The sequence below is a fragment of the Cydia splendana genome, chromosome 20 (assembly GCF_910591565.1).
Source record: "Cydia splendana chromosome 20, ilCydSple1.2, whole genome shotgun sequence".
NCBI classification, from domain to species: Eukaryota; Metazoa; Arthropoda; class Insecta; order Lepidoptera; family Tortricidae; genus Cydia; species Cydia splendana.
This window is the reverse complement of record NC_085979.1, coordinates 15,576,057-15,709,537: the sequence shown is the minus strand read 5'-3', so window position 1 is coordinate 15,709,537 and position 133,481 is coordinate 15,576,057. Positions and strand designations below refer to the sequence as shown.

The 133,481-nt window shown below is 39.1% G+C and overlaps 5 protein-coding genes and 1 long non-coding RNA gene across 6 annotated transcripts in view; 3 read left to right on the top strand and 3 right to left on the bottom strand.

Moving 5' to 3' along the window:
• LOC134800571 (odorant receptor 4-like) overlaps positions 1 to 1,542 on the top strand; it is a 10,964-nt gene extending 9,422 nt beyond the window's left edge. Inside the window, exons 9-10 of the mRNA XM_063773059.1 lie at positions 861 to 1,010; positions 1,382 to 1,542. Coding sequence (XP_063629129.1) covers positions 861 to 1,010; positions 1,382 to 1,441 — 210 coding nt within the window. The 3' untranslated portion in view covers positions 1,442 to 1,542. The remainder of the gene's footprint in view (positions 1 to 860; positions 1,011 to 1,381) is intronic.
• Positions 1,543 to 27,241: 25,699 nt separating this feature from the next.
• LOC134800528 (uncharacterized) lies at positions 27,242 to 38,101 on the bottom strand. Its single transcript, XM_063772996.1, has 7 exons — positions 37,567 to 38,101; positions 34,088 to 34,317; positions 32,367 to 32,678; positions 31,689 to 31,821; positions 31,077 to 31,285; positions 30,482 to 30,670; positions 27,242 to 28,694 (listed from the first exon to the last, which is right to left on the bottom strand). The coding sequence occupies exons 1-7, from the start codon at positions 37,655 to 37,657 to the stop codon at positions 28,458 to 28,460; spliced, it is 1,401 nt and encodes a 466-aa protein (XP_063629066.1). The 5' UTR covers positions 37,658 to 38,101; the 3' UTR covers positions 27,242 to 28,457.
• A 28,456-nt stretch (positions 38,102 to 66,557) lies between these two features.
• On the top strand, positions 66,558 to 72,487 carry LOC134800952 (uncharacterized). Its single transcript, XM_063773484.1, has 7 exons — positions 66,558 to 66,842; positions 67,505 to 67,660; positions 68,855 to 69,064; positions 69,760 to 69,898; positions 70,078 to 70,238; positions 71,302 to 71,428; positions 72,310 to 72,487. Exons 1-7 carry the CDS (start codon positions 66,596 to 66,598, stop codon positions 72,482 to 72,484), a joined length of 1,215 nt encoding a protein of 404 aa, XP_063629554.1. The 5' UTR covers positions 66,558 to 66,595; the 3' UTR covers positions 72,485 to 72,487.
• Positions 72,488 to 75,433: 2,946 nt separating this feature from the next.
• On the top strand, positions 75,434 to 78,765 carry LOC134800527 (uncharacterized). The gene is made up of 2 exons (XR_010145548.1): positions 75,434 to 76,824; positions 77,447 to 78,765. It is a non-coding gene; the product is annotated as an uncharacterized LOC134800527 (long non-coding RNA).
• Positions 78,766 to 82,463: 3,698 nt separating this feature from the next.
• LOC134800543 (influenza virus NS1A-binding protein homolog) lies at positions 82,464 to 113,731 on the bottom strand. Its single transcript, XM_063773027.1, has 13 exons — positions 113,541 to 113,731; positions 113,394 to 113,435; positions 96,310 to 96,833; positions 94,685 to 94,954; positions 93,966 to 94,217; positions 91,929 to 92,032; positions 91,104 to 91,290; positions 89,683 to 89,831; positions 88,291 to 88,453; positions 87,616 to 87,766; positions 85,073 to 85,248; positions 83,251 to 83,367; positions 82,464 to 83,136 (listed from the first exon to the last, which is right to left on the bottom strand). Exons 2-13 carry the CDS (start codon positions 113,422 to 113,424, stop codon positions 83,113 to 83,115), a joined length of 2,148 nt encoding a protein of 715 aa, XP_063629097.1. The 5' UTR covers positions 113,425 to 113,435; positions 113,541 to 113,731; the 3' UTR covers positions 82,464 to 83,112.
• A 1,270-nt stretch (positions 113,732 to 115,001) lies between these two features.
• On the bottom strand, positions 115,002 to 133,198 carry LOC134800538 (chondroitin sulfate synthase 2). The gene is made up of 14 exons (XM_063773023.1): positions 132,889 to 133,198; positions 129,201 to 129,389; positions 128,581 to 128,818; positions 127,847 to 127,998; positions 127,288 to 127,493; positions 122,824 to 123,001; positions 120,681 to 120,830; positions 119,633 to 119,757; positions 118,679 to 118,769; positions 117,800 to 117,970; positions 116,680 to 116,763; positions 116,062 to 116,239; positions 115,437 to 115,579; positions 115,002 to 115,133 (listed from the first exon to the last, which is right to left on the bottom strand). The coding sequence occupies exons 1-14, from the start codon at positions 133,063 to 133,065 to the stop codon at positions 115,017 to 115,019; spliced, it is 2,199 nt and encodes a 732-aa protein (XP_063629093.1). The 5' UTR covers positions 133,066 to 133,198; the 3' UTR covers positions 115,002 to 115,016.
• Between the last annotated feature and the right edge of the window lie 283 nt (positions 133,199 to 133,481).

Here is a 133,481-nt window from a genome sequence, read left to right as displayed (position 1 = left end):
CTGTCTGAGCAGTTGAAATTTTCACAGATGTAGTATTTCTGACATTTCAGAAATTTTATGTTGCCGCTATAACAACAAATTATACTAAAAACAGAATATAATAAATATTTCAGTGGGGCTCCCATATAATACAACAGACGTGATTATTTTGCAGTTTGTTTTTTTGCGTAATGGTTTTTTTGCGTCTAGGAACCCTTAGTGCGCGAGTCCAACTCGCACTTGACCGGTTTTTTAATAACTTTATTTATTAGGCATTTCTAAGGCCTTTAAAACTCTTGATTTAAGGAATACCAGGGATTTTCAAAATCAGGGTGGATTTTTGGGACCTTCAGTCCACCTTCATTTGGCAAATTTAAGCTTCCAAAAGGAATTCCGTAGCGAATTCCGTGTGTTCGGCCACTTCTGATGTCGGGAATCGTTGGCGTATCATACTATCGGCAGCACATCAGAACCTTCAATCGTGGATAACAAGGGCCTTCAATGAAATACGATATTCAACTCAAGTCTTTACTGGACAAGATTCATTACAAATCACAGCACACGTTACGTTTCTTATCTTAAGCAAACCAGTGGACCCAGAAACCGCCACGACGTCATGTTCTTCCGTTAGTTCTCATCGTGCTCTTCTGAAGAATTATTGACAGCATAACTTCAATTGTTCTCGACTTCAATCGTTTTGACAGCGCACTCTATGAGGCCTTGGCGGAACTGCGTCGAATGCCACTCAGATGTACGTAACACCCTAGTTTGCTCTATTTGTCAAAGGCTGCGCGATAAAAGGCTCTTGAAGGCGATATATGGCACATTTTAGCCATTCTCCGACATGTACTTTAAATTAAATTTGTGTATGGTATTTGTAGAGCTTGCAAGTATCGGACGCAGCGTACCCCGAATGGTCGGGCAACATAAAGACAGCTCGAGTGCTCCTGCTGACCGCGCTGCGCGCTCAGCGAGCCTTGGTTGTCAATGCTGGTGGCATGTTCAAGATCTCTCTACCTACTGCGGCAGCTGTACGTAAATAATAATTTGATTTATTAAGGTTCACTGGTAGAGAATGCCTCATGGCATTGAGTTCGCCTTTTGTACACTAAGTTTTATCTTTTGTGCAATAAAGTATAAATAAATAAATAAATTTATTTAGTTAAATTAGGTACTACTTTGGATATAATATAAGAAAGCATACGAGTAATAAGCAGGAAACTCACCAACAGGCAAGTGTTTGAATTCCACAATGCGTAAACACTTTTTCCCTCATGGATCTTTTTCAGGACTTATTGCGCTTTTCACGCTAGCCTCCTTTGCTGTAGAAGAGCATTTGAGGCTTAATCCCTTCCCTTTTATGGAATATTACTCAAATTGACGTAATTGTTTTTCATTCCAGGTAGTGCAAACTTCGTACACATATTACGCGCTATTGCAACAGAAGCTCAAGAAGGAATAAATTAGAACTTTACAGGTGTGTCAGTCAGGGCTGATTCACAAAGTAAATAGCAACGATCGTAAAACAAAGTACAACTTAATTAATTCGCTTCGCCGTAGACTGTAGACGAGACTAGCTGAATAAACTGCGTAGAAAAAACTAGGCCCATCTTTCTAAAACCTTTTTTTTTAATCCTTTATCACAGAATATTCTTTTCGTATAGTATTTTTAGGTATACCGCATTACACTGAGAAATCATGTTTTATTTCCCCGTGAACAGTGTGTTACACACTCAGAAAATTAAAGTAGTGAAGTAACTTTATGTCGGATAACTATTTCAACTAAAAGGTAAGGATTAGGCCCAGGACTGTTATAGCAGTACGCATTAATCCCTATTAACATCCAGCATAACTGAGAAACAGATGGACATACAAACGAGCACTTAAGTAATTGTAGGTAAATAAACAGATACATTAAAAAGCCTGACTTTAAAAGGGGGTTAGCCCAAAATTGCAGTTTTTACATTAAACGGCTACACATTTTAATCTTAGGGCAAATGTCATGAAAGAGATACACAGAAATAAAGATATAATCTTGAATATTCACAAGGGCAAACACTAACCAAAACGTTACTAAGAAGTTGGCTGGAACGAAAAAAAAAACACGAAATACATATCTCTAGTTTTCATTTAATTTCAGCTGTAGGTAGGTATATAGTATTTAGCAAAATACAAACAGAAGTATATTTTCAGAATAATTGAGGTAAAACGTTAAAACTCATTTAACTCCGCGCGACACCCCTATCCCCCGTCGCATAGCTCGTACGGCACGCCATGTCATGTTTTTTCCAGGTTTTACACCACCTCTTAATTTGCCAATTTCCGACAGTAGGATCAAAAGGGCTAGGATACATTTTTCATTTCATTTCATTAATATATGAAACTGTGCAACACAAGAGCAACGCAAAGTCAGCAGGAGCAAGCAATACGATTAACAAATCTTATCCATCCCATAGCGTGTTGTAGCTTATTTAGGTAGGTAAAATAAAAATGTTGTGTTATTATTCTTTTACCTCAGATTCATGCGTGCTAGCGAAAGCTGACAGCGGACACACCCACCAAATTATGCTGAAAACGGAAAAACTATTTAAAAATAAGTAGGAACAAATATGATGGACGCGGTTATCGCGTGATAATGTCATGAGGGTGCAAACGCTACTATTTAACTCCGTTCAAAAGAAAGAGACGAACGTGTTATCCTGTCATACTCGTAATATGCAAGATAAACGTGTTTTGAGTATTTACCCAAACAGGTATACCTACCTATTTAATAGGAATGTAGGTATACTTTGTGAACATTCAATCTCTAGAATTAACACATCAGGTTTATTTTAAAGGCAGGGTATTCGATTCAAAAATAAAATTGGAAAGGTAATCCGTCGGCTTTGAATGATCGGCGATCAGTCTGCCCTTTGATCTGCTGTTTTGATTCATTGCTGTCCCAAACCATATTTCTTGAGGTTTTTGGATAGCATTACATTACAATCAACATTGGCCACCCTGCCAAATATGGTTATTAAAACAGTGAGTCTCCACCAAACAGCTATCTATACCTTTCTTTATAAGCGTCGCACTGACCCATTCGCATACGCTTGTTTTTTACCCAAGTACGTCGTATAAAAATACATCTTTCTGTCCCTTTTATGCCATCGACATTGATTGAATTACTGAATGTGTCAATGTTAGGTAACATATTATATTACTAGGTCTTTAATTGATCTACTAACAATGTTCCCGAAAGGTTGTAGCTCTAGCTTCTACGCAGGCATGTTCTTGAAATCATGTTTTTATTCCACGAAACATTATATTATTGTTGCTGACAAGCAGGAAGCGAAAATATTGCCGAATCACTACAAATACAAAAGCAGTCTACTTCACTCCCAATCGTATCAGTCATAACTCAAAAATATTGTCATAGCAAAAAGAATTTAAAGATTAGCGATATAAAGTTCAAAGTTCAACGGGACGGGGAAAATAATTTTAAGGTTTAGAAAATAGTGGGTATCGAGTTAACCCGAAGGTATTGAAGGTGTGTTCCGGTCACGGTTTTATGAGACTTATGTCTATTGTAATTTGGGGTTACCTACTCTAAAATAGGGTTGGAAATAATGGACATGTGAATTCAATGGTTACGTGATTTTTTTTCAAAACCTGCTATAATGGTTCTGCTATTATTATTTTTCAGCACACCAGCTCGTAAAGGCTCTCTTGATTGTTCAAAAACTGATGAGAAAGTTGCATTTTATCCACAAGAGTGGTAAATCAATTTGATGCAAATTTTGAGTAGTTTCCTTATGTTTGCTGGTAGAATTGACGTTTAAAGTGCGTTTAAATGATGATTTTGAATGATAAATATTTTAAACGTCCACATGGATTTTAATTGATTTTGATTAGTTAGTATTTTCCTTGCATTGGTGTGGTCAAAAGTTTTGTGTTTCACTCGGTGGCAACATTTGTTTATCCCTCGTGCCTTTAAAACCCTCGCAACGCTCGAGATTCCACTTTTCTTATGGAAGTACTCGTACTTTCCCAGTTAGTCTGCACTAAGAGCAACGAATTCAAACCAATCTCGAATAAAAATGTGATATTTAAATTTTAATGCTACGTCAGCACGTAATGTAAACACCTTTACCTGAAGTTTCTATGTGAATGAGCATAATCTCCTTTATGTCTTTCAGAATAGACGTATTATTTCGAGAAATATCTGTTTTCGTGTTTACACTTTACATGCCCCGGTAGCCATACAGCTTATTCTTTCAACGTATAAATTTCTGAATTATTTTGAGAAAGAATTTAACTTTCCCAAAGAAATTCTCGGAGCTCAACGAGGTTGCGGTAGTGTTAGGATCGGCAACACGCATGAAACACCTCTAAAGTTGCAGGCGTCCATAGGTTACGGTGACGGCTTACCATCAGACGGGCCATATGCTTGTTTTGGCCACCGACGTATTATTAAAAAAAAGAATAAAAACCTATGACAAATATATAACGATTGGATGATTAACCGCCCCTGTCTTTCAGGCAAGCTTAATTGAAGTATGACGCAGATCCAATCCCCGTGTACGAGTATAAAATGTTATTAGGATTTCCTGGGAAATACGGGAAGACAAAACTAAACAATAAGAACCGAGTATCAATCATAAAGTATAGCTAAATGATTAATCTGTGGCTTGAGAATTCGATACACCTAGAGGCTGATTGTGATTTAACAATTTGTTAAGGATTTGATCTTGTTTTGATACGACTTCGACGATAGCGCTCGCAATAATGGTTGCAATAACCGCGACCATTATTGGTGGTTCGAGTCGTGTCAAATAACGAGACCAACACCTTACCAAATTGTTTTAACTATTATAGAATCGCTCTCCTGGTATAAACCATAATCATTTGGTTCATACGGCTAATCAAATAGTTATCGACTGTAAAAAAGTTGTAAAATCTAAAATAAATTCGTGTTTCGAATTTAACAGCCCATGTAGATGGCGCTGAACGGCTCCGTAATTTATGCGGTAACTCTGGTGGAGAGTATGTTTGACAATCGTTACCACAAAGTGCTTGACTTACCTACAATGCAATACAAATAGGCACCTACTCTTTATTGCACACCTCAATTAAAGAAAACAGCAATACAAGCAGAGTTAAACGAGAGGCGGTCTTATCGCTAACAAGCGACCTCTTTCAGACAACCTTTAGGTAGCGCAAATTAATAAATTTACACATGACTTAAATAATGTCCTATGTCCCCTAGATGGAGCAGAGGGCGTCCACAGTGCGTCGTCATCTGGATCGATCTAGTGCTTCGTGCTTGAGTTCACTCCAAGACTTCCCGATAGGCTTTCGCCTCTGCAATAATAGTCCGTTGCCTGGTCTGCTTCGCAAACTACAATTACAGCCCTACTTACCTTTTTCCGTAATCGCAAATACAAATGACGGCGAATTTCACTTCTTGCAATTTTTCCACTCAATTCCCGACTAAATTATAATATAAGAAAAACAACCGTAAGTACATCAATATGATAGGCACCTCAACGCTGTCATTTTCCCGACCCGAGACAATCAATTTTACATCCCACGCGATAAATATCACACAAAAGACAAATCTATTGTGAAAAAATCGTACAAAATCATTGATCACAAGTTAAGGATGACTCACGCTAGACCGGGCCATGCCCGGGCCGAGACATGTCAATTTCTATGGTGGTGCTTTCCATAGAAAACGAAGCGCCGGAAGCTCTGGCTTGGTTTAGCGTGAGTCATGCTTTATCCAGTTCACTCGACAAGACATCTCATTTTCAATTTATAGAAATGGTTGAAATGCAAAAAATAATTCTTATATTCCTAACAGATTGTAAGAGATAAAAACTGCGGTGTGCAATATATTGCCAAAGCCACAGCGCAGGAGAGACGAAGATAGTTCAATTATTTTGTTTGTGCCTATGGTACTTAAATTTTATCTATTACGGTTATGGAAAGTGTACGGATATATAACTCTCGAATCGGGTTTTGTTTTAATTCAACGCAATTTCCATTGAGAGTAATCTATAACTTTTCCATCCGACATGTTTAATAAATTGATGACAGAGGCTTCAAGTATTTTTAATATTTTCTTTAATTTACATTCTGAGCGTGTTGCCAGCTTCCTTGGGAGAGTCAGTTTAAATATTTTTTTTAAATAAATAGGTACATGAATCACAGAATAAAATCAACCCAGTTCCCAACCAAAATTCAACCCAAAATCACCCTCCAACTCATCAGTACAGTCACCTGCAATAATATGTTACACAACGAAGACCGCAAAAATATCTGACACGATCTTATGTGCAGAGCCATAAGAACGTGTTACATATTTTTGCGGCGTTCGAAAAGTAACATATTATTGCAGCTGACTGTACGCCTTACCAGAACTGCGATTGCTTAAAAGTCGTATATCTTCCGGCATTTAGTCTGTGCCGTTACTATTGGAAAACTGCGAACACGAGTAATGCTGGTCGTTCGTTTGTAACGACAGAAAATCTAATAACCGGCTGCGACACGATGTCATGCTTGTGTCCCTTATACGACTCTTACAAGAGTAAGACATTTTGTTCTTGTTTTCTTAGTGTAGTAATAGGTGATTGTAATGTAGTAAATATTTAGAGCGTGCAATGCCTTCAAAGTAAATATTTATCAAACAGAAAATTTTATGGAAATGTAAACTGTTTTGTGTAACATTCTGTATTAAACTTTGAATCCTATCTCGTAGATTCGTCTCGATTACAGAGTAAAATTTTTTTTTTGATCCAACTTCTATCCCACGGATCCCCTGCTCGTGGCCACCCTGCTGTAAAACGAACGAGGCTTTGGTGACCCCCCAACCCGCACTGGACCAGCGTGGTGGGCTTACGGTCCAATTCCCCGGATGAAGTCAATATTTTTGAATTTTTATTTTCGTCAATTGATAAATGTTTTCCTGTTTTCATCCAGTCGGTAAGTAGATATTTCCTTGTTTGTAGGTGTAGCGTTACCTTGCCTCTTAATTGGTTTAATTAATACGGCTTTTCTGGTTCAGGGTTGAGCCTTTTTCCAGTTCCCAAAGAAATATAAAATTCTTCTTTCCCGTTCCCCTGATTTCTGAGGATCGCGACCACATGTAATTTGTCTCCATTTTGTGCGGTCATAAACCACGTGGACTGCATGATGCAGACTATCGTGCCGCCAGCCGACCATTCATAGCTCATAGCGTTCGACCATCTCACCACCCCGAGCTCATTTGCCATTCATTCGGCTAAATCATGTTTCTCCACATCATGCGTTGAAGACCGCATAGAATAGGTATTATGTCCGAAGAATCTAAGGGCTCGCTCATGGCATATAAAATATAAAATGAGACTGTGGAATAATTTGAGAAACTGGAGATATTTATTTTTCTCGACAGATCTTATTGTAAATTATATACTTACTTAAAAAACAACTCAAAACTCAAAATTATAAGAGACAGCGGTAGCATTAAGGGTTATGTTAAGTCTGTTAAACATTTTAAGTGACAACCCTAAATAAGAATTAATTAGCAGAGGCGGCTGAAAATGTATTGTTTTAAATTGAATTTGATGCGATTTAGGAAAGTAGATAAATACCCGTATTTATTACACCCCCGGGCCAGTTTACTTGACTTGAAACATCGCAATTAAAAGAAACTCTTCATTCTTTGACAAAAGCTTGTTTTAATAATCGGAAATACCTACTTATAATGTTCTGTTTAGCTTCATTCTTTAAGTTTTTAAAATTTTACTAAAGAATATTCATTGTTCATTTGGCGAAACCATCTTGTCTTAGTTCGTAAAAGGTTCATTCTCTACTCTCCCGGGGTCAAACCAGGCTATCCAATCCACTAGAGACGAAACAAATGGCTACTTTCTAAAGCTCAAACATTCCTCGGACTACAAAATTTGTTTGATATTTTTACTATTCTTTCAAGAAGTTCAAGCACCGCTATAATAATGTTTACACTCAAAAATTGAGAACGGTGTAGATACCTTGAATTCTCTTTGTCTACCCAGCGCAGGCCAGTGTAATGCTGGCGATTACTATTGGGAGACTATAATCCTGGTTGATATTGAATTTTCTATTTAATTATATCTTCTTTATTCCACGAAACCTAGCATGCAGTCGTCGGTAAGCATTAACAATTTAAGCATTTATTTTAACAGAGTTTTTATGAATTCAATAGTTTTGTGCAGTTATTTTTAAAACGCTGATTGTTATGAACTACTCTTAAGTAACATTAGGACACTTTAAAGGCCCCCACTCATTAACAGCTCGCCGGATGATATTAGTCTGTCAGTTTGGACTGACGACTTATCAAACTGAGAGTGTGTGGCCGCTTGATGATTCCGGTCAGCGTCGACAGATATCGACCGGACATTCCGTGGTCTTGGGGCCAGTAAAACATACATTATGAGGTAGCTGGCCTGTGGACCCGACTCTGCGTACGGATTCGAATAGCTCCGCGTTCACTCAGGACTAGCTGATTTTAACTACTTTTAATTCCGACTCCAACATTTACTACTTTGAAATGCTAGAGCGTACTAAAATATGGAAATCGAACTACTTGTCTCTAAATTCGTGTAAAAGAATCAATAGACCACAACTGAATTCTAATACTCCGCTGGTTTAGTTTTTATAGAGTCTAACTAAATTATAGGTCCTCGTTTACGCTCCACTTGAGTGTAATATAGTACCTACCTAAGCACCTACTTCTGTTTTAAAAGAAGCAATTCTTCACAAGGTTTTATAGGAGGTTTACTCACAGTATTTGTTACGAGTACTTTGCTTGTTAGTTTCTATAGGACCACCAGTTTAAAATGTATAATAGAACTGAAATTCAGGATACCTACTTAGCTTCTGCGATCATGCAGCAATATCATAGTGTTCAAGCGAGTGAAATCATGGAATTTGGAGCATAATTTAAAAAATAACTATACGTCCTAGCAATATACTTCAAAGACAAGTTTTGTAAAGAATTTAATGAAACATACTCGTATATAGTTCACTGGTAGTTTTGTTGTAACTTCTACCGACAATTGGAGGGTGGGGGAAACACCCGCTTGACCAGTTGTTTTCACTTCTATTTTTCTTAACTACATAAGCTACATGCATGCCAATAAATGTCATGCTTTTTTCCGGTTAGAAATGTACTTTAAGTTAACAAGACTTTAACCCAAAGCGGTCACGCTTCTGCACGGTAGTACGGTATCACTTGTACCATAACTTATCTTGTATAGTGCACTACCTAAATATGGAATTTCCTACCGCATGGTCCCGTATTTCCGAGTAATTATGATCAGGAAATTAAATGCTGACTAGGTAAACAAATTATATCCAGCAGTGCGAAAGTAAATATCCCTCTTGAGATAAGGCGTTCTACATACATACATACATAAAAATATGCGATATTTATTATAACAAATTAAAATACCTACCTACATCAATTTTGCGGATATACTATAATCAAAATAACAATTTGACATTTTGACCTCGATCTACCTCACCTTAAGCAACCCTCCTTGTCTAATTACAATACTTTATCCATGGACTAAAAAACTAATCTCGATAAGAAAGGAGAAATATTGGATCCACAGGTAGGCACTTGACGGATTCTCGAAAGTATTATGATTAAATCAGAGGGGTCTGATTACAGCGAATAGCAATAAAAGCGGTTTGTAAGATCCAGCCTTTTTTTTTCTCTTTTCACCAAAACAATTCATTCATTCACATTACGAGTATAAATACATTTGACGTTACAAAGGTCTATCCAAAATTACATTCAGCTTGCAAATTGATGTCAATTCAATCTAATTTGGAGGTATATGTATGCAATGCAAGATATATTATGCTGCGACTAATAATATACTTATATATACAATTACCAATAGAAGAAATTGATATAAATAAATAAGATATAATAGATTTAGTTAGTTTTATGCCGCTCCTGATTTAAACAAACACGCTGACGTAAATACGTGACACGGGATCTATGAAAACCAAACGACCACAAATACAATCACTACATTGGTTATTATGTCTTACAAATCGTCTTCAAGCCTCATCATTACATCGTATCATTATTTATTGGCGAAGTTTACCGCTTGAACAAGTTCGTCGGCGACTCTGGCCGCCATAATATCGTAATAACCCGCCATAACCCGCTGTGAGGAATTACGGCGTAGTATTGCTGACGTGACGGGGAGACGAGAAAGTTCGGAAAATTCTGTTTATGAGGACGATGAATTTGGAGGTGGCATGGTGTTGGAATTATTAGTGTCTAAAGACTTAATGCCATTACATTTAAAGAATAGAATAGATGAAATGTATTCAGAAAACGCTTAAATTTCAAGTATTACATGATACAACAGAACTTTAACTAAAATTATACCTTGATCTACCTCTTTTGTAAAAAGTGACATCGACTGAATAAAACCATATGACTTTGTCATTCTGCCCATGATATGGTATATACATTAAAGGTGACATTCGGATAACGACTGAAGCAACGTTGCATCGAAAATGCGAGGCAGCCACCTCATGTATCGCAGTATTTCATATATAAGTGGCGATACCTCACAAGAATGCTCCCACTTCAGCCCCGCTAACTTTTGCCCCAACTTTGGGGTAGTTAGCGACATTGAGGGGTGACCGTGTGTGGCAAACTTTCAGGTCAATTTGAATGTACACTAATATCAGAATGACATCTAACTGATGTCATTCAGGTATCGTGCATTTCGCTCGTATTTGTTGGTACTGTATTAGCGCGAGCAGGACGCACGCTAGCTAAATAACATGATCCAAATATCATTCTGACGTCAGTGTACGTTCGAATTGGCCACTGTCTTGTCATTGCCGCATTGGACATGTACGATGAGCAATTTAACTGTTTCATGGCTGCTTCTATTGAACTTTATTAACATATGAAACCTGGAGGTCGAAAAATCTACTAGAATGTGTAGAATATATTTATGTCAAATGTGTGCATGATCAGATATGACAAAGAAGAACCTTTGGCTTCCTCCAAGAATGTATCTTAATTATAACAATATGTAGAGTAGAACATACAGTGGCCACGAGGTAATATCGGAGCAAAAGAGTACTCACGAATCTATTGACAGAGATTATAAATGAACATCCGGTATATTTTCTGATGTGCCGACAAAAAGTTTCCAAAATTGCGAAAATTTAAAATTATCACAATTTCCTGTGAATACCTATTTCATGTGAAATATTAAACTACTTTTAGGAAACTTTGTGTTAATTGCACATGTGTAATTGTGTATGTTTCGAGTTATTTTTAATGGCAATGATATCACGAAAACAGCAAGAAATATAGCACAAACAAAGGACCTTAAGGAAACTACAAATTTAATATTGTCTTCGGTTACCGCGATAGTTACTCATGAAATAAAACTATTGAAACGGATTATATCGCGTATATTGAACTACAAATTGACAAGCGTTCCCATATCGACTTAAAGCAAGACGCCACTCAATCAAATTTCAATACCTAGGTGATTTGCCCAAATTTGCTTTCACCTGATTACAGTGATTACGAAGTAATATCGTTGGGATGGCATTACCTGACAATCCGACACCTGATAAGGGTTTACAGTTACGAGACGCATTTGGCTTTGGCAGAGTTATTAACAACGTCGTAAAATCAAGAATTATGGCATCAAAATAATAGTCACTAGGTACTTTAAGTTAGGGTATCGATCAGTCAAGATAACTTTGCCAATATTATTAGCTGTGAAACAAGTCGAATTATGAAACACTTTTAACTCAAAGATACACAACTGTTTTGTCTTTATATACACAGCTGGGTTTTTGCTCCATGCTATTAATAGCATTAACCCAGCAGCTATTCTCTCGAGCAGGCTCTTGTCTTGAATAATGGAGATTATCCCCTAGAAATCATATAACGGGGTGTTAGGATGCACTAAAGGACGACCGCCGACACGGACAAACACTAAAAATGTCGACAGAAACGATTAGGTATAATTTTAACTACCTGAATATAATTAGGTATCATCGATAAGAACGCAACGCAGTTCTTTCCGTATGGATAATCCATTCAGTACCTGTGGCTTAAATTAATCGCAGCTGGCATTAACATACTACTCTTGAATTAATAATAGTATTCCAAAACGCTTCCCGAAGATAAGCCTCGGAGACGAACAGACTGTAAACTTAATACCCGAGCTGTTACAAATCCTATGCAAGTTCCAGCGTCTGCAATGAAGCGTCCGATTTCATATTCACTGAAATTTCTAGAGAGTGAAAGAGAGAGTTAAAGTGGCGTCACTTTCTTAAAATCGTGCCTCCCACCTTACAAAATTATAGCCCCGGAACTTTGTTTTTAATGAAGGTTATGTAATTCCATCGAACCTGAGTGTACATCCTAATGTACATATTTTTGAGTGGCACGAGATTAAGGCAGATTTCAAATGTATCCTTTAATTCAGATAACTACGTAGCAAAAGCTGTTATGCAACTTCGCTGCCCCTATATTACAGGGTCCTACGTTTCACTTTTATCGAACTGAAATTTGAACATTGTCATAGTGACATTAAGTCGAATTTCAACTATCTTTAAAATGTAACATAGAACCCTGTAATATTGCGGCATCGACTTGCTATGCTTGTTAGTGTGTTCATTTGTTTAGGTGTGTTCCTGCAATTAAAACTCATTTTTAGGGTTCCATACCGCAAAAAGAAAAAAAAACGTAAGTTTCGACATTCTTAAGGGAATCAAAATTGATAGGGACCTAGAACTATGAAATTTTGGAAGTACCTAATATCGTCTTACACTAAAAATATAGGGAATAATCTGAAAATTTCAATTCTGTATAAAATAAAATAATGATAATAATTTCAGCCTAATACGTCCCACTGCTGGGCACAGGCCTACTCTCATGCGCGAGAGGCTTGGGCTATAGTCCCCACGCTAGCCCAATGCGGATTGAGGACTTCACATACACCTTTGAATTTCTTCGCAGATGTATGCCGGTTTCCTCACGATGTTTTCCTTTATCAAAAACCTAGTGTTAAATATCAAAATTATACTTACATAAGTTCCGAAAAACTCATTGGTACGAGCCAGGATTTGAACCGGCGACCTCCGGATTGAAAGTCGGACGTCATATCCACTCGGCCATCACCGCTTCTTAATAAAATTTAGTAAAATTTGTACGGAACCCTCGCTGGGCGAGTCCGACTCGCACCTGGCCGCTTTTTTTGAATTGACAATGACCCATGGATACTTTATTGCAATTGTCGTTTCAGACTAATGATGGTGACGTAGGATAGTGGAAGGTTATAAATAAGTTGGTTAAAAATTATTTTGATAAGCTTTGAGAAAATACTATTTTAAGAAAATTCTATTGGATACAGTCGCCAATAAAACTTTGTATTGAAAATCTTCTTCTTCTTTGCTTTTCCCGGTACTGCTAATAAAATGTTTACATTTTGATATTTTGATATTTTCTTAGGCTAAATCAACTGTAAAAATTGACCAGCCTCGACAGGTAATGAGATTAAGTAGCGCAGCCTCCAGCTTACCTATCTAAAACCGATATGCCAATAACATTATCCGCACTACTTAATTACTCGCTAACTTTCGTAGCCAAGCAGTTTCCACCCACATCACCGAGCCAATTTCTGCTTTAGTACATTTTGATAAAATTGACATAGTTATTTCTCAGCTTAACCTTACGAAGTGTCGAGGGGTCTTGTTGTGATTGTCAGTGTATGACATGTTAAAGGTTTATGCTAGGGGGCTATTCATAAATTACGTCATTTCAAATTAGGGGGGGGGGGGGGTCTGGACATCGGATGACGGTAGCATGAAGTAGGAGGAAATGGGGTCATTTGATGCATGATTTTTGGATGATTATAGGGGGGGGGGGGGGTCCAAAATCGTCAAAAATCGATGACGTAATTTATGGACAGCCCCTAGGTTATAGTAGACATTCAACCGTTTAAAACGCAATTTCAGGGTGTGCCTTTATAGGCTTTATTTATATTTCCGCTTCCGCACATAATAAAACATTCTCGGTTTCCGTGTGCATATAATTATATCAATCAGTATATAATCTTATACTGAGTAATAGGTATGCATGTATTTAATCTAGTAGTTGGTGTAAAAACTTGCAAAACAATGAACGAAGTTCTGCTGATGAGGTTTAAACTATGACAGAGGCCTCATCCTGTGAAGAAAGCATTTAATCCTTCCAACGACCAACCAACTGGCAGTAAATTACATTTCGAATAACCCACAATACCTAATTTAAAATATAGGACAGATTTATTTAGCTATTGACATATTTAACAAAATTCCGTCAAGTAGAGTCACAGGGGCGTTTCGCGCCCCATATTTCGCGTGTTTCGTACTAATGTCGCTCTCAAATAAACCGTTTATTACCAATAACATGCTTTACGACACGCCAACGCAAGATGTGCGACTGAGACACGGCGTATCATATGCTATCATATGCTAGGCGCACTTTACTTCGAATATGAATATTGGATACTAACTTTTGCCATATCGTAAACACAGTAGTTACAATATATACGTTGACTCAGTTTGGCGTATCTTGCGAAGTTTTTAACCTAGTACATTTGCCTAGAATTAGCTATTTGTCTGACTCTTTGACTGTTGATCGTTGATGAGTAGGCTGTGTCCACTACTCATTAAAATAAGCCAGTTTTTTCAGTGGGTCTGAAATGATCCAACGTGCATATCGGTCAAAGCATTTGGCAGAAACTGGTCAACTGGTCCTCAAACAGAATTAAAGACTTAGGAAGAACATGGATCGAAAACAGAGTCCATAAAAGGCACAGTTTTTAAAATGCTCGATTTAAAAGCAGCCATGCAGTTTCTGCAAATTTATTAAAATAATAAATAAAACATTACAAATCAGGCAGATATGTCCAAAAACCTTGTGCTAAATAAACAAAAGTTTGAAATTATCATGCCTAAATTCCGGCAGTAGGTAGGTAGGTAAATGAATTGAATATCAATCGCGAAAAGTAGATGATCAGATCTCAAAACAAAATAAATGCGAACCGTTTCAATATAATTATGAATATTGAATGACCATAATAAATAGGGATGTCGACTTCGATTTTACCGTAACGAAAACAAACAAATAAATAAACTATCTAATTATTATATTTCCCTACCTGACTATCTTAAAATTCATGAATAGTGATACATAATAGTGATAGTAAATTCATGAATATAAATATGACCTATACTGACGATAAACGATGACTCACGCTAGAACGGTCCGGGTCCGGGCCGTCATAGCGTAGGCGTCCGAAACTTCGATTCCTATAAATCATCACATGATCACCGATAAACCGTCATAGAAAACATAGTGTCGGACGCCTTGGCCCGGACCCGGACCATCATGCGTCAGTCACCCTGAGTTATCCGGTGGTATACATATATTACTATGATAGAGTTTTGTTACTGTTAATATTTAGTAAAGATTCGCCGATTAAGTGAGCGTATTCACTATGTCTAAGACCATTGCAATGTAGCTTTGTAGAAGTCATTGTATACCTACGTCAAGGTTCAAGTTTCCATATTTTTTTTATTTGGTATTACCTAACATAGTTGATAGTTGGTATTAACATATTTAAATAAGTAAATTCATATAAATAAGTCGGAACTTCAAAGCATGACGTTTACTGGCTGGAGAACCTTAAGCGGAAAAGTCTTCGTTGTGCTCTACCACTTCCTGCGGACTCGCGTTTTATGTGCGATTAGAGATGGGTAGGGGTGAGTAAATACTGAGTATTTACTCGGTATTTACTCAAAGTACCCGATAAATACCCGTATTTACTCATTTAGGTGGGTAAAAACGATTGCTTATAAAATATTCAAAAAGTGAGATTTAAGAACTAGATTGTCTTTTATTGAAGAGTGCTAACGTGTATTAACAATATCTATAAAATAAAAAGCATAAAGGACGCTTAATTTTGGAAAAAAAGGTAATTATCAGTGAGAGGCAAATTGTGATAATGCATAGTTAATAATTATGTTTTAGATAAGAAGGTATTTACTTTAAAAATATTGTACTTAAATTCTATCGATGGTATAGATAACTGCATGTCGCGCAAAAGTGCGTATTTACGCGGCACTTACGACCTTTTATTAAGGGTTTTTTAAAGATAACTCAAAAATGGCTCAACTGATGATGTTCCAAATATTGTTTTTTGTACACTATTATACGGCTTATCTCTCGATATGTTTTCATAATTTTTTTCTGAACTTTGGTTCTAAAGTTATAGAGAGATAAACATTATTTTGGCCTTTCGAAACGGTTATTTCCCAAAAATATTCAATTAATCCAAAAATGTTCTTAGAAACATTCCAGTTATTTTTAAAAACCCGTTTAATGATGTGCAACACGTTGGTGGTTTCTGAATATTTTTTTTGTGACAATTAGTTACATGTATGGAGTGCCCCTTTTAAAAATATATTTCTTACAATTTTGAGTACTTAATCCAGTAGAGGCTTACAAAATACACCTATATTTTAAATTTGTATGCCCCTTTCAGCACTCTAAATAGTTTATACCCACCAATTTGGGTATAAACGAGTAAATACGGGTAAATTGAGTAAATACTGAGTATTTACTCGGTATTTACCCGTGAGTATTTACTCACTACCCATCTCTATGTGCGATCGATGTGGCAAGAAATGCAGCGCTGCTATAGGACGTTATAGCCATCAACGGCGATGCGGAACCCCATAAACCCACAAGCGCAACAAGCATCTACAACAGATGATGTGGCCAATGATGATGATATAAACATATGCGCAGTAAAAAATAAAACAAACATTTAATCCACATCAGCAACCCTATATTCATGGCTGAATAACCACAATAATTGTGCGAATCAATCGGACAACCAATCAATCCCCCGCTATGAAATGAAATCGTCGCTTACAGCACCGTTATTCAGGTCAAACATATTGTCGGCACTCCTCCAATTATTTGGGCGCTTTACCTTATTGACAATTCTGGAAAAAGTGGACTCCATTGTCTAATATTTTAGGGACGCGTTTGGACGTGAACCGTAGTCACCCGTAGTATATTAATTCATTGTGCGCGTATGAATCAATTTAAATCTGTGACAGCTATGTAAATAACTAAATATAATAAACTAACTGAGGCAGTCAATAGGCAGTTATAATGGTCAGCCAGGTCAGCTATGGAGTGGTTGAAGGCTTGGCTGCATGAAGCTGATTTATGTTAGCTTAAGTAAGAAAAAATGTTATACATAAACTACATTTAGCCCCAACATTTTTTACTGGAACATCACCTGGCAACTTCCTTACCAATCGGCTGAAATGAAAATCTATGACAGCTATGTATAATCAATTAATCAACTCAGTATAGTTTGGTTAAAAACTCGCAGTACGCGAAGCAAGTGAAAAAGAGACAGGACGCCACCCGCAGCAGGTAGGAGTGACAGAGCACACTCGTGCAGCGAGTGTTTGACTCAACTTACTCAACTATAGTGCTCTTACACAGGTTCTCTCAAGAGTCAAATTTGCCCGTATTGTTAAAATGATTTGAATAATGCCTGATCAGATCCACAATTAATAGGACAAACCTCTCAATCTGTATCCCCATTGTTAGGAAACAAGTAAATTAGGAATTCGAGTGTTCCAAAGTTCATCTTGAATGACCCGGTGCTTTCCGGGATCCTTAATCATGTGAATGTTCCCGGAGACCACAGACAATTGTACTTTGGAGAACTTAATTTGGGATACTCGTATCTCCTCGGTTCTCCCTTAAGTATATCTTGTTTTGTAGGTAGGTACTTTAACTATTTGTTCACTTGTTGATAAAACTATTTGTTGATGGACTGGTATGGTATAAGCCATTTTGTCGCCTAAATAGTGTTTAATTTTTAAGTTTATAAAACTCATGTATGTATATGTTAGTCTATAAGGTATTTGTAATATGGGCCTTGTTGCCACAATTTTTTTTTCATAAATCAATCAATATGTTGATTTTTAATTAATTATTTTTGGGAAGTAACAATACCTACATATTATCTTAAACGCTTTATTTCAAATAAAATATAACCTTAACAAAGTTGAATTTGGGTCTTAAACAACTGTTAGTAACAATGGATACAATTTTCTATACCACGACTTAGTGTAGTACAGTCATCTGGAGAAGAATGATACAAAATCTTATTAAATAGTAGAACCATGTTTTTGCGCTTCGTTGTGTAAAGTATTATTGTAAACAATATTAGATCAAAAATCAAATAGTCATACGATTCTCGACACTCGAATCAATATTAATACTTAACTGGAGTACGGCAGCTCACTTGACTGCAGTCTATTAATACATTCTTCAATTCAACAGCTGAGAGTACATGTCAATAATGAGATGAGAGTGAAGATTTTTTTATTTATATGCTGCAAGAATCTCCTATTATAGTGAATTCGGTAAAATGATCAGTTATTTAATTTTCAATTTTACAGCTACTCACATATCAAAAAGCCCGTTTAAATTAATACGTAAGTCTCTAATCCACCTCGCTGTTGTCAGTTTCAAGATCCAACATTCAAGCTTTGGTAATCGTGGAGTACATATTTCATGCCTTAAGTTTAAGCCTCGGGGTTTTTGTGTAAGATCCTGGCCATTTATATTAGCCTCCTTATGAATACGGGCTGGAGCCTTTTTCATTCTTTTATGCACACCTCATGTAATTTAGACCGCGGGAACGTTAATGCCGTGTGTAAACGTAGTTTAAGCCAGCTTACAAAGAAGTATAAAAATTCAGGCAGCTTAAGAGTTGAAGAGCAAACAGAATGAATATTTTTATTTTACTAAGAATGTAGTCGCCAAAGTAAAACTGGATTGCTGTAGATAACTGAAGTATGGGTGTTTGTTATTATTGCGCATTAAACCGTAGAATTAGCTTAATATTAGTACCTATGTCTCACGATAGTTTAAATTCGATGAGTACTTTTATCCTACTAAATAGTGTCTGTGAGCTGTAGAGCTCACGATATGATTCATAAACTCAAAAAATGTAAAACCAGAAAATACCTCGTTGAGTTATTATCACAGCGTACTTGCAATGGTCTTAAGTGCCTTAGAGCCTAAGTCCTTTTAGTAAATATCCACCATTTTGAACTTTCTCTCAAAAAATTAAAAGACTGAAAAATTATATCTAACTATTGAACCTGCTCATAAAATTTCACGAGAATCGGTTGAGAATTACGACCTGTAGAGGAGAACTTCCGCTCATATGAAAACAAATATGCCCGAGTCAAAACGGAGATCTTCGCTAACGCTTCGGTCAATAAAGCAGACCTCTATAACTCCCATATATTATGGCAATACTGTAATTGAAAATAAGAAACCAGGCGCATGCTCCGTATTGAAGGCCACATTTCTAGCAATATCAGGGGACCGGTATGAAATATTTATTAGATTAAGACGTTTCCGCAGACCGCTCTAGTGATGTCCATATTTGGCCGAGTGTTGGTACCAGTTAGGTTAGGTTATGTACAGCCAGCACTGAAAGTCGCGAAAAAATAATCTGCACACGCTTTTATTTAAACAATAAAGTTGTCTAGAACATGTGTGAGTAGCTAATGTACTGTGTTACATTTTCTAGAGACTTATGGCGTTATTCATAAACGCGTTACTGGTCTGAATTAGCTATGAATCGTTTGTCTTTCTCTGACATTTTGATTTATGTATTTGTAAGAAAGAGATAATACATAAGCCCGTAAAGTTTTATGAATAAGGGAGTTATTCGTTATAAGCGAAACTAGGAGAGCCATTTTCGCTTAAATTAATACTATTCGTCTTAACTCGTGCTCGAGAAACATTTTAATATTTCTCTTACTATTTGATGGTAAAGGGCGGCTGTAGCATATGGACCCTTGCGAATTTATGTAGATATGTTACAAGCGCGTTGCTAAATTTTGGCAAAAATCAAAACGTGAAATGAAAATTTCGGTTTCGGCTAAAACGCTCAGCGTTCCGGTCTGATAGACTCAAATTATACCAAATCATTACAACAAGAATATTTTAGCATCTGTTTCGCTCTTAATGAAAATGTTAATTTTCTGACAATCTTAAGCGCCACTTGCACCATCCCACAAACCGGTTAAACGGTTCACTCAGTGTCAAATTGTACTGGTAACCATGGTAACTCCAGGTTTAACCGGTTTACCCCGGGTTACTGGGATGGTGCAAGTGGCCCAGTAGATTAAAATATCGACTGTAGATTTATGTCATGTAATTTTTAATGAAGTTTGATTTTTTAATTTTTTTTTCTTTTCATCTATTTACAGCAATATTGTTTATCGAGGAATACTCGTAAAGTTGAAAGTGACATATTTAGACTTTAGGGCCGAAAAGTGGTGTAAATCAGAATTACTTTATCCGAATGTGACGGGGTTTGACGACCGGTCTGGCCTAGTGGGTAGTGACCCTGCCTATGAAGCCGATGGTCCCGGGTTCGAATCCTGGTAAGGGCATTTATTTGTATGATGATACAGATATTTGTTCCTGAGTCATGGTTGTTTTCTATGTATTTAAGTATTTATATATTATATATATCGTTGCCTGAGTACCCACAACACAAGCTTTCTTGAGCTTACCGTGGGGCTTAGTCAATTTGTGTGAAAATGTCCTTAATATTTATTTATTTATTTATAATGTACACGAAACGAACCAGTGAGAGTTTGGTACCTATTAAACTACCTAATAGGATCCCTATGGCAATTTTCTGGTATAGAATCTTTAAAACAAGGACGCAATTAAAAACCTCAACATTCATGGGCGTTGGTCCTATTCACATCGCATTAAAGAACAGATAATTAAAGTAAGTAACTGGGGTAAAGAACTACCTAATCACAAATTTAATTACTGTCACTACTTTTCCGTCATGAATTTGTCCATAGTATGACTTGATCTCAGAACATATAATATATTGTTAGAGATCAGACTATTCTGGTTGCCCTCTAAAGAAACACTTGGCGATGGGAACAGCCCAGAAAAAGCGAAACAAACCGAGACAGAGTCGACGAGACTTGCATTAGTTATGAGCGTGTATTTACAGTTGGACCGCTTTAAGCGTGGATAAACCAGGACTTGGTGTGTACTTTTAATTTCCTATTTCATCAACATTTTGATTAATCCAAACTGGACCAAAATTTAGGTTTAGGTGCCTTGGTTTTATACTGTAATGCTGTTTTACTTATTTGTTCAATAAATAAATAATATCCAGAAAGTGTCGTTAGGAGTGATATTATTAATTATGCAATACATTTTTTATGAATGACATCATTATTAAGCGTTTTAAATATAAGAAATAAGACATTTTTTTTACTTATTTTGCACTTCAGATTATTTTCTATGTTGAAATAATGTATATATCCTAACATTTGGACTCAGTTGCCATTTTAACAACTTAATCATACCTATAACTACATAACTATTGTTGCGAACGCAACCCTTTATTTGTATAAAATCCTAATGCAGTAGCTAAACGCAGCCGTCGGGCTCGGCTAGTATTTGGAAGCTTTTTCTAAAGCACCAATAGGGAGCGCTCCACATACCCTGTATCGCGGCCAATTAGATGCACCTAAATCTAAACCACCATTCTGTACTTTCAAATTATGCAAATCACTCTTTCATCAGCCTCCATACAATAACCACACCACTTCTACATCTAACCGTTTAGTCAAGGAACCCTTGTAAACCAGTAACTTTGGAAAGATTATAATAGTTCACTTCAAATCGAAGCTTTTTATTTGAGTCGTCGAGATCCTGACCTGCACGGCGGCTACAACTATTATTTGCTTTTTTTTGTATAATCATTTATTTACATACAAATTAGTAGTACCACTGTATATATATTGTTATTTGCTTAGTCCCAGTCATTATACTATCTCCATTATTGACTAATTGTTGATATTAACTAATTTTGTCCGCCAGGTGTGCCATACGTCGGACCACTCGGACCTATGATGACAATGACACTAAAATGATGTCTGGTATTTCTGTGTGAAAATTTCAACCGGCTCTGACGTTTTTATGCGTTACGCAGTAGCCTTTCACATGTAGCAAAAACCAAAAGTCCATTTAAAATTGACGATGCTGAAATATTAAGTGGCTACATGAATTTCCTACCCACATGTACATCTCGATCCCAAATAGACTTTTGATTTCGAAATAAAAGCTAAATTGACTTTTACTCCCATCTAACCTACGTTCCTTTTTAGACTGACATGCCTCAATATCCTATTTGCATCCCTAAAACAGGCCAGAAAAGGAAATCTCACAGTACGCTCGGCTGCCCCCGTCTGTTCCCCCGGATGCCCGGACACGAGTAAGTCCGGTTCATCCGGGCTGATCGGATCACGCCCACGCGCCGGTGCGTCGGTCGGCTCCCTTATTTACTCATTACGGGTGTACTTCAAATGAGGGTGCATTACTCTTTATTTTTGGTCTACTTTTGAAGAGTTTAATTTGACCCTTTTTGACTCGATTACCGTATAAAGGGGGTAATTAATTTTGAGTGTATGCAAAGCAATGTACATTGTACATTAGGTAGATTCTTTCTCAGTATGACCCTGCATTGAAGTAAGTACTTATGTAGAAGCTCGACTACTTTGGTGATTTTTCAATTATTATTTACGATCTTAATCTTTAAGGAAAACCGGCCAAGTGCGATTCGGACTCGCACACACACGAAGGGTTCCGTACCATTATCTATAAAAAATAAAACCGGGCAAGTGCGAGTCGGACTCGCGCACGAAGGGTTCCGTACCATAATGCAAAAAAAAAACGAAAAAAAAGCAAAAAAAAAAACGGTCACCCATCCAAGTACTGACCACTCCCGACGTTGCTTAACTTTGGTCAAAAATCACGTTTGTTGTATGGGAGCCCCGCTTAAATCTTTATTTTATTCTGTTTTTAGTATTTGTTGTTATAGCGGCAACAGAAATACATCATCTGTGAAAATTTCAACTGTCTAGCTATCACGATTCGTGAGATACAGCCTGGTGACAGACGGACGGACGGACGGACGGACGGACGGACGGACGGACGGACGGACAGCGAAGTCTTAGTAATAGGGTCCCGTTTTACCCTTTGGGTACGGAACCCTAAAAACGGTCACCCATCCAAGTACTGACCCCGCCCGACGTTGCTTAACTTCGATCAAAAATCACGTTTGTTGTATGGGAGCCCCACTTAAATCTTTATTTTATTCTGTTTTTAGTATTTGTTGTTATAGCGGCAACAGAAATACATCACCTGTGAAAATTTCAGCTGTCTAGCTATCACAGATCACGAGATACAGCTATGACAGACGGACGGACGGACGGACGGACGGACAGCGGAGCCTTAGTAATAGATGACAGACGGACGGACAGCGGAGCCTTAGTAATAGGGTCCCGTTTTACCCTTTGGGTACGGAACCCTAAATAACAACAAAGAGAAACTGCTTCCAGTGTGTTATAAAGGTATTTCACTAAAGACGTTGTACGTGCCTGCCCAGGGATTAAGAGCAAATAACACTGTTATTAGAAAATAAAAGAACCTCACTCGAATCTGCTATTAGTTGAATGGAGGCTTATGGGGCACTTAAATATTTATTTTATTGTTTTTAGTACATATTTGTTGTAGAAACGCTGGTGGCCTAGCGGTAAGAGCGTGCGACTTGCAATCCGGAGGTCGCGGGTTCAAACCCCGGGTCGTACCAATGAGTTTTTCGGAACTTATGTACGAAATATCATTTGATATTTACCAGTCGCTTTTCGGTGAAGGAAAACATCGTGAGGAAACCGGACTAATCCCAATAAAGCCTAGTTTACCCTCTGGGTTGGAAGGTCAGATGGCAGTCGCTTTCGTAAAAACTAGTGCCTACGTCAAAACATGGGATTAGTTGTCAAGCGGACCCCAGGCTCTCATGAGCCGTGGCGAAATGCCGGGATAACGCGAGGAAGAAGAAGGAGTACGGTTAAGATACGTCAATTAATAGATCTAGAAACAATATATAAATTGTAAATACAGATGTCAATCACAATGAAAAAATCAACGATAAAACAACAATACAATACAATTTATAGATTGTAATAATGTGGTACATCCCACAAGAAAAAAGGAAAAATATATTAAGATCTAGAAACGATATGGATTAGATGTGTCAGTGTTAAAAGTGACGTTTTTGTTTGAAGAAACGTCACATCTGACACTGACACATCTAATCCATATCGTTTGTAGATCTATTAATTGACGTATTTTAAAGTTCGAATCGGGCAGATGGTTCATGAGATACAGCCTGGTGACAGACAGACAGACGGACAGCGAAGTCTTAGTAATAGGGTCCCGTTTTTAGGGTTTCGTAGTCACCTAGAAACTCTTATAGTTTCGCCATGTCTCTCTGTCTGTCTGTCTGCCTGTCCGAGGCTTTGCTCCGTGATCGTTAGTGCTAGAAAGCTGCAATTTGACATGGATACATAAATCATGCATTGCGACAGAACGGTAAAATAAAAAGTATAAAAAAAGTTTTTTTTAGGGTACCTCCCATACAAAAATATTTTTATTGTAAATTGTATTGCTTTTTCCCAATAGTGTGGGGTATCGTTGGATAGGTCCTTAAAACGAATAAGGGTCTCCTAAAACCATTTTTTTAATATAGATAATATTTTCAGAAATATGCGCTCCGAAAGAAAAAAAAATACGTATACCCCCCTCTAACTTTTGAACCACGGGTCCAAAAAATATGAAAAAAATCGTGGAATAATAGCTTAATAAATACTTTCAACGAAAACTATAGTGAACATGATCGGTCTAGTCGTTTTTGAGTTATTGCAAAAAATCTTCTTTTCTTAGTAAAAAGCCGTAAGTACAAAGCGCTGCAAAGGTACTCCCTTATGATATTTACTAATAGCCCCCGTTTGGCCTATTTTGACGGAATGGTAATTACGAAACCCTACACTGAGCATGGCCCGACATGCTCTTGGCCGATTTTTATCCTTTGGGTACGGAACCCTAATAAAATAATATAACCTAAGTGTGCACGTTAGGTATGAGCGGATGAACATTGTAAATACGTATAAAGGCGAAGTACGGTACGAAGCACCGAGCACCCTACACGAAGTGGCAAGCAATTTCAAAGCTTCATTGATTGCTAGGCTTCGTGAATGCTAATGAATACCCTAGGGTAGTTACACTAGGCTTACCTTTCGCGCAAAATAGGCACAATGGGCGGTGACTTGCGGAAAATGTTCAGAGGAGCTAATTAATTACCCTTAAAATAAAAGCGTGCGTAATATGAAATATCTACTAGGTAAAATACACTTTGTGGAATGTAAGAAAATTAAAATGGTAAAACATTGCAATTAATTTATTAGGTATTTATAAGTATTTTTTTAATTTAGATATGCTATAAACATTTATACAACCTTTATATTCATGTCATGTCACATTACTAGTTTAACAATGCACCATGCTTATTAGTTTAACCAAGTTAAGTCCATTACTTTGTAGATACGTTAACTGTTTTAAGCATACAACATAGATTTAACTTATTCTTAACTTTCTAAGCAAAAATTTACTATTTACATCTAAACGATTCACATCTTCATTGCGATAGTTTTTGCATTAAACCATTCAACAACTTGATGTGAGTCTTTCCGTATAAAAAAGGACCTGGGGCCTTACCATGATGTCCTTATTGCGATTCTGTTTAGGACCTAAACTGAATAAGTCATATAACTCCGTCCTTTAGGGAATCAGTTTAGGTCCATGGTCTAATAAAACATGGTCTTCTCATCCCAGAGTGACACAGGTCTACGTCACAATAACATTGCCACTTTATTTCAACATAACATGTTACATGGGTACATTATACCTATGGTTAATAAGTTAAAATATTTATTTATAATTTTATAATTTACATCTATATTTATTTTATCTTAAATTTTACAATAACACGTCATTTTTAATTATTCGTTAGCAATATCTTCCGCTTCACGAAAGAAATTTCAAATTTCGGGTAATTCTCTTTACACTACTGGCAATGCAGGATACCGCTGTCACATTTGACAATTCGGATCTAGATAACTTCATGCCCTGACCGTCATCCTTGTCGATCGCGTGTTAATTGTTATTTCCTTCTCGCTCAGTGTCAGCAGTCGCAGTGTTTTCCAAACTTTTCACGTCGTAAGCTTGGTAATTAATGTGTAACTGTGAATTAGTTTTTCAAACGTTTGTCTTGTATAGATAAATAAAGTTTAATGTAATACATTAGATTTGTCTTATTTTACTATGTTTCTACATGAATAACTTAAAATTAATGCCGTTAAAATAATTTTCACCGTTGGTTAAAATTCTCCCACAAAGTTTGAGAACCTGTAAACAGCATTATGACGTAGGCCTGTGTCAGTTAGGTCATTCGCGAATCTCGGAAGAGAGTACCAGGCGGAGTATATTATTATACCATGGTTTAGGTCCTAAACAGAATCGCAAAAAGGACATCATAGTAAGGCCCCAGAACAGAATATGATTGGTAGAGTCGGACCAAGCTAACTCTGCATTTCCAATGACAAAATATGGGGACTCCCTCGGTCGCATAACAACTTTTGTCATATTTTAAATTGTCATAACACTTTATGCATAAAATTGTAAGTCATAAAAATCTTTACTCAGAATTATTCCTGAGCATAACTGGGTTTTTGTCATAAATGAGTTATGTCATATTTTTTATAGTCATTAATTTAATTCGCATAAAATTTTAAGTCATCTGCTTGATATCCATAATTGTTTTTCTTTCGAAGTATTGCAGTGCATAGTATTAATATAGACATAAAAAGTTAAGTCATATATTTATAGTGGTCATATGTTTTTTTCATAAAGTTTCAAAATTTTTGTAACCAAAGCATGAATAATAAATATGTATGGTTGTGAGCAACCTATGAAGCAAATATTACGTTAGTTATAAATGTCATAATAATAATCACACAAAGACCGTATAAAAGAGCAGATCGAAGGAGAGGAGCCCCCTCCAGTAGGAGAAACGGTTTTATAAAAGAAAGTAATCATAATAAGTAGGTTAGGTTCGTTAGGTTTCTTTAGATGCCCGAAGGGCAAACTACGCAGAAATAGGAGCCCCGCGTCAGCGGGGCTCCGTCGAATTAAGTGTTTTTTTCGAGGAGTTGTTGAGAGGCTAAAATTAGTTACTTAAATTATTTATGTAAACCATTATGGTTGAAAATTATTATGCTACAAAACGTTATACGTAGAAACATTATAAGTATCGATAACTATGCTTTTAGCTGGTATGACATTTATTTTGATTCATTATAATCAAAACCTATATGCACAAAAAATATATGACAACTGCTGAGTATGTCATCAAATATTATGGCTAAAAATGTATGACGCATAATAATATGACTTTTAATTTGTATGCGCAATGATGATTATGACACAAGTTGTTATGCGCATCAAAGATATGACCTAAACTTGTATGCAACCCAATATGGACCCCAAAATATGGCAGTATTATCAATAATATCAAATTTGTATGACGTTTAATAATACACTTTGTCCTGTTCAAGTCGCAAGTCGGTGCAAAGTTAGGTTAGACCAGTGGTGGGCAAACTTTCTTCATGGGGGGCCAGAAAGTGGTTGAGCCAGACTGCGTTAGGCGGCAGTCTCTTTTAAGATTACATTCTAATCGCGACTGCAACAGTATTACTACTGCAGCATTGCAGCAGCGAGAAACTGGCGATTTTACTGTCACTCTCTTTGACAAAATTAGTGGCGCATTGAGCTCTAATCACTGCAGGGATGCAGCAACGACAATCGCAATCTCAAACAAATCGGTAGTGACATCTGGAGGCCTACCGTGAAGCACGAAACCCAAAATTTCGTTGTCGCTCGAATAAGAGGATAGAGTAGCAGATAACGAAATTTCGAGTTTCGCGTTTCGCGGTAGGCCCTCTCACGTGACAGTGACGTATGCCGCTACACCTGCAACGCTGCAGTAAAGGTGTCAGTCCATTTCCAACGACAGCAGCACTACCATTCACTTTACTATGGAAATTGACAATAACACCGACGCGTTTCGTACTAGTAGTGCAGCTGCGATCAGAAATGGAATGTTACCCTTATGGTGAAATTTGGATGGTAACTGTAGCTGCATTACTGTGGCAGCATCACTGCTGTGGCGTGAAAACGGCCGCTATATATGTGAGTTTTCTTGACGTTCGCCGCCGCATTACTGCCGCGACTATGACGTGAAATCCGTCACTAATTTTATCGAGGACATTGACAGATACAACGTTATCGCCGTGGCAGTAATGTTTCAACAGTAATGCAGCTGCAGTTGCCATCCATCACCTTAACACCACTGTACAAATCAGATTCGCATATTACTAGTTTACATCTTCAAAAGCGGTACTCTCTTCAGTTGCCTTTCGATCTGTCTATTTGTCTTGTTCTTAAGCTGCGGTATATGGAACAAACAGTACACTGCCCCGAACAGGTTGACGCCGACGAACATATAGAACATGGTGTACACGCCCATGTATGCCTCAATGTGGGGGAAGGAGTACACGTGCGCCAGTTTTATGAGCTGTGAGTACACGTAGAGGAGGGCTAGCTGGTGCGATCGGATCTGGAATAAGTAGACAATTATATTACATTGACGTAACTTGCAACTTGCTGCCGTAACTTTCAAACGCAAGATACCAGAGGACGCTTTATTCGACACTAGCGACCAGCCCCGGTTTCACAAGGGTAAACCTTAACAAATGATATACCTAAACTTTCCTCAAGAATCACTCTATTGATAGGTGAAAACCGCATGAATATTCGTTCTCGTTTTAGAGCTTATCACAAACACTGACGAGGGGGGACGGGTGGACTTTTTTATAAGGTGTAGTCACTGGTGTAGTGATAGACAAGACTACCATATCACGAAAATTAAAAATGCATGACTATCACATATAATTTAACCATTACGTTTTTATTGCTACAATTTCACAAAAAAGGCCATAATTTCCTTAAAAAGTAGGGGTATATTAGTCAAAACCTTTAGGCGAAAGTTCAAGCTGATATTAATAGGTACCTATTTTGGATTTAATTTCTTATCGACCTAGCTACTATTAATAACTAGAAAATAGCAACTAATATAGCGTAGAAATTCGAACCTAATATAACGCAAATCAGCCGGGACAAATACTCCACCTAAGAAACCTAAGACAACAAAGCTATTTCTTGAAGTCCCCTCTGCGAACTCACGACTAAATTGAGTAACCAACACGAATTTATTTACGCTATAGAACCCACTATTACCCAATTTTCCAACGCATGAAATATCTGCCAATCCCATACGACATCGCTCAATCGAGAGCAACATAAACGTAATCGGTTTTAGCCCACGGCGTCAACATCAATCTTTCTGTCCACGGCCCGCGATACATTCTTACTGAGTCGTGTACTCGTATTGTGCTATTCAATATACCTACAGCGGCAGCACTTTATCACCCTGAAAATTTGAGTGCGACTATTCATCCCTATCCCTGCTAATATTATACATGCGTCAGTAACTTTGTCTGTCAGTTATATCTTCATGCATTATCCGCTGAGCAGACTTAGATGTATGCATATAGTTTGAGGCCCGGGAAAGCACATAATTATCACATAAGATACGTTTTATCAATCATCATCGTCATCAGTCCACGCAGCTAGTACTAGTAGGAAATATAATATACCTTACCTATTATGTCTGCGGTTTGACTAGTGTAAAGCTACACCCATCATACTCAATGCTTGATACTAGTGGTAATGAAGATTTTAGAGTTACCTATATACAGTTGAATTGCCAGTTTTAGTTGTTTCTTCCAATATTTTAAGCTATATTTCATAATTTTATAACACTTGATTAAATAATTGTGGCCAGACTGTGTAAATTTACTCTAGCAATGCTATTCAGTTATCTCGCTGCCATGTACGTAAACCCCAAGATATTATAACGATTATTTAACGCAAATTTAATTACCTCTCTAACAGCTCTTAAATTACTACATTGAACATAATATTCAGGGGGCTAGCTTTAACTACGAGTGAAATGTGCACTTTCAAAATGTTGATATTTACATAGATAATAATTTAATGGCTACCGAATGTTGTTTGCAAATATATCACGGCTGAGTGAAACGAGCCGAAAGAAGACCAGTTAGCCAGTAGGCCAGGTAGGTAAGAATAAGTACTTACATAGTCTTTTGATTCTTATGACCATCAAATTTATCCAGTTGGAAATTGGGCCGTGTCCAGGCCAGAGCTTCCGGCGCTTACTTTTTTATGACATGACAGGCGATCACGTGATGCTTTCCATAGAAAACGATGCGCCGGAAGCTCCGGCCCGGACACGGCCCGGTCTGTGAGTTATCCTTTACTCACCTCACAGTTAAACAGCTCCGTTATCACCAGCACGGGTAGCCCCCAAACCACGCCGTACGCTGCTAAGAGTACGCCGAGAGCGGCCACGGGTACCCAACGGAACGTGTACACCGTCAGGTCGGCCTGCGTGTACACCGCCAGTATGCCCATTGACACGGCCATCACGAAGAATGCGCTGGTTAGGAGGTACTAAAACCAAAGTTGAAAATGTAGGAAGAAATAAAGACTTATAATCATAATAATATAAAATTAAAGTGACAGAGTTGAAAGATAGAAGGAATACTCGCTACGACAAACAGATTTCATAACACGCCGATCTCCTGGTGCGTTACGTGTGATACGCACACATTCACAACTCGAGGGCTGAGCGGGGAATGGCTCAAACCCGATAGATAAGTATGATATGTGTGTGCGTGAGAAATCGCCTTGCCGTGAAGTAACCGTAGTAAAATTAAATTAAATGGATTTAAAATAAAATTCCATACTATAACTCGTCTATCTGTCAACTCAAAAAGAGAAAGAGATATAGAGAGATGAGTGCTTCGTCAAAACATGCTGAGTTTCGCGTATTAAAACTATACAAATAGATACTTACATTTCTTTCCATAACTCGTATGACGGCTGTACATAGCAAACTGCCAGCGCAGAAGCAAGCGAGCGTGAGCACCCTGTCAGGGTCTGCCGGCGACCCCAGCTGAACCAGAGTCCTGTGCTGGTCCAAGAAGATGACACTGCCACTCAGGATCATGGTGCTGTGGAGGACCAGGCCGATTTTGGTGGCGTCGCGCCATATCGGGTTTTTAACTGCGAAAAATTGAATGAGACTAAATCAATATACCAGACTAAATAATTGGTGACAGACATCAGGTTGAAGCAAGCTGTGAAACTGCATGGACACATTATGAATGGAATTGGCTATACACTTTTGCAGCTACATCTCCATGAAATTCGTAAATCGGTGGTAGGCAACCTTTTAACTAACCACAATAGAAATCATGACATGAATGATTGAGTGTCGTGGAATTAATTGATGAAACTCAAAAGCCTTCGTTTGATTTAGTTGATCTAAATGCTTAATTTAGGTAAACTGCCAGCAAAACTGTGTATTTTTTATCTCGCAGACGGCGACTCGCCCTGTACAGAAGGGTCTACATAAAAATTGACGTGTAAGATAACTTAAGAACGATTTAGTACGGTTAGAACTTACTTATTGTTATCGTTTGCAATTTTCCCGCAGCTCTCGCTCTGTCACTTTCGTCCTTCAAGCTGGCGACTTCTTGTATCACGGTCGGATGTTCAGGCGACAGGCATTTCAATCTAGACACTGTTAGTTTTGCTCGCTGAAAGAAAAAAACACATAAATATGGGTGATGTTTATGGTACTAAGGGCTTCTTAGAACGTAATTTCCAACCAATTGCTTTATGAGAGCACTGAGACTCTTAAGCAGCTTATTCCACAGATTTCTAAGACTAAAATAGGAAACATTTGATCCGGCTTATGCTTGGCATATTTGACTTACCGCCACTACGTCTTGCGCAACTATTCAGGTTAACTCAGTGAACATGGCGCTAGCAATTGTGCCCGTTAGTCTATTTTTGACTTCAAAAAACGGTACCTATACATGACTAACACCTATCTCACATGTAAAGCTTTGAATATTACCCTAAACACAATTTCCCGTTACTAGTAGTTCGCCCCGAACTGAGAACTCGCGGTTCGCCAAAAAGTTAGATCAATTGAAGGCTCGCGGCACAATACCTACACGGTGTCAATTTTGAGCTCTAGTGAGACTTAAATAAGTAGCTACTCTAGTTTCTTGGATTCATCAGAACAAAACATGGTATATCTCACATAATTTACTGTAAGTAGATTAACTTGACTCACCTCATGATTCCCTTTCATGACCAAGTAACTCGGGGATTCCACCAGACAGAACACCGTGATCATTTGAAATAATACAAGAGCCACCATCAAGAACATCAGCGCGTCTAAATCTGTAACCAGTCTCATCAGATACCCTGCTGCCGTCATTGGTATGAACAGAGAGAGAGCAAACCCTCTGTTTTGTATGGAACTGATCTCACGAATGTATATCGGGAAGATGGTATACAAGCCACCTGATGATATGCCAGCCAGTATGTGTAGAGCTATGATGTTGAGTTCGTTGACGTCCAGAAGAAGGGGTATGCAGGATACCTGTAAAAATGTATTGGGTTTAAAGTAGCGAATTTAAAAGTGCAAGCTGTTGAGTATATTGAGAACTGGTCACGGGTATATTTAATATGTCTGTGTCTCACGGAAGTTTTGTTATTAAATTGCAAGCTGTTGCTTTGCCAAAAAGACAACCAGAGTCAAAACGTTCAGGAAAACTGCAATGGCGTCTTACGAAAGGTAGCGATTAATTCGGTATATTTACTGTGATATTAACCATACAGCTTTTAAGAAGTAGAAAGTTGGAATACCCATTTATTTTATAATGTCCACAGGTAAAATGTAAAACATTAACTCGCGCTGATAAAGTTTTTGACCCTTTTATCTAACTATGATGCCATAACGGGTGAACGTGCCTCGAGCGTTACGAGAATATCATTGTAGAGTTCCCCAGAAAGTTGAGTGCATTCTTCATTTCTAAAGTGTTTACATTATTTTATTTTTAGTTGAGTTTATAAGTAAGAACCAGGAGCGAATACTTTTATATGGTATTATTACTTGTATGATGATAAAGTGTTACATTCGATCTATAAGAATAAGTGACTAGCAATAACAGTTTGCCACACATTTCTAATTCGTACAAGTACCTCAGAACGGTATCTTGGAACTTCATCTAAAACCTGGTCATATCAGATGACATTTATCAATTTATAGTAACAGGAGTCAGGTAAGGCGGAAACAACGATGATATATAACTAATCGATGCCTCAAGTTCTGACGCGCAATCATGTCACGACTCTGAACCCATTACAGTACAATATTCAAGACAACAGACCGTTAATTGAGATTGACGAGGTGGATTGTGTTAGTGTTTCAATTCAAATCCTATTCTATTGTACAATCAATATATATTATGTAGTTTAATTTGGAATCGTGTTAACTTTAACTGATTATTATTTATTTATCGGGGCGTAAAATCGATCTAATATAGCCTTATTTTTGGGAAAAAAAAAGAATTTTCTGAGTAGAGCAGAGCCGAGCGTACAGCGTACCAATATAAATAAGTAAATGTTGCCAACAACTTCGTTCGCGTGGATTTTTACCCATCAAAAACATAAATGTGAAGTGAGAGCCAAGTTCAATATTAAGAATATGCGTCATGCGTCGTTGTTGACTTAAAAGAATTGAGATCTATATGGGTGCCCTCAGTGGGTATGTTTTAACCCTATTAGGGTATGATTAGGCTGAAAAGCACTGGATATTTTTTTGGTTTTCTAATATGGTTTCTTTCTACGAATTTCCAGTTCCTTACATATACTCAAAATGTTAGCCCTTTTAGCCCCCTTAGGGGAACTATTTTTGAATACGCTAAAATTACTTTTATGTAGCGTGCTTCCAGTCCGCGGCCGAAACCAGTTCTTGTTAATTGACCCAATAAAATACCTAGGACTCACCCCTTGCACTAAACTGACGATGAATATCCCGACTTTCCGCCCAAACCTCTCTATCACGCAACACAGCACCGGTGCCGCCGCCGCAGCCGCCAGCACGTGCGCCGTGGTCCCCCATGTCACCTGGGTGCCGGGCACGTGGGCGCCAGGCGCTTGGGACCCGAAGTTGCCAGCGTGCACGGTCGATGTTAGCGCGTCAGTTTCGATTCCTTGTGTGAAGAAGGGAATGCTGGCTGGAAAGAAGCTTTGAATTACTGAAATGTTACACTGCTGCATCATGATATGTAACATTGTTTTCAATTCGCGCTAAATAGATCTCCCTAATAAGACCTAGAAAATGAGGACCATTTCCATAACCTCAAGTCCTGTGTGAAAAAATCATGATAGGTATCTTAGTTACAAAACGTCTGGACCGTTGTTAGTGTTGGTGTCAGAAAAAAAAAATCTGCGGAATCCTACGCCACAACAGAAAACTGTGTCGCCAACATGATTCATTTCATTTATTTAACATGATTTTAGCTTATAAGATTTTTATTGTATATATGTTTGTAAGGCATGTATCTATGGGCCTAAGTCGAGGCCTGAAAATAAATGATATAAGTTTTGATTTAAAAAAAATTGCGAGTTTTGAACAACCCAAAAAATTTGCAAAATAATGAAATAACTTGAAATTGAGATTACACTTAAGTATTTGTAAAACGTACCTAGTCATTCATCTACATGAAGTTTCAGTTTAAGTACTTCTACGTGGACAATGGACATACAGGCCTATTCGGATTTCGAGATAATCACAAGATCTTGAGACGATTTAGAAATCAACTAGATCTACATTAGATATCGACTAGATGTGACTTGGATATCTAAGTCATAACTTGTCGAAATCGTTAAAGAGGACCTCCAGAATCGCGGAAACGTCAAATTTGACATATCTATCTTTCAAATATCTTTAAATTATCCGTATCGTAACTTGTTGAAGTCTAGTAGAAATCTAATTCATTTTCCGAATCGAGCCGATAGTCACAGGAAGAGGCTAGTATTAGGTAACAAAAATGGTCAGATGTTTATGAGCAGTTGCCTTGCACAGGTAGTAGAATTGGACGGCCTCTGTGTGTCATTCAGAACGAATGCCGCCTAATTCTGCGGTCGACGCAAATTGACAGCCTCCTGGTGTAATCTGGGGCAATTGCTGGCACTTAACAAACCGCCGCCATGCTTCATTCAATTCTATTCTTAAACAGATCTTGACTTGTTATATTTTTCAATAACGTAACCCAGAGTAACGGTATAGTTGTAATTACTAATAATAACCAAAAAGCATTGGAAGACACACGTGTTAACACGCCATACCCGCTCAGCTACTAGTGCTTCGTTAGCCATGGGTTTTGAGTAGCAATAGGGGTCTCGGTATTTATGTATAAAATAGAAAAGTTGTTAATTCTATAAAGCACACATACACAGGACAAGAAGATTAAACAACACACAAAAATATTATATTATACACACAAACAGAAAATTACACATTCGGTCCAGCAATATGTGCAGTAAGTAGAAGGCTCAGCATTTAGTTAGTATTCGGTGAAATAAAAAAATATGGATAAGCATGTTACCTATATAAACATACCTAAAACATGATGATATGGCAAAGAGTGGACACGGAAGACAATTAATTGGAAAAAACTCTACACCATCAATCTACCGTTCAACGCGAGTTGATTCTTGTATTGCAATCAATACCGACAAGTTAATTAAACTAGGATTACATGGTCTACTTTTAATTTATTTTTGCCTATTTAGTTACAAAAGCCAGCGCCGCATTTTTTATAGCAAATGACTTTCATTCTAATTTAAATTTTACTACCCTTTCAGTATCGCTAGTCTAATTTACACGAAAAACAATTATGAAACTCGTAAACGATACAAAGTCACTTGAAAACAACGACTAAGTTAAGACACAACAGTATTTATTAAGAGGGCAGATAAGATCCCCAATGTCATTCTAAGAAGGTAGAGGTAAAAGATTAGAGTTTAAACTAAACAAACGAGTAAAATACTTCTTTATAAATAGAATAAACTAGTGGCTTGATAAGCCGTATCTAGACATCGCTATAAGCTTAAAAACTTAAAAATAAATAATTGTGGCACTGGCGGTTGAGACTTTTGGGCCTTGGTCGTCAGACACCAACGACTTAATAAAGGATATTTCCCGAAAACTTGTCGGGGTGTCTGGCGACCTACGAGCAGGGTCATATTTTGCCCAAAGGCTCAGCTTAACTGAAATGCGGCCAGTGTCCTGGGGACTATGCCCCAGGTGACATTAGGGTTCGTCGAAAATTGATTAAGTACCTATGTAAATATTGTAAATATATATTGTAATTAACTTTAGATAAATAAAAATAAATAATATTTACCTACTCCTTAAGCCCTTTATATTTTAAGTCTTTTATGCCAATTTCCCCTACCTATTTTGAACGTTCCAAAAAACGAAACGACAAAACAATTACATATATCTAAATACCGAACCTGCTCACAAAATTACACGAAAACCGGTTGAGAAATGCAACCTGCAGAAGAGAACACCATCCGGATATAAGAAAGCATTTTTGATTTTATGCCTATCTGACACGGAGACCTTCGCTAACGCTCGGTCAATAAATAATACGTTCAAGGTACTACCTTTGTAAATGTTGTGATTATAGTTTTGTTTTCACTTATATGATTATGCATTTAGTTTATAGATGCACGTAAATACGTAGGGGAGACCGAGGTGAGTTGTGACAGAGGAGAGTTGTGACAATGTCGATTTTTTGGAATATATTAACTAAAAACTAGATCGCAATAGCGCGCGTTTGTTAGTTCAAGTTGCGAGCTTACAAACGCACACTGTTGCGAGCTCACTAACAGTTATTAGATTCCAAAAAATCGACAATGTCACAACTCTCCTCTGTCACAACTCACCTCGGTCTCCCCTACCTAATATTGTATTGATAGTAAGGTAGGTATTCCCCGATCATCATCATCACCCCGAGTAGGTACATATATTAAATGGAACTATGCTAAATCCCTTGACGAACTAGCATCCCCATTTCAATCCCATAAGACGAAGGATTCTCAGCGAGAGCCCTGTTTTGAATTACCATAAACTTAGATAATTCTGCCCTCCTAAGCTAAAAAGCCGTATTTGCAGTCAATTTGTATGAAAACTGAATGCAAATACGGCTTTTTAGCTTAAGAGGGCAGAATTGTGGTCCACACTAGCTTACAACTATATCCCTAGCTTGTTGTATAATGTATATTTGAAGGACAATTTTGATTTCAAGCGCATATGGGTATAATTCTTTGACAAGTCCTATAGTTTACACAGCGGATTTTGGCGCCTAACTCTCTGAACTTATCGAATAATTTAAGGTAGGTTCCCAAACAAAGGTTTAAAATGAAGATAACAGAAAGAGAAAAGAGAAAACAAGCGTAAAATCAAAACATACCTATAAAAGCAAACAGTAGTTCTTTCCAAACACTTCCTTTGCTAACATCCTTATTTATTTCCACACTATGACTTCCTATTGTATACACCATTTTAAATAATATCACAGCACTTATCTATAAAATAACAAAAAGAGGTATCTCTTTCCATTCACTACTTTTATAGCAATATTCACAGCACTATTTACCTATCATCTACAAACGAATAACGACTTAAAGTCAGTGCACTAAGGCTTTAATTCCAACGATACTGAATAGCTTCTTATTTACACTGGAAAACAAGCTCTAATCAGCAGGAAATAAATTCTAAACCGCTCGTCGCTATCTAGAGTTAAAGGATTCTCTTGTTCCAGCGTTGTTTTGACGTTATTTTGAACTCTGTGTCTTGGTAATAAGAGAACACGTCCGTCGCAGGCGAGATTGTGAAGCAATCTGTGTCAATAGTGCTGTGAACGTGAGGCAGGCGGCGTGAGTGATAACGGTCTAGAAGTCTTTCAGGCGCTGTTTATCTTCGCGGTTAAGATTAAGGCCAGCGCACACTACACGGTGCGAGGCTTTTTTAACCTATGGAGATGCGAGATAGAGATCTCCGGACTTCCGGCGCTTACTTTTCTATGACATGACAGGCGATCACGTGATGCTTTCAATAGAAAACGATGGGCTGGACACGGTCCGGTCTAACGTGAGTCATCCTTATACCAGCTACGATAACCTACAGAAATATCTATTATATACCGTCAAAGTATTATTGATTGTGATAGATACGAAACAGCGCCATCTACATCGCATGTCAAATTAAAATCACGAAATCGCCTTCAACTTTACTCGTCTTACACAACGAGTATTAATGGATCTTTGGTACCGTTGAATTGCCCCTTAAGGGGCCCACTGATTAACAGTCCGCCGGACGGTATTGGCCTGTCAGTTGTTCGGAACTGTCAAAATTTTGTTCTAACTGACAGGCCGATACCGTCCGGCGGACTGTTAATCAGTGGGCCCCTTTACATATTTTCAAGCTCCGTTGCCTCTAAGGTTGAACTTCTTATTTGCATCTTTATAAGTAAGCATGGGCTGCGTGTAAAGTTCGTGGTGGAAAAACTAAAGGGCCCACAGATTACCAGTTCGCGAGACGATATCAGCCTGTCAGTTATCCGCCTTTTGCGAGTAACCTTTTGGACGCCAATGACCGATATATCCGTACCGCAGGTCCAACGCCAAAGACTGATTAATCGGGCACATACCACAGAGCAACATAGACCTACGTGCATATGCATAAAGTTCAATTTCAGTTTTGACACTTCGGTGACGTGGCGTCCGAGTGACAGTTTTTGTGTTTGACACGGCGTCAAAAAGGTTAAAACCGATGACAGCGAACGCCATCCCTATAGGTTAAGTCGGGAGCGTTGAAAGGATTTCAGGGCACGAGGGATAAATAAACAAATATATTAAGCCTTTACAAACTGGTGCAGTGAAAAATTATGACTTACAGTATTAAGTCTTAGATGCGAGTTAGAATGTGAAGCAACAGTGTGCCCATACCTTACGCATAAAAATTATAAATAAACGGTATAATTGATATTGTTTAACATCGAAGTTTCCTCCACACTACAAATACCTCAAACATCCTGTAATAAATAACATCGAAATACGCTCGAAACTAAATATAGGATATAATGTGTTTTTATCGTGGCTTCTCTCACTTCGTTTCGATTTATACTGTTGCGAGTTTTAGGAGAATATTATAGGTTTCTAATGACATCTGGATATTTCCAGGCAGTGGCTGAATGGTTAAGCGTATGAAGTCTAAATATCTGCTTTTTACCTTAAAACATCTAATAAACTTTACATAGGAAATCCCTAACTCGGGAACAAATATCAGTGATAAACACAGAAAAGCATGACACAACTAAAATTATAAATATAAATGTCGGGGGTTAAAAATAACTGATGTTTCATCACTATGTCAAAAGTCTAAAGACAATGATTATAATGAAGACAATGGTCCAAAGTGGTCCATTACAAATCCTGTTGGATATTTACAGAATATTTTCTTTACAACCTATTTCTTTGCCACGTCACATAAAAGGAGACTATTTGCCTTGTCAGCCATTTAACGACCTATTTTCTACAAAGCAAATTAAATTCAACAACAATGCATATAAAGTTTACTATCCAACGCAATAAAATAGTTTCCATATCAGCAACGAAAGACACGCTTAAACAACCAATTATGAACTCTATCGTATTGATATAAAGTCCACAAATGTTTGTACAGCTTTATCGTAAAACAACAGGTAACTAATTGTTTCGTTTTCTGAATCACGTTTATATCATTGTACCATAAAAGTGGTGAGTGGGATAATATTATCGGCGTCTACGTGACTAATATCACAGTTTCATGATACTAAAGCTGTGTCCACGGTTCTGGCTGCGTGGATTTGGTCATCTCTCTCCGCAGAGAGTGAATTTTAAAGAAACTTACGTTCAATACGTCCATCCCCAGAATTTAAATATTCTATTTTTTTTAATCGGTTTGCTGTAATATCATCATAGGCCTTTTCGTCTATTGCAGACGATTTATGGTGTAACACCGGATAAACACCGTTTTTGGTGACTGAATAGGCCGATGCGAGACCGACATGGTCTACCACAGGTCTGACAAGAGAAGTTTGCGGAAACCGGTACCGAGACACCTTGTCGTCGTTTTTGCCTCTTGTCAGCGAGTGCGGCAAACCAGGTCTCATCACAAAACTTGCGACCCTCCACATATACCTAATGTGTGTGTGCGTGTGTACATTTGTGTGTATACGTAATATATTACCTAATATATATACATGCCTATTCTCGCGTCTCTGGCCGCATGAAATTCAGTCTATGTCACGCCCTTTTCCTTATTTTAAGTAGAAAAATACCATATTCTATTTTTTTTCTATAGTTCATAAATTCTATTCCTTGACTCACTAAATTGCCTGTTCAAGGACTCACGAAAGATTTATTCTTCTCGTCATATGACGAGGCAACCACCTTATTGAATTCGGTGGAAATGAAATAAACTATTTTCAAACACAGCCAAGTTTTTAAAAGTTTTCAGTCGCCGCCGCGCAAATGCATTAAGAAACATGGGCGCCAAATGCGTTCTTAAGACCGTTTCAATTTGTCGCAAAATCAATTCGCTTCACTAAATTATTTAACACGTAGCGATTTCAATCTGATTAAAGCTATAAATTGTTATTGCTTTTAATAGGCTTTTATAACTTCACTTGTAAACAAATACCCACGGCCCAACCCACTTTATTTAAAAGAAACAAAAAAAATGTTAGTATGATATAGCCCCAAAACTAGTCCAATGGGGAGGCCTTCAGATAAAGGCCAAGACAGACAGATACTATAAGTAGTTGGCATGCTGTTATCAAACTCACAGATCACCTCAACTCCTAGATAAAACAATTAAAATACACCACACAATGGGTGTCCTTGTACCAGTGAACGGAAATAAAACACCTTGTACTAACTTCGCATATGACGTAAATTAAAAAACCGGCCAAGTGCGAGTCGGAATCGCATTCCAAGGGTTCCGTACATTACACAATATTTAACAATGTATTTTTTGATGTGAAACGTGAGTGATATGTCTTTAAAAAACCCGTAAGGTTCGGATCAAAAACTAAGTAATTAAGTCCGACTCACGCTTGACTGCACATTTCTAATAGGTTTTCCTTTGATCTATAGCTAGGTAAAGACCTATTTTGTGTATTTATTTCAAAATTTAGACCCAGTAGTTTCGGAGATAAAGGGGGGAGAATGGCCATTTTTTGCCTATTTTCTTAAATTACTTCTAAACTATTTATCTTAAATTATAAAAATATATATTTGTGATTCTCACAACGAGCTCTTTCATTTGACGATATAGTTTGCAAAACTTTGTTTTTTTTTTAAATTGTCTCATTTACCCCCCAAAAGTGCCCTCTATGTTTAAAATTCATTACGTTTACATTTACGTTGCATGTCCGTCTTTGGGTCACAGACTTATGTGTACCAAATTTCAACTTAATTGGTTCAGTAGTTTCGGAGAAAATAGGCCGTGACAGACGGGCAGCCAGACACACGAGTGATCCTATAAGGGTTCCGGTTTTTCCTTTTGAGGTACGGAACCCTAAAACTACAATAATTTTGTATAGGATTGAACATAGAATGACAACTAATTCTGCGTAGCATTATACAAGTAAAGTCACAGCTAAATACGTGCGGTGACCTGGCACCCTTCGTAAAACCTTCATAATGCAGTACAGACCAGGGGCGGGAACAGTGGCTCAGCTCGAACAGTGGCACACTCAACCTAATTTCAATACGAAAGAGGCTCTTTGCTTCCCTGGTAATATAGAAGAAATATTCAGTAATCGAACAAATTCAAATGGACGAGCAATAGTTATTGTAATGTAACACGCGAGGGTGCTACAATATAGAGCCATATTTGGGCGACTGAGCCACTGTTCGAGCTGAGCCACTGTTCGAGCTGAGCCACTGTTCGAGCTGAGCCACTGTTCGAGCTGAGCCACTGTTCGAGCTGAGCCACTGTTTCCGCCTTGGCCGTACAAGGTGGTTCAACTCTGAAGAAGTAGAGTTGGCGAATCGGGGTCGTGACAAACGGAGCATCGCCGCGACTTCAATGGCTGGAAACTTATTACCAACGATTTTCTGTCACGAAATCTTTCATTGAACATTTTACAGAACGGAGTTGAGCGTTATTTCAGTGGATTTAGACCTGGTTGAGGAAAAATGCAGTTTTTGAACCGACCTCAATAACACGTTAACATTTCTGTTGTAGGTACCCGCCTATTTATTGTAAGTATAATATTCCGAGGTATGTTATTCTTGTTGTTGTGTTTCGAGGTGTATGTGAAGCTCTTACGAAAATTAAATAGAATGTAAGAGGTAGGTACATCGATCGGATATATACCACTCATCACGTCACATCTATTTGCATAAAGCGCATATGTCATGAAGCGCGCGCAGAGACAGCACCCGGCATGGAATGGTGTAAAGACTATTGAGACCTAATGGAATCTAAAACGTACTAGGCTATTGGGTGAAAACGATAGACTAACTACTGAGCAATGTAAAAACCGGACGCCTGTCTTCTTGGCAGAGGGTGATTTCCTATGACTAAATATGTTTTATTAATAACTAAAACGGCACATGCGACACGATAGATTTTTGAGATCTTATGATCTCATATCATATCTATTATGATTATTTTACTGGGTACACTACATAATTCCGAAATATTTTATGCCGAATTTTATAATATCGAATTTTATTATTCTGATTTTTAAATGCTCGACCCATCAAAATTCCGATTGTCGTAATTACCGAACGATGAAAATCACGAAGTTTTATATTTCCGAATAGTAAAACCGACGATTTTTTAAATTCCGAATATAACAATTCCGATAGGGAGAAACACCGAATTTAACATTTACGATTTTTGATTTACATGACATTTAGATTTGACGTGATTCCTATTTTTTAAATTCCGAATAACGATATTCCGAATTTGTTGTTAATAAATAAAGGTACAGTGCACAAAAAAACTATTGGGTAAAGGGAACTATAATAGATCAGATAGGTAAAAGTTTGTACACGATCAAGTTAAGTGACTCTGACAGCATTATTAAAAGACATGCTAATCAGCTGTTAACACTAAAAGGGGAGGAAGTATCGCGTGATGATTTGGCGACTCACCCAAGTACCTCTAGCATGGACCAGACCGTAACAGAAATGCCTGCAATTATTTTGCCACCAGTTCAGCGAAACGACGTGACTCCAACTCAGCACGCTAATGCACCAGTTACAGTGGTACCTACTGAGGAGGAACAGGTACTGGCTCCTATGATAGATGCGACTCCAATTGAGCAAGACAGCGACATATCTACGCAACACACTGAGCAGCAAATCGGAACCAGTTTAGGCGAGGGGTCTGTGCCCCCGCGCTCTGAGCAAACTGAGGGTTACCAGGCGGGACCAACATCAGACTCGGCTGGAGAAACCGCCGATCAGTTTGAGTCACCTGATTCTTCTCCGGTGGCTGAGCCACCTCCCCCACGGAGAAACGTCGTTAACTACAAACAATATTTTTAGGCTAAGGGTGGAGGGATGTTAGTAATAAGCAGTACGGCTGCGACCGTATGCAAATCAGTCGAATAGATGCACCTACGCGAGACGCACGTCTTTCATTTCCTTGCCCCGCCCCGCACCCCCGACTAACAGGTACCTACCTACGTTTCTACGGGGGCTAGCAGTTCTAACGTAACCTAAACCTACTTTTTTTAAAACAGTTATTTACTGTAGGGGTCGCAGTTCTAACCTAACCTATACCTACTTTTCTGTAAGCAGTAAGTTTCTAGGGGAGGGAGGGTCGCAGTTCTAACCTAACCTACACCTACTTTTCTAGTAGCAGTTGGTTTCTGTAAAGGTCCCAGTTCTAACCTAACCCACTTTTCTAGTAGCAGTTGGTTTCTGTGAAGGTCGCAGTTCTAACCTAACCTAACCCACTTCGCTAGTAGCAGTTGGTTTCTATAAAGGTTGCAGTTCTAACCTAACCTACTTTTCTAGTAGCAGTTGGCTTCTGTGAAGGTCGCAGTTCTAACCTAACCTAACCCACTTTTCTAGTAGCAGTTGGTTTCTGTAAAGGACGCAGTTCTAACCTAACCCACTTTTCTGGTAGCAGTTGGTTTCTGTGAAGGTCGCAGTTCTAACCTAACCTAACCCATTTTTCTAGTAGGAGTTGGTTTCTGTGAAGGTCGCAGTTCTAACCTAACTTAACCCACTTTTCTAGTAGCAGTTGGTTTCCATAAAGGTCGCAGTTCTAACCTAAGCCACTTTTCTAGTAGCAGTTGGCTGCTGTGAAGGTTGAAGTTCTATCCTAACCCACTTTTCTAGTAGCAGTTGGTTTCTGTAAAGGTAGCAGTTCTAGCATGTCCAAATGATTTAAATGCATTTTTTTTTCAGATCAATTTTAAAAACGGCTGACCATTTAATTACTTCCCTTTTGAAAATCACGTATTTCATTATTCCGAGTTTACAAAAGATCGAATTTCTGAATTCCGAATTATTTTATTTCCGATCGGTCAATGATTTTTCGGAATAGACAAATACGGAAAAAAAAAATTCGGATTAAAAAAAAATCGGCATTTTAAGCTTTCGTTCATATGACAATCGGATTTTAAGTATTCGGAAATAGCGCAGTCGTGATTTTCTTCTTTCGTGATTTTCAAAGTCGTGATTTCGATATTTCGAACGTATAATAAATCGTGATTATGAAAATCGAGGTTATGAAAGTCGGAAAAACATATTTCGGAATATTTGGGTGTTCCCTATTTTACTTAATATAAAATAATCTACTACAAAACTATGACGTCTATGACACAAGGCACAACGGGGTGTTAAAAGTCGGCAAAGTCATGAAACTTCCATGAGGTCAGTGGGGGTTTATGTACCTACTTTCAAAAAGAAATATCTCAAATATAGTTAGATGTGGCTGCGGGTAATATACCGCCGTGGGATTATTTTTTGAGTTATATACAGCTTTTGAATTTACTGTTATTGACCGAGTGTTAGCAAAGATATGTTTTAGTTTGGGCAAAAATGCATTCGTATATCGGGATGTTCTCCTCTACAGGTCGCAATTTTCAACCGATTCACATGAAATTTTGCGAGTAGGTTCCATGATTAAATATATTTTTTTTTATTCAGTTTTTGGAAAGTTTTCAAAGTTGCGGAGCCATAAGTACATTGATTCACTTTAAAGCTATCTTTAGGTCTGCAGCTCACAGAGCCACTAGTCTATCTGACGCGTCATTTCACAGCAATACCAGATTATATATATTCAGAATCCGTATCAAAATAAATAGCAGAGGGATCTTTCAGTAAAAATTTTTTTTTACTTATGAATGATCAGTTTCCTTGCCTTACTTTTACTAGGAGAAGAGAATGACAATAATAAATCTTATATATGTTCATTCTATACCTACATTCGCATCTTTAGCAACAACGGTAGACGGGCAACAGCGAAGCGATAAAATAAATAAGTGACAAATAAAATCTAAGAGGGAAACGCATCTACCGACCGTCGGTTCTTTAACCATAAATATGCCTCCGACCGAAAGTGCGTATTTCACGGGTCCAGCAAATATTAGCATGGGGTCCGATCGACGGGTGTTTGCGATACTCACTAGACGAAGGGTGCTGTAAATCTTATTCCGCGCCACTATATTTTACCCGAGGCGAGCAAAGGTTAAAAGTAGGTACTTGCTTAGTTATATTTTTGTCTGTTTCAGCCTACCTTGTTGGTTTTCATAGCTATGATTGAATTTATCAAGTTATAGCATATTTTCTTTTTTATATATTTCTCATTTATATTTATTTTGTTGCTTCTCCCTTTTCAATAACTGTTTTTTGCCTGTGATTCAAATTAAAGCAAGAATATCATAATTAAATAAAAATAGGAACAAATAGTATACAGAGAAAATGTATTTAATTATAGGCTTAATTAATTTGAGGGTTTAATCACAATGTAAAAATAAACACCCAATATATGTATATATTGAAGTCAAAAGTGTGAACTGGTCAAAAGAACTTTTAACCGACAAAAACAGGCAAAACTGCTTTGACTGAGCATGTTGGTCAAAAGTAATTTTACCTGAAAATCATACCTATTTCTGGCAGCAGTTTCGTTTTTGGGCGTAGCAAAAAAAAATAACCTAACCTACCTATCTCTGCGAGTACTTTTGACTGATAGTAACAGCCACAATTACTATTAACAATGATTTTCAGGTAAAACTACTTTTGACCAACATGCTCAGTCAAAAACAGTTTTGCCTGTTTTTGTCGGTTAAAAGTTCTTTTGACCAGTTCACACTTTTGACTGCGACATATACATTTCTTAATTATAATTGTTTCGAGCACAGTGAACACCAGCGCATGTATGTACTTATATGTTTACTTGTTAACCAGCTATATCTTTGGTGTATTTGTTTCTAATAGCTTAACAAAAATATATAAATTATGTAAACCATAAGGCTGGTTTGTATTTTTGACATTACAAAGATTTTATAGTTGGTCAAACCAAATTTGTCAATAAATGTTTATTGTTAAAACATTAGGCTGGTACTTTAGAATACGAACTGTACAGATATATCTCTATTTGGAAAATAATTCCAAGGTGGCAAGGTGCGTTGTTTCATGCTATTGATGCTGTCTGTACATACTCTTTGATATGAAGTATAATGTTAACTGTGGCAGTATTATACTCTCATCAGCGGACTAATCACTAGGATTAAGGGTCGACACTTGGACTAAGGCTTAATACCCTTTACATAGCGTATCTTTGACGTATCCAGCACCATTCTATTCAGACCTTCGACTGCATACAGTCGCCACAAATCTCGAGGTCAGGTCAGATGAGATCTCCCTTGAGACGAAATGTTTCGAGAGTTGATAATGATAAGCAAATCAAGTTCGCTAGTTCGCAGAGTGGACTCTGAGATAAGCACATTTTGAATGACAGATTGAGGTTCGAAAACTTAACACTGGTCTACCAAAACTTATCTTACAGACTTTAAGATTTGCTGACATTGAAGTTGCAGCAAGTTAAAGAGCATTTGAAACTTTTTTCAATCCATCTACCGAATCTACTTTAATTTTGAAAGACGACATAAAATTACTTATACCGAATGCATAATAAGTAGATAAATAAGTAAATATTCTTTTCTCAAACATGCAATGAAATATTGATGTTATGTTCCTTATAATAGGCTGCGAAGTATGACGTTTCAGGTGCGGCTAGGACAAAAGGTCGTTAATGGAATTTCATACACATCTTGCAGGCCTAGGCCGGCAAAGTCCTCTTTTTTAATTTTCATTTCACAGATATTTGTGACACAGCATCGTGGCATTCATCCATTAAAAAAAATTAGAGGCAGTATTTGCTTTATGGTTCGTAATGACACTCTGCCACTACGCCTATAAAAAAAAAACAAAAAACAATGTTTGCTATAATTTGCAGTTTTATTTGTATAAAATCAACATGAACTTAATTGACCGAAGCGAAGCGAAGGTCTACGTTTTGACTCGGGCATTTTGCTTTCGTATGTCCGGATGTTCTCCTCTACAGGTCGCAATTCTTAACCGATTCTCGTGAAATTTTGTCACCGAATTTTATGCCTAAATAATTTTTTTTTGTCAATCCGGTTTTTGGAAATTTTTAAAAATGGCGGAGTCGTGATACCTGGCCCCTAAACAAATAGTCGTATCGATATCATAAGAGTTTTTTCTTTTTGAGACATGTTTACAGAGTTAATAGCAAAAAATTCAGAAAATTTATTTCGCTGGTTTCGGAGGTATTGAGATATTTAATTTTAACTAATTTTAATATCAGAAGGAGTAGCTAAATTTCGTCAACCCATCTAAGAACAATTTGGCTCAGTTTGTAAACGTTCGCTTTTCTGTTTGCACAGAGGGTCTGGGTTCGATCCCCAGTAATTGTATGCTGTGATATTATAACTTTTTGTATTTTTTTACACATAAATTTCGTATTGTTTTTTTTTTTAATTTACTATATTTAAAGCTCTTAGCACCATGTTATTTAAAGCTCTGCTCGCGAGGTCTACAGCTCACAGAGCCACTAGTAAATAATACATTCTATAATTTTAAATTATAAATTTAACTACCTACACAAATAAAAACATTTAAAATATTTCATCTACACGTTAGCGGTAAAAAGGTCTACTCAAACACGCGTAGTTATATTTTTTAAATTGTTATGGAGGTAAAGTTGAAAAATATTCATTCTGTTTTATTGGATTTATGGTGCGTTGTTGATTTTTTGACTTTAATATGAGTTCCGACGAAATAATGAAATTAATATTAATTGTAATCGTAGGCGTTGGAATTGGCAGCGTAAGCAGAATTGATTTTAATAACTTGCTGCCTCTGCCGCCAAGTCAAAGACGAAGTATGTATATGGTTGCTTATGGCAATTTTATTATTTGAGAAACTAAGAAAAATAGCTTACAGTTTATTAGAAACAGTTTTGTGGCATATTTTAAATGGATGTAACTACAAATTCGTCAACACTGTGGAAATTATACTTATTTACTCCATGCATAAAGCAACGATGTATGTGAAACATGATATCAACATGAAAGACTATGTAAACTTATGTGACGAAAACGACAGTCAGACGGATACAAGGCGGAAAAATCAAAGATACATGAAAATATACGGGTAGTAAAAATACACGACTCGTGTAAAACATACGCGTGATAATGATATAGGTACGTGTTGGTTATATTTTGGGTGTACTTTACTTTTAGTTTTTTCTATAAATAAAACTTGGGTTTCGTGGATTTTTTATTTTATTTATTTCATTGCATGTTTGAGAAAAGCACTATACATACCTCGGCGGGAAATGGGGTTGCCCGCGCTCAGACATATCCGGCCTCGCTTCGCTCGGCCGGCAACCCCTTTCGTCCCGGCCTCTGTAGTAATGTACTATTATTGCTCCAATAACAATACATTTTACATGTAAATTAGCTAGAAAAATTTAAGATTTAAGATTTGACCCTGACATTTTAACATTTCACAACGTAAAGATATCGTAGCCACATAGCTATAATGCGATGACTCCGTCATCTTACGTCATTCATCACTTTGTTGTGTCGAATGGGGCGTCTCGGCTTAATGTGTACTTATGTTGGGTTCTTGATTGATACTGTAGTTGACGGTGACATTGCGATGATCTGAACCTACTCTTTGGCACAGAGGATAAATGTGATTTTTTTCTCCCAAAAGTCTCGATGATATTTTGTGGATTGAAATAAAAAACTATAGCTTGCAAAAAAACTTACAGAATCGGAAATTAATATAATTGTGTGTACGTATGTTCGCGATTAACTCAAAAACTACTGAACGGATTTTCATGAGGTTTTCACCTATCAATAGTGATTCTTGAGGAAGGTTTTAGTGTATAATTTGTTACCCTGTGCCAAGCCTGGGCGGGTCGCTAGTGGCGTATAAGATTATGTGCCAAATGTATCTACTACCATAATGTATAGCTTAACAAAAAGTGATGTGTATCTATATGTATAACAATCAAACGGTTGTAGATACTATCCCCCTTATTCATTAAACTAAATAATGTTTAGTTTTAAGGTTTTAAAAATACATATGTATGTTAGTCTACAAGGTATTTGTAATATGGGCCTTGTTGCCTGATTTAAATTTCTAAATAAATAAAATAAATTTTACGGGCCTGATTTAAATAAATTATGTTTCATTCCTTTCTTACAAATACACAAGTCAAAATGACAGATAAAGACAAACGATTATTAGCTAACCGGGGTTTGTAGCGTTTATGAATAATGGGGTCATCATCATCACCTCAGCCATAAGACGTCCACTGCTGAACCATTTGGGGGGGTGAATGCCATAATCGCCACGCTTGGCAGGCGGGTTGGCAATCGCAGTCGAGTACACCGAATTTGAGGGACGCTGCTGCCCGCTAATAATAATGGGGTATATATATTTAAATCATATTTAATAACCGGGTCTATCGCGAATTTACTGTGTTACCTTTATAACCACGACCAGTGAAACCTGTGTCGAAGCGTCGGAAATAAAAGTAGAGTCTGTGCGGAAAGAGAAAAGTAGCGGAATGTATGGGGCCCAATACATTCCACACCTCTTCTCTTTCCGAACATACTCTAACAAAATAAATCCTGATTTATTATGTGTTCAAAACGCGAAACTTATATCTCTATGTATTTGATGGTGGCAGATACTTTCCATCAATCAATCAATACTTTATTTCCCAGAAAATGTTGTTTTGGGGCGTTGTTTCATACAACACTTTTGATGCTGACTCTATACTGCTTGGAAATTTAATACGGACACCTAAATATACCTATTTTTCGAATTCCATTACTATAAACGAATATATAATAATTCTGCGTAGGTAGAGCTTAGAATAAATATTAATAAATAGCAACAAAGATAGAACAAATGATTTATATAGGTACTGCTTCCTATATTTGCTATTGTGTTTCAAGAAACTCCTCAGGTAGAATTCTGTTTTTATTTACACCTCGGTATGTGAAACAAAACATTTGCACTAGACACGAACCGTTATTATATCACATTACTTTGTATTTATATGGAACAAAATACAAAATTCTATGATGCAAAAATATAATAAAGAGTTGATATTACCGTATGTCCTTTACTCACGTATCGGCCTTACGAGTTATCAAAGAGAGTGTAGCCGCCCGGCCTTTTATGAGTGGATATAAGAAGGCCTACGAGTGGCTGGCCGTGTGGTGGCCGGCTTTAAAATAGCGCACCCTCACATAGGATAAGGGTGTCGTACGAGGCGACTAAGTCCACAAACGAAGCAAGAAGCTATTTCGTCACAGGGGAGATGGTCCTCTTAGCATTGGTTTGCAATCCATCTAGGAAAAGGATACTACCCTAATAAAACCCGGAATGGAGTTTCCGTAAGGCGCGAGTAGGGTCCAACCTGAAATAAGCGGCAGATTCCTGCCCGTCTAGGCCCGGCCTGGTCTAGCGTAAGTCATCCTTAATGCCAGTGCGCTTAATGTATTTTGCTGAAATACCGTAAAACGGGGTCAACAGAAATCGCGGGGTGAATAGAGAAATTTTGAACTTTTTCTTTCAAGTTAACTCTAAAGTAAGGCTTCGCCGAGGTAAGAAATGAAGCCTGTCTGAACTTTGGTCTAGCGGTAAATGTAGTGACATTAACAAAGTAAAAATTAGCTAACCTGGTAATATAGTATCTGTAGTACCTAAATAATAAATAATATCACCAATTTTCTCTATAATGAAGCATTTTCTTACAAAAAACTATCAACAAGCAATTTTACATCATAAAGGGGTCAGTGGACACGCATATGGGGTGATTAATTACGCCATAGGGGGTGATTAGATACCACAAAGGGGTGAAAAAACACGCCTTGGGGGTTAAAAGACACGAAAAACTATTTTGTATCAAATAACTGTTTAACAGATATATTTACTATTTGCCAATAAAGTATCAACATAATAATGACCAAATTCGATGCCTATGACTACTGAAACTTAATTTTTCTATTCACCCCTATCTTGTGTCTATCGACCCCGTTTTAAGGATATGGCGAAAATAGGTAGTTTTCTTTGATTTTCTCTGAATTGGGTGGGTAAAAATTGATTTCACAAATGCAAAATTGAAGAACTAACCAAGACTCAAAAAATGATATCAAAATTTTTACTTTTATCATTTGATTTATTGGCGACAATCGTCCTTGAAGTTGAGAATTGTGTGTTTTCACCCCGTTTTACGGTACGGTAAAATATTTTCTACTTCTATCTTAATTTTTACCTACGCCGGTTATATCACCTCTATGTATGAGGTATCCACCATTCTTATCCACTGAAAGCGTCGTAACGACTCTGGGCTACAAATTCCCGCAACTGAAAATAACGGAACATGAAATTCTGTATTCGATAAGAAATTCGAATTTCAAACGAGTTGATATTTGATAACATAGCGGAAATAGTCACTTTGGCTCGAAGTAGGAATACGAGCCAACCAATTTTAACTGGATAGCAAAGTTGACACTTAGATTCCACTTTTTTCACATTGACGATTTTATTTAACGGTATCAAAACATTTTGAGAGGATTTTTTTTTTAATACCACATCGGTGGCAAATAAGCATACGGCCCGCCTGATGGTAAGCAGTCACCGTAGCCTATGGACGCCTGCAAGTCCAGAGGTGTTACATGCGCGTTGCCGACCTTTTAAAAACCTAGCTGTACACTCCTTTTTTGAAGAACCCCATACTGTAGACCCTCGGGAAAACCTCGGAAGGGTTCCACAGCCGGAGCGTCCGCGGGAGGAAATTCCTCTTAAATCGCACAGTACGCGACCATTTAGGTTCTAGGGTGTGAGGATGAACACCCTGCCGATGGCGAGCGGTGCGGTGATAGAAAGCGGCCGTTGGCATCATGTCAAATAGTTCCTCAGAGCACAGCCCATTGTACAAGCGGTAGAACACACACAAGGAGGCAAAGTCTCTCCTTAGATTTAAAGGTTCAATACCGCTTGTGAGTTTGGGATCATCGACGATTCGCACAGCGCGCCTTTGGACTGAGTCGAAGGGTCCAAGCTGGCATCCAGGTGCTATTATATTTCTACGTGCTTGTTTTACTTATCTACAAGACGTTACCTACCCAAATTCAAAACGGGTTAATTGCATCTGGGTTAACCACATCGAGTTTTGGCTCATTAGAAAGGTCTCGAGGAGGATTTGGAAAAGACTTGAGATACAGTCATCAAATAAAGCAGGGGTCTCCAAACTTTTTTAGTTGAGGACCATATTGCGCCTTAGAAACTTTCGCGCGGGCCACCGTCGATTTTTGCGCCGGGGGAGGGTATCTGGTTGCTGCTGTTGGGAACAGTTCCACTCTCAATGAATGCTGAACCCCTGGAGCCTGGCTCCCGCGGGGCGGACAGTGGGCACTCGCTTTGGGGGTCCGCGGGCCTGATTAGAACGCGTCGCGGGCCGGATTTGGCCCGCAGGCCGGGGTTTGGAGACCTCTGAAATAAAGGATGACTCACGCTAAACCAGGCCGTGTCCGGGCCGGAGCTTTCGTCGTATCGTTTTCTATGGAAAGCATCACGTGATCGCCTATCATGTCATAGAAAAGTAAGCGCCGCAAGCTCCGGCCCGGACACGGCCCATACTAAAGTGAGTTATCCTTAAAAGCGTATATTAATAGTCAGTTACTTGTTATTTTTTTATGTTTTTATCTAATAATTCCATAACGTTGTAATGTAACATAACACTCTATGCTTTTTTGTGATCCATTTTCACCAAAGTAAGTTTATTAGTGAATATAATCGAACGAGCGAGCGAAGTGAAGCGAAGTCCTTACATTCGACTTGGATAACGCGGCTCTCTAGCGGCACGTCCCGGCATTTCGATGTTTTTAAGCTCAACTGTCAGAAGATAGTTTGATACTCAAGAACTTAAGTAAATTTGTTCTAATTTAAATGAAATTGGGTAAACGTGTAGTGAGGGCATTATATTTTAGTCATTAAATTATGAGCGGGCTCGACCAAGGGATTATTGAGGTAGAAGAGCTTAGAAGGCCAAAAAGCTGTTTGTGAGAGGCCTTGCTATTCTGGTCATTTTATTTGCAAAAAACTTGAATTTAGTATCAAATGAGAGTGCTCGGTTTGCACTTTTATAATATCGTTTTTAAATTTACCATTTTGAAATAATTAGCAAGATAAAAATAAAATAATATAAACATAATATAGGTATTTGACATTTGACAGGAAATATTTCGGCTTAGCACAGATACAGTTTATTTTAATCTCTATGATTTCTATGATGACTTTAATCCAGGGAGGGACAGTCGTATATGTATAAAGCACTTTATTCGAAAAAATAGCGACATCTATATTACTTAACGCTAAACTTTTTTTTAATATGGCTTTACTTTATTCCGTCAGAGCGTCTTAAAACTCTTGTATCCAGGGCATGGATCAAACAAAAAAACATCTGTTAGAACAGATTATTTATGGCCATCTTTGCCATGGAGGCGATTGTCACAAAATAACAACTTTGTCGAACGAGCGAGCGAAGCGAAGCGAAGTTCTTACATTCGACTTTGAACACGCGGCTGGCTAGCGGCACGTCTCGGCCTATCGATGTTTTTAAGCTGAACTGTCAGAAGATAGTTTGATACTCAATAACTTAAGTAAATTTGTTCTAATTTAAATGAAATTGGGTAAACGTGTAGTCGAGGGCATTATATTTTAGTTATTAAATTATGAGCAGGCCCGATCAAGAGGTTATTGAGCTAGAAGAGCTTAGAAGGCCAAAAAGCTGTTTGTGAGAGGTCTTGTTATTCTGGTCATTTTTTTGCAAGAAACATGGTCGAGTTTAGTATCAAATGAAAGTGCTCGACTTACACTTTTATAATATCGTTTTTAAATTTACCATTTTGAAATAATTAGCAAGATAAAAATAAAATAGAATAAACATAATATATGTATATGACATTTGACAGGAAATAATTCGGCTTAGCACAGATACAGTTTATTTTAATCTCTATGGTGGTGACTTAAATCCAGGGGAGGGACAGCCGTATACGAAGCCCTTTATTCGAAAAAATAGCGCCATCTATATTACTTAACGCTAAACTTGTAAATGGCGCTTCACAATTGATGCAAAAAAGTAAATCTTGTCAGTAGAAAAAGGCGCGAAACTCAAATTTTCTATGAGACCCTTCGCGCCTAAATTTTTTCTACTGACAAGATCTGCTTGGCCAACTATATTATACATACTACTCTTTGCTTAAATCAATCAATTAAGGGCTCCACAGACCTTGCAATAAATCCACGCGATCTTTGATCTATTGCCGCCTATAGAGCGACATAAAATAGTAGAAATAAATAAAATGGAACTCAAAAATGTCCATACTAAATTGTTGCCATGTGTAAGCATTTTACGTCAAAAATGTGACAGTTACGTATAAAGTGGCGCCCTCATTTATTTTCTATTATTTTATGTCGCACTATACGAGTACCTAAGTAGGTGCAACAAAGTCAATCGCTATATAATTTTTGGTTAACCGCGAGTTCTCAGTTCGGGGCGAACTACTAGTCAAATAAATTCAAAATATTATATCATAACACCCCATTTATTGTCTGTACTACGACATAATTCAGATAAATAAAAATACATTCAGTTTTACAATGTTAAAACAAACAAAGTTTTCATACGCCATCAGTGCCGTAACAGTTGCTGAGAACTTTATTACCAAAAAATTTAGAAAAATGATGGCGGGTAGATTCACAACCTGCTGCGTGTAATTGTGTTTCGTGGTCAATTGTATGTTATTCCAGCCGTGTACGTTAGGTAATTTATTTACATCAACAGTCAAGTTAAAAGTACCTAATTAAATATGTTTTCGTGTATAAATAAATATCCTGAAGCCTTTCTTCAAAGTCAAAGTTTTTTACGTTCGCACCATACTTAGATGCTATTTATGCCCCTCCCACCTGATATTGACGTTGATATGGATGCAAAAAAGTTCCACGAGAGGGCTCTCTTTGTCCTATATATTATACATACTACTCTTTGCTTAAATCTATCAGTCAAGGGTTCCACAGACCTTGCAATAAATCTAGGCGATAATTTGATCCATTGCCGCCTATAGTGCGACACAAAATAGTAGAAGTTAAATAAAATGCAACTCAAAAATGTCCATACTAAATTGTTGCCATGTGTAAACATTTTACGTCAAAAATGTGACAGTTAGGTACGTAGAAAGTGGTGCCCCCATTTATTTTTTACTATTTTATGTCGCACTATACGAGTACCTAAGTAGGTGCAACAAAGTCAATCGCTCTACATATAATCATTTTTGTTAACTGCGAGTTCTCAGTTCGGGGTGAAGCATACTAGTTATAAGCACCGACCCCAACCGCAGAACAGTATTAAAGCTCTCAGTTCATAGAGAGTTAATCCCTTCTTTGTGGGCCGCACGTGTCCTGTAGAAATATAGCCGTAATCACATATGGTGGACCCACGGAGAGGAAGCGTCCAATTACGTACTACGAGCTATTCCAGTCTTATTCTAGACGCCGGTCGAGCGCAGCCTAACGATCGCCTCATGCTAAGTTGGTGACAAATTCAGGAACGTAAAATGTTGTATCAATTCTATCTCTGTGGTAATGTGTCCAGAAACTCAAGGTTACACAAAGACTTTCGGCATTCCTTAGCTACTTCGGTCACGTTACGCGAAGGGAAGACGCCATGGAGAGGCTTGTTGTTCAGGGCAGAGTGGATGGCACAAGACCCAGATTTCGGCCCTCAATGCGATGGACCGACCAAATGGAAGCTCTCACCGGGTCACCTTTAAATCTGTGAGTAACTAAAGAGTAGGTAATTTACACGATTGAGTCGTAGGTTTAAGAAGGACTCAGGCTATAACAGTCCAGGTCCGGGTGCTCAACGATCACCCGTCATAGGAAAACGAAGTGTCGGAAGCCTCGGCCCCAACCCTTACCGTTCTAACATGAGTCATCCTTTAAACAGCTGGTACTACCTACGAGTTTCTTGGAATTTATAGACTAAATATCATTTGACAATAATTTTCAGGTAGCTCTTCTGTGAAGGAATACATTAATCCCTACATTTCCATGCTGAACTTAAACGTGGATAAAACCCCCTCGTAAAAAAAACCCGGTGCATACTCGTACATGGGTCAAACAGAAAACTGTGTTACGTCTTTCCTGTAGACATACACAAGAGTTAAGGGCTATAAAGGTTAATTTTCTTATTTAACCCTTATCCACGAGAAAAGGTCCTCCTTTTATTTAGAGAACTATGATAAAATCATTACTTACATGCCCACAAGCTGTTAACTATTGCCCACAGGAGAGAAAACTAGTGTGTTCGCGCGAACTGTACATTTTTCTCTCCTATAAGCAATTAACCTTTATAGCCCTTAACTCTTGTGTATGTCTACAGGAAAGACGTAACACAGTTTCTGTTTGACCCACGTATATCCCATTGGAGCGCTAATTTGACATAGCATTTGGCATGAAGACTTAACGTGGTCGGACTATACAGATAAGCTTTGAGTTCTTGCTATGGATTGAAATTACATGCCATCAACACTTAGAGTAAGAACAGCTCAACTAACGGGATTTTCTTTGCGAAACTCTGTTTTTTACAAACTAGAAAAGAGGCAATATATAATTAATGATTAGTGCAGCCGTCTTGATTAAGTACATCGTTTGTGCAATCCAGGTTCATAATCACATACAGCGTTACGGGTTCAAGTGAGTTCATAAAATAACTACGTAGGATTAATGGTTCAGTTGTTCAGCGACTATTTATGTTTCTTTAGATATAAACAAGCACGGGATTTTTAAGAAGAAAGGAAACAATTAATAGATCCGGTGAAGTAACCAATTAGGTGGGTTTCATGATTTTGTTTTCGTTTTCCTCTTGGCTTGTTAAGGTCCTCGAGCCACATTTTATTTCATTTTAGTGTTTCGTACCTTAACAATAATCAGGAACATAAATATATTCTATCAATATATGTAACAAGTTTCAGATCTAACAATCTTCGAAATAATTCCTTAGGTACTCTTAGGCCTTCAAGGTCTCCTTAGTACTATTATTAGCCTGTGTAATGTGCCACATCCCATAAAATTACCGCCAGACAACCTCATTATCCAGACACATGTTCAATTATTCGGGCCAAAAGACGTCGAATCATAAAATTATGGCTCTAGCGTCGATGACAAAGGGTTGAAATCTTAATAACGTCTTTGGCACGCCACAATATAGCCTTGTAATCTAATTTCTATAATAATTGACCTAGTCACTTAAGGGCCTGAACCAGTGTTTAATAATTTATTTATGAAACCAATGGTTAGGTACTTGCAAATACAAGTGACCAGGAAAGTTGGCGAGTATTTAACGCATTTAAGTACATCAGAAATCTCTATGTGACGCTGTTCTTAATAGGTCTAAGTATACAAAAGTGAAATTCTATACAACGCTTATAATTATTTTTTCAACAATATCCTTCACTTAGTTAAGCACACACTAATGATCGAACGGGTATAGGCTTTCAACCGAACATTAAGCAAAGCGTTTACTAATATAAAACAATTAAGAGCGTTGTGAATACAACGCAACAACGCACGGGCCACGAACGTGGTATGGATGGGATGGATAAATTTAATACACCCTCAATGGTGCTTAATTATAACCAAAACAAAAGTTCATTACACACGGTACGGTTTTGTTACACACGGTGAAATTGTGTGCGTGTATAACGTGCGATTCAGTACGTAGTAACGTGTTTCATAGAACAGATTGGGCTTCAAATAAAGGCATTACATGAATTAGATTTTGGAAACGTTCAAAATGATTAACAGGTGAAACTGAAAGAAAAGTGTGTACAAAAACCCTTCAAGGTGCGTTCAAAAAGTGCAAATTCGTATTTTGCACTGCGTTATAAAAGTCGTCTTATATAACGTAGTGTAGTGACTGCTACACAATTAAACGTGCGAGTCACATTCCATTATATAGCAGTCACTTAGACAACTATTAAGTATGCGGAGTGAAATTTGGACAAAGTTCAATATTGTTTTAAATAAAAAAACACCATTCTTTTTTAAAATAATTATGTTCTTATAATAATGTATACATCAAGGCTTAATGTAAAAAATAGTTTACTCCCATGCGAGATGCTTTACGGCAGTTCTGTGGTACTTTGTCCATCGCTATCGAAAACACAGATGTCGGCATTTTATTCAGCTCCGATTTTATTTTTCGAATCAAACTCTGTACATTTTTGGGACGAAAATTATTGCAATATACTCGCCTCTTTAGATTTGCCCAAAAATCTTCTATTGGGCGAAGTTGCGGAACATTATATAGGTGGATTTGATGTCTTCGGTACGTATGGGATGTTTAACTCCGCCATTTTGCTAAGGGTTTTTTTGGAATAATGGCTTGAGGCTAAGTCTGGCCAAAACACTACATTTTCTCCTCTATGACTCGTATTTATGAAATCTCGCACTAATGGCAAACAACGCTCTATGTAGCGGTCGGCATTCACAGCTAAACCTGACTCAAAGAATACAGGCTTAGACATTCCGCGTCGACTGATGGCAAGCCATAGCAAAACTTTTTTAGGAAATTTTATATGTTCAACATATTTCACGTTCTCATCGGTTGGACCATTGGTGTTCTCAAAATAGTAATTGCCTTGCCACTCGTTTCCATCTAACGTGAAATATGACTCGTCATCCATAACGCAAGTGACATTGTTTTTAGCCTAAAATATTTCTGTGACTAATTTACGCAGCCGTACTTTCTGAGTGATTTCTTGGTTTTCAGAGACAGTGGGCTTACCTTTTCTACATCGCTTATCGATGCCCATGTCTTTAAGATATTTTTTAACAGTTTTGCCGTCAGTTTTAAATTTTCTTCCGAGCTCTCTATAAGATTTTGCGACACGGCCGGCCGTAATTTTCTTTAATCGAGCTCTCTCAGAAACCTTGCTCAAGCTGGAATAGTTTCCAGAACCAGGCTTTCTAGCAGTGGTTTTCTTCAAGGCAAAGGACGCCTGAATATTGTAAATAGTGCTTCGACTCTCACCCATTTGCAAAAAATGTTCCACCACCTTTGATTTCGGCCATAGGGGATGGCTACTATAGAAATTACATACTGTTTGACGACGGCGTTCTTGTTGATTTACCATAATTACAAAATTAAACACCCAATCTTTATGAGACTTACCAAACTGATTGACAGATATATTGACTTTACATTGACAACACATATTTTTTATTTAGATTTTTGTGTTTTTATATTTTATATATACAAATTTCACTCCGCATACTTAGAACCGTACTTTTTCACTGCATATCTCATTCGGCCCCTTAACAAAGCCTTAGGCGACATTCAAGAGTTCAAAATCACCTCATAATTTGATAAAGCAAGTCAATTTCTTGTTAGCGACGTCAAAGACTTTGAGATTAGTTATCTCGGCGTAAATAGGAAATCGAGTCGTTAGCCCTATCGATCGACCGAACAATTAAGGTCTTAGGGTCAACGAGGGCGTACTTTTCATAATTGTAATTTTCATGGTTGTCAGACGATATCATGAGTAATTATTTAACGAACATTCACGAGAGGCCTGCTTAAAACGATCCTGATCGCACTTCACATAAATACAATTTTTATTTTAAATAAGAGGAGGATCGGCTGAGCTATTGAGTAGTTAGAGGGCTCAAAGTATGTGTTGTGTTGTGTGACGAGGTTTCTGTTCGGCGCAAACTATTAGTTATCGTATGCTCAAGCCATCTAATTTGTCGTATTGTTGATTTGATACATAACCATATACATAGTTAGTTGCTATTTAGCAAGTACAGTCAGCGTCATATAGTAGGTAGCATCCAAAGTATTCAAATAGTTCGGTACATCATATTATTTGTATGGTGTACCGAACTATTTGAATACTTTGGATGCTACCTACTATACTACGCTGACTGTACCTACCTAGTTAAATTTCCAAACCTAAAACTTACGCCATTAAACGATTAGAATAAATTCGTTCGTAAATATCATCAAAATACCACAAATGGTTTATTTAAGACAAAAACAGAGAGAAATTAAATAATATAAAGACGAAACAATTTTTGTTAACAGAAAATCAAACATTTAAAATATCTCTGAAAGGAAGAAACCAAATTAAATCAGAGGAGCTTATTAAGGTCTGCTTAACAACAGCCTTGAACAGAATAAGCTTTTATACCTGCGTAGCAAAGAAATGGAGACTTGAAATGTATGAAAATAAAATGACAATTCGAATCGGAAATTTGACCATCGCCACTCGCCAAAGTAGTCATATAGTAGCCACGTCATCTTCTATCACATTGTCGAGTCAAATAGAACCGCTGGCCTGTCAACATCGTAAATTTTATTCTGTGTAACTTACTTAGTTCATTTTTGCAGCTGTTGTTATTTAGAATAAGAAAAATATTTATTTGAAAAGAACCTTGTTAACAAATATCAATATCCTGTGGCCCCACACTAGGCTATGCCTGTGACGTGGCAGCCGGATTCGCAATTCGTAGGCTAAAGGTTAAGAAAAAATTAATCTAATAGGTAATGTTATGTTAAGGAAATTATGAAATTGAAATTTGTGGTGTGTTATATTATTATATTGTTGTACAGTCAAGTGTAAAAAAGTGCACACATCATACTCAAAAATATATCCCATAGCTCTTATGTCAGTGAATTAAGAACTAAGTATGGGACATACTTTTAAGTAAGGTATATGCACCCATATATTTACACTGGACTGTAACGTAATGCCGTACAATAATAGTCAAGCCTTTACAGATAAAGAGGGATATTAATGAGATAACTTTTTCCAACAGCTCGGCAAAAAAAGTGAAGATAAATTATTTTTTAAGGAAAAATAAAATACCTATAACTTCCCGGAACAATATTTAATTTTGTATTCATTTCCTGCGCGTGTCGAGAGATCCACGGTGAAAAACGGCCGATTTGTCGACGCTAATAAATTTTATTAGGGCTATCATTTTTGTACTCCTTTTAAAACGTAATAAAGGAGGAAAAAGATAAAAGATACTCGTAGTACGCGTTGAAGAGAAATAATTTGTGTGTAATTTACAAGGGTACAGCGTATAGCGATAATCTAATACCTTTAAACGAGCATTCTTGTTTATTTATATATTAATACATTTCGGGGATCTCGGAAACGGCTCTAACGATTTCGATGAAATTTGCTATATGGGTTTTCGGGGGGCGATAAATCGATCTAGCTAGGTCTTATCTCTGGGAAAACGCGCATTTATGAGTTTTTATATATTTTCCGAGCAAAGCTCGGTCTCCCAGATATTGATTTATTAAACAGAAGTAAATTAACATTTATTACTTGAACGAGACAGGTACCTACTGAATTGTATGATCATTTTAGTTAGGCCACATCTCTCTGACTCGGCGAACTTAGTTAAGGTGTACAGCCAGCAGAGTTTTGGAAAAATTGTAGCGCTCTTTAGATCATAATACGGTTGCAAAAAACATACATATAAGTAATATAAGTAAGTAGCAATCTTAACGCTTTTCTTTGGTAATTTCAACATTTGATGTATCTAAAGCGCTAATATCTCGTGACTCGGGCCGCTCGGAGAGTTATGGTCCAAGTGGCCGCAGTTGGCGCGCCGCACATTAATAAGGACTTATCTGCTCTACGCCCGTTCTTATTTATTTCAGTTACATCTTTATTGCGCTAAACAGTTTAACAATTATTTGTAGTGTGCTTCTGTTGCTAGATTTTATTTTCTGTTTCCCTTTAGCTTTGAAAATTGTGTGTAGTAGCAATGGCAACTACACACAATTTGTCAGGGAAAGTTTGCTTTTTAAGGCATTAAATGTACAGTAAGAAAAACTGGACAAGTGCGAGCCGGACTCGCCCACCGAGGGTTTCGTACTTCTTAGTATTTGTTGTTATAGCGGCAACAGAAATACATCATCAGTGAAAATTTCAACTGTTTGGCTATCACGGTTCATGAGATACAGCCTGGCGACAGACAGATGGACAGCACGTGGTGTCTAAGTAATAGGGTCCCGTTTTTACCCTTTGGGTACGGAACCCTAAAAACCTGAACTAAACTGTACTAAAATGTACAGTAAAAACTAAAAGAAAATATGAATAATATAATGTACAGTCGCCATCAGATATATCGGAGCGGCCAAGGTGCTCACAAATATCGGAACACCCCTCTATTGTCAGGGCGTTAGAGCGCGTGTTCAGATATTGTGAACACCTTGGCCGCTCCGATATATCTGATGGCGACTGTACTTAGAGCTAAGTATACATAATAATATGTATAATGAGTCTAGGGACGCATCTTTAGTTATCCCTAGAGCTCTCAACCGATATTGATATTCAGCCATCTTAGATGTCACTTTTTGTGAAAGCTCATCTTGTAAGAGAGAGCTATCTTATGCTGGAAACACAGACAAAACATCCTCCAGACTTAGCATAGTCGCGCTACCCCCTCTGCCCTCGGAGTAATTAACAATGGAGCCGCCATTAACAGGCGTTCCCCTCTGTCGAAAATAGGCGGCCAATGGTCAACCACATGTCAACCATACGTATGGACTGACGTTTATCTGACATGACGTACCTATACTTTTGATGTGCCCCACCCCCGCAAAAAACGGCAGACTATTTTGTACCGAAAATTTTAGACATGGCGTCTCCGTTGGTTATATCCTCTAAGCCTCTGCCACGCATACGGTAATTTTACTCCATGTTCGAGTCGAAAGTGTCTTTGTGTGACGTCCGTGAACTCGTTCGTCGTTTGAACGGACCAATCACGGCACGGGACTTCGCTCACCTCGTCCCGCGCACCCCCGCATTTTTGGCATCATCGGTTGCATGAAATAATTGCTCTAAACTCAGTCTAAAGGATTCCTAGTGTATGGCTGGAAATAAAGTTGGTTACCGTTTTATTAAGCAGGTGTGCGTAGGGTTCCGCAGTCAACTAGAAACCCTTATAGTTTCGCCATGTCAGTCTGTCTATCTGTCTGTCGGCGTCTTTGCTCCGTGATCGTTAGTGCTAGAAAGCTGAAATTTGGCACGAATATGTAACTCAGTTACACTGAGAGTGGCCCGACATGTTCTTGGGCGGTTTTATTGTTTAACACTTTTCACAAGTAAACAAAAGAAGTCCCTGAACGAACGTTTTTGAAGATTCAAGATGAGGTTACTTAAAGATTTAGCACTCATAAATTTTGAAGCTGCTCACATCTAATTGGCTATTTATTCTAACTCCGTCGTATTATACCCAAAGAGACTCGCGAATATTCAATCAAAATTCCTTTTTGAATTTCTACACCAACTTCCAATTCACACCAATTCAGTAGAAGGGTCAAACAGATCACTGTGTTATGTCTTTCGTGTAGACATACACAAGAGTTAAGGGCTTTAAAGGTTAATTTTCTTATTTAACCCTTATCCACGTGAAAAGGTCCTCCTTTTATTTAGAGAACTATGATAAAATCATTGCTTACATGCCCAGTGATCTGTTTGACCAGAAGTAGGTAAGCGGGCCAAGTGAGATAAATCGTACGATTCCCAAACCGGACTAACCCGTGAGTTCGAACTAATCCCGAACCGTACCAATTGGAATTTATGCATAGAATAACATAAGGATATTTACCAAAATAATCCCAATAAGAGCGTTTTCACATCGTCCGTTCCGATATCGGATGTCGGATAACCCTTGGAGGAAGATAACTGCCAGAAAGTGCCCTATGGCAGCAAATCATTTTATTTTTGCATAACTTTTTTATTTTGCCAATAATCATTAATTAAATAAAAATGAAACGGCACTTTTTTTAATTTTATTCCTTTGAGGTCGTATCCACCACATCGGATCGGACAATCTGAAAACACTTTATGCTCGACTATGGCGGTTAATTTCCAATTTCCATATGGTCATTGGCAGGCTTTGATGAGCATTAAAATAACTTTTGATTACTTTAGGGAAAGGAAGTTAATGTATATGCTCCTTTACGGTTATATTTAATAACGTAAGTGCCTAAAAAATCTTTACAAACAATAAATAAGAATAAGCAATAAATAGTGGTTCACTTTGCTTGCGATTGTTGTTATAAAATGCCTCATTTTAATTTGCAAAGAAACTCAAATAGTATCCTTAGTCCTCACACTTTAAGTTCTAAAATCACTAGAAGGAGAAGTATGATACGAGCTATGTGAAGTAAAGTAAGCAGCTGAGACGTGGAATCTATCAGTCAAGCACAGGCAGCTATAAATTCATCGTGTAGCCGATATTTCATCCGAACGATCGGCCGATAAATTGTTGAGTGGCTTCGAGCACGTATACACTGGTGGGGTTTTTGATCAGCTCTCAAAGAATTGTTTAATGAGACAGGCGGATGCTTCAAAATTGGTCTTGCTGGGAGAGATATTATGTCCGTAGCTGTAACGTTTTTAAACATGACATAGGTAAGTATAACAGACGTTGTCGATGATGATGATGATGATAACGTGTGAGTGTGCTGCGATTCAGCGGCAGTCGAGCCAGCTCAGCCTAGTCAGAGTGAATCATACCGTTTCGTGAATAGAGTCAAATCAAGCTGACTCTGCACAATGTAGTGACCTAGTGTGGAAATGTTACCATTAAAGTAAAAATTTACGTCAAAGCCAGTGCTACTGCACATCTAAATAACAATAAGGGGTAAGCTAAAAAGCTTAGACAGATGGACTCTATTGGTCAAAAGAAACTTCGCATCTGGGGCATTCCACGAGACTGTCGTTTACATAACGCAATTCTTCTAATACTTCTGGAAATGCTGCGATATTGGGTCAGGTAATATTTCATGACTTGGCTAACAAATTGGCAGTATATTCTCGAGATTCACGTATTTTATTGAGGTAGCTGCCATACAAGGCAAACGCGTTATGTAAGCGACAGTCTCGTGGAATGCCCCATCTGCTAAAGTCAAGCGCAAGGCGAAATTACCTACGCAACACAAACTCTAAAGTAAATCTTTTAAAACCCAACAAAATCAACAATTGTCAAACCCAAGTGGATTTTAGAAATTAACGTTGTAAAATTAACTTTGTACTCATCGGGATAAGACTTAATGCTTCTTAGCGTATTTCAATTTAACTTTGGAAACATTAGGTACCTACCTACTTCCAAGGATGGGGTGTGGGCAGTTCCTTCAAAAGTTTGTGTTAACTTTGTCAGATTCGTTGAATCAGTTGAATCTAAATTAGGTTCCTAACGAAATGTTTTTGTTTAAAACTTTAACTCTTCTACTGTTGTTTGGTAAAATAAGCTCTCAGTAAATTGATTTTAAGTTTAATATAGATTTGTTTTGATAAGGTATTATAGTGCAACATAATTAAATTCGATCCTTTAATTTAATCGAACATGATAAGTTTAAATTTCAAAATCGCCCACTAAACAACATCCCACAGCATTGGATTGTGGCAACAGAATTATTTTCACTTTCTTTCATATACATTTATAAAGACTATGTACATATAGGCTATACTACGTTTAAACGTTACTAAGAATCAATGAAGTAGAACGAACATGACGATACTATAATTTTATTATTCCTTGTTGAATACGAAATGAACATAACGAAAATAAGCTAAAAAGTATGTTCAAACGTATAAAATATACCAACCGTAATGTCTTTTGATGTCTTTCTTAATGATTTATAACGTAGCGTTTGTAACATTCTCTCGCTTCATTGAAAAATACTCGAACACTGAGCATGAAACCACTTAATGAAAACATGTCCATTTGAAATTGATTTTTCACACTTTCACAATCCAAAGGCTCAGTAGTATTCGTCTTATGGTGATAATAGCCACCATGATTATGAAGTATTCAATTATATTCTTATTAATGTTTCAATACATTTCATGTAAAGGCTACAAAGGTGAAAGTTTTCCAGAGAAATATCTAAAGCCGGAAGATGTGGTCCCTGATAGTGCGGACGCGAATTATTACTTGCGGAGTCTAGATAAGATGCTCGGATATTTCGCGAAGTTCGCGAACAGAACTGATATCAATAGGGCTTTGGGAATGTTTTATATGAAAGGTAGGCATGTGTTCAAACGATAAGTGCAAAAAGACAAGCTCGTATTCTGGAAGTGACATTATGTACCTACTTATACTAGTGGCTCTGTGAGCTGTAGACCTCGCGAGCAGAGCTTTAAATTACATGGTGCTAAGAGCTTTAAATATAGTAAATTAAAAAAAAACAATACGAAATTTAAGTGTAAAAAAATACAAAAAGTTATAATATCCCAGCATACAATTACTGGGGATCGAACCCAGACCCTCTGTGCAAACAGAAAAAGCGAACGTTAACAAACTGAGCCAAATAGTTCTTGGATGGGTTGACGAAATTTAGCTACTCCTTCTCAAATTAAAATAATCTATAAACATATCTCAAAAAGAAAACACTCGTATGGTACCGATACCACTATTTGTTTAGGCGCGAGCTATAACAACTCCGCCATTTAAAAAAAAATCAAAAAACCGGACGGCCAAAAAATGTTTATTTAGACATAGAATCCAGTCACAAAATTTCACGAGATTCGGTTAAGAATTGCGACCTGTAGAGGAGAACATCCGGACATACAAAAGCAAAATGCTCCAGTCGAAACGTAGACCTTCGCTATGCTCCGGTCAATTATAATACGAAATTGAAAAGCTACAAATTAAGAAAATTGCTGGTAATAACTATGACCTTTTTAGCTATTCTCAAGAGAACTATGATCGAAAACAAGAACAAAATCCAGGAGGACCAAGAAAAGTTAATAAAGAGTGTAATATTGCAAGCGGATAATATTATGTCACACTATTTTGTCAACAACATTAAGCCCCTGGACTGGGGGCATATCCTGAAAAGGGGTAAGTAGTCAAATAAGCCACAGAAATCTAATTATAGATAGGCCTCCACGTGTTGTTCCTGATACAGTAAGGGCGATTGTGCACTACAATGAATTTTACTGTCCGGCAGTCTGAGTTTTCATGGTCCGATATGGCATGAAAAAAACGGATGATTGGCTTGTGCACTTATCCGTCTTTTTACTCGCAGGTGCGGCGCAGTGGCATGAAAAAAACGGATGATTGGCTTGTGCACTTGTCCGTCTTTTTACTTGCAGGTGCGGCGCAGTGGCATGAAACACACACCCCCCCTAGTCCGCCCCCCCGCCCGGCCAAGTCATGAATAATACTAATTCCAGACGCAGTGCACAAGCATAAACACGATTTTCATAGCTTTCATCTCGGACCGGAAAAAAACGGTCCGGAATGGGGAAAAGTAAAATGTCGGACGGTAAAATTACGTGCAGTGCACAAGCTACTATATACATTTAATGGCGTGCCATGTCGGACCGTAAAAACTCGGACTGCCGGACAGTAAAATTCATTGTAGTGCACAATCGCCCTAACTGCCATAAAATACGGCAATTTCGTGCATTCTGATGAAAAACACGGTATACGGCAGCAGAGTTGTATTTATTTATTATATTTTAGAAACATTCAGTCGTTTACAAACAGTACTTATACAATATTGCTAAAGTTTAGACCTAGAGTTTCATTTGTTAGGTACATAAAATCAGTCTGTTTTTTTTTTAGATTACAATTTCAAATGTTACCCACTGTATTGCCGTATCTCTCATAAATACATTTTTCCCGCGTGTTTGCGTATTTTTTTATCTCTTTGAGTATTTAAGACTATACGCGGTAACCCCAAAATTCGACTGGTACAACTCTGAGGCTCCCTCATTGAGGGTTACAAAGTGCAGTCCTGTACAGACCCGATGAAATCACATCGTTTACCTTGCAATGCGTTTTCCTGTCACTGGTCACAATTCTGTTGAAGGACGCTTTCGCACTGGATGGTTTGCTCCATTCGACAGTGGAGCACCTTGTATTAGATTAAAAGTACTAAAATACCTACCGGAGAGTGAGTACATAAAAGTACAAGAAAGGCAATTCGACTATCAAAGCGGTTGACCCAAAGTAAAATAAGCATTGCCTGAAGTGTGACTTTGGCATCCTTTGCGAGCCATAAGAGTTGTAAATGTGACGCTTTTTCAGCTAGTCATCTTCTTAAAGAAGATGATCTCCAAGAAGAAGCCATTGGTGAATTTAAAGGAAATCTTTTAAAAAAATGGATTCTGAGCGATGTGTCCCTCAACGAATTTGAACAAGATATGGATGAAGTTAAATTTCCGAAAGAGACTTATTTAAAGTATACTGAGGAGGTGATAGAGTCTCAGACATTCACTATTAATATTGATGATTCAGGTAATGTTAAAGCATATTTAAACTACCCTTGACTATTGACAGAACCATGCAATTTCGCATAACTAGTCAGACTGATACTTACATACAGCTCTTGAATCAGCAAACTCATAAGGAAATAGCCTACTTCAGCGCAACCAATAAGAGCAACCATTTATAAATATTAATATTTTTAGATAACTATTCTATGCCAGTAGTGGGACACACTAATAGGCTAATTTAAAAACAATCTAGTGCTGTTTGCTGGAAAATGCAGGTATAGATGATGTAAGCAATGTAATAGGGAATATTAGGCAAAGCTCTGCGTAGGTGGCACCTTTGTGGCACATACAGTAAACAAACCACATTGACACATTACACGTCACGTCAATCACATGGCCTACCGCGAAACAAGAAAATCGAAATTTCGTTATCTAATCTCTCCATCAGTTTTGCATATTCGAGCGATAAAGAGGTAGATAACTAAATTTCGATTTCACGTTTACCGGTAGGTCCTTGTTAACAAACCGCCTTGATGCATCAATGTCATATTTTATTGTCTGTGAAAACTTGTCAAAAAACAGTTTAAGGCACAGTATGTATAGGTTAGTCTATGAATTTATAGAGTCGGTAGTGCTGCACTCTGGGGGCAGAACATTGCAGTAATATCCCCTTCTGACGCCAGTTTTCGCAAACTATGTTTCAATGTATTTCTCCAGATTACTGCATGGGTGAAATAGTCTACAACCCCACGCCGTTGGAAGACACGCAGACCTTAAGGCCGTGCGTTTACGACCAGTTTTGCCCGCAGATCCTGTATGCGCGCGCACCTTCCTTCTCCTACAGTCTCAGTCACAGGTTAGTCTTAAGAGGAAAGGGGACAACCAGATCACCATACAAATGTCCTCATTTCCTCTTTAGATATTAACACGATATAAACTATGTTTACACAATGGAAAGCTATAGGTGTGCCCCTTTTGAAATTTTTTCGAAAAAACGGAACGGTCTGTAAAGTAAAGATTTTCTCATGTTAACAGAATGTTGAATGTTATGATGCCTCGCCACATCCGCCGCTGTTACATCAAAGACCCAGACGACGACGAACAGCTGATGGAGGCGTTATGTGCCGGCATGTACCGCGAGGCGGTGTACCTCGCGCGCCGCGGGTACTTCAACAGGGACATCTTTATGGAGCACAGTAAGGGTTCACACTAGCGTTTTCTGAGCGTCGGCTTCTATTCAGCGCTATAGAAAGCGAGCAACAGCCACAAAGTGGACTAGACGCCGACGCTCGGGAGATGCTAGTTTGGGGTGGCCCTAAGATTGTCTTTTGTCCGGATCCGAAAACCGTTTGTAGCGTACTGTTTGCTTATAGGCTATTTTTCGGCTACAAACAGAGGAGAACTTGCCTAGGGGTCGCTGGCTTCAGACGTACTCTAAGAACGGGAATTATTGAGAGAAATGAAAATCACGTCGTTAAATATCAGCTTCATTTGATAACTTTTTTATAACTCCCGTATATCTACCTACTCATAGCGCAATGTGTTCGAATATTTTTATTTTAGTATCTCCACAGAGTTATGTTCTTCGGGGCATAAAAAGCTCTATGAAGCTGAAGATGAGCTTTCTAGGTTACCTAGTTTCTTCACGCCATATTTTTTTTATTTGTTACTTTATGATTCTGCTGATACTAAACTCAGTGAAGTACCCCAATCGTGTTTGTAACGTCAGCCAAAATAATTAATTCGTGCTACTCTATAACCAATGTACCTATCAGAATGTGTCCAAAGTTCCTATGTAAGTTCAAATAAGTTATTCTATTTGTGAGTATATGTCAAACTGATTATTGTGGCGGTAAATCAATATTTAAATCACAACGGTTATACTCGCTTGTATTTTTAGTCGCTATTGGCGACCTGTTTCGGGCCCGTCGGGGGTCTTTGGCTCGAGTGCTCGCGGCGGCTGCACTCCGTGCACTGCGCGCGCCGCCCGTTTCATCACTCGTTGCGCGCGCGCTGACACTCCAGCCTGAGGAAGAACCCCCGACGGGCCCGAAACAGGTCGCCAATAGTGACTAAAAATAAAAGTGAGTGTAACCGTTGTGATCTTAAGATTTGTAAATATGTCTCATTAAAGTTGAATTTCAAATAAATTGTTGTAGTACTAGTCACTGCCATGTCCCTACATCTCTGATCCTCATTTCGACTCTCGCCAACTTTTCATATGCTTGTTGCTCACTCGTGTTTAAAAATTTGTTTCAGTCGTTCTGTGTGGCATGCTGGGCTACCAGGAGTTCTTCCGTCGTCACTGGTTCCGGAAAGTCGTCTCGTGGATCGACGAGCGAGGCTGCATCGCAGAGAACTTCAACTACGAAGCCAATCGCACTAGGTAAGGAATTATATGATTATGTTCTGAAAACTATAACTATAATTATAATAATTCATAAGGTCGATTCTTAGGGTTCCGTACCCAAAGGGTAAAAACGGGACCCTATTACTAAGACTCTGTTGTCCGCCTGTCCGTCCGTCTGTCTGTCACCAGGCTACAGCCACATCTCATGAGATACATCTCATGAACCGTGATAGCTAGGCAGTTGAAATTTTCACAGATGAGGTATTTTTGTTGCCGCTAAAACGTCAAACACTAAAAACAGAATATAAGTCCGACTCGCACTTGGCCGGTTTTTAAAGACAGACAACGCATAATCTCAGGTCTAATAGCAGCCCCAGCTTCAATCGGTTTACCATTGTTTAATTAGGTTCTTATTTAGTCTATTTACACCGCCCAACTTGTTGGGAACCGAGACTTGTCATCATCATTATCACCAACCTTTTTGTTGGATGCAAGCCTCTAAGAGGGTGAAATCCCTACGCGTATCCCATTGTGCGATAGACGCTTCTCAAACTTCTTTAAATTTATTTTCAAATATTCAAATAGTCCACTACTGGACATAGGCCTCTCCCAAGGTACGCCACAGAGCTCGGTCTGTCGCTTTATGCATCCAGTCGCTGCCGGCCCTCATGTGCAAGTCATCCCGCCATCTGGCCAGAGGGCGTCCCACGCTACGTTTGCCCAGACGCGGTCTCCACTCCAGAACACGCTTATGTGGCCAGCCCATTGCCACTTCAACGTACTAACTTTCGAAGCTATGTCGGTCACCTAGGTTCTGTGGCGGATCACTTTCGTGCCGAAAATCGAGAAACTTATTTGTACTAGCCTCTAATTTAGGCACTGTGTTTAAAGTTAGAAAAAAAATTGTTTTCTTTCAGATACCTGCTAGAAAAGGAGCCAGAAAGAGCAAAGAGCATCCTAGCACTGTCGCAGATTGTACTGAAGGACCCGTGCAGTTGGCACCCGATGGCGCTGAGCTTGGCGGTGCTGGCGCATGGGGTCAGACACGCCGTGCACTTTAGTGAGGTGGATAAAGTGAAAGATGAGCTGTAGAAACATTGACTTTTTTTAATTGCGACTTTTACATTTTACACCTTAAATCCTTATAGCTTGTGAAGAGAATGGTCTAAAATAATGTATTCGTCAAAATTATTTTACAATTAGTAGAACCTTACAAGGTTATTTTTAGGTCCAATCCTGCAATGTTCTAAGAACACTTTTCAGGATCGCATTTTTTAACAGGTTTGTATCGCAACCTAGACCTATGCAATACCACTTTAAGATAGCTCTTTCCCTAAATACCACTAATTTTGTGTCACAACGAAAATTAGCATTTTATTTTATCCCATTATTTGTACCCTTTACCCTTTCATAGTATAGCAAACAATGATATAAATCAATTATCTCCAACATGACTCTTCACAGGACTGTGACCTTAAACGTAATGCAATAAAGGCCACCCTTATATGTCATGCTCGGCCTAGACTTCACTAACAAGGGCCACACGTGGCATCAGCTTACTTAGAATTAATATCTGTTACTATGTACCTAACCCTAGTTAATAGCTTTGGAAGTGAGACAGCTTGTTTCTAGGAAACATTATCTTGACTGTTACATAGAGGCTAATTCAGTCTAATTATAAAATCTATAATTGTAATGTGCCATCAAAGTATTTAGACTTCTAGAACCATTTGACTTACCTACGATAAGTTAGCCAAACATAATAAAATCAATTACCCAATTTAGGTCCGTTCAATTAATGGTGGATTGATTTCACAAATAATCCATATTTTAGAAGAATAAGTAGTTATATGTAGGTAAGTATACCTAGGTATTTGAAACGTTTATAATTACAATTAATACTACAAGTGATCCAAACGAATGAGGTAAGTAAGTACCTACCTACTAGAGTAATTTATTTAAGTGAAAAAGACACCGTTTAATTGTTTTAAACCTATCATTACGCGTCCCATTAGTAAGTGATTTAATGAAGTGATGCTCTCAAGTGGATCAGCTCATTAAACCGTCTCGATGATTATACGTACAGTCAGGAAAACTAGTAGCTCAGCACCCCTAGGTACATACATATTTCTATCCAGGAGTGCTAGGTTTTTTAAAGATTTAGGTCCAGGTTAACGACTTTCAACTATGTCGGCGGTGCATAATTCCCAAAATATAATTCTAGGGCAGTTAAAATCGCGAGAGAGTAAGAAACAAGCGGTCTATTTTACATCCATGGACAACAAGCAGATAATCTGATGATTAGCATAGCGTATAGATAAATGCTTAAAACACTTGCAAACTCGAGGGTTATCAACATATTTGCATTACTGACCCTGTAAGCGTGTAGGTAAAAGGCTACTGCTCTTTTGAAGAACCCCAGTTTCTCGAGAAAATTTCGTCAGGTAGATATAGCAATGCACGCACGAGAACTTTCCAAAGTTGCGAAACTTTCCACATGAGAATTTCTCGGTAACTTCTGAGAATGTTCTCGAGAACGAGAATTTATTTATTTATCGTAGTTTATACCATGAATATTCACGATAGTTTAGGTGTAGTATCCTTACCCCCAGAAAATTCCGACTTTTGGTCTACCGCTTCCGGTCAGAAAAATGTATGACGGCCCGGCCAAACGGTCAGACCTAGGTGGGGGGTGCTCGACCAAATGTCATAGAGGGACCCTGGCAGTTTTTGACGCGGCCATGTTTTTTTCAATATGGCCGACTTTTTTTTAAATTTTTTCAAGTTTGTCCTAGCGCGCTTTGGAAAAATGCTACAATTGCGTGAAAACTGGCCACTTCTATTTTGTATGGCAACTTTTAAACGGTGCGTGATAGGTGGGGGTTGCTCGACGTAATGTCATAGAGGGCCACGAAACAAAACAAACTGCATTAAAAAAAAATCAAAATGGCCGACTTTTTCTTTTTATTTTTTCAAGTTGGTCCGAGCGCGCTGAGATTTGGCATGGCGGGAGATAGAGGCCTCTAGATTCCTATGACAAAAAAAAATATTTGGTAAAAATCCAAGATGGCGGAACAATAAATTTCCATGTTGCAGAATGTTCTGAGAACATTCTCGAGAACGTTTCCGCTTTTTGGGAATGTTCTGCAATTTGTACATTGCTAGGTAGATATAACATTGCAGGTAAGACTCCTTTAAATCCGTAATTCTGTTCCTAAACAGGAAAATATCGCTAACAGACACTATAAAAATGTCTAAGAAAATTTACTATCACAGATACTAACCTTGTTTTCCTCCATGGCTTGGCTGGTCTGCTATCGAGTTAACGTTACCCCAACTCAATTTATCCTTAACTCTGTTTATAGCAAGTCGCCGCTAAGGGAAGGTTTTAACGGCAGTTTATTAGAATTAGAACCCAAGCGAGGTCGCTAGTGAACAGGGGTCGCTAGGTTTCTAGTTGACCGAGCGAAAGCGAGGTCTCCATTTTCAGAGCAGGCTTCAGCCGGCAGGAAATTTGAAGGCGAAAATTCTTTCGTATGAATAGGTACACCTTTTCTCAACTCAACGTGGTATAAAATAGCGATTAATCAAAGTTGACTGAAAATTAAATAGTTGCAGGGTATTCAAATTATCTCCAACAGCAAAGTTCAGTAATACCGAAATACTTATTACAATCTGCCCGATTCGAACTTTAAGATACGTCAATTATTAATGTATCTAGAAACGATATGGATTAGATGTGTGTGTCAAAAGTGACGTTTTTGTTTGAAGAAACGTCATATTTGACACTGATATATCTAATCCGTATCGTTTCTAGATCTATTAATTGACGTATCTTAAAGTTCGAATCGGGCCTATCTTCAACAGCAAAGTTCATTTAAATAAGTTTTCTTTCGCATTTTTATTCATATCTGTGGTATTATATGTGACCATATTTAATTATACAAACGGGTCTACCGCGATATAATTTCATTGTTTTTACCTTAAATTCCGACGTTTCAGCTGAGTTGCACCAGCTGTGGTCAGCTGTGGTGGTGTGTGTGTGATCGGAATTTAAGAGTCCTTACTCCTACAGACGAGCGTATTTTGCAAAATGCTTCCTTTTTCATTTAAGATTACGACGTAACTATTAGTATTTATTCAAAAATTGATAACGTACTTAAATAATCATTTCTTAAACTAGGGGCTGAAAACGTTCAAATTTTCATTTTCTCTTTTTGAACCTAAAATAAATGAGTTTTCTTAGGAGTCTTTTTCAAATTTTGCAGTGAGAAGGGTCGTTTCGGTTCTCAATTTTGCAGTAAACAAGAATCATTTGGTACATGAATGATTACAATTCAACTCACCATATCTTGTACGAGGGGCTGACATGCTTGAAAATCGAAGATTCATTTTAAAAAATTGATAAAAAACCTTCCGAGTTTTCTTCATTTTTTTGGTGAAAACAGGGTTACATTACATTTTTTTATCGCAAATTGGACTTATATTTTGCCCCAAAAATAATATTTTATCAAATTGTAACTTTATGTCTACTCATAAAAAAAAAATCATAACTATAGGACCTACCTAGCCGTAAATCTATATTTTTTTAAAGACGTACAAATCACGCTGCACCGACACCGCGCGCTCAGTCTCCGCCGAGTGCGCTTAGGGGACGGACCTGTGCTCGACCGTCAGGCGTTCGTTGCTTTCGTAACCATCGAGAGAGTTCCGAGAAGTGCTGTATACTATGATTAGAAAATCTTGATCCAAGGGTGTACATTTTTTACACCATATTTAATTTTAACAACCGACTCTCGCTTATGTGATAGATTTTCAGTGTTACTTGAATTCTGGTTAGGGTTTGCATTTTTATTATACCCGGACGACCTGGATGATGTCCAGGTTCTCATGATGGAGTCAGGAATGGTCACCGAACTCCTAATCTACTCATCATAACTCCATCGTGTTTGGGCTCAATAGATTTTCCTTGACGAACACCATCGATCTAGATGAGGTCCAGGTTCTCATGATGGAGTCAGGAGTTGGTCACCAGAACTCCTAATCTACTCATTAACACTCCATCGTGTTTGGGTTCAAATGATTTGCCCTGACGAGCACCATCTATCTAGATAAGGTCCAGGGTCATGAGACCCTTCTGGTGACCAACTTCTGACTCCATCATGAGATGGTCACCAGAAGTCCTAATTTACTCATCATAAGTCCATCGTGTTTGGGCTCAATCGATTTGCCTCGACGAGCACCATCTATCTAGATGAGGTCCAGGGTCATGAGACCCTTCTGGTGACCAACTCCTGACTCCATCATGAGATGGTCACCAGATGTTCTAATCTACTCATAATAACTCCATCGTGTTTGGGCTCAATAGATTTGCCCCGACGAGCACCATCGATCTAGATGAAGTCCAGGTTCTCATGATGGAGTCAGTAATGGTCACCGAACTCCTAATCTACTCATCATAACTCCATCTTGTTTGGGCTCAATAGATTTTCCTTGACGAACACCATCGATCTAGATGAGGTCCAGGTTCTCATGATGGAGTCAGGAGTTGGTCACCAGAACTCCTAATCTACTCATTATCACTCCATCGTGTTTGGGCTCAATCGATTTGCCTCGACGAGCACCATCTATCTAGATGAGGTCCAGGGTCATGAGACCCTTCTGGTGACCAGCTCCTGACTCCATCATGAGATGGTCACCAGATGTTCTAATCTACTCATCATAACTCCATCGTGTTTGGGCTCAATAGATTTGCCCCGACGAGCACCATCGATCTAGATGAAGTCCAGGTTCTCATGATGGAGTCAGGAGTTGGTCACCAGAAATCCTAATCTACTCATTATCACTCTATCGTGATTGGGCTCATTAGATTTGCCCTGACGAGCACCATCTATCTAGATGAGGTCCAGAGTCATGAGACTCTTCTGGTGACCAACTCCTGACTCCATTACGAGATGGGGTCAGGAGTTGGTCCCCAGAAGTCCTAATCTATTCATCATAACTCCATCGTGTTTGGGATCAATAGATTTGCCCCGACAAGCACCATCGATCTAGAATCTAGATGAAGTCCAGGTTTTCATGATGGAGTCAGGAGTTGGTCACCAGAACTCCTAATCTACTCATCATAACTCCATCGTGTTTGGGCTCAATAGATTTTCCTTGACGAGCACTATCGATCTAGATGCGGTTGATAGATTATTAATATTATTTTATTTTACATACATACTTACAAATAAAGCTTCATTTGCTTCCCACAAGGATCAAGTAAACCTTATAAATCAACTTCGTTCTAAATAAAAACCGGCCAAGTGCGAGTCGGACTCGCACACGAAGGGTTCCGTACCATTATCTATAAAAACGGTCACCCATCCAAGTACTGACCCCGCCCGAGCCCGACGTTGCTTAACTTCTGTCAAAAATCACGTTTACAACAGTATGGGAGCCCCACTTAAATCTTTATTTTATTCTGTTTTAGTATTTGTTGTTATAGCGGCAACAGAAATACATCATCTGTGAAAATTTCAACTGTCTAGCTATCTCGATTCGTGAGATACAGCCTGGTGATTGACGGACGGACGGACGGACGGACGGACAGCGGAGTCTTAGTAATAGGGTCCCGTTTTACCCTTTGGGTACGGAACCCTAAAAACGGAGATACTTCTGTTTTAGACATAAAATCGAACTTCAGAGAGTTCAGTAGTTGTTACTTGCAGGTACTCTCGAATTTATTGTCATTATACAGGGTGGCCATAAAATAAGTGCTTTTCCGCTGCTGGCAAGAAAATGGTTGCTGGAAAAAAAATTACCCTCCCATAGAAAATGGACTAGACAAAATGTATGAAACAGCCAAATTTTTTTTTCGCGATTTCGGGGTTGGTCCCATCGCGGTTCGCGGTTGCTTAGTTCAGTATAATCCCTAAACCTCCCTGGCAACGGGAATGCACTTATTTTTGGCCACCCTGTATATATTATTATTTAATATAACCTTATCTTTAAAACATTTAATTATTCAACTTCCTTGGTGAACTGACTTGAATAAGTTACTTGACTTCGTGGATGAACTTGTCACAATAATTCCATGACATACAGAGGTAAACAATCATTATTTTTTACTCGTCGTTGGTTATATATTATCTCATCACATATACTCTATTGACTACTACCATGCTTATAAAATAAAATACAGAGTGCCAATATAACGTTAAAATAAATTTACTTGCAAATTAAATTGAAAAGTATCAAAATTATTCTTGTCTGCGTTGAAACGCGCTTAGCTTTGCCGGCGCTCGCGTACCGAGCGCTAACGCCATCTATCGAGTGTTATTTCGCAAAATCGGTGAACGCTCTAAGGAATAAGGGCTCTTAAGGTAAAAACCGGGCAAGTGCGAGCCGGACTAGCGCACGAAGGGTTCCGTACCATAATGCAAAAAACGGCAAAAAAAAAAAAGGGTCACCCATCCAAGTACTGACCCCGCCCGACGTTGCTTAACTTCGGTCAAAAATCACGTTTGTTGTATGGGAACCCCACTTAAATCTTTATTTTATTCTGTTTTTAGTATTTGTTGTTATAGCGGCAACAGAAATACATCATCTGTGAAAATTTCAACTATCTAGCTATCACGGTTCGTGAGTTACAGCCTGGTGACAGACAGACGGACGGACGGACAGCGGAGTCTTAGTAATAGGGTCCCGTTTTACCCATTGGGTACGGAACCCTAAAAACAATGAAAGTATGTCGCGGTAGACCCGTTTGTGAAATGAAATATGTATACAAAACGCGAGAGTTTATAAAGTGTAAGTATATGTGACCAATCTGGAAGGTATACAAGTGGCATGTCGATCGCTAGCAAAGGGTCAGAGCCCTGTTTGACGTTGAAAGCTTCCGTTCTCACTTAAGCAGGGTGACCGGCAGGAAATTGAGCACCTTTACACATAATCAGTTTCTTGATACAAAATTATGAGTTGGCAAACGTGACTTTTCGTAATACACGGTGTTTTTTAGGGTTCCGCACACAAATTAAGGGTAAAAACGAGACCCTATTACTAAGATTTCTCTGTCCGTCTGTCTGTCACCAGGCTGTATCTCAAGAACCGTGATAGCTAAACAGTTGAAATTTTCACACATGATGTATTTCTGTTGGCGCTATAACAACAAATACTAAAAACTGAATAAAATTAATATTTAAGTGGGGCTTCCATCTTCTTCTCACTTCACTCCGTTAATTTCGGCCTAAGAGCCAAATTTATATAACCCGGTCTATGCCTTTGAAGCACCCTGTACAATTTTGGAGGCCCCTGGATCCTGCACTTGCCGCTAGATCTATCCTTTGAAAGTATAAATTATTGAAGGTTTCTGAACATTCCAATGTTATTATCGAAAGTACCAACATACACTGTATATAACTAATAGCTGATGATTTAAACATATTGATGCGGAGCATCAAGAAATCTAGATCAAACTTTATTCAGTGTAGGGAGCGTGCATGAAGGGGGTTGGCCGGTCGAAGTATTTAGCAGATGGCGCCATCATAGCTTGCCCTGTCAAATTTTTGTTTTTTTAATGCCCTGGGTGCCAGGCCTTTAAGCCAAATCTCATAGAAAAAGGGGCAAGCTATGATGGCGCCATCTATGCACACCTTTGACAGTTGCCAACCCCATTGTAGGGGGGAGCACAGGAACCCCCGGTTTATTGGCGCGAAGTATAAATGGCTAGTTTTAAGCTTCCAATGTCGGACACAAGATGGCAGAACCTACAATGCACAAGAAAACGTACGTGCGCTGTAGAGGGCAGCACCTGCTTTGTCGTGAAATATTAATGTAAAGTTTAAGTTTAGTAAATAAAACAAAAGTTTAGTAATGCTGTTAAATGCAGTTTATTCAGTTAAACAGAAAAAAATGCCGCTCCGCGTGGAGCTCCGTCCCACCACCCCCTCTTATAATATACAATAAACTGGAAATTAACTTAATTAGTGTCTTTTGACGCATGCTATACCTCTATTAAAGATTCATTGATTGGACAGTCGCCACCAGGTATATCGGAGCGACTGAGGTGCTCAAAAATGTCTGGACATGCACTTTAACGCCTTGACAATATGTAGAGGCGTGTTCAGATATTATGAGCGTAGCCGCTCCGATATGTCTGATGGCGTGTAGGAGATGTGTAGTCTAAATATAAAATATCTGGGAGACCGAGCTTTGCTCGGAAAACATATAAAAACACAAAAATGCGCGTTTTCCCAGAGATAAGACCTAGCTAGATCGATTTTTCGCCCCCGAAAACCCCCATATAGCAAATTTCATCGAAATCGTTAGAGCCGTTTCCGAGATCCCGAAATATTTATATAAATAAACAAGAATTGCTCGTTAGGTATTAGATTCGTGCTTCGAATTTGACAGCTAATGAAGATGGCGCCGTGCGGACATTATGCGGTAACATTGTCAAAACTTTACGTTTGTCAATTCAGTTATACTCGTATATATAATTATGTTAGCGAAATGGCACTCTCTAGGGCCTTTACCAAAGTCAAAGCCATTTCAACAAAATTCATTACAAGTACACATATCAAGAAAATTCATTATACATTATTAGCGAGAGAAAATGTGTACTCTCATAGGTAGGCCATCATCAGCTGTCAAACTAGAAAGCACGCTTTAGACTTTAGTCTACTACAATCCACTTTTTGCTCTATCATATAAACACTTTACTCCACAGTACTAACATAGAGTGCTACTAGGCTAGCCACAAGGTGCCTTGACCGATCCGTCCAGATCGTACAGTCGCTATCAGATATATCGGAGCGGCCAAAGTGTTCACAAATATTTGAACACGTATCTATTGTCAAGGCGTTAGAGTGCGTAGTTCGAGGTATAGCGCGCGTGCGGTGCGCAAATGATTCGCGAACTTTTACCAGATCTGGACGCACCTTTACGTTACTCGATATATAAATGCATGGACCTGCCCATGTGCAAGTCGCTATAACAAATATCGGGCCGGCCTTATGCCCTTTGTGTCGATGTATATGAATTTTATTCAATACAATATGCTAACATGATTTGTCTTGACAGAAACGATTTCAAATCAGAGTACAGTCAGCGTCAAATAGAATATTGACAGACAAAGTGACACATTTTTTTTTGTTTTTGATATGCTTCAACACATAATCTTACTTACATAATGTTTTTATGCCATAGGCCCCTAGTGGCTATTCTATAACGATGATCAATCGACAATTCCATAATATACAATACATTTTGTGAAAACGTGATCCCTATACTTTGAAATTAAAATAAATATAATTCATTGGTCTTTTAAAACGAATGTAATCTATGATAGGACGTTTAAAATAGTACTACAAACGTGAACAACACCCAGAGGTACTAGCACGCAAATTCTTATGCGACAAATACGACAGTGGAAACCGGTACTTAATAAAAATTGTAAACATAGCGAAGCCATGTACATGAGACCGGATTTACACGATACATAGGCGTCTGACGCGTGTATAATATACGTAGGTAATATATAGCTACGCGCACACTAATTTCTAACGAATTTGCAAACGCGTGAGGACATTTCCCGAAAAAAAGTGTATATTTTTGAGGTTTTTCTTACTCGGCTTTCTTACTATTGGTACCAGATTGCGTATATAAAATATCGGGCAAAAAATGCATATAAAAACGTGTCGATATGGAATGGATACTTATATTTCATATTAAAATCACGAGAAGAAAAATCACACAAAATTAAATTCTTGATATTTATGTACACTTTTTTTGGGAATCGCCCATAAAGGCTTCGTCTCGCGAATAATTTTGAGGTAGAGTTTCACTAAGTCGGAATCACAATAAATTATTCTAAAACATTAATAATACGGGTGCCCCTCATTTCATAGTATCATCTTTTCGCATAATTATTTACCAGTCTAAAATATTCCTGAAAATATAAACACGTATTTCATTGGCCAAGTGATAATATTAGACATGGAAAGTTGAATAAAACTTATATCGACCGGGATATGGACCGTGATTACCTTTTGTATTGTTTTCGTTACATGCATCTTATTCACGGGTTCGAAAACAATACAAAAGGTAATCACGGTCCATATCCCGGTCGATATAAGTCTAGTGAAACTAACCTAAAATCATTCAAAACTGTTAAGTTCAATAAAAAGTTTAAACATCATTACGTTTTAAACGTTTTACTAAATGGCACGGACACTGTGCCATATATTTAGCTGTATATGGCAATCGCTGGAGCTTCAACGAATTCACGTCTATTAGAAAAGTTGCCTGTGAAATACAGCAGAAGATCTATCATTTTAAAAAAATATGCGAAATGAAAGATACTTTAAAACGACCGCAGACAACGAGTTACCATACACAGAATCAAAGATTTCGTGGCCGTTGTTAAAAACCTCAACAAGATGTTCAAGTCGCCAAAATTGATAAGATCGAATTCGATTTCATATCTTGTCGGATAATGTTTCATTGTTTATAAATAGGGATAATCCAGGTTTATGGACGTCTCAAACAGCAATTATAAAACAAATATGACGACTTTAGTTCAGCTGTCGCAACATCCACGAAATCTTCGCATCATACAATAACTCAGTTGTCTATGGTATGAAGGGGGTCCTAATAATACTCATTGCTTGATGCTGAAGCGTGTTTTTGCGTCGTCGCCTTCACTCGTTACTGCAGTGAGAAGGACGACACGATGGCTAGTTATGCGCGGTCGCTTCGTTCTGAAAAAAAAAAGACGAGTAAGTACATCGTTAGTCTGGACGCCATGATTATTTAAATTAAATCTAATCCTCCCTTTTTCTTTCCTCTGCATTACGTGAGCTATATTTAACTACCTGTCCGTGTTCCTCTGGCCGGTCGGCCCCGCTTAGCGGGTGCTGCTCGCTGAGCGCGCGGTATACGGGCGGCGGCGACTCGCTAGGCGGGCTCGGCTCACTCAGGGTGCGCGCCACCTGTGGTGAGTAATTATGTTATTAAAATAAAATTATACTTTGTTACCAGTCGATATAGAGGCTGAAAAGTGAATGGTCAAAATTAACACATTCATTGCCACTAAGTGCTACGGGTTACGCTCGTAGCGCGTAGCCACGTATTCGCCGTATGGAGCGCGTAGTCGCTACGAACAGTGTACCCGACAGTCGGGTTCTTGGCGCTGAATGTGTTAAAATCCTACAAGTTAATTTGATGGGCCCAGGAGGACTAGCGTGTTTGTCGCGATGCTTTTAACAGGCGCAATATTTTCGGCATTTTTGAACACCTTTGTTTAAAAATTCTATAGTTTTCAGTCAGGATGGTATTCCATTTGTCCAATATTTTAGTTTAACGTGTATTTGGTCTCACGTTTTGCTTAATGAGAGTGAGACGCAATGCACATTGGACAAAGAAATTTGACAGGTGGAATATTACCTTTAGACGCTGGTGGAATACTAGCTTAGTAAATATATCTTAGTATTTTTTTTCCATGACTACAGTATTTTTCAAACAGGAAGGGTACGGTGATAGATGTCATCTCCATACAATAGGGAATATTAGGCAAAGCTCTGCGTAGGTGGCACCCACTAGCACATACAGTAAACAAACCTCATTGACATCATCAATGACACATCATGCGTCACTAGGTCAATCACATGGCTTACCGTGAAACACGATAATCGAAAGTTCGGTATCTGCCTCTTTATCACTCTTGCTTATTTGATCAATAGAGAGGGAGATAAAAATAAATCGATTTTCGCGTTTCGCGGTAGGCCACCTGTAAACAAACCGCCTTGGTGCAATGTCATAGTGAAAACTAGTCAAAAAACTGTTTAAGGCGTAGTATTATGTATAAGTTACTATACAGTTTACTAAACAAATTAGTGCTGCACTCTGGCGGCAGAACATTGCAGTAATAATCCCTAATTATAACCTAAAAACGCCAAATCTCATCAGATCAGATCATGGTATAATAATATACTCCGCCTGGTACTCCATTCCCGTCTTTTCTAGGTCACCTAACTGACACGGGCTACGTCATCATGCGACAGCGCTATATGATAATATGCGATAGCGCTATATATAGCGGCCATGTTGTTGTGACGTAGGCCCGTGGCACTCTGGGAATGGAAGACCATGTTTTATTAGACTATGGATCAGATGAAATCTATCAGCGTACCCTTCCTGTTTGAAAAATACTATAACGCCTCCATGACATATGGAAGCCAAATATAATCAATGAAGTCATAATATGGGACTAGTTAACTATAGTCTGTCGATTTGTAACTGGCCCCGAGCCGCTAATCCTTTGTCTATTTTAAGTAAAACCGCACGTGCCTCTTACTACCTGTAAAAAAAGAGTCGTGTAATTCTCTACAGTTACCGAGTGCTGGCGAGTCGAACCAGTCTAAAATGTGTCATCCAGATGCGTAACAAAGGCGCGTTATCGGAGACCGCACCTACACTGGTTTTTTGAGCGTTGGACTAGCCCGCGCTCAGGTGCCAATTAGAATAATTAAGATCCTTTTTTGCAGGTTAAGTAGCACGTGCGGTTTTACTTAACAATAGACAAAGGATTAGCAGTTCGGGGCCAGCTACGAATCGACAGACTATACCAAAGGAATGAAGTAGTAATATTTAGTAGCATCAATGTTTCGGGGGCTTCAGGTAAGGGGTAATACATACTAGGGGCGGGTCGGCCAGCATGGTCCACTCGGCGTCGGGCGCCGGCAGCCACTCGACGCAGGCCAGGAACTCGCGGCCCGAGAACCCGCCGGCCGCGTACAGCGCGCCGCCCAGCTCCGCCACGCCCAGCCCGGCGCGAGCGCGACGCAGCGGCGGGCCCGCCTGCCAGGTGCCTCCTGTATGCAAATACATGTTAGATGTAGGGTCAATGCGCTAGTTTTCGTCCACTTGACGGAAGAGCAAATAATATATTTCATTTTTAATTTGCTACTTGCGATATATCATTTTTATGTAGATAGATATATTGTTTAAACATTAAGGATTGCAACAAATCCAAATTTGTGTGGGAATGTAGGTTTATATTCAAATTTCATCAAGTGGAAGAAACCTAGATTTGGACAAAAACTAGCGTAATGACCCTACATTGAAACGAGTAAATACGAGTGTAAACGTAAAAGTTGCCCGTTGTAAATCCGACAAAATTACAAAACAAACTAGTGCAAAGCTGAAATTAATAGATTCCCTCTCCTAGGATTTTCTCTCCAAAAAATAAATGGTCACCGTCATGGTATAATAATATACTCCGCCTGGTACTCTATTCCGAGATTCGCGTATGACCTAACTGACACGGGCCTACGTCATCATGCTGTTTACAGGTTCTCAAACTTTAAAATGTGGGAGAATTTTAAGTGAAAATTATTTTAACGGCATTAATTTTAAGTTATTCATGTAGAAACATAGTAAAATAAAACAAATCTAATGTATTAAATTAAACTTTATTTATTTATACAAGACAAACGTTTGAAAAACTAATTCACAGTTACACATTAATTACCAAGCTTACGACGTGAAAAGTTTGGAAAACACTGCGACTGCTGACACTGAGCGAGAATAACAATTAACACGCGTTCGACAAGTCAGGGCATGAAGTTATCTAGATCCGAATTGTCAAATGTGACAGCGCTATCCTTAGGGTGTTTCATTTTTCCGAATTTTCGATTTTCATCTGACTTTGCTCGAATTCTTGTTCTAACTGATAAAAAACTATTATACGTTAAAAAAAATTAAAATCGGTCAACATTTAGAGGTTGCACAACATCAACAAAGATTTTTCAAATAACCAACGATTCTACATCGGAGGGTAGAAAATGGTTTAAGCGGCTACCATCAAAGCGGAGAGTAGTGTGATACTGAACCTTCTACATATAAATAAATTTTAAAATTAGTAGTAAACTTGGATTTTGGTTACTCGATAAATGTTCTAATTAAGATTTTTCAGTTTTTCCACCTGTTTCCAAAGGAAAAGTGCTTTTATCGTGTTTTAGACGCAAAATTCAGTTTTCTCATTCGATTTTAGTATCAGTTCATTATATTTTGTCATTTTAGAACATAGTTCATTTTCACGCAATGTATGGGGTTCTCACTCTACCTTTTCAACTTGTGCAACCTCTAAACGTTATTCGATTCTTTTGAAAATTGAAATAGATAGTTTTTAGTGTGGGGAGACTCCATTGGTGAGCAAAGTCAGGAAAAATATTACAACTTTTTTTTCTCCATACAAAAGTGAATCACCCTAGCTATCCTGTGTTGCCAGTAATGTAAACAGAATTACCCGAACGTCTGAAATTTCTTTCGTGAATCGGAAGATATTGCTAACGAATAATTAAAAATGACGTGTTATTGTAAAATTTAAGATAAAAAACATATAAATGAAAATTATAAAATTATAAAGAAATATTTTAACTTATTAACCAAAGGTATAATGTACCCATGTAACATGTTATGTTGCAATAAAGTGGCAATGTTATTGTGACGTAGGCCCGTGTCACTCTGGGAATAGAAGACCATGTTTTATTAGACCATGGTCACCGTATTCCAGATATGTTACCTGCAGGCTCGGCGCCTGGCAATAACCAATCCACGCATCGTAAGGAGGCCGCGCCGTCGGACCCTCCTGCTACTACTAGTCGGCCTCTACACAAACGATACCTAAAGACAGTAGGCCTCCGTATATGTTACCTGCAGGCTCGACGCCCGGCAGTAACCAATCCACGCGTCGTAAGGAGGCCGCGCCGTCGGACCCTCCTGCTACTACTAGTCGGTCTCTACACAAACGACACCTAAAGACAGTAGGCCTCCGTATATGTTACCTGCAGGCTCGACGCCCGGCAGTAACCAATCCACGCGTCGTAAGGAGGCCGCGCCGTTGGACCCTCCTGCTACTACTAGTCGGCCTCTACACAAACGACACCTAAAGACAGTAGGCCTCCGTATATGTTACCTGCAGGCTCGACGCCCGGCAGTAACCAATCCACGCGTCGTAAGGAGGCCGCGCCGTCGGACCCTCCTGCTACTACTAGTCGGCCTCTACACAAACGACACCTAAAGACAGTAGGCCTCCGTATATGTTACCTGCAGGCTCGACGCCCGGCAGTAACCAATCCACGCGTCGTAAGGAGGCCGCGCCGTCGGACCCTCCTGCTACTACAAGTCGGCCTCTACACAAACGACACCTAAAGACAGTAGGCCTCCGTATATGTTACCTGCAGGCTCGACGCCCGGCAGTAACCAATCCACGCGTCGTAAGGAGGCCGCGCCGTCGGACCCTCCGGCGACTACTAGTCGGCCTCGCCAGGCACAGCCGCCCATCGAACGTCGCGCTGAAGGCAGCAGCGGGCCAGAAGTCCAACCAGCCTGTCAAAGAAAGAAACAAATCAGTATAATACACGGCATAATAAGATGAACTGAAATATTAAGTGAAAGAAGGCTAACAAAGAGAGTTTATAAGGGAGAAGTAGAAGCGGGAGTTGGAAGAGGTAGACCTCGACGGACTTTCTCTGATCAGATCAGGGAAATCCTGAAGAAAGGCCAGGTCAAGAGCACCCTAAACCGGCGAGCGTGTATGAGGAATGTAATGAAAGTGAAGGAAGCGAAAGAGGTATGTCAGGATCGTAGCAAGTGAAAATTCGTGGTCTCTGCCTACCCCTCCGGGAAATAGGCGTGATTATGTATTGTGATTATAGCGTACAGTCACCTGCAATAATATGGTACTCTGCGAAGGCCGCAAAACTATGTGACACGCTCTTATGGCTCTACAAATAAGATCGTGTCAGATATTTTTGCGGCCTTCCTTGTGTAACATATTATTGCAGGTGACTGGTACACCATCGATACTGCACCGACCGAGGTTATTTGGAAGATATGTACCAGTAACATACCTCGGGGTCCTCGAGAGACAGTAGTTCTGTAGAAGCCAGACAGCGCCAGGCGTCGCAGCCGCCGAGCGCCCAGAGCGAGCCGCGCCACGGCACGGCGCAGCACTGCGACCGCCCAGTGGTCAGGGGACGGGCGTCTGACCACGAGTCCGTAGCTGGGTCGTATCTGAACAGAGAATAAATATGTAAGGAATCAGAGGAAATTATTAAAAGTAAATGAGACTATATGTCGGTTAGTTGCTGCCCGCAACAGTTTGCGTGGCGGATTATAATTTCGATAAACGACCGAATGAAAAAGACAAAGGAAGTCGTATTGACAATCAAAAGAAGGAAAACAGCATATTTTGGACATATCTACAGGAACACCAAATATGCGTTACTAAAAAATATTATTGAGGGAAAAATTGATGGAAAAAGAGGTAGAGGAAGACCCAGAACATCATGGTGCAATAATATAAGGAGTTGGACCGGTATTACGGACGCTACCACTCTGGGCAGAGTGGCGGAACATAGAGAGGACTTTCGCATGGTGATCGCCGACATCCGTTAGGATATGGCACGTTGAAGAAGAAAACGACCCTGTCTAAAGCTCTGTTTTCCTAAGATAGCCGTGCCGTCATATAGCGGCCGTCTCCATACAAAATAATACGGCCAAATATGGATGTCGTAGTATTTTGTATGGAGAAGGCCGCTATATGACGGATCCGGTATCTTAGGAAACCAGAGCTTTATTTCTCGGCATTTTTTCGTCCAAAATAACAGTATAAGAACATGCGTTCCGATGGTATTTAGTTTTTAGTCTTAATAGTGGTTGCATTAGAAGTAATCTAGTTAGGGATTAATTACCCGATGTGTCGCTTTTGATCTTAACTTGTACTATAAGCCACAAAGTATCAGAGCCGCGAGAAATGTAGTGTAGGGTAATGAGTGTAATGACGTGCCACACGGTGCATAGTGATGGCGTCCTCACAAACCAAGCAACGATTTCCTCCTGGCATGTTCTGTGTAGACCTGCCAAATGCTCTTTGGGTAACGTAAACTACATGTTCACAGCCTTGAAGCTCCGTCCGCGGGCTCACCCGCCCACGACGTACATAATACCATGCCCCTCGTCTACCAAGGCTCGGAACCGGTTTTTTCGTCATACAAAAAATACCGGTATTATTACGTTATTTTTCGTTCTTTGGTTTATTATTTAATTTTTACTGGGACAATCCAATAATACGAAGTTGTTGACTAAATACATGATTCAGTCCTACGTAAAGACCATAAAATAATTAAAAATATTGAGCTATTTCGGGTTTTACGAAAAAACCGGTTCCGAGCCCTGTCGTCTGCCACTCACTTGCCGAGCCCTCCGCCCTGGGATACAAACACTCCTCATACGTAAGCTACCTGTGCACAGCCTTGAGGCTCCGGCCGCCGGCCCAGCCGCCCACGAGGTACAGGATGCCGCGCTCGTGGTCGGCCGCGGCCGCCGCGTGCGAGCGAGCACCGGGTAGCCGAGCGCGCGGTACCCACTTGCCTAAACCAGTCTCTCCGCCCTGCCAACAAATACGGGTAATAACATACATTCTTAAAAACACGTCAAATATTCGCACAAGTTTAACCCTTTACCTACGGGTGTCAGCCAGAGTTGCCAGTAAGGCAACACCGCTGCAGTACGGGTCTCAACTATAGTTGATCGAAGTAATGGTCGTGTTAAACATTTTTTTTAATCAAAACGAGACCTTGTTGCTTGGTGATAGCGGTCACATTATGCACTGGGATTAGTATAGATACAAAGAAAAAAATATCATAATATTTCGGTAGATGGCTCTGACATAAACATAATTTTAAAATTACCGCTTTTTTGCTGGCAACTGGGGTTGACACCCATACTGCAGAGGTGCTAATAATTGAACTCAATATGGCGGACAATAGTGTAGTTTTAAATTTCATCGACTTGTTGTCGATATGAGAGTACGGCGTGGGAGTGTTTGGAGTGTTATTTTTAGTGTTTTTTACCGTTATTGGTTCAAATATTGGAATTTACCATGTTATGAAATCATAGCTTGTTATTTCAGTTTTACATTTACTAGGATATCGATATATCGACAAATGTGTCGATAGACTCACATCACTATTTTTCATAAGTGGCAAATTGTTTTTATGCAACGTTTTAAGTGATTGATATTTACGCATTATTTTCATAATTATCGTTATTTAAGTGTTTATTTGTGTTAAGTATACTATAAACTAATGTTCTTAAACTGAAACTTGTGAAATCCGCGAGTAGTAACTTAAAAATCTTCAATTTCTTGGTGACTGATATATTGCTTGAAAGCAGAAAAAATAGTGAATATTATTACTCCAAGTGATTATTTATTGATTAAACACATTATACTTATTGTGTGTGTGAAGTTTCAAGTGTGTAGCTGTAATACTTCAAAAGTTACAAGTAAGTGAAATTATGCCTAACCGCTGTCTCTCGCCAAAACATGCCCGTATTGGGCGGTGACGGAGTGATTCAAGGGCCCGTAGGTAAAGAGTTAACACGGCAGGTATTTTTAATCAGTAAAAAATTAAAAACACCCTGGACACAAAAACGAATCAATTGACAGGTCAGTTATCAAAATTGAATGAATAGTTTTTACTCTAAGAGGTTTCATCTTTACAAACACGTTACAGACTATAATAAACTGCTAAAATCTTATCCTATTTGGCTTTGCAATGGTCGTATAAAACTCAGGTCGCGCCGCGCATGTCGGCCAGCGGTGACCACGCATTCGTGACTTCGCAGTTGCCAACCCGTGGATTACAATAACAAAACGAACCTCTTCAAAGGCGTCCACCGAGTCCAACTCGTTATGTCCATCAGAGCCGCCCAGCGCGTACACTTTCCCTCCCAGCGCCGCTGCGGGGAAGCGTGCGCGCGCGCCGCGCATGTCGGCCAGCGGTGACCACGCGTTGGTGGCCGGGCAGTACGCCTCGCAGTTGCGGAGGACGCGGGCGCGGTCGTAACTACCGAAATAAGAAGATTAGACATTTTAAAATGACATGAAACTTGGCATGAACAATTCAGAAACATATTATGGTGTTCTTCTTTGTTAGAACTTAAACAAAAAAAAACAACGGGTTGCACTCCGGGAGTGCCGGCAGAAGTGAAAACTCAACGACATTGTAACTCAAAATATTAATAACAGGGCCATATAGTGCAAAATGTCTGCAGCACTATGTATAATTGAGGTTAACGCCATCTAGCATTGTATCGTCGCATTACTTGAAACCCCTAAGCACATCACTGTGAGTACTACTGGTACTACCGTTATATTAATACCAGTTTGAGGGAAACTCACTAGATGGCATTTAAATCAAAAAACAATGACGTTGTCTGTCACACATAAGTCACGCAAGCGCCCTGCGCTGCCTACATGAAACAGCAGGCTCAGGCATACATTTTCGCCTTGCGGTAGAAAGAGAGGAGAGACGCCTTACGCGTTACGCCTTACGCTGTCTCGAATTTATTATTTTTTCTCCACCTCAAAAAGTGCACAGCGCCGCTAAAGAAGTTTTCACTTCAAAAGTTTTGCATGTAAACTAACGTGCATTTCAGCGCCGAGGCATAAGACAGTTACTCATGAAGTAACAAAGACGCTTACCCGCCACAAACTATCAATCGCTGGCCGAGCGCGGCCGCGCCGTGCGCGCAGCGACCACCCGCCAGCTCCGCTCGCTTCTCGCCATCCGGTTCCGGTGGGGCGTCCTGCAACACGATCGACATTAGTACAATACTAAGGGCCAGTTGCACCAACCACATTTGACAGACTGATCAACGTCAGCCGGCGCGCCCCGGCACTTTACTATGAAACTTTCCATACATAAAAATTTTGCGAACTCTTTAACGATACGAACAGTTTGGTGCAACCGACCCTAATACTACTACTTATACTGGTACTTGCTGTTCCATTTGTGCACAAAAACCTTAGACCGCGAAATACAAATCTGCTCACTGTCCCGAGAACGCGTACAGTCTCGTACAGGAACTCTCCCACCATCACGCTTAACGTCTTAAACTCATTTCTGTCATGGGCACCAGAAAGTGGTCTGTTTGCAAGTCAGTGGACGGATGTGTGTCGTATGTGCTTGAGGTACTGTGAGGTGACGGATGGAAGTTGAATATTTTCTTTTTTCTTTAATTATATTTTTGAATTGTACAGTGCTTTAGTTTATAACGGCTGCTATTTAACTGATCACCAGATTTAGTAAAATTTAATACCAAAAAAATCTATTTTACCACCCTAAAATCATGAATGATCACCAAAATTATAACACCATTTTAATGTGAAATGATTACCAATTTTATTACATTTTACTATCCTTTTAAAGGAAATGACACCAAAATAATCATTATTAACCCAAAAATAGTCAATGATTACCAAATTTCAATCCCCATTTTAATGTGAAATGATAACCAAATTTTTACATCCTGCTATCCTATTAAAGAAAATGATACCAAAATAATCATTGTAAACCCAAAAATAGTAAATGAACACCAAAAGTAGAACTCCATTTTAAAGTAAAATGATAACCAAATTTTTAAATCTTGCTATCCTATTAAAGCAAATGGCTCTAAAATAATCATTGTAAACGCAAAAATAGTAAATGATCACAAAATTGTAACCACATTTTAATTAAAAATGTGCATTGTGCAATCATTTAATATATCGTTATCCTATTAAATTAATTAATCCACTTCGTCACCTTTTTCTAGTAGCATTTTATTACTGTAACAGTCGCAGTTCTAACCTAACCTAACCCACTTTTCTAGTAGCATTTTGTTTCTGTAAGGGTCGCAGTTCAAACCTAACCTAACCCACTTTTCTAGTAGCATTTCTTTTCTGCAAGGGTCGCAGTTCAAACCTAACCTAACCCACTTTTCTAGTAGCATTTCGTTTCTGTATGGGTCGCAGTTCAAACCTAACCTAACCCACTTTTCTAGTAGCATTTCTTTTCTGTAAGGGTCGCAGTTCAAACCTAACCTAACCCACTTTTCTAGTAGCGTTTCGTATCTGTATGGGTAGCAGTTGAAACTTAACCTAACCTACTTTTCTAGTACCATTTCGTTTCTGTAAGGGTCGCAGTGCTAACCTAACCTAACCACTTAACTGATAGCAGTTCAACTTACTTTTCTAGTAGCATAACGAAATGCTACTAGAAAAGTAGATTAGGTTAGGTAGGTATGCGGTGCGGGCTACGGGGGGTTGAGCGGGAGGGGCTAGTAATTTTGGCATCAGTTTACTTTATTTGGTAATATGTATAAATTTTTTGGTAATCATACTGGTTTATTTAGGTGAAAATATCGCATTAATTTGGTCTTCAAGATTTGGTGATCATTAATGATTTTTGGTGATCATTCAATATATTTGGTATTTGAATACAATTTGAAGTGCAGTCGTAATTAAAGTGGTGGTACTTTTGTATTTTTAGGCCTTATTTTTTTGGTGTTCAGTTATTTTTTTTGGTAAGCATGATTTTTTTATTTAGGGTACCAAAGTATTTTTTGGTGGTCATTATATTTGTAGCCGTTTATAACTGTTATGCTGTATAACTTTTTTGTAATAAATAATAATGAATAAATAAATAGTCCCTCTGATACAGCTAGGTGGTGTGTGATCTGTGAGTGAAGTAAAGCCAACCTGTGTGTGTCCAAGCTTCCCTCCGCGCGCGACCGGCCCGCCCGCCGGTCTCCAAGCAACTCTGGCCGCGACCAGCCTTCCATGTACCGCCAGCAACGCTTGTGTAGCCCTCGGGCCGAGCGACCTCGCGGCCAGTACGGCGCAGTCGCCGCCGGCGCCCCGGGCGCGCTCGCGGGCGCCCAGCTCGCCCCCGGCGAGCGGTTTGGGCGTTGTGGCGCCGATGCCGGGCTCGCGGCGTCGACGCTCGACGGCCTGCGGAAGAAATATTTGATACGATTAAGTTAAATCTGTATTTTACTGTACAATTTTTTACTTATTTTGATGGCGGAGGAGAATATACAACGACATAAATACATACTTCGACAAATTTTAGTTTTATAGTAAGATTTGCCCACCTCCCACCCTATAGGCAGTTCTCCAGCGTTCATTAATTCAGAGCTCAAAATGCACGGACAATAGTTCAGTCTGCTCGCCGTCTAGCAATTGTAACCACACTAGTCTCAAAATACATCGCCCATTCCTATATATTTTCTGGCGCCGATACTCTTGTAGCTCAGGCGCATCAGTCCTAGCAACAGGCAGCTCCCACAATCGCTATACTCTCCTCTTCCGTGCACAAACAACAAATGTGTCCAACACAGCTCATCAACCTATCACTCAGTGTTTTGGGTTAATACAGCACCTATTCTTATTTCAATAGCATCAGCTTACACACTCACCTCACGCCGATACTCCTGTAGCTCGGGCCCATCAGTCCTCGCGGCCGGCAGCTCCCCGCAATCCTTCAGCTCTCCCCCTCCGTCCACAAACAATAGATGTGTCCTGGAGTATAACTCCTCATCTAATGATCGGTCCCTCAGCCACACGAGCGCCGCGTCAGCGACCGCACGCGGAGCCTCGCCGCCATCTTCGGCTGAAGACTCGCGGAGAAGCTCTGCGGTTACTGAAGGGAGGGCCGCTAGCGCGCCTGAGGCGCAAATCTCGTCGAACTGGATGGACAAATAAATGGATTAGTTTAGCGGACCCACCGTATCGAAAAAATTGGATTGCTAAAAGTGTCCCTAATGACATATTTTCTGATAAACGGAGGCTTACCGCGAACCGCTCGTTCGTTCGTTCGTCTCTTTGCGTGTATCGTTCGAATATGCAAGAGCCATAGAAAGGCAGTTCGAATTTGAGATTTTCGCGGTAGGCCCTCAGATTTTTTCAAGTGTTGTAAATATCGTCGGGTGACAAGCAAAAGTCACTAAGTACTATCAAAAAATTAAAGTAACAATGCACTTTATTACACTTGTAACACGGTTTATTGTCTAATAATTTCAATGGTGTTAGTTAGTGACTTTTGCTTGTCACCCGACGATATGTAGAGTCTGTTTGGTTTATTAACGACAATCCTAAAGAAATATAGCTCCATGAAATATGAATTTAAAATTAATGGTGATCATTGCAAAAGTCACTTGCTCCTCGTGTTAAATTAAATCCTCGAAAACAATACTAAAACGGTTTTAGAGCGTTTCTGGCAACTTTTGCACCCATAACTCCTTAGCTATAAACGTTGTACAGACACCAATTTTAACGTGAGTATTCATTAAAATATGCTTTTAGAAATGAAATATGACTCAAGCTTATATATACTTACATGTGCCGCAATAAACGTGTCAAGATGATGCCTGTGCTGCGGCGGTAAATCCGGCAGCGCTCGTGTTAAATTAAATTCTCGAAAACAATACTAAAACGGTTTTAGAGCGTTTCTGGCAACTTTTGCACCCATAACTCCTTAGCTATAAACGTTGTACAGACACCAATTTTAACGTGAGTATTCATTAAAATATGCTTTTAGAAATGAAATATGACTCAAGCTTATATATACTTACATGTGCCGCAATAAACGTGTCAAGATGATGCCTGTGCTGCGGCGGTAAATCCGGCAGCGCTCGTGTTAAATTAAATTCTCGAAAACAATACTAAAACGGTTTTAGAGCGTTTCTGGCAACTTTTGCACCCATAACTCCTTAGCTATAAACGTTGTACAGACACCAATTTTAACGTGAGTATTCATTAAAATATGCTTTTAGAAATGAAATATGACTCAAGCTTATATATACTTACATGTGCCGCAATAAACGTGTCAAGATGATGCCTGTGCTGCGGCGGTAAATCCGGCAGCGCTCGTGTTAAATTAAATTCTCGAAAACAATACTAAAACGGTTTTAGAGCGTTTCTGGCAACTTTTGCACCCATAACTCCTTAGCTATAAACGTTGTACAGACACCAATTTTAACGTGAGTATTCATTAAAATATGCTTTTAGAAATGAAATATGACTCAAGCTTATATATACTTACATGTGCCGCAATAAACGTGTCAAGATGATGCCTGTGCTGCGGCGGTAAATCCGGCAGCGCTCGCAGCTCTAGCGCATCCTGCGGCGTCGCTCGCCGCACAAGCCTCTCCGCTAACGCCAATCTCGCTCCTTCTACTCTTAGCCGCCATGCAGCTTCGTATAGTTTCCGCGCTGGAGCGCCAGCAGATGCTACTAATCTTCCAGTATACGCCCATTCGGCTAACGCACGTAGCGACGCCGCGTCAACCCCCGCTACGCGATGTAATGGCTCCGCTAAAGTTTCTAATAAATACGGTGACGCAGCAGCCAGTACTGCCTTGTGTGCGGGCGTTTCTTCGCCCCCAGCAACGAGTAGGACGTCGAAGTGTTGTCGCGACTTGCGTAGCGCGTTGAGCGAGGCGAGGGCGCGCGCTGGTAGTTCCAAGTCCTCGGCAAGGAGTTCTACGGTTCCTTCGCCGCCGGAGCCGGCGCTCGCCTCCTCGCCTTCGCTGTCGCTGGCTGACGCGTGTTCAGGTGACGCGCCGCCTGACAACAGAGAATACATATTAGAAAGTGCTTTATTCGTAACAAACGAAGAAGAAAATTATAAAATGCATAAAACGACAAAGTGCCACGAAATGGTCTAATCTCAGCATAATACAGTCACCAGCATTATGTTGAGATTACACCATTTCGTGGCACTTCCAGCGCTGATCTTTCGATGAGACCGTGTGGTGAATATATAAGCTGCATTTGAACTGTGAGCTATATGGAATATCTTAGCCTACGTTCATATTTACCCCTTATTACGGAATGCATACATAGCAAAAGCATTTATATGAGGGGCTATATGTTTGTGTGTTTTTGCATTCCATAAATGTCCCCATGTATCTCCAAAGAACTTGGCAGAATTGGTTAAATCTTTGGGTAAAGCTTATGTGTTACACCACAGCAACTATGGTTACCGCACTAGATGGCGTTTAAATAATTTTATCTACACACATATCATAAACTCTCTATGACGCCTTCAAAATCCGTAAATAATGGCCCACATTACGATAAACTGTTTTGTTACAGCAAATTTCTTATCTGTGAAAATGTGGTAATAACTTCATTACTATATCAAAATCGATTTGGTAATGCATTTTAAATTTCGAACATCTCTGAATAAAAAAAGCAATTTGATTTGACCCCTATTCTAATATCAGTCGTCATGACGTTTTATTCGAAATCAAATGACAATTGCATACAATATTGACAAATCCCGTATGTAAGTTGGTATCGGACGATATGGTAATCGACCCCGACTCTAGTTTGTCTCTGAATTAAAAAAAACTACGGATGCGTGACATACGTGAAAAAAGTTTTCCTTTGCCGCCATTTGACGTACAGTTTATATTTTAATTAATTTGTAAGTAAAAAATAATTTGTTTTGTTGTTTTTAAAGTAACTATAACAAAAGTTTCGTGTAAATTGTGCGATAAAGATATTTCGGAGACGCCAGCTCATATCCGCGAGTTCCGCCAGAGAGGAAAGTGCCCCAATGTCGGTTGTAATATGAGGTTAGTGAATATATCATAGAAAGTTTATAATATGTGTGTAGATAAAGCAGTGTATGTAACTGTACATAATTAGGCATTAAAACACTCGTGTGATACTATTATGAAACTCATTTCATTCGTTTCATAAACCCACACTCGTATTTTAATGCCTTTCATTATGTAGCAGTCACATAAACTACTATTGCATTGTCCTTTCAAACTTAATTGGCATGGAAATGGAAACGTCAATGTACAGGGCTCCACAGAGATTGCAACAAAAAACATGCCATTTTCGATACATATATAACTAAGCACAAGAAACAAATTCAACCGGTCGATCAAATGTCGCAATGTATCAAAAATCGCATGCGTTGCTAAGTAAACAGATCCCTTATGGTAGGCGCAATCTTATAATCTATCTATCTAATCTAATACCTTTAAACGAGCAATTCTTGTTTATTTATTTATATATAACTCTAACGACTCTAAAAAATTCTAACGATTTAGAATTTAGATGAAATTTGTTATATGGGGGTATTCGAGGGCGATAAATCGATCTAGCTAGGTCTTATGTCTGGGAAAACGCGCATTTTTTAGCTTTTATATGTTTTCAAGCAAAGCTCGGTCTCCCAGATATTATTCTATCTAAGTATTCAGTCAGAGGCACGTGTCCAAGGCACGCGCGGCTGAGTGCCTTATATTCGCAAGTCTCAACCCACGTGACGACCTCGATAAGATATCCATAGCTTCGTTGGCACGGTTGACTGACGGCCAACCTTACTGTGAGAAGATACGGTCTAAAATGGTCAAAAAAGTGTGTTGTTATTTTTGTAGCCTCCAAAATATGAAATAAACAAACAAATATACGAAGAGAGGCCAAAAAAGAGCGTGAAATAAATGAGAAATTCAGTCTAAGATGACAATCTCAATAATCTCATGCCAACTACCCACTTAAATAGTTATAGGTAGGACTTTTATACATATAAATTGGTATTTTGTATAGAGCTTGTTGACCGACCGTTAGCGAAGGTCTCCGATTCAGTCTGGGCGAAAACGATTTCGTATGTCTGATGTTCTCCTCGGCAAGATAGCATTTCTTTTTCGTGAAATTTTGTGAGCAGGTTCGGTAGTTAGATAGATTTTCTCGTTTCGTTTTTTGGGAAATATTGATAATGGCTGAAATTGGCGGACTTAAGCCCCAGTAGGATCAATGGCACAAGACTATTGTGAGTTCGCTGTGATAATTACCTAAGGAAATAAGTAGGTATTTTGCTTATCGCAAGATCTACAGTCTACAGATCACAGAGCTACTAGTAAATAAGTACTCTTTGACAACGAAGCCCACATTGTTCAGATATATGTGACCACCTTGTCCACTTCGATATACATATCTGATAGCAACTGCACGGTGTAAGCACGGTGGATCAATACGCACAATAAACGTCGTCCATTGTACCTTGACATTGCAAAAACTGCCTACTAATCGCAAAACAACGTCTCAAATGCGTGCAAATCCCTTATGAACTCTGTATCTCTAACTACTTAAGCTGGACAGAGACCAACATATATCGGTCAGTCTGGTTATAATCCCGCGCTGTCTACCCCAGTAAAAACCGAAAGAAAGCTGTTTCGCTCGCTCTTACAGCTGATAATGAAACAGGTAGCTTTACGTCTATCAGCGGTCAAGGGCGTCCCAATTGAACTCATTTCTTACGCGAGGCTAAATGTAAATAAACATGCTATTGTGAACTTTATTTTCGGGGCCATAAGTTTCAAGATAAGCGGTTTATGTTTAATGACGCAGGCTTGAGGCTACTGACAATTTATCTATCACGGAAAAGTTTTAGCTCATAAGCAAATAACATGTTGTAATGACTGTTTATTTACACCTTGAATGTATAAACTACTTAATCATTAAATACACACAAGATTCATCTAATGCCAAATATATGACTATTGAAATAACTGCTATGAATAGACCAGTGTGTTTTCACTGTTACAGATGGGTTAGGATTTCAAAAATAACCTTATCGCTACATCTTATCACCTCACCATCTCTTCACAAGTTTTTATAAAAGCTACTAATTAAAATTAGCATGCCTTACCGCTAGGCCACCAGTACCCAAAATAACCTAATTATCATTTCGTTACATGTTCGCCTCTTTCGTATGTTTCCTATCTTTTACGTAATAAATAACAATGAGTTATAGAACTATAACTATGTACTACTTTATGTAATGTAGGTACATACAGTCAGCTGCAGTAATACCAGATGAGTATGATCAAGTAAACCTATAATGTATTATCAAATCATAATGTTTATTTATGTTATCATTTTCATAAGACCAAGACGCCATCTCAACGGCGTTATTCAATTCACCTACCAAACTCCGGTGACTCTATCCAATATAAGAGGCATAAGAGCCCACTTTAATTGCACATATTTGCTATTGATCTAGAGGCCACATTACGCTGGTTTTTTCTCGCAACTATCAATGGTTATCATTGACTATCATTTACAGACTCCACTTTATGAAATACGTACATACATATATATAATCACGCCTATTTCCCGGAGGGGTAGGCAGAGACCACGGGTTTCCACTTGCTACGATCCTGACATACCTCTTTCGCTTCCTTCACTTTCATAACATTCCTCATACACGCTCGCCGGTTTAGGATGCTCTTGACCTGGCCTTTCTTCAAGATTTCCCCGATCTGATCAGAGAAAGTCCGCCGAGGTGTACCCCTTCCAACTCCCACTTCCACTTCTTTCTTATACACTCTCTTTGACTTTATGAAATGTTTACTAAAAACGTGAAACCACACAGTCATAATATATCATAGTTCATAATAGCAAAAAGAATAGATAGTATAGAGGGGTCCTGTCATTGTCAATTTTGTAGTCACGGTACATTTACTGCCATCTATCGACACACGATTAAAACTTAAAATAAAATTGAAAATGTATAAAATAATCAAAATATGTTTACGGATAAATGATTCTTAATTTTTATTGTTCGATACTGACCCATGTTCTTTCACTGATATGTGTTTAAATTGTTAAATACCAAACGGTGTCGTTAACGCCATCTAGCCGAGAATAGGCCAAAGGTAATGGCGCCATCTATTCGAGAATGACTTTTCCGTGGCCGTCCGAGGCACGTTTTTTTCTTAGACTTTATTTATCTTATACGGAGTTATATGACTTATATGTATCTCTGATAATAGTTTGTGCCCGATGTCTGATAAATTTTGAGGTGGAAAGGTAGGGCGAACAAAAACCGCGAAAGCCTAAAATTTAATTTTTTTACCTGCCTCTCTACCGTTCTTGCGTATACCTACCTATCGTTATATGTATAAATGACAGCAACGCTCATAACTGTACATCGGTGGACCTTATTACAAAAGGCATAAGATCCACCGATGTAAAGTTAACAGTGTGAGCGATGGTTCCTATATTCAAGCGATGGAGAGGTAGATAGAATTTCGATTTTCTAATTTTATCGAACTTCGATGACGTATGTAAACTGTTCAGTTCAACAGACCCCAAATGAAGAATGGGTGTTCCAATTTGTGATATCCAAGTCTATCTACCAGGCACGGGTACCATTTCGTAGGTTGTTACGAGTACAGTGACAATCATATTAGACATCGGCCTTCGTATTGATTGCCAATGTGACAAGGTGCGAAATGGTACATAAATTGACTGCCCCTAAGTGATCTGTGAAGACGACAATACGCGTCACGGACTCACGGAAGACTATAGTGACGTCACGTGGCCTCACTCGACACGTGTTTTTCTGCTGTCAACGGGCGCTCGACCGAATCACAACAATCTTACTCAAGGACCTTTCTAACAGGTAGCAATGACGAACGAACTTAATTAAATTCCTACCTTCCTTCCGTTTTTACTGTATTCCGTAAATTAACGAATAGTTCGAAACTCGAAATGTAAGATTACTTATCTTATCTTTCTAATAAATAAATGACCCGTTTACACTTTTTACCCAACATAGCATAGCAAAGCAAAAGGGTTATATTGGGTAATCCATCTAGCAGCAAAATCACTGAGCAGATATTGATAAATGGGATGTCAAAGGAAGGGTATGATTATATCGGGTGTTCTATCCTAGCAGCAAAAGTATCGGTTCCGAACCTTAAGGTAATCGTCTAATCACCGTCGAAGGGGCTGAAATATTGAAAATTACCAATATTGGAATGCTTAAAAACAACTACTACGAAGGACACCGTAGCCGGGTCAAAGTGCTTCAAACATTCTACCTGTGGTTACGTAAGTAATAGTATCTACCTATTTTATTCTATGTCTATCGAAGCCTACATAGTTAATTACATAGTAGCTCGCCTAACCTAGCTCTTACACTAATTGAATGTTAGTATACATATATGTATAACTAGAATACCTACGCCTAGGTTGCAAAAAGCGTACCGGCCGTTTCCACGCAGAAAGCAAAATTATAAACAAGTCTGATTTTTATCAACGTATAGTTATTACTTCAGACTTCGCTGGTTCAGTCACCTATTAAGAATGGGAGAGGACCGGGCTGCCAAGAGGGCGTACCTGGGAAGACCGACTGGTGGCCGCCCGGTAGGTCGGCCCAGATACCGCTGGGGAGATCTGCGTCAGCTTCAAGCCGATAATTGGCAGGAAACGGCGCAGGATCGGGAAAAGCGGCGTGATCTCGTTTCGGAGGCCAAGACTCTCTTTGGGTCGCCGAGCCATATTAAGTTAGTTAGATAGTTATTACGCATATCGAGAGCAATTTATAGGTATTAGGAAAAAGTTGTGAGACGCACTATAGGTACAGTCGCCATCATATATATTGGAGCGGCCGAGGTGCTCAAAAATATCTGAACACGCACTCTAACGTCTTGACAATACGCGTATCAAATAAGTTTAGTATACCTACTGATATCGCGCCGTAGAGATATAGAGTTGCCACAGGACGTCCTTTATAAACATGAAACAATACTTCTTTTACCTGTGTGTTATACCATTCATTCATTCATCTCTTCTTGAATGCACGATCTTAATTTAGAAATAACCGGCCTTTATACTAGCGGACAGGGCATAACCCTACTCGTAATCATACTCTGTCGATACAGACTAGGGTCGCCAAGACAAAACTATGACTTGATGACAAGCTGATTTCGTAGGCACAAATACTTCATGTATATGTGTGCGTATCGCGTATAAACAAACACGAGGAAATCGGCGTTTTATGAAAGTATTGTTTAAGCAACACTACCTCTGACGGTCTAGCATGAGTTGCGTTCTCGCGCGCGACTCCATCATACATCGAGCGCGACTTCAAGTATGAACTCGCGCGCGAGACCGCAACTTATGCTAGACGCCCTGCTCTGCTCGTAGATAATAGTTTGTGCCTGTCAGGCGATAACCGCGATGTGGTCGCGAACGGCAAATATCGAATGTCTCTGGCAACACAATTGTTTATTTAGCTACAGTCAGCCGGAATGATTTTAACAGTCGCTATCAGATATATCGGAGATCGGAGCGGCCATGGTGCTCACAAATATCTGAACAGGCCTCTATTGTCAAGGCGCTAGAGTGCGTGGATATTTTTGAGCACCCCGGACGCCCCGATATATCTGGGCGCGTAGCCAACGTGCCAATCGTTAACGCTACGTATAGCGTATCGTAGTCATCTCTCTCTATCACTCTTCCAAACTAGTGCGCAAGTAACAGTTGCGTTTCGTACGCTACAGTGTAATTTAATATATTCGTCCCCATGCCACAGAATAAATAATAGTACTATGTACAGAAGACCCACTCTCTAACAAAACGCGTCTGTTACGATCAGGACAGATATGGCCGCTAGGTGGCGACAGCGCCACGCGCGGCTTATGGCTAGCCACCAAAATTGGTGTGGAACGGATGTACTTTTAGCTACCTGTTGCAAAGCGACGAAATCGCGGAGTGAGCCACGCCTGCCTAATGCCTATGCCCTAATCAATAACTGACCTTGACTGTCACTATAAAGCGGCCGTCGAACCTGACTATCTAATCTCAGACCAATTTGGTCTCGATTGTGCTCCTTTGATCGTACCTATAATCATTTTGCCCTCTAGAAGTCTAGATCCTGTGTCAGTATCAGCTTGATAGGGTCAGATTGAATCAATAAATTGAGAGTAGAGTTAGGTATAAGGGGTCACATTTTCCCTGTGGACATTAGGTAACAGGCTAGTGTAGATAAATGCAAAAGTGTGGCTGTTTAAAACCTCTTCACGCTTAAACCGCTGAACCGATTTAGATGTAATTTGGTGTGGAGATAGTTTGAGACTCGAGGAATGACAATAATGACAGGGCAGTATATATCAATCATCAATATCATCATCTCACGCAGACGAAGTCGCGGGCAGAAGATAGTGACCCATAACCGCCAAGCGGTTACCACAGTCATGAACACAGCTAATAGGTTTCGCTGAAGAGTCGAAGGCCCACGGCATTCCAGTCCGTAGTAGGTACTAAACTGGCGCAAGGCATTTGAAAAGCATCTCTATATGTATAGGAACAGGGACTAGATTTGATATCAGAGCAGACCTGTCGAAGTAACGGATACTATGGCTGATCCGGTATGTTAAAGGCTAATAGGTTCTAGAAACAAAAAGCTTGCCTTTAATAAATAAGGGAATCATTGAAAATGCTGAATGGTGCTGGATGCAGCACCTGCTTAATTAACCGAGCGTTAGCAAGGGTCTACGTTTCTGCTTGGGCAAAATTTGGGCCATTTTGGACATTTCCAAACGTTTTTTGGAAATGTCCAAAATGGCGAAAATTGAGAAAAGACGTAAGGAGAGTCTATGGCACTTGTGTTTTTACAATTTTTAAGCTTATAGCTCGTGATATAGCTCTTACACTCTACACCACACAGAGTCAATAGTTAAGAATATTCAAAGTATTAAATAATATCCCTAGCTACTTATACTTATTGCTGAAAACCTATAGCCTACGCTACACGCAAACTATAGGTGCATATTCTCAAATTTATGATAATTGACCGAAGCGAAGCGAAGGTCTACGTTTTGACTCGGGCATTTTGCTTTCGTATGTCCGGATGTTCTCCTCTACAGGTCGCAATTCTTAACCGATTCTCGTGAAATTTTGTGACCGAATTTTATGACTAAATAAATTTTTTTTGTCAATCCGGTTTTTGGAAATTTTTAAAAATGGCGGAGTCGTGATACCTGGCGCCTAAACAAATAGTCGTATCGATATCATAAGACTTTTTTCTTTTTGAAACATGTTTACAGAGTTAATAGCAAAAAATGCAGAAAAAAATTATCGCTGGTTTAGGCGGTATTTAGATATTTAATTTTAACTAATTTTAATTTGAGAAGGAGTAGCTAAATTTCGTCAACTCGTCTAAGAACTATTTGGCTCAGTTTGTAAACGTTCGCTTTTTCTGTTTGCACAGAGGGTCTGGGTTCGATCCCCAGTAATTGTATGCTGGGATATTATAACTTTTTGTATTTTTTTACACATAAATTTCGTATTGTTTTTCTTTAATTTACTATACACCGTGTTTTTATTGAATTCCGTTAACTTCGGGGTATAGTTAAGTACGTTTATAAGAACTAAATGGCATAGTTAATTTTCAAAAAAAAAAATTTTTTTTTGTTTTCTTTTTTGTTTTTTTTTGTTTAAAAAGTAATTAAATGTAGCATATAGCGTTGTTGTAACACGGGCATTACATTTAACTCAACCAAACAATTGAAATCTGTGACATATCAATGTCATTTCGTACATCAATCGACCGAGATTGTACTTAAGTTTAGTAGCAAATGTATGAACTCATTCTAAACACTAATCAATATGTAAGCCGGCCCTAAGGCAAGTGTACACGCTTGTAGAGGCCTTATAGTAAAAAAATAAATTATGGATTATCTCCGAAATGGACTTAATTAGAACATCTGTGTCTTTGAGAAAGTTACTTGATTTAAGCTCAGGAATGCACCCTTGAAATTAACGGAAATAAAAAAAAACACGGTGTATTTAAAGCTCTTAGCACCATGTTATTTCAAGCTCTGCTCGCGAGGTCTACAGCTCACAGAGCCACTAGTGATATTCTTACCATGTTCTTAATCTAATAAAGTAAACTATCCTAACCCTCATTTACGATACCTATTATGATTAGATATATTAGTTTGCACAATACGTGCGTAATACCATTAAGGTGCAGTGGGTTCAGAAAACGAAGTTTTTAAAAAGCCGTAGCTCTTTTTTGGATCACAATACGGCTGCCATACATTCAATTAACAATCTTGAGGGCTTTTTCTAGTGACTTCCGCGATTCGAATCCTAAATTTTTGACTTTTGCTCGATAGAAAACGATCACGAACATAGGTCTAAAACGGACTTTAAACATTCGTAACAATTTGTGCACAAAAGATAAAAATATGAAAACTGCTTCTAATAACGCGCAATTTTATGCTTGAGCGAATTCCGCGATTACTTTTTTTTTTAATTTAACATTAAATAAATAAGTTCAAAAACATGATATCAGCGGTCCCGTGCACGCAACTTCTTTGATCAGATGCCCGCTGGGCTTGAACGAAGGCGGTCCTATCGCGGGGCGCACTAAACTGACAGTTGGGTTTTGCAATTATTTTGACATTAAATCATATACGTATACGAAAAAGTATACCAGTAGACAAATTGTATTTAAAAAAATAGGGTAAATTAATTATCATCACATAGAGCTCGGGTCTCATCTTAAATTTGATTTGTTGTTGTTTACGGGGGATAATTATTGAAAAACGCAGTAAACTCTCAAAACAATACGGTTCTAAAATCATTTAAGTAATTTGCTCCTTCAAACCCCGCTTAAAATGAAAAAAGTTTGAAGACTCATACTTACTGATTGGAGTTAATTTTCATTATGCTGGTATTACCTAATATTGCGTAATTTTAAAAAGGTACCCATGTGACTTCTGTACGTCAACGTCAATGAACTGATTGTGATGACAATTTTGTGATCTTGTATTTATGTTAGAGAACTTTTGATCTTCAAATATTACCTATTAATACGGAACGATATGTAAATATTTCGTGTACTACTTGAAAATCTTGAAGCGGTACACCTATCTTGTTGCTGTGAGGTCCGCCCAGATATATAATGCGGTGACGTGCTGTTCTGCAAACCTTCATGAAATCAAGAATAAATAAACGACTATGGTCTAGCCTCAGTCCTAGTGAGTTTTTGCGGCTCGTGAGGCCGGGATATACTTGCCTACGAGGCTTACAGGCCAATACCGTTGCGGACTGGTTTACTGTGATTGTCTATGTATCGATTGTTATCCAAATTTACTATAAAATAAAACAAAGTTTCTAGTTCAATTATATTCTGTGCATATTTAATTTTATTTTTTATACCTCGTCGATGACAAACAAGCATACGGCCCGTCTGATGGTAAGCAGTCTCCGTAGCCTATGGACGCCTGCAACTCCAGAGGTGTTAGGTACATGCGCGTTGCCGTGCCTAACCCTCCGCACCCTCGTTGATAACTGGCAACCATACTCACCGGCAGGAACAATACTATGAGTAGGATCTAGTGTTATTTGGCTGCAGATTTCTGTAAGGTTGAGCTCTGCTCTAGATCTGGAATGACATCCGCTGTGCTGTGTCCTACCACACAAAGCGAGATGTAATTCACAGTGCCCATACCTCTCTTTTGGACGTAGTTCAAGGACCAGAGGAATGTCCATATATCTTAAGTATTTCCGTACTAAATAACTACACAGATTCAGATTCTGAACATATAACCGTAAGTTTACCAAAAATTTGGCGTAGCTGTACAGTCAGATGCAGAGAAAAACAATCCGCCAAAATTAAATTTCCACCCTGCCAGGACTTTATTTATTGATAAAGATAACGATATGTTTGCAAAAATGTAGTGATGAACATAGGTGGACAGTAATTTTGGATGCGTAGGGGAGAGCGGGGAGAAACGCAACACTTTGTACTTTGAACTTAGTTTCTGGCTAACCGTTATTATTTTGATGAAATTAATGTAGTCATATATAACTTCATTGCATGTTCTGTACATTAACATCTTGATTAACCTTATAATTGTGTATTTTGTATGTAAGTACCAGAGTGACTAAAAAATCGTCTTTTGTTACTCATGACCCGTTGGCGTGCAGAAAGTAACACGTGTGGGTCAAAAGTAACAAGACACAGTGGGCTGTAATTCATATAATATGATAGGTATATCAAATCAAAAAAGTACTAATTAAATATGTAAATTATTATTGATCACACACTTTAATATTTGCATTTTAACTACATAAACATTAGCATTTTAAGAAAACAAATCAATATTAAGTCCTCGTTAGAAATTGTTTTTATTTCAAGTGATGAGGTCAATTATTCTGTTATAAACATGTTTTCTACTCAGATAATTCAGGGTCAGAGTTTTTTCACTCACAAATATGGCATACATCGTTTAAATCAGGTTTCGCGCGGGCCACCGTCGGCGCCGAGGGGGGGGGGGGAGGGTGTATCTGGTTGCTGCTGAACTGATACTGATAGGGCTGAACACCTGGAGCCTGCCTCCCGCGGGCCGGATTGGACCGCTGTCGGCGGGCCGGATTGGAACGCTTCGCGGGCCGGATTTGGCCCGCGGGCCGGGGTTTGGCGAGCCCTGGTTTAAATCATCATTGACGCATTAAGCATGTGACACCATATTAGATTCAATAGGTACCTATATATTGTATGGGATGTAAATGTTACTTTTGTACCTATACGGCTTTGTTACTTTTGTACCCGACCGCATTTTTCTGAAAATATGAAAGATATCTTTGAAACGGAACGTGGTCGAGAAAATAAATTGCAATCAATCTAATCAATATCCCTTCGGGTGGCAGGGCCTCCGGTTGAAGGGTAGGAGAAATGGCGCGGCCATTTTTTAAAATATGCCCCTGCGTGGCAGAGGGCGGGAGCCGGACACTTCCCTAATTGGCGGCGAACCGGGAGACGGTTCCGTCATAACAAGCCCGTGAGTGGCAGAGACCGTCTCCCGGCCTCTGTGCGACATCGTATTTCGCGCCTAAAATAAAACCGTTAAAACTATGCCTTGCTTGTTCACTCTTGCAAGATGCATTCGTCAATAAACAAGGATGGTATTCCTTAACGGTCGAATTCCCGCGTAAAATAAAGTTTGTTAGAACTGTGTGAATCATATTAAATGTATTGTTTTGTCATAAAAACTGCTTTTTCTACAGTCAATTGTTTTATTTCCTAATTATACGTATTTTTATACATGAAAGTAGAAAAAAATTGGTAATAATATGAGATTTGATCAAGTCCAGCATAATTCACATAAAATAGAATGTAATTCATTGGTATACAATCAAATAAACCACTTTATGCTGAATTCAATAATACATAGTTAATATATATCCTTCATACATATTTTTTGAGAAACGGTCATATTTCTAACACGCGCCAAATTCGCGATGACCATCCTGGAGGCCCCGCCACTTGACGTATATTTTTCCAAAATGGCCGCGCCACTCAACCTCAACCCACCGTTAAATCTGAGGCGCCGCCATTCAACGGCTTGTTATGTCTGTCCGTCTGCCGGCTCCCCGCCACTTACCGTAGAGACCGGGAGCCGGACAATGCCACTCTAGGGGATATGCAAATATTCAGAAACTGTATGTATTTTAATACAACGTAAACATCAAATAACTAAAAGTCGAAAAACGTACTTTTGATTCGAAAAATCACGTTGGGTCCTCTCACACAACCTAATAGCACGTGGCGCCCGTTTCGACTGAATGCAAGTGAAGGGGGCGCCACTGTCTATCACCTAATAGCAGCGGAGTGGTGTTTTGACTATTAGATACACCTACAGAGCAATAGTTACTTTCCTTTCCACCCGCCGTTACGTTTGTCCCCGCTCTCCCCTACATTTCACTTGAAAAAGCATGCAAAATTTTCTTATTAGCTAGGTACTACAATTAAATATATACAGATTGAAGCTAAGCTAAGGTAAGTAAGTTATACAATAATAACATCATCGGAATACACATATGATTTCAATGAAATTGTCATTGAATTGATTTTGCGCCTTATCGAAAGCCCTATTGAATAGAGTAGTACCTAAATAACGTTTTTCATTTGACGACTTCTGTATTTATTCGGTTTATTTAGTACGCGTATCTAATGAATTCGATTTTAGTTAATTTACATTTAAATACGTCACATGTGACATGAACAGACAAGGAGAGTAAGATAAAATATATTGTTTCTCTTCCTTCTTTCAATGGAACTTTTTTAGAGTTTCTCTTCCTCAAAGGAGGCTAGTGGTTAACACGAAACTCAAAATACTCTCATTTGCATCTTAAAAAAAACAGGATGGGTCACTGACCTGTCCCAGTAAAGTGAGGTAGTGTACGTCAAGTGTGCTTGTGTGTGAAATGGGGTAATTTGACAGAATCTGAAAATTTTCCTCGGGCATACCTCGCCTTAATTAGACGAGATTAGTTCCCCCGCCATAAATATATCGACGGCGCACGCGGCCTTCCACTTCATAAATAAACTATGCTCGTTAAATTTTACAATATCGAGTTTTTATCTAGGTATAACCGCAGAGTAAAGTGGCTCAAATGACACAATTGGGACGACAATCGCTTTCGAATGGTTTTTCATTCGATGCGAGTCTGGCGTCGTATTTTAAAGCAGTTAGGCTGGTCTCATCGAGGGACAACTCGGAATAAGGATTTTTTCATTGCAGTGAAGGATGTTATTAGATTTAGGTAGCCTAATTAGTTCCATCTCAATAGGGCTAGCCGCTTGCCAACTAGGAATAGGATTATTCAGGGCAGCCGATTAGAATTATAACATAACGTAATCCGCATTATCATAAGACTGTAAGACTATATTCTTAAAGATAAGACCGAAATACGAAAGGCTGAACGTCGTAAAGATGCAAGGCAGGTCAGGTCACCTAATTCGGTCTCTGACAAATCAAGGAATATATGGGGTTGCGTTGCCAAGAAACTGACATGACATTGTTCGATCCGGCGATAGACCCAGAATCAGCGCAGGGTGTAATCGCGCCATAAGCCCGCAGCGCAGGGCTTTAAAAATAGCAGAGAATCATTACTTCATTAGTGATCAATCCATCGCTATGGAAACGTAGCAGTGCAGTATAAACGACATGTTTACATGTTAAAGATGCTCATCATTAAGAATGTCGTAAGTTGAGCAACAACTCAAGCAGCTAAGCGGGCGAGCTACCCATTAAATACACAGACGGCAATCAAAAAATTGTTGCTAAGAGAATTATGTACACAACATTATGGACACATGGCTACAATTAGAGTCTACAGCTACTATAGAATGGTACTATAGATACGTTACGAAACATTATACAATCGAATTCATAATAATCTATTAAGTAGTTAAGTTCCACTGTGTTCATTAAAATCCTAAAATGTAATTCTATTATAAGTTTTACGTACGTATGGAAAAATCCTGATTGCCTATAAGTACTTATCTTATCAGTGACAATGTGCTAACTACTTATTATTGTACATAATGCTTTAGTGATAAGTTCGCCTTTATTATTAAACATTAAGTATAATTACCTAAAGAAACACCTAGGTGTGTATTTATTGACATGTTTCTTGCAAGATTTTTTGGTTTTGTAGCAGGTCATCCCTAGGTTATCGAATTTATGACTAAAATGCTCAAGTCTGGCAAGCTAATGTTTACATCCTTCAATGAAATATGTTTTAATTTATAACAAGTGAAAATGATGAATTATAAACTAAAATAAATATCATACACTAAAGAAAAAGTATCCAAGTCCACTGGTGGCCATTTTCATAAAAATAATTTGATTTGGTCCCTAGTTGAAAATTATTAAATTTTAAATCTATATTTTCTAGCAAAATACTTATTTTTGTTAGTAAGTTTATAGCTAAATAATATTACTAGATATTTATTTAAACCCTCTAAGCTCTTATGGGCTGCAGAATATTCGAAACAAATGTAGATGCATACATTTATACATGAATTAAAAACAACTACTTGGCTAATCAGGTAAAAACTAGAATGCATAAATAACTTGTTCACTGTAATCTTGCAAAACAATCTGTATACATTTTGTCATAATACAATTTGCCATGCCTCACTAAATTTATGAATGGGTGGCCACTGGCTGCCCGAGACAATTCCTTCAATTGGATCTGCTTCACTCAATCAAACCAACACATACACACACTTCAGCGTATCAAATTACTGTTACACTTTCAATGCTGTATTTAGCTATAAACTAGTAAATAACAGTAATAAGCACATTCAATAACATGTAAAAATTGTCAGTGTTGAAATTTATGGTATTATTCATTGCATTTATTAAGTGCTTGTTGCTAGGCCTACATGAATATAGTATATTTGAACTTTGCTCGAACTCAGTTCTTGTCCATTAACAATACAATTTATTTTAAATAGGAAACCTCATTTTAAGAATATTTTAAGTAGCTTATGTTTGTCATAAGTCAAACAGCTACTCATAAAGATAACTAATGTAATGACCCTAAACTATATAGGTTTAGTTTGTTTTTGTTACAGAGTTCCAATGGTCACCTTCCCGCTCCTTCATCTAACATAACTTTGCAATATTTTAAATCAATCTAAATCCAGGATGATAATGAGATGGACTAGAATGCTACACTCAGATTCTTAAATCAATATTACAGTAGTGTGTGACATAGAATTGGTATTATTTACTCCACCTACATCCCACAAATCATACCTGTGATCAATATTTTGGTGTGCATATGTTAATAGTTTCCTGAGCCTGATTTTAAGTACTTGTGACGAGGCTGTTATCTAACCAGAAATATGAGGTTTTCCTCATAATACATATTATGTTTACCTAACAAAGCATGTGTTATTGTTAAAGCATCACAGCTATAATAATCATCAATCACTCCATTTTACTCTGTTACTCATTGATTCTAATAGTTATTCATTTAAATTTCAATTACGCAGAATATTTGAATAAAATTTGGTCACCTAGGTACCTTATTAAGAAATCTAACATTTATATTTATATTAAATATGACATTTGAAGTAAATATCATATTGTTTTGCATTGTTTGAAACCAAAACAAGTACAGTCACATAGCCACAGGAAAATATGTAACACAATGTGTTACAGAAAGTATTGTCAGACTACAATGGCCATCTGAGACGCTAACAGGCTTGCTTTCCATGAATACCTTGACTTTGAGCTCATAACTCAATTACACTGATCTGTGGCTCAAACTTAATACTGTTTAGTAAAGGTCAGGTCTATTAGGCACCTATTATTTATCGATAAACTGCCTAAATCCTACGTGTCGCGTGTTTCATCGTATAAATATACAAAACTTGTTGAGTTCTTAAGAGCGCCCAATGTTTCAATACAAGAAACGTAAACGCGGTCAAAATAAACTGTGTCGCCTGGGGTCGAGAAACATCTAGCAACTTCGCAACAAAGAGAGAGTACAGAATATCGGACTTACCATATCCGTTGGTGCACTCCGCTCCTCGCATGGTGCAGGATCCTGCAACAGAGAGAACGTCAGTGCGATCCACCGGCCTCAAACTGGATTAAACCGCGCGAAGGCCGCGGCGCAGTTCAGTCACATGGCTGACGTAAACAAACCCACCTGATGCTTGTGATGCCGTCGCGAGCCTCGCCCGCGAGAGAGACTCCACTGTCACGCGTTACTCATGCCGTGCCTCAGCCGTGCCGCCTCGGTGTGGTGTGCTCTCGTTACGCCAACGCCATCAGCCATCAACCGCACCTCGCGACTTGTTTTGACAGCTGACGCGAGTATGACAGGTTCGCTTTTTAAATCCGGCCGCCATTAATTTCCGCTTTTCAACGCTATTCAAGTCATGTAAAAAACACGCGAGTTTATGCGAGGACAAATGTTGAGACGACGTGGGTTTTTTATGTTGATATATATTTTATTTTATTTTTAAGTAATTTTTATTTATAATCAATAATTACATTTACTTTATTTGCTCGCGATAAGGATTTGCTTCATGTTTTTCCTTTGGTTACTGCGTAGTTAACAAATACCGACAAGTATTATACCGATATTTATGTGAAGTTATAAAGGTCCTGAGAGTGGTATTCCACCTGTCCAATGTCAGTGCGTCTCACTCTCTCATTAAAGCAAAATGTGAGACGCAATACACATTAGACAAAGACATTGGATAGGTGGAATACCACCCTTAGTAAGAGAGGAGACAGAGCGAGAGTAAAGGAGGGGTAAAAGGAGGAAACTAATAAAACGCCGTCGAAAGTATAAAAAGTAATTTATTTCATATTATTGTCACATTATTATTATAACGGTATTATCACGGTAAATGCATTATTTAGTTAGCTATCTAGGTTCTTGTCTTCACGCAGTTAAATAAAAGTTACTTCAAATACATGTTTTCTTTTCTTTCTTAGCTTTCGCATTCGCCGACGAGCCTATAACAGGGTGATGTTTTAGACTCAAAATTGGTAAATTAAATCTGTCATAGTTTGGGTTCTGTTCAGGGAAAAGCGTATTAAGGCAGCTTTTAGACCTGCAGCGAAAAAGCGAGTAGCGATCAACTATTTCCTCGAGCAAGAAATGTACACACGTGTCGATAGAGGTCCCATATGTATGAATATTAATCTCTGGTCTGGTGTCGGGCTGTTCACACAGCCGACGAGTATTCAGAAAACACTTGCACATCGCTACTCGCTGAACACCGTTTGTTGGACAACTGCCTTACAACTTTTGTGACGTTTGTCGCTAAATAACTAAACTAGTGAATATTGGTCGTTTGCTATTTAAATATACATGTTTCTAAACTACTGATGAACTACAAGAACCACATTTGATCGTATAAAGATGAATTAAATCTAAGCTACTAAACAAAGTAGAAACTTCTGCTGCTGATTGTACTGCGCTACGCTACAGTTGTAGCGCATAATTGTTTTCTCGGAAACGTTCGTATTTCTCAGGGTACTTATTTGTAACCTCAGAAGTTTTTGTACCGAGACTGACTGAAATAGGAAGACACGTTCGTACGTTTCTTCCTATTTCAGTCTACTACATCTTTACACTACGCTACACTGATGTGATGACATAATGAGCGTATCACTCGAGTTCGGCTTTCACCTCGAGTTCTAGTTTGGCGAGCGCGTGCTTCGCTCCCAACTCGAGTAGCTCGAACTCTCCAGCTTCGCGCAACTTTGATAAGCATGAGCCGCGGTCCTGTAACAGACGACAGAAACAATATAAGTATTATAAAACGATAGAGGAAGAGATCTCTTTGTAAATTTATGGCATTTTAGGTTAAGTAGTTAAATTTCGAACTTGAAATAAATAATTACAATCTAATTTAATCTAACAATCTGGCGAGTATTGGCTGCAGGTCTCGCTTCTGTAGACGTTCCTCGAGACTGATTATGACATTGCGAGGGATAATCGATTTCTGCAGCACGAGGCCGTGAGAATAGAGTCCAAGGCCGATTCCGACTGTGAATAACTCTGTAGTCTGGTTATCTATGACTATACCTCGCTGTATCGGCAGGGAGGGGCCGATGGCTGTAAGACGAGGCCGGGCTCGGGAGCTCGTAAAGCTCGCAGCCGCGAGGCCGCGAGGATGAAGGCCGCTGAAGCAGACTCGGAGCCGCCGCTGGCGCGCCATTCGGATACGGCTGTGAACGAACATAACACATTATTGAACATACTTAACAAATGATGGACCAGAGTGTCACCGTAAGATAAGACAAAATACAGCAATGTATCTTGGTATTGTTTACTATAGGCCATTTTAAGCAAAACAAAACCAAACGTGAGTTTAACGTTTCAATAAAGTCCCTTGGGGGGAAAGCTCCATGTATTGTCTTAAAATAGGTAAAATGCTAAAATTCATGAGTTTTCCGTAACTTATGTACGAAATATAATTTGATATTTACCAGTTACTTTTCGGTAAAGGAAAACATCGTGAGGAAACCGGACTGATCCCAATAAGGCCTAGTTTCCCCTCTGGGTTGGAAGGTCAGACGGCAGTCGCTTTCGTAAAAACTGGTGTTTACGTCAATTCTTGGGATTACTTGCCAAGCGGACCCCAAGCTTCCACGAGCCGTGGCAAAATGCCGGGATAGCGCGAGGAAGAAGCTAAAATTCCCGTAGTTACCTAGCATATAGTCTTGTTTATACACGGCCAGCACGGGGTCCCTGGGCGTAAAGCGGCCCGTGTGGTGCTGCGGCCGCGAGCCGTCGGGCGCCACCACCTTCGGGTGCGTGTACGTGTTGTAGCGCGCGAAGGCGGACGGCAGGAACCACTGCACGCCCGATATACTGTTCATACGCGCCTGGAATATCAATATTGTTTCACACTTTATGTCATAGACAAAATATTACAAAGAAGTGTCAATTGGGGAATATTTCAGACGCAGTTTTGATTATGAAATTAGATGGCGCTGTACAGCTCCGTATATTATGAGTTACCTACATTTTTAAGCGCTAACGTTCGACAGAACATATAGCAATCTACTTCAATTTTCAGAGCTAAAGCTCTGGTTTCCTAGGATAGCGGTGCCGTCATATAGCGGCCATCTCCATATAAAATACTACTCCATCCGTATATTTTGTATAAAGACGGCCGCTATTTGACGGCATTGCTATCCTAGGAAAACGGACCTTTAGGCTATAATATATTGATATTTAAGTTTTGAAAACTAAGCAAAGCTCTGACAATGGCCACCAATCTACCTCATAATATTACCCAGATCCGAAATAAGCATAACCTTACCCGGTTGAGAAATTCCTCGTTGAACTCCATGGCGACGTCAGCGAGCAGGACCAGTGCGTCGCGCGACAGTCGCGCCAGCCCCGCCTGTTTACAAATTTTATGTTATTTTAGTAGAGAAACTAAGACAATACAGGGATAACACAATAACAAGACAATATCAGGCTATGATATGAAGGGTTCCCCCGCATGTCGACGCGGAATCCGCAAAATCCGATGCGAAAAAGCTTTATGTCCGCGCAATAGTCATCGTTCGGCTGGGCTCGCATCGGCCGGCGCATGCCGACGCATCGACAGCTTTTTCGTTCTTGTTGTGCGGATATAAAGCTTTTCCCTATCGGATTTTGCCGAATGCGCGTCGATATATCTGTGGAGACCCTAAAGGCTACTATAATAGTTGACAAAATATCATTTACAGTGATCTTTGTACCTCGTGAATAACTCGTGATAGTCATAGTTTTAAATTTTCATTTTCAGTTGAATTCGCCATGTTAATATTTAACTGTTGTGAAATGTGAATCCTATACAAATCAAGCAACAACTATTTTATCTATCAGGGAGGGAAAAATTACTCTAACAAATTTTAGCATTTCGCAAATGTAAACTTCCAATTATTTCTAGACCACAGAATAAATAATAGTACTAGGTACAGAAGGTTCACTATCTAACAAAACGCGTCTATTACGTTACGACATATATGACCGCAAGGTAGCGCAAGCGCGAGCAGGCGTCGGCTTCGTAGCGATGCGCGGCAACTACTATTGCTAGACTCCAAAATTGGTGTAGGCCGCATGTACTTGTAGCGACGCGACGAAATCGTGGAGTGAGCCACGCCTGACGAGACGTTGATTGTTACCTCTAAAGCCGCTCTTCCAGCGCGCGCCGCTCGTTGTAACTCAGTCTCGTCTACAGACAACAGTGTGACTGACAGGACCTCGATATTCACGCGGTGTCCATTGGCCAGCGTTGCTAGGCTTCAGTCTTCTGACATTACTATAGACCGACCGCTTAGCCGCCCTGTCGTCCTACCCCGTCGCCCCCGTACCGCGCAGGCGAGGACTCATTTAAGCGGTCGGTCTATACACAATAACATGAAATAACTTCTTACAATGTTGATTGTTACCTCTAAAGCCGCTCTTCCAGCGCGTGCTGCTCGTTGTAGCTCGGTCTCGTCTACAGGCGACAGCGTGGCTGACAGGACCTCGATATTGGCGCGGTGTCTGTTAGCTGTGGCCGCGGCGGCCGAGCGAAGCGAGGATGCTTGTTCTGGCTCTGTGCCTTCTGTTACTAGTACCTATGAATAGGTGCTTTGAAACTAAGTTAATTTACATTTAAGTTTTTTTGAAGTGAAAACTTCTTTAGCGGCGCTGTGCACTTTATGAGGTGGGGAAAAAATGATAAACTCGATACAGCGTAAGGCGTAACGCGTAAGGCGTATCTCCTCTCTTTCTACCGCACGGCGAAAATGTATGCCTGAGCCTGCTGTTTCATGTAGGCGGCGCAGGGCGCTTGCGTGACTTATGTGATGTGTGACGGACAATGTCATTGTTTTTTTATTTAAATGCCATCTAGTGAGTTTCCCTCAAAGTGGTATTAATATAACGGTAGTACCAGTAGTACTCACAGTGATGTGCTTAGGGGTTTCAAGTAATGCGACGATACCACGCTAGATGGCGTTAACCTCAATTATACATAGTGCAGCAGACATTTTGCACTATATGGCCCTGTTATTAATATTTTGAGTTACAATGTCGTTCAGTTTTCACTTCTGCCGGCACTCCCGGAGTGCAACCCGTTGTTTTATTAAATAATTTCTTGAGAATTTGGGGGGTGGCCTTTGCCCCGCAGTGGGACACGACAGGCTGAGTAATAGTTTCTTGTACATTTGGAAGATAACTAGGTATAAGTACCGTACGGACACTATAATCTTGTATTTTTATTGCATAAATCGTTCTTTTACTTAGATTTTAATTTCACAATTTCAATTTGTGGTAATACTTACGATAACTAGGTTGGTATTTTTATCCTTGCTAAGGCAGACGGACTCGTAGCGCGTGAGGAAGGCAGCAGCGTCCTCCAACTGTTGCTGTTCACTGAAAACAATAATATTCAAAACAATGCTTCAAGCAAAACGTTAGAAAACTAACCTAATAAAGACCGCCTCTTTCAATGTCAGTGTACTTCAATGTAACTTATCGAACGAGCGAGCGGAGTGAAGCGAAGTTTTTACATTCAACTTGGAGCACGCGGCTGGCTAGAGGCACGTCCCAGCATTTCAATGTTTTTAAGCTGAACTATCAGAGGAATATCTATGTGACTTAAATCTATCAGTTAAGGGCTCCACAGACCTTGCAATAAATCGCACGCGACTTTAGATCCATTGACGACTAAATAGGTGCAACAAATTCAATCGCTCTATATAGTTTTTGGCAAACCGCGAGTTCTCAGTTCGGGGCGAACTGAGAACTAATTTTTAATTAAATGAAAATATAATCACTTCACTGATCTAGCCGATGTTTACTCAGTCCCATTGATATATTTTTCTTTGTTTATACGCCACCGACAAAACAAAAGTAATTGATCAAGCGATCGCGAAGCGTCTCTGTTTCAGGTTGAACCCTTTTCCAGGCCGCACCAATCTACAAGGTTTTCCCAAAAATCCAAATATATTCCAATTAATCCAGCTTTGGTGATTCATTTGAAGGCAAGTCACATTTCTCGAAAGTGCAATCTAATTTAAAAATTAAATCGGAATGCTAAAGTTGAAATTCTTTTGGCGCGTATGTGGTCAATATATAGTACTATGCCTGGAAAAGGGTTAAGTAAAAATGCTTCCGTATGTCAGTTTTCCATACAGCTATTCTCTTCTACAGGTATCATTTCTCACCCGATTGTCATAAGGTTTTGTGAGCAGGTTCGATAATTTGTATGGAATTATGTTATTAGATTTACTTACGCTTGTTGTGTGAGCAGTACTGGTAGTACTAAAGCCACGCGCGCGGACTCGGTGACGTATGGAACAGGGGCCAGCCGCGCCGCGCCCAATGGACGGACCACTTCTAACTGACGAAGACGGACCGCCTGTCAACAGAATTTATTACAGTTTTATTAATTAGTTAATTGGTATAAATATAAAGGATAACAACAGCCGTAAATATAACTAACACATATTAATGCCAATAATAGTCGGTCTTGCCCCATTTCACGTGAATGAAGGTAGCGCTAATGTATTCTGGCAAGTCATCTTTTTCAGTAGAAAAATGCGCGAAAATCAAAATTTGTATCGGAGATTGGTTCGCAACTACATTGTTCAAATTTTCCTACTGGCAAAGCTGGCTTGTCAGAGTATAGATCACGCTGAAAGTACTGAAATCCCCGGCAAGATTTTCCCGAAGGACCATAATACGGGGTTCAAAAGAAAAACCGGGCAAGTGCGAGTCGGACTCGCGCACGAAGGGTTCCGTACCATAATGCAAAAAACGGCAAAAAAAACGGTCACCCATCCAAGTACTGACCCCGCCCGACGTTGCTTAACTTCGGTCAAAAATCACGTTTGGTGTATGGGAGCCCCACTTAAATCTTTATTTTATTCTGTTTTTACTATTTGTTGTTATAGCGGCAACAGAAATACAACTGTATAGTGTAGTACTGTGATAGCTAGATCACGGTTCGTGAGATACAGCCTGGTGACAGACGGACGGACGGACGGACGGACGGACAGCGGAGTCTTAGTAATAGGGTCCCGTTTTACTCTTTGGGTACGGAACCCTAAAAAATACAGATTTCTAAAGGGTCGGCAACGTGTATATTGTGCGGTAACCGCTTGCCGTCAGGCGAGCGAAATGCTTGTTAGCCATCATGATTCAAGAATAGATACCAAATAATCGTATAATTTTTTCACCTAGTACTTTTTTCAAATTTCCTTCAACTTCCTAACTTGATGACTGAAAACTAATATAAGTACTTAGAATTATTACTTACTACTAAAACTTGTTTGTTTTTACCTGACCACTATCCTTGTCACCTGTCAGCCTCACTAGTAATCTATATTTGAGTGCGGTGGCGGGTTCCCAGCGCATGGCGCCTTCAACCAGTGCAGCCTCGCGCGCTCCGAACTGGCGCAGCGCCCAGGCACGGGCTGTCTCCCACACCATCTGAAATATAATACCCAGTTAAACCTTTATTGACCGAAGCGTAGCGAAGGTCTACGTTTTGACTCGGGCATTTTGCTTTCGTATGTCCGTCCGGATGTTCTCCTCTACAGGTCACAATTCTCAACCGATTCTCGTGAAATTTTGTGACCAGATTCTATGATTAAATAAAAATTTTATGTCAATCCAGTTTTTGGATTTTTTTTAAAATGGCGGAGTCGTGATACCTCGCCCCTAAACAAATAGTCGTATCGATATCATAAGAGTTTTTTCTTTTTGAGATATGTTTATAGATTAAATGGCCAAAAATTCAGAAAATTTATTTCACTGGTTCCGGAGGTATTGAGATATTTAATATTAACTAATTTTAATTTGAGAATGAGTAGCTAAATTTCGTCACCTTATCTAAGAACTATTTGGCTCAGTTTGTAAACGTTCGCTTTTTTTGTTTGCACAGAGAGTCTGGGTTCGATCCCCAGTAAGACATAACTTTTGTATTTTCTTTTTCACTTAAACTTTTTTTAATAAATTAAAATTTTTGTATTGTTGATTGATCAAACCGCTGTGTGACGCTGTCATCGTGCACGGTCCCAATAAGCTATGCTCGCGAGGTCTACAGCTCACAGAGCCACTAGTATTTATAGTTATTTGTACAACAAGAGATCAAAGTTTGATATTTCTTCGAGTGCTTATTTTGAGTCCCGTGCAAGCGAAAGATTCTATAATAGATTCACGAGCGTAGCGAGTGAATCTAATTTAGAATCTTGAGCGTAGTAAGGGATTCAAAAGCGCACGAGATGTAAATAACTTTGATCTCGTGTAGTACACAAAATTTTTCACCCTAAGCAGTGAGAACATACCTAGAGGGACAGAGATAATAAAACCCAAGTATATCGAACTTGTATTAGACCCCGCATGTTGAAATGACATTTGACTATAAAGGTCACTTGAATGTCATTTTGTCTCACTCAGTGAGCAAAATCGCATTTTGCTCACTGTTTTTAAAAAGCAAAGTGCCCTTGTTCGAGATGCTGAGGTGAAAAATATGTTTCACACTTTCACACAAGATTTTGAACTTTGTTTCAAGGTTGAAGGAGAACGGCGAGTCATCCGTCCCTGTCGCACGTGTACTAACGTCCAGCGCCGCGGTGTGCGCGCGGGGCAGGGGCCGGACGGCGGCGAGGTCGTCCAGCATGTAGGCGTGTGTGCGGTTGAAGGAGAGCGGCGAGTCATTCGTCCCTGTCGCACGTGTACTCACGTCCAGCGTCGCAGTGTGCGCGCGGGGCAGGGGCCGGACGGCGGCGAGGTCGTCCAGCATGTAGGCGTGTGTGCGGTTGAAGGAGAGCGGCGAGTCATTCGTCCCTGTCGCACGTGTACTCACGTCCAGCGCCGCTGTGTGCGCGCGGGGCAGGGGCCGGACGGCGGCGAGGTCGTCCAGCATGTAGGCGTGTGTGCGGTTGAAGGAGAGCGGCGAGTCATTCGTCCCTGTCGCACGTGTACTCACGTCCAGCGCCGCGGTGTGCGCGCGGGGCAGGGGCCGGACGGCGGCGAGGTCGTCCAGCATGTAGGCGTGTGTGCGGTTGAAGGAGAGCGGCGAGTCATTCGTCCCTGTCGCACGTGTACTCACGTCCAGCGCCGCGGTGTGCGCGCGGGGCAGGGGCCGGACGGCAGCGAGGTCGTCCAGCATGTAGGCGTGTGTGCGGTTGAAGGAGAGCGGCGAGTCATTCGTCCCTGTCGCACGTGTACTCACGTCCAGCGCCGCGGTGTGCGCGCGGGGCAGGGGCCGGACGGCGGCGAGGTCGTCCAGCATGTAGGCGTGTGTGCGGTTGAAGGAGAGCGGCGAGTCATTCGTCCCTGTCGCACGTGTACTCACGTCCAGCGCCGCGGTGTGCGCGCGGGGCAGGGGCCGGACGGCAGCGAGGTCGTCCAGCATGTAGGCGTGTGTGCGGTTGAAGGAGAGCGGCGAGTCATTCGTCCCTGTCGCACGTGTACTCACGTCCAGCGCCGCGGTGTGCGCGCGGGGCAGGGGCCGGACGGCGGCGAGGTCGTCCAGCATGTAGGCGTGTGTGCGGTTGAAGGAGACCCAGTGCGGGTGGTCGAAGCGCGAGTCGGGCGCCGGCGTCGCCAGCCCGGGCTCGGAGCGCAGCCCGCCGGGCCAAGTGCCATTGCGGAACCTGACCAAATGTCTCAATTACGATCGGTTCGTATCAGACGAAATTTTAATTAATGTGGCAATACATAAACAGGATATTTAGTGAAAGAAATACAGGGACCTTTTGCGAGTGGTATCACAATCACAGATTCAGACAAAAAAATTCAAAAACGCTCTCCTTCTTGATGCGACTGGCAAATCATAGTACTTTTAAGCAACCGGGTTTTATAACCTAATTAGACCCCGCTGAATCCGAATTTGCCGGTTGCTCGATCGAAATCTTGACCGGAAGTGAGATATTTTACATTAAAGGTCCCTTTTTTTAGTTTTTCGTAAATCACTCTTAAACGGTGGCGCATAGCAAAAATGTTCTATTACATAAGTAATCTGCATAAAATTGCCTAAAAGAAAGATTCAGTACAATTTTTCGCTAGGATCAATATTCAAAGAGATATTAACCCGGGAAATTTAATTATAATCACTTCTAAGGTCCCTTATTTTAGTTTTTCGTAAATAACTCATAAACAGTGGCCAATATCAAAAAATCTTGTTAAACGTTAATAATCTACACAAAATTTTGAACAAAAAAGATTCAGTACACGTTTCGCAGGGGGGTCATTCCACCGTTTCGGGTGTTACACTTGAACTCTTAAAATAAGGTTTTATTCGATATTGTAACAGGAACTAGGAGGTTATAACTATTGATTCATCTACTACTTTGATAATATTTTCTTTTCCTGTACTGTACACACATAATTAAAGTATAAGAGCAATAACGAGAGAATCACTAAAAAGTAGCTGTTTCGGGCGTTACGGGAATTGGCCTATACCTTCGGACCATCAGTACCAAAATGCATAATTTAGCGAATTTTGTCAAGTAACCTCCAGTTTTATTTATGTCAAGTAATAATAGTTAGTATAGTCTACTGAAACACCGAAGTAACACTTAGTATCACTTTTCAATTAATTTTAATAAAATAAATTACCTGTTTCGGGTGTTACTCATGGTTCGTTTCGGGTGTTACGAGTACGAAATTAAGACAGATTTATACGAAATTATGGCTCATTTTATTTAAATTATTGTCTTTTTAATAAATTCGATTAAAAACATAAGTAATAAATGCTGAATTATTATAAAATACATTAATCTTAACAATAAAAACTGTTTCTCGAAAATATCATAATTATTTTTCTTTCGATGCGAATATTACCGAAAATATTCACTTAATCAAAAAATGGTCGTTGGTGACACCTATTCATTTTGAAAGATCTATCCAACGACACCCCACGTCACAGGATTAAAGTCGCAAAAAAATTAAAAATATTTTGTACAGGAGCAAACCTAAAAAATTCTTTTTTTGTAATTTTTGTGTTACTACTTTGTCGCCATGATTGATTTATGTATCCATGACAAATTGCAGCTTTCTAGCACTAACCATCACGGAGAAAAGCCGGGGACGGACAGGCGGACGATCAACACGTTTCGGGTGTTACACAACTTCAAACTTTAAAACATACGACTAAAGCAGACGCTAAAACAACAACTATTACACATTTGTATAGGTTCACATCATAGCCTTTCTTTGGCAAAACATGTTTGGCTATAGTTAATTACGGGAAAAGTTACACATACTTTTATCTCTTTTTCGTTTCGGGTGTTACTTTGAGACCACAGTCTAGAATACTCTTCTAAAAACCGATTAATCCATGCTTTTTAATATTTTTAAAGACAAATTATAAAATTACGATATTTTACCTGAAATAACTGCGGGAAATTTGTAACAGTTTACAGTTACTTTCTTTTTAATTAGTCTTGCCAATATCGCTGTATAAAATTAGTTTTACGCCTATCATTTAAACGTTGCGATCGAGTACATGAAAAACATGTAAAAATTGTTTTTTTTTTCGGTTTTTTTTCTGACATGAAGGATTGGTATTTTTTCTATGGAAATAGGTTAGTGTTGACTTCTTAAACTAATTTTCATTTTTGAACCCTTGGTAGCGTTTATTATGGAATGACCCAGGGATCAATATTTAAAAAGATAATAAAGAGGGAAAGTTTATTATAATAAATTGTAAGATTCCTTGTTTTTGAATTTTTCGTTAATAATTTGAAAAGTATGACTCATAGCAAAAAAAAGTTTATACATAAATAATAAACATAAAATTTCCTACAAGAAACATATAGAACACTTTTCGCTGGGATCAATATTTAAAAAGACAAAGCAGCGGGTAAGTTAATTATAATCAATTTTAAAGTCCCATTTTAGTTTTTTGTAAATAACTCGTAAACGGTGTGCCATAGCAAAATAGGTTTATAAGAATAAAATATCTACATAAAATTTCCCCCAAAAAACATCTGGAACACTTTTCTCTAGGATCAATATTTAAAGCGATATTAAAGGGAGAAAGTTAATTACAATCAGTTCACAGGTCACTTTGTTTTTAGTTTTTCGTAAATAACTCGTATACGGTCGCCCGTTGCAAAACAATATTATACATGAATATTAAACATAAAATTGTCCACAAAAAAGATTTTGTACACTTTTTCGCTACGATCAATATTTAAAGAGGTATTAAAGTGGGTAAGTTAATTATAATCAATTTCCAGGTCCCTATTTTTAGGTTTTCGTAAATGACTCGTAAACGGTGGCCCATTGCAAAACAATATTGTACATAAATATTAAACATAATATTGTCCTCAAAAAAGGTTCTGTACACTTTTTCGCTACGACCTGTGAACTGATTGTAATTAACTTTCTTCCTTTAATATCGCTTTAAATATTGATCCTAGAGAAAAGAGTTCAAGATGTTTTTTGGAGGAAATTTTATGTAGATAATTTATTCTTAAAAACCTATTTTGCTATGGGACACCGTTTACGAGTTATTTACAAAAAACTAAAAAGGGATTTTAAAATTGATTATAATTAACTTATCCGCTGCTTTGTCTTTTTAAATATTGATCCTAGCGAAAAGTGTTCTACATGTTTCTTGTAGATAATTTTATGTTTATTATTTATGTATAAGATTTTTTTTGCTATGATTCATACTTTTCAAATTATTAACGAATAAATAAAAACAAGGAAACTTAGAATTTATTATAATTAAATTTCCCTCTTTATTATCTTTTTAAATATTGATCCCTGTAAAAACTGTACTGAATCTTTTTTGTACAAAATTTTGTGTAGATTATTATGGGGTCATCCATTAATTACGTCACACGAATTTATAGGTTTTTTTACCCCTCCCCCCCTCCTTGTCACACTTGGTCACATTTGGCAATCCCCTTCCCCCTGGTGTGACGTCACATTTCTTCAACGGAATCGGCAAATATTTATTTAATATTTTACCAAAATATTTTTGACTAAAGAAATATTAGTAATTTTATAACCGAAAACTGATTAAAAAATGAAATTAAACGAATAAAAACGATTATCGTTTCAAAACCTTGTTATTTAAATGATAATTAGCGTATAAAATAATTTAAATACATTTTCGGTTACTGATGAAGTTAAAGTGACGTCACAAAGTTTATGACTCCCCCTTCCCCCTTGTCACAACATCTCACATTTTCTTGACCCCTCCCTCCCTCCTTCTAAACGTGTGATGTAATTAATGGATGACCCCTATCGTTAAACAACATTTTTTGATATTGGCCACCGTTTATGAGTTATTTACGAAAAACTAAAAAAGGGACCTTAGAAGTGATTATAATTAAATTTCCCGCGTTAATATCTCTTTGAATATTGATCCTAGCGAAAAATTGTACTGAATCTTTAGTGTAGGCAATTTTATGCAGATTACTTATATAATAGAACATTTTTTGCTATGCGCCACCGTTTAAGAGTTATTTACGAAAAACTAAAAAAAAGGACCTTTAATGTCAAATATCTCACTTCCGGTCAAGATTTCGATCAATCAACCGGCAAATTCGGATTCAGCGGGGTTTAATTAGGTTAAAAAACCCGGTTGCCAAAAAGTAATATGCTTTGCCAGTAGAAATCGATTTTATGAAAAATATGACCAGTCTAAGAATAAGTAATATGTAGTACAGTCACCTGCATTAATATGTTACACAACGAAGGCCGCAAAAATATCTGACCCGGTCTTATTTGTAGAACCATAAGAGCGTGTAACATATTTTTGCGGCCTTCGAAGAGCAACATATTGTTGCAGGTGACTGTACCACCGTACAGAAAAAAACTTCCTACAAGACCGAAGTTCGAAGTAGAATGTCCGAACGCTCTAGTTTATTCCTACCCCTGGTTACAACCACACATATCAATCCACTCAAAAAGCTATAGTTACCCAGGCGGATGACTCCGTATTCCCCGGTGTAGAGCCCTCCGCAGCGCTCGCGTTTCATCCTTGGCCCTCGTCAGCAACACACTGGAGACGTAAGCGTGGAGCGAGTACATTTGCGGCGGTGTAGCCGGATGCGCCGTCACGGCGTCCGCTAAAGATGGCGTCAGCTGGAGCGGGTCCGATAGAGTCGCTGATACGTAGGTCTCGCCCTGTATAAAATAGTAGGTACATTTTGATGCAATTGCGCAAAGTAGGTATATCATTTTGCAAGATACCAGATACCAAAGGACGTTTACGCCAAAATTAAATGAACAAAAATTAATCATAATTATAATTTGACCATTTCATTTTTTCATGAACGTTATAATTTTCGCACTTACGTTATGTATGAACTTGTACCAGTACAGTGAGCACCAAAATTAAGCTTTATTCTAAAAATTAAAAAATAATGGTATAAATTTGTGGTGGTGGGGGGAGAGCGAGTTGCGCACGCACCAGTCGAGCGCATTGTTGGCGTCGAGCACGCTGTTCGAGTAAACACTTATATTATAGCACCAACTACCTGCATGGAGTTAGTGCAGGGCGTACGCGCCGCGTGCAGCACGCAGCGGCCGAGGTTCTCGTGGTGGTGGGGGGAGTACGAGTTGCGCACGCACCAGTCGAGCGCGTTGTGGACTGCTCGGAGCACGTTATTTGATAGGAGGATGCCGCTTTCTATGAACATAACATTTTTTTTTAATGTGCAAGAGCTACCCACTAGATTCACACCGGCGTTACCCACAATGTGCCGTTTGGGGAGGCGTCCTGGGATCGCGAACTTTCTACCACGACGACTCGCAATAAAAATTGTCTAAGAGCTCTAAAAAGTCAAAAGAAATAGCACATTTTTGGACAATTGAGAGTCAATTTTGGGGCGGATGTTTCTAAACTTGTAGAAAGACCTACCCAAAATATTTTTGTAATTTTTTTAAAGTTGAATAATGAAACAAACGCGAGACGGACTCGCGCACGAAGGGTTCCGTACCATTACGCAAAAAACAGCAATAAAATTACGTTTATTGTATGGGAGCCCCACTTCATTATTTATTTTATTTTGTTTTTAGACTTTGTTATTATAACTGCAACAGAAATACATCATATTATGTTAAAATTAAACTGCCTAGCTATCACGGTTCATGAGTTACAGCCTGGTGACAGACAGACGGACAGCGGAGTCTTAGTAATAGGGTCCCGTTTTTACCCTTTGGGTATGGAACCTAAAAATAGACTATGTAATTAGAGTAATTACATACATACCTAGTGAGCAATACTGGCTGTCACTCTCAACCACGCCCATGTACACATCCTGCGACACACTGATACTGGCCACCAGCTGCTTTAATCTCCTCACATTGATGTAAGCATTGTCAGCACTTAAGAAGAAGAAGTCATATTCATCGAGGAAGTTATCAGCGAGGTACTTGAGCGCATGGAAGGGACGAAGCAAGGCGCGGGAGTCCGTGAAACCCACCACGTTGGCTAGGCCGCTTGACGCCTGTGAACATTTTAATGTTAGTTTAAAATTGGAATTAGGTGACTTTAAAATTGGTAAACGACAAGCAGTGTTAATTAACCCTTTGACCGCTAATGCACATATTATACAATTATGTAATCTAGATAAGGTAAGAAGCCTGTGAAATATTGGTGGACATACAGACATGAGTACAGTATATTGACACAGATAAACCCACAACTCTGAGAAATAAATCAACATTTAACACTGTTCTCCATTTTATTAATTAATTCATAATAATAAATAGGAGGCAAAATAAAAGTACAGCCAGACAAAAGAGTTATGTGCTAATATAAATTTAACTAAAACGAAACTGGCCAGTCATCAAATGCGAAGCATAAGGTTAGTACTCTTATATACAAACCTGGCGGCTATCAGCAGTGATGAAGAACTTCAATGCTGGCTGCAGGACATGAGCTGTGTCGTTGATGGCAGCAGATCGCGCGTCCACCGTGCCGGCCAGCACGCCGGCCAGCAGCGGCGCGCGCATGCCCAGCTCCGTGCTGTAGTAGCGTGGCCTCTGTACTGCTCGCCCTGCTGCTACCGCTGCATGCTGCAAATATCAGATAAATAAGTAAATATATAAGTACAAGGTCAAAAAGGGACCTCAGCCTTTTACAAGAGCACATAAACTTGAGTAAACCCAACTGATACTGCCATTATGAATGAATGAATGTCTCTTTAATGAGGCAATATATCAAGCCGCGTAAAAAGCGCCGATGGCCTAGCGGTAAGAGCGTGCGACTTTCAATCCGGAGGTCGCGGGTTCAAACCCCGGCTTTTTTTTTTTAGGGATAGAGAGGTAGCGGAATGGTATCCTAGAGATAGAAAGAGGAGAGAAGGGAGACCAATAATGAGGTGGTCGGATGACATTAAGAAGCATGCGGGAGTAAACTGGATTAGGACGGCACAGGATAGAGAGACGTGGAGTGAGCTGGAGGAGGCCTATGCCAAGAAGGCAGACTAAAATATTAAAAACAATGACATTAATAGAAGATTGTACAACAAGGGCATAAAGTGACCTATTTTTACCCCAGGCAATTTTTTGATCTGAGCGAAGCGAAGACCAAAATAGTAGACGAGGGTAAAAATGGACATTTATGCCCTTGTTGTACACTCTGCTGTTCACTTCGATTGCGAGGAAAATATACAAAATATCAAATATTTTAGGTTATTTTAACGTATTTATTCAAGACTAAAGAAAATTGTTCTTGGGCCGGTCGGAGGCGCGGGGCACGCCGATCGGGAGAGCGCCGGTCGGGGGCGCGCCGGCAGGGCTGGCAGTTTGTATGGCAGAATTTGGACTTTATTGCGAAGTCAATAAGGGTCGTAATAGATGATTTTACTTTATCCTCTATTAGAGCATAAAATGCTCTAAATTATAAATTTTATTATATTTATCTACACACATATCATAAACTCTCTATGATGCCTTCAAAATCCGTAAATAATGGCCCACGTTACGATAAACTGTTTTGTTACAGCAAATTTCTTATCTGTGAAAATGTGGTAATAGCTTCATTACTATATCAAAATCGATTTGGTAATGACATTCAAATTTCGAACATCTCTGAAAAAAAAAGCAATTTGATTTGACCCCTATTCTAATATCAGTCGAGATGACGTTTTATTCGAAATCAAATGACAATTGCATACAATATTGACAAATCTCGCTTGTAAGTTGGTATCGGACGATATGGTAATCGACCCCGACTCTAGTTTGTCTTTGAATTAAAAAAAACTACGGATGCGTGACATGCGTGAAAAAAGTTTTCATTTGCCTCCATTTGACGTACAGTTTAAGGCTTGGCCACATACAGAGCGCGACGCAGCGCCGCGTCCACGCCGCGCGACCGCGGCACATGCTAACAGGTTACCGACGTCAAACAGACTGCGTCCCGCCGGTATCACGCCCCGCTTCTGTCGCGCCCCGCGCCGCGCGGCCCATTGCGTCCGCGCGGCGCGTGCGCAGCGCTGCGCCGAGCGAACGCGGCGGCCCGCCGCGTCGCGCAAGGTCACGTCAGTAGGATCGGACGTAGGCAGCGAGCGGTGCGCCGCGTTCCCGCGCGGCCGCGCCGCGTTCACGCGCGCCTTGAGGGCGTGTTGAGAGCGTGAGGCCGGCGCGATCGGCGCGCGCCCTGTTTGACCAGGCTTCGCGTCGGCATCACGCGGCGCGGACGCGGCGCTGCGTCGCGCTCTGTGTGTGGCCAAGCCTTTATCTTTTAATTAGTTTGTAAGTAAAAAATAATTTGTTTTGTTGTTTTTAAAGTAACTATAACAAAAGTTTCGTGTAAAATGTACGATAAAGATGTTTCGGAGACGCCATATCTCATATCCGCGAGTTCCGCCAGAGAGGAAAGTGCCCCAATGTCGGCTGTAATATGAGGTTAGTGAATATATCATAGAAAGTTTATAATATGTGTGTAGATAAAGCAGTGTATGTAACTGTACATAATTAGGCATTAAACACTTGTGTGATACTATTATGAAACTCATTTCATTCGTTTCATAAACCCACACTCGTATTTTAATGCCTTTCATTATGTAGCAGTCACATAAACTACTATTAATCATTCACATTCTGCTCAAATTTATACGTTTACAATAAAAATATAAATTTGATTAGATTCCAAAGCCTGTTAATGGGATAATTATGGGATGGGAAATGGAACTCCTTGAAAGGACAAGTTTTCGTAACTGTTCTTTGATGGAATTATTTGTAACGCTGACATCCATTCTAGTAATAAGATATTTTACTTTACTACCAAAATTGTACGAAATGCGCTCCAATATTATTTTGCTTCCATTTTTTATCCGTGAAAATAGTTTTATAGCCTAAATCACAAATAAATAATTCATGAATAAATATTTGGACCAATTTTATACAGATCGACCTACTCGTAGCCCCAAACCAAGCAAAGCTTGTAATATGAGTACTAGCTAGCTCTAGGTAGTACTACTAGGCGACGATATATATTATATACGTATAGTATACTGATAAATACATGCTTATATACGTAGAAAACACCCATAACTCAGGAACAAATATCTGTGTTCATCACACAAATAAATGCCCTTACCGGTATTCAAACCCAGGACCATCGGCTTCATAGGCAGGGTCACTGAATGGTCACTACTACTCACTAGGCCAGACCAGTCGTTACAAATGCCTTCCATGGCATCTCCAATTCTCCATCCTTTAATTTTTACTTCTAATTATTTAAGTAATCGTCGTATCGTGCCGATTCGTGCCACCAACATGAAAGAAGAGGAAATCCTCTTCTGTTCTCAATCATCGTCATATTAAATATCTTCATAATTTACTAAATTTTGATTTTTTTATTCGTTCTTTATTCTGTTTAACTTCTTTCTTCTACCCGTCGCCTTTATCTCACCTAAAACGCGCAGTGGGTGCTGCGTGCGGTTTTTTTTTTTCTATTTTCCCGGATCCGGTGATTTCAACCGGATCCAGTAGCTCCTAAAAAGTGCCGGATCCGGCCGGATTACCGGATCCGCCGGACCAGATTGCAATCCCTACAAGCCGGCCTAGTACTTATTGCATTTACCAAAAATGCTGAAGAGGAGAAGATGGTTGGGTACCAGCCCTGGGCACTGAAGGTCTTGGTTACTTTTCCTATATGACATCCTGTTCAGTTTATAAATACAAGGTGTTCAAAGCCGTTTAGCATATTGAGTGAGGTGATTATCACACTGAATAACTTCTACTTTCTACTATAGCAGCGGTCGGCAACCAGCGGCCCACGAACCTCTCGCTTGCGGCCCGATAGCCTCCCTGGCTATTTTGTATGTAATATTGACAAACGACAATGTCTGCTAAAGTCACAAATATTACCAAAGTGCGGCCCGCGTCAACTTCGTTGACTACTATGTGGCCCTTGGCTTCTAAAAGGTTGCCGACTGCTGTACTATAGGATCAACATTGAAATAACGAAAAATACTGCTGAAACATATAAATGTTTCAGCCATGTCACAGGTCATATCAACATTCAAGTACCTTGACCTCAGTGCCAATAAACAACCAACAAACTCACATCAGGCCTCTCCTCGCGCTGTGGCTCATAGTCATCTAGTACCGGCAGCGGCGGCACGGCACACGTTGGCGCGTCGTCCAGCGGCACCATGGCCAGCGCCAGCCACAACCCCAGCGCAAGCCCAGCCAGGAAGTACCCGTTGTGCTTCACCTGCGACACCACGTAGCGCGACAACATCGTGTCAGAACTCACGGGGTGACAAAACGTGATTAAACTTTAATCTAGGTCGCAGTTATCTTATCCTTTTAGTTTAGATAAGCAAAAACATGATCGGTCTGTAACTTGTTTCCGTATGCGAATTCATTTCTAGTGGAATTAAATGACAGTGACGTTGACGTATTTAAATTTTGACATTGACGGTTGTTTGACAGATCATCGGACCGGTCCGTATTGCACCAACGTATTTATATCTAAAAATTGCATTCTGAGTTATAGTTGGTCAAACCAAATTTGTCAGTAAATAAGAACAAAAAAACTATACTCATCATTTTCTTTTGGGTGCTAGTACTGGGAAAGACAAAAATAGTATGATTCTCTCTATATATGTTTGAAATGAGACAGTCCTTTGACAAACTATATGTTCTCGCGCTCGA

Bases quoted from the DNA above. Each gene is read 5' to 3' on its own strand.
- LOC134800528 (XM_063772996.1), bottom strand. From the start codon at position 37,657: ATGGTGTATACAATAGGAAGTCATAGTGTGGAAATAAATAAGGATGTT. The intron at 31,286-31,688 runs GTAAGTTCTAAC...AATTTTTCGCAG, and splicing joins ATTGCAAACGATAACAATAA to TTAAAAACCCGATATGGCGC. The intron at 28,695-30,481 runs GTGAGTAAAGGA...TACTTATTCCAG, and splicing joins CGGAGCTGTTTAACTGTGAG to ATCCGATCGCACCAGCTAGC.
- LOC134800952 (XM_063773484.1), top strand. From the start codon at position 66,596: ATGGTGATAATAGCCACCATGATTATGAAGTATTCAATTATATTCTTA. The intron at 69,065-69,759 runs GTAATGTTAAAG...GTATTTCTCCAG, and splicing joins TATTAATATTGATGATTCAG to ATTACTGCATGGGTGAAATA. The intron at 71,429-72,309 runs GTAAGGAATTAT...GTTTTCTTTCAG, and splicing joins TACGAAGCCAATCGCACTAG to ATACCTGCTAGAAAAGGAGC.
- LOC134800538 (XM_063773023.1), bottom strand. From the start codon at position 133,065: ATGTTGTCGCGCTACGTGGTGTCGCAGGTGAAGCACAACGGGTACTTC. The intron at 120,831-122,823 runs GTGAGTACACGT...ATTATATTTCAG, and splicing joins CGCACACCGCGGCGCTGGAC to ATGGTGTGGGAGACAGCCCG. The intron at 116,240-116,679 runs GTAAGGTTATGC...TTGATATTCCAG, and splicing joins ACGAGGAATTTCTCAACCGG to GCGCGTATGAACAGTATATC.
- LOC134800543 (XM_063773027.1), bottom strand. From the start codon at position 113,424: ATGCGAGGAGCGGAGTGCACCAACGGATATG. The intron at 92,033-93,965 runs GTTGGCTTTACT...ATCGTGTTGCAG, and splicing joins GGAAGCTTGGACACACACAG to GACGCCCCACCGGAACCGGA. The intron at 85,249-87,615 runs GTAACATATACG...ATTTGCATACAG, and splicing joins GCCGGGCGTCGAGCCTGCAG to GAGGCACCTGGCAGGCGGGC.